This window comes from Indicator indicator, chromosome 12 (genome assembly GCF_027791375.1).
Source record: "Indicator indicator isolate 239-I01 chromosome 12, UM_Iind_1.1, whole genome shotgun sequence".
In the NCBI taxonomy this organism is placed as follows: Eukaryota; Metazoa; Chordata; class Aves; order Piciformes; family Indicatoridae; genus Indicator; species Indicator indicator.
Window position 1 is genome coordinate 17962385 of NC_072021.1, and position 144179 is coordinate 18106563.

General features: G+C 39.1%; 1 protein-coding gene across 3 annotated transcripts; it reads right to left on the minus strand.

Moving 5' to 3' along the window:
* Nucleotides 1-36282: 36282 nt before the first annotated feature.
* ZFAT (zinc finger and AT-hook domain containing) lies at nucleotides 36283-96656 on the minus strand. Of its 3 annotated transcripts, XM_054385355.1 has the most exons (16): nucleotides 96638-96656; nucleotides 86767-86937; nucleotides 81024-81284; nucleotides 79179-79352; nucleotides 74514-74664; nucleotides 72815-74271; nucleotides 71459-71691; nucleotides 68648-68735; nucleotides 64944-65093; nucleotides 62561-62734; nucleotides 58498-58586; nucleotides 56303-56441; nucleotides 49944-50062; nucleotides 48146-48272; nucleotides 45992-46122; nucleotides 36283-36522 (listed from the first exon to the last, which is right to left on the minus strand). In XM_054385355.1, the coding sequence occupies exons 1-16, from the start codon at nucleotides 96654-96656 to the stop codon at nucleotides 36283-36285; spliced, it is 3723 nt and encodes a 1240-aa protein (XP_054241330.1). The 3 variants fall into 3 exon arrangements, with proteins under 3 accessions (XP_054241330.1, XP_054241331.1, XP_054241332.1); XM_054385356.1 differs by lacking the exons at nucleotides 79179-79352; nucleotides 96638-96656 and having other exon boundaries at nucleotides 86767-86923; XM_054385357.1 differs by lacking the exons at nucleotides 45992-46122; nucleotides 48146-48272; nucleotides 96638-96656 and having other exon boundaries at nucleotides 86767-86923.
* Between the last annotated feature and the right edge of the window lie 47523 nt (nucleotides 96657-144179).

Consider the following 144179-nt stretch of genomic DNA (forward strand, 5'->3'; position numbering starts at 1 on the left):
AGGTTTGTGCAGACCTGCAACAGCTGCAAAACAAGGGAGTGAGATGAGGGAGAAGGGAAGGAGTGGGGGGGGAAAGTAGGATGGGAAAGAAGCGGGGGGGGGGGGGGAGGAGGTGGGGGGTGGATGGGAAAGAAGGGAGGGAGGGTGGGAGGCACTTTTTTTTTCTTTTTTTTTTTTTTGACTCTGTAGAATTCCTTTAATTGCTGCTAACTATGAGTCTGTAAAACGTTTGAAAAAAACAGCTATATTTGAGTTGCAGCTCAATCCTTGGGGGCTTGGCAGGACAGAAATGCTCTCATGTAAGTGCCTGAAGCCGCTGCTGCCACCAATTCACCTCTGTGGGCAGCTGCAGCTGAGTCCTCGCTGATGTCAATTCTGGAACTTTTCTTGCCATTGTTGGAGGGGGTGTACTTCCCATATCCGAGTTCAGCTCAGAGACTTAGAGATCCATTGGTCCTTCCTCTTTCAGAGTCTCTGTCCTGCCCTGCGCTCTGCTCTTCACCTCTTTGAGCTCTGTAGCTCTGCTGGCTCTGAGGATGCTGCTGACTGCCATGCAGTTGCAGAAGGATGAGCAGATTTTGAGGGTTTTGCTGTAGTTTGCAATTTGAGTCACAAGGGAGATGCTTTCACTGCTCTCAGAGGGGCTCCCCACTGCTGGGGCTGGCTCCGGAGGGAGGACAGCCCAGCTCTCCTCTGAGGGTCTCTTAGGAGCAGTGGGGTAGCTTTCCTCCAGGTCTGCAGGGGCAGATTCATTCTCTACTGCTTCTGGAAATTTGATGTTTGCACAAGGCAGAGGTGACATCCCCAAGAACTCCTCTTCATCCTCTTCTCAGCCTGGCTCCTCTTGGTGAATGCTCTGCTCTGCTTGCTGCTTCAGAGCCTTTGAGTAGGGGTCTCAGTGACTCTAAATCTGATCCACTGCAAATCTCCCATAAGGGTCTGGATATCAGCAAGAGTTTTTAACTCAGTCTTAAACGTAGTTTTCTGGGGGACAACGATGCTGTCGTTAATAGACCACCCAAGATATTTCCAAGGTGCTGATCGATGCACCTTTTCCGGGGCTACTTGCAGTCCCACTTGCCGCAGTACTTGATTATGACGATGTTGACTGAGGCCACAGAGTGATGATGAGAGACTGGAATGGGTTGTCCAGGAAGGTAGTTGGGGCCCCATCCCTGGAGGTGTTTAAGGCCAGGCTGGATGAGGCTCTGGCCAGCCTCATGTAGTGTGAGGTGTCCCTGCCCATGGCAGGGGGGTTGGAACTAGATGATCCTTATGGTCCCTTCCAACCCTGACTGATCCTATGATTCTATGATAGCGAGCGGCCGTTGCTCTGCCATCGCGCTGCCGCTGCTCCCGCGGTGTTACCAGGTTCAGGCCTAAGGGCAGGCTGGCGTCACTGCTCTGAGGCTCCTAATGTCCCATTCAGGGGCCTTCTGCTTCCTCCACTCCCGCACTGATGTCCGTGCAGTTTGAAAATTCAAAGGCTGGGGGGAGAAACTACAAAAAGCTTCACTACCAGTCTCTGGATGTTTATGCGTGCAGGCTGTTAGCACCTCATTCACAGCAGGATTTCCCAAGGCACACAAAACTCTAGCAATCAGCGTTTCCCACTTGCTTTTCTAAGGCAACCTCAAGTGTTGGGCACTGCTTTAATCTCTCTGATTTTATCTTCCTTCTTAGCACAGTCCCAAAACTTAGCTCTGATCTTATCCCAGATTCCTGGGTCATGTTAGAAAGGTGGAGCTTGGTTGCCGAAAAGAGCATCCACTAAAGCTGAAAGGCTCCTGAACCATGCTTTTCCACTGCTCTTTAACAATATCCCTAAGAGTATTCAAAACAGTTTACTTTCTTGTGTGCAAGTCCTGTACAACTTTCGAGCCCAAACTGGTGATTAAGCTGCTGACTAATCCCTGGAGCTGCTTTTTCCACAGGGAAAGTCATGGGCTCACTAGAGTTATCAGAAACACTCATAAGGGAATGCGTCTGCACTGGAGTGGTATGTGGCACTTTCAAGTCACCCCCTGAAGCAGCTTTCTGGTGAACTAGCTGCCAAAGTATCGATAATGATGGAGGGGTTACAGTTAGACCACAGGGAGGTAAAAGTCGACATTCTCCTCCCCCCACAGTCTTTTGCGACCTTACAGCCCGGGGTGAGATCTCCTTCTCACCTTCTTCCTCACTGTCAGATGGTGGGGGAGGAAAATTACTGCTGCTGTTGAGGATCGTTAAGGAAGACCAATGACAATTGAACAAAGTCTCGGGGACTTTTCCACTTCATAGGGATTTTAAGTTGCTCATTAGGAAGATGATTTTCTACTCTCTAGCACCCTTTTCCTCTGGCACCAAGGGAGCAGCTGGGCAGCTAGGGGCAGGGGCGTGGGCACGGAGACTGCTGGTATGTCATCCACTGCTTTAGTTATCTCTCCCACACTCAGCTCAATTCCCATTTCTTTTAGCTCTGTTTTAAATTCCTCCTCCTTTTTACCTTGTTCTTGCTTGAGTTCTTTATCTCCTTTCGTTAAGGCATACCATAAATAATTAGCCAGCTTCTGCTGTGCAGCAACACTAAAGGTGGAGCTGCAAAACAAATTCCTTACTGCTTCCCCCATAGAAGCAGCCTCTTTAAATCATAGTCACTAGCTTTTATACCTCTGTGCTTTAGGAGCATTTCCCAAATTCCAATGACTAAATCCTATTTCTTTTGTTAGATTCTGTCCCATTATGTTCCTGGTGCCTCACCTTAATAGGTACGGGTCCGGGCCAGGCAGATTCCTATGATGCAGGCTGCGGGGAATCTCCTGCGGGGCCGCACGCCTTGGGGGCAGGCCGCAGCGCAGTTCTCTCGGCTGAGGTGGGGACCCTGGGTCCCTTGCCCATGGCAGCGGCAGTGGGTCGGTGCTGCCCTGCCCTTGGCTGGACTCCAGCCGCCAGAGGCTGGTGGCGAGGCCATGCCACAGCCAGGCCGGGCAGGCTGGGATGTGGTGTTGCCGCTTGTCCAGCAACCTGCATCTGGGTGTCCATCTTGTCTTGTCTGCGGGGCTCTGATGGGGCGAGTGCCTTCTGCTCTTAATCCCGTTCACACTTCATCCATACCTGCCTCTTGCTTCTCTGTGATACTAAACGTGAGTTCAGGGTCCTTCAAATGTCCTTTTTCTTTTACCCATTGACAGAGCTCTTTGAGCCTCTTCATGCTCACACTAGCACCTTGCTTAGCAAGCAATAGCGTGAACGCCACCTCCCAACTCATACTTGGTTAAGTGGTCTTCTGTAGCAGGTCCAACAACTGGCACGCTCGGTTGAATTCCTGCTCTCCCTCTAGGATGCCACCAGCTTCAATCTCCTTGTCCCCCGTCCGCACCTTTTTCCGACATGGGGTTCCAGGAGGTGAGACATAACTTCACACCCAGCTACTGCCGCTTTTGCCTCGCAGTGCCACTCCTGTTGAGGGTCAGAAATAGTCGCAGAGCAACTCGTTTCTCTGCCAGCTTCTGCCACAGCTTCTCAGCATAGCCTGTCTTCTTGTTGCGATGCAATTAGATCCTTAATAGAGACGTCCTGATTTGTCCCTGTTCGGGCGCCAAATGTAGCAGATTGTCCAGAGTCAGAACACGGACTCAATAGGAGTTAAAGTCCTGCTCAGCCAGAGTCAAGACACAGGCCCAATATGAGTTCAGAATCTTGCTCATTTATTATAAGACACAGGCTTTTATAGTATTATGTGCTGTCCACGTGGGTAACATTAACCTGCAATTGGCTAACATACATTGTTCACACACCCATTACTGTATGCTGATTGGAATATGTTTAGGGTTACAGTTAAGGTTAGTGTTAGGGTTAGGGTTTAGGGTTAGGGTTGGGGTTAGGGTTAGGTTTCGTGTTAAGTTTAGGGTTAGGGTTTTGGTTAGGGTTAGGGTTAGGGTACGGGTGAGGGTTAGGGTTAGGGTTAGGGTTAGGGTACGGGTGAGGGTGAGGGTTAGGGTTGGTGTTTAAGGTAAGGGTTAGGGTTTGGGTTAGGGTTAGGGTTTAGGGTTAGGGTTAGGTTTAGCATTAGGGTTAGGGTTAGCTTCACATCAAACTCCTTCACACCCAACCCCTTCACACCAAAAACCCTTCACACCAAACTCCTTCACACAAAACTCATTCACACCGAAGTCCATTACACCAAACTCCTTCACAACAAACACCCTTCACACCTAACTCCCTTCACATCAACCTCCTTCACACCAAACTTCTCTTACACCGAACTCCCTTCACATAAAACTCCCTCACCCCAAAGTCCTTCACCCCAAGCTCCCTTCACACCAAATTCCTTCACACCAAAATCCCTTCACACCAAACCCCTTAAGACCAAATTCCCTTCACACCAAACTTCCTTCATACGAAATTCCTTCACACCAAACTCCCTTCACTCCAAACCCCCCTTCACACCAAACATCTTTCAGACCGAAATCCCTTCACACCAAACTCCTTCACACCAAACTCCTTCACATCAAACTCCCTCCACACCGACCTCCTTTCACACCATACTCTCTTCACCCAAACTCCCTTCACACCAAATACCCTCACACCAGACTCCCTTCACATCATACCCCCTTCACACCAAACTCCTTCAAACCAAAATCCCTTCACACACAAAAGCATTGGAGGCTAACACATGAAGGGAACCTCCTAGCACCAAATTTCTTTATCCATTTGGTCTCTTTTGAGGAGAGAGTCTAAGTGGAGCTTGCAATTTTGGGCTAGCTCTTTCCTGGCAGCACTTACAGCCATGTCTAAGCATGTGGAAAAAAGTGCTTTACAGGCTGCACGGAGACAAACAAAAGCATTGGGGGCTAACACATGAAGGGAACCTCCTAGCACCAAATTTCTTTCTCCATTTGGTCTCTTTTGAGGAGAGAGTCTAAATGGAGCTTGCAATTCTGGGCTAGCTCTTTCCTGGCAGCACTTACAGCCATGTCTAAGCATGTGGAAAAAAGTGCTTTACAGGCTGCACGGAGACAAAAAAAATTGCATTGGGGGCTAACACATGAAGGGAACCTCCTAGAACCAAATTTCTTTGTCCCTTTGGTCTCTTTTGAGGAGAGAGTCTAAATGGAGCTTGCAATTCTGGGCTAGCTCTTTCCTGGCAGCACTTACAGCCATGTCTAAGCATGTGAAAAAAAGGTGCTTTACAAGCTGCACAGAGGCAAACAAAAGCATTGGGGGCTAACACATGAAGGGAACACCCAGTGGCCTCCCAGTTGCTCCTAGTGCTCCCATTAAAGCCTAGACACCCTTTCCAGTGCCCTTCCAGACCCACCACTCCTGGGGAATTTTTATTTGGATTTTTAGGGTTAGGGTGAGTTGAATTTTTGCAGCTCTTGTTGTTGGATGTTTGCTGCTCTTTTCTTCCCCTTGAAAGGACAGTGGCTCTGCCAAAGTGGGCTTTCCTTGGCTCCTTTTGGACTCCTAGCACTTTTCCTCTGTGTGCACAAGGTTAGTGCCAGCCTCTGCTGCTCTCTGGGGTTCCTCTGTACCAGCTGCAGGGCTCTGCCGTGGCCCTACTAGTGATGGAGTTCCTCGACCTGGTGTGGGGGCAGTGGCAGGGGGCAGGAAGAAGAGCAGAGGGGGGCTGCAGGCAAATTACAGTGGGGGTAGGGAGGTTGTTGGTCTGTAGTGCTCTGGAAAAGTCAGGAGGGGTTTGCTCCCAGTAACTCTTAAGTGCTCTCCTAGTAATGCCCCTGTGTTCTTCCTGTCCCTCCCAGTGTTCCCAGTAATTTCAAATTCCCTTCCTAGTGCTCCTAATGCCCTCTCAAGTTTCCTAGTTCTCAGCTACTCAGAATGCGCAGCTCCAGAGCTGGGCTGATGTCACCTCACAGGTGCCATCCTGATGGCTGCCCATGTAAGTGTACCAGGACTCTTACTAGAAGTATTTGACAGAATCAAGGTTTGTCTCATTTCTGGTGCCCTAGCAAGGACTTGGTCTGACACAGGTTCCGAAAGCTGAAACCATAAAAGTTTTAATTTATTAGAGCAACAGACGGAAGAGATTGGTGATTGCCAGTGAGAAATGCACCGACTGCAAGGTGATCTCAGGGTAGTAAATCCCAGGGAACATGCGATATGCTTGCAGATGCAGGCCTGTGCAACAGCTTCAGAGTAGCAGAGCAAAAACTCAGCTGTGTGCTGAAGGTGCAAATCTCACTGAAAAGGGTGTCCCTGGCTTGGGGTGATAAAAAAAAGGAGGGCAGCCCCTCAGCTGTCTCTGTCTTTCATTCTGTGATGCCCTGTGGGGGTGGCTGAGGATGCAGCAGAGGAGCAGGTGAGTGAGGGATGGGGGCAGCCTCCCCAAAAGGCTGCTTGCAGCCCTGAAAGTTTGAAATGCCTGGAACATTCTTGGAGGGGATTAAAACCCCCGGAAAACTGTGTATGAGCGTGAGGTGTTCCAGCAGAGACAAAGCTCTCTGGTTTATCTGGATATGACAGGATGGTATTAATTTGTAAGAAAAAAGGCTTTGGGTTGACCCCCACTGTATTTCCTCTACTATCTAGAAAAGCTTCTAGAATATAAAAGCAAATCCTAAGTGGAGCCACATGGGATTTTGAAACAGAAATATAAAATGTGTATCTGTAAATAAAAAAGCCCACAACACACACAAAGGAAAATCTACTATTTTAATTTTTTTAATACGCCGAATGGTAAAACCTCTGAATAGAGGCCAGCTGAGCCGCTCCCAACACACAGGGGTGGGAGAAGCCCTGTAACCTGTCAGTCTTGCTGCCCCTCTTCAAGGGGAATGTTGGCATGTAAGGTGGATCTGGGGGTATCAAAGGGAATTGGTAGGCCTATAGAGGCATCTCGGGGACTCTGCAGGATATTCTGGGGAAGTTTTAGTTGGATTTTTTAGGGATAGGGTTAGTTGGTGTAGTTGTTGTTGGACCGTTGGAGGAGGAGGAGGAGTTGTTGGACTGTTGAAGGAGGAGGAAGAGGAGTTGTTGTTCGACGTTGAAGGAGGAGGAGCTGTTGTTGGACCGTGGCAAGAGGAGGAGTTGTTGTTGGACCATTGGAGGAGGAGTTGCTGTTGTTGGACTGTTGGAGGAGGAGGAGGTTAGGGTTTGTGTTGAGGTTAGGGGTTATGGGTTAGAGTTAACGTTTAGGGTTAGAAGTTAGCGTTAGGGAGCCGTTAGGGTTAGGGGTTACGGTTAGGGGCTAAAGTTAGGGTTTAGGGTTAAGGTTAGCGGTAGCGTTAGGGTCAGGGGTTAGGGCTATGGTTCAGGGGTTAGGGTTTAGGGTTAGGGGTTAGGGGTTACGGGTTAGGGTTGGGGTTAGGGTTATGATTAGGGTTATGGTTTAATGTTAGGTTTAGGGTTAGGGTTTAGGGTTAGGGTTGGGGTTAGGGTTTAGGGGTAGGGTTAGGGGTTAGGGGTAGGGTTGGGGGTAGGGTTAGGGGTTAGGGGTTAGGGTTAGGGGTTGGGGTTGGGGTTAGGGTTTAGGGTTAGGGTTGGGGTTAGGGTTTAGGGGTAGGGTTAGGGGTTAGGGGTAGGGGTTAGGGTTGGGTTAGGGGTAGGGTTGGGGTTGGGGGTAGGGTTAGGGGTTAGGGGTTGGGGTTGGGGTTGGGGTTAGGGTTTAGGGTTAGGGTTGGGGTTAAGGGTTAGTGTTAGGGATTAGGGTTAGGGGTTAGGAGAATATATTAGGTTTTAAGGATTTCTTTCATGTACCTGGTGAAGACGTAAATAGGATAAGACTGAAAGATAAAACTTAAAAATCCAGGCTGGAATTTTTTTTTTTTTTTGTTTAGCTACTGAAAAATTTCTGTTGAAGCCAAGAGAAATAGTTGTTAAATCTCTCTCTGGGCTTTTTGAACCAATCTGATTTTGTTTCCCAACAGTGCAGTGGCCTCAATGTCCAGTATAGCAGGGTGTGATATTGCTATCTCGGTGTGGGTTGCAGCAAAGGTCAGGCTAACAGGAATCCTTTTGGGGCTTAAAAATAAAATGCACACATCAAAAGAAGTGCCGAGCCTGGAGAGCCAGGAGTCTAAGAGAGCTGGTAACCTGTCCTTGCTTCCACTCTTTGTGGGCTCCCCATTTGTATTTGATTTTGACCAGGAGTTCCTTATTCATCCACATAAGCCTCCTGGCATTTTTGCCTGATTTCCTCTTTTTAGGGAAGCATTGCCTCTGAGCCTGGAGGGGACAATCCTTGAAAATTGCCCAGCCTTTCCTGGGCTTCCAATCCCTCCAGGGATTCATCCCATGGCACTATAGCAAGGAGGCTCCTGAGGAGACCAAGGTCAAAGGCTTCAAGCTTGATGAACACTCTTCTTCAACACCCTGAGGATCTCAAACTCCACCATCTCATGGTTGCTGCAGCCAAGTCTGTGCGTGAGCTTCATATTCACCTCCCTCTTGGTGAGAACAAGGTCTAGCATGGCACCTCTCCTCCTTGGTTCAGGCTGAGATGTTAGGTAGGAAGTCGCTTGTGGCACAATATCCATGTACTGCCCAGCACAGGATTTATTGTTGAAACAGCTGACAGGACAGATTTGTTCTTTTTTATAACACATGCTTCAAGAATTCTGCAGCCAGCCAGCTGATCCAGCCTCTGCCAGCCATAGGTGGCTTGTTGTCTCATCACAGCAAGCAAATGCAACTCTATTGATCTAAAGGTATATGAGTCTCCTGCTAGAAAATCATTATGTTGCCTTTAATCATGGAAGCAGGTTTTCCATTGTATTCAAATCTCATTTTCTTTTCCTTTTCTAGAAGACAGATGGAAAAGCACATAGCAAATGCATGCAGAGAGGCATTTTTAAACAAGGCTGCACAATGGGAGAAAACTTTAATGTCAAGGGAGGTCAGTCTGGCAGGTCCTTTTCACAAACAGGTGTGTAGCACAGAAATTCCTAACTGTTGAACTGTTACTACAGTAGTGCTCAGGGCTAAACAAAACCTACTTTTGCTTTCTCCTGCAACAAGGCTTATTAGTCCAGACAGAAGTCTCACCTATTTTCTAAAAATGGAGTCATTCTAGACTCAGAGATTTTGAACTCCTAGTTGTCCATCTAGAGGGATGCAGTGCATGTCCTTGGAGCATGATGGCTAACAACATGAGACACAGAGACTTGAAATTATTCACATCAGGGAAGGTTAAATTCCTGCTTTCTATGTACTGTCTTCTTCATGGTCTTGAACATCTGCCATCTGTCAGCCACACGGATATATCCATGGCAAAAGGCTCCTGCAAGCATAGCACTATGTGCCAGATGAATTAGGCATCAATACCCAAATTTGAGTATCAAGGGATCTTAAAGGCAACATGGAACTCAACCTGATCTGAATGCTTGACAATAGAGATGCACAATGTTCACATTTATATGGATAAGGAAGTTTGGGGCTGACCAAACAGTCACATAGACAATGAACATATAGGAGGATAACAAGAACACTGTCGGCTGCTGTTATTCAAATTCTGTAGAGCTTTCGTCTAAATTCAGTCTTAATTTAGGTGGTTTCAATCTTGCCTTCACTGCAATTACATGGAATTGAATTGTGTCCTACACTTACCTCTGCAGTAAGCTCTTCAGGGACACCTACATCTTTGGATGGTATCAAAACACATTTACCATTCCCCTGTATTTTCAATAGTTCTGAGACTCTGCTTTCCTAACCTGATACACTGCTTCCATTAGTCCTGACACAGAAACAGTTTATCTGACAGAAAGGCCCTTGCCTATCTTTTCTGACATACTTTTAAAAACATTTTTAGATCATTTTATGTTTGGAGGATAACTATTTGAATACATTCCTTCTCAGCCTGTTGTTATTTTTTTATATTTGAGTCTCAGTTTAATTATAGCAAAGAACCTCAGTTTTGATAAAATCTTTTTGGTCTTCTCCCTCGTGTCCTCCCAAACAGTAATTGGGTAGTTGGATAGATCTAGTGAAAATAATATTTTCAATTTCAACCATCAAAGGTCTTCACAGTATTTACCAATTGCTGTATCTTATGAATCCTCTTTGAAGCAGATAAGGTCTGTTACATCTGTTTAACTAATGGATAAACAAGCCTTGGGTTCTTCATAGATCTTGAATGACAGACTAGCATTGATACTTTTATTAAATTCCTTTTTTCACATCAAACTCTGATAGGAGTCCCTTGCAAACCTGGGTCTGGATTCCAGAGCCTGTGAATTTTACTCAGTGTTAGCCCAGCACGTTGCAAAATAAATCAAGGTGATCACACTCCTCTGATATACCTAAGGCCATCTTCACCCTCTGGCCATCAAACTTCCTAAATTATAGCCCTAATCTGCTCTGAGATGAAAGTGCTTCTTTATTTTTCGCATAAGCAGTTTTCTTAAGTTTTCCCCTGCTCTTTCTATAGTCTGTTAGTGTATGCTTTTGAATATTAGTTTCCAAAGCCAGAGATGTCTATTCCCTTGTCATAATTTACTCCTCACCACACTCTACTGTACAATTTCCTTTCATTTCATCCCTACTTAGTTCACAGTTCTTTAATGATATCTGATTTATTCCTCTTAAGTAGCAATTTCTCACAATGTTGGCTAAATTAGAGAATCTCATATTGTACCAAAGAAGACTTTAAATTATTCTGGGGAACCTGTTTTATTCTGACAAATATCAATTAATCAAATATTCTGACAAATATCAATTAATTTCCTAAAGATATCATATCAATATATATATTTATATCAATATATTTTCTTTAAAGGTTTCCCCCAAATGCTTAGGTATAACTGTCATTGCACTAATTGGGTTTTAATTATCCAGTTCTTTTCACCCACTTCAATGAATCTACTGCAGTTATCTGATTTGACAAGATCTCTGATGAGATCAAGAGATATGCAAAGAAAATGTGTGTGAGAAAACTACCAATCACAATACCACAGGTCAGCTATTTTTCATTAGTCCACTGAATTCCACAGGGTTGATGAACATGGGCTTGTGAATTCAGAGTCAGATATTACAGCCCTGTCCTTAAAGCCAACTTTTTCACAAGATTGGGCACTTTGTGCCTGGGTGATTTAGAATCCTGCCATCCTGAAATGCCCCTGCCAGGTTACTGATTAGGTGTGGTGCTGATTTTGCTATTGCCAGTAAATGTAAACAACTATCAATCTCAGTTTACATTAAAACATTAAGCTGTAAACTACGCAGGTTGACAACTCAGATTCACAATCATCTTTGATTTAGCTACAACAGTTGAAGAGTTTATCTTCCAGGCTGGTAACCTCTTCACCCACAGCAGGTAAATCCAATGTGAATTAGAGTCTGAATTGGCCTTTGTTTTCCCAATTATCCAGCTATCAGTGCACAAAGAGTCATGAGAGTCATGTTGCAAATCTCTACCCTCTACTCCAGAGGTCTGAGTCATATCTGAATAGACATGATTTATAATGCCATATGTAGATTTCAGCTCTTCCAATTGTCTCATTAAACCCAAAATTTAGCAGATTATTGTATTCCAAAGCCTAGGAAAGAAATACTCCAGGAAATACATCCCTGCTGCTCATAATCTTGAGAAAATTCTGGCTATTTGTTGTTACAGTTAATGTTTCAGTTGGCAGCTATATCAATGACAGGCTGAGAGATGCAAGAGCTGTTGATCTACAATTAGGCTGTGCCTCATGGATAAGCCTCAGTAGGGGCAGAGAGCTCTGTGCCTGCCACTGAGTGATGGGATTAGCTCACATCTGAGCACAGACATGATCCTGATGTGCAGGAGGCTTTTGAAAATGGTTTGGGCTAAGAGTGAATAAGAGTCTCTTGCAGTAGCTGAGATTTGAAACGACAGGTGCCACAGGGCAGTTGACAGGCATAGAGAAAAGGATGTGGTGGGACATGCTGGCTGCCTATAGTAACAAACAGATGCTCCTGGACTTTGAAGCCAAGTGCTACACATCAGCCTGCATCCACACTAGTAAACTACAGTAGTCCCCAAAACAAGGTGATGCATACAAAGTACTATGGGGAATGATCCCTAAACCATGCTAGCTATTGAATTGTATTCAGGAATTGCTGGGAAGTGCACAAACTAGAACAGGACAAATTCTTGACAAGGAACAGTCTAGTGATTTACCAGCACAGTGAGCCACATTCCTGTGCCCAGGAGTATGCTAGTAACACCAGAGGCAATCTTGGTATGCAAATGGATGCAGAACTGGCACTTCACTAGCAGGGAAATCCTGTGGGAGGGCTCATTAGCATCCAAACCTCATTATATGGCTAAAGAAAGACATCAATAGGATTGGCTATGCTACACACCAAAATTGGAGCACTCAGTCCATGATGTAATAGATAATTCACAGCAAAGATAACACAAGAAAGCATGGACTGATGATGTGCCTTCCTCAGTGCTGTCGCATCTGGACTAGATGGGGCAGACACACAGCTCCCAGTGCTGGTTGCAGAGCGCTGGTTGGTGCTTGCTGGCTTCATAAGACCACGTGAGTTCACTGTCTTTGGAGCCTGAGGTTTGCAAAGTGCATCCTGCATGGGTCTGTGCATCCACAGCAACCCACTCTGCTGGAGCAAAGTCTTTGGGGTCACTTCCTGTATTCATGTATATGGGGAAATATCTACATTTTTTTCATTGAACTTCACTAAAAATGTGCTGTTTATAAACTGAACTTCCTTACTATTGTATTAATTTAGTCTATTCAATACATAATTCTGAGAAAAACAAAGGCAAATATTTAATCATTCATGTTCCACACATGATTTTCAAAAATGACCTTGCAGGCAGAGATTTTTAAATTTCACCTGGTTAAAGAAACCTTTAAAAAGGAGTCAGCAGGACCTCTGCCATGTACAGTCCTTGTATACTCAAGAGCAGCTTCAATTAAAGGTAATGGAAGAAAAGAAAAATCACCTACATCATCCTCCAGTGCAAGTGGATTTTTACAACAGGATGTATTAGATGCATTTATAGATGCAAAAAACGTATACATGCAGACATATGGCACTTTTTTTTTTTTTGGCTGACAGTAAAAATAAACAGTTTAATCTTTCAAGTGACAAATGACTTCTTATTTGGCACACTTGATTAAATTTGTTTCATAGCTAGGAAAAAAAAAGGGCTGCAGTTCACTGATACAGAAACAATTAAAATAGATTGGTTTTGTTGATGTAATTTCAGACATGAAATAATTATCCCTTTATAGAATCACATCTGTAAAAGGATAATTGATTTGAATGAGTACAATATTTTACAGAGACATGAGTGAGTATAGCACCTATTTTACCTTCATAGTATATTCTTAATAGCCTTCAAAAACACAACACATAATTGTGGCTGTTTTACTATTTGCTTGGTTTTGGTTTATGTGTACACATGCATTAATGTATACATTTCCCTCCTGGCTATATGGTTACACATAAAAATATTGGGTTTCACCAAAGCAACAAATTAGCTTGGAGCAATTCAGAGGAGCCACAGTTTACTTAAATGATACAATGGTTTCTAAATCTCCTGTTTAATTCTGGTGCTTTCACAGGATGTCCCAAATGGTTCACACAACATGAAGCAACTCTTGGGGTTTTTTCTGGGAGGTGTTAAGTCAAGCAGTAAACATTTCTCCCGTTTCTCTTGTATAATGGATACTCTTCCTAGAGAGTAGGATTCTGTAGATTTCCTGATGGCCCTTGCAATGCTTTAACAATTCAGAAATAGGATCTACATTGGCATCCAAAAGTGGAATAATTACAGACAAGGGCCACAAGGCCAATAGAAGAATTTCAAGGTGTGATATGGGAAAAACAGCTAAAAGAATTTATGACATACAATGTAGAGAAAAAACATGTCTCCTTACCTCACAGCACTTTGATGTCCTTATTCCTGGAGAAACCTCACCTGCAGTACTCTAGGAGAGCGGGGTCCCACATTCAAAAACCCAAACTGGGCATGGTGAATCAAAAAACAGTAATGTGGCTGGACTTTTGCACAAGGAAATTTGGCACACACAGCTTGCTCAATCTGTTATGATAAAATGAGGGAAGATTGTATTAAAAATTACTTCCTTCTCCCCATTTATTCACTTCCAAAGAGGAAGTGCTGAGCTACTATGGGCCCAGGTGGGATCCATCTTACGGTAATGAGGGAGCTGGTAGATGGGCTCACCAAGCTATTCTCCATCATTTTTCAGCAGTCCTGGCTCACTGGTGAGGTCCCAGATGACTGGAAGCTGGCCAGTGTGACACCCATCCACAAGAAGGGCCAGAAGGAGGGGCCAGGGAATTACAGGCCTGTCAGCCTGACCTCAGTGCCCGGCAAGACTATGGAGCAGGTGTGCAATCACAGAGCACCTACAGGATGGCCAAGGGATCAGGCCCAGCCAGCATGGATTTAGAAGAGGCAGGCCCTGCCTCACCAACCTGATGTCCTTTTATGACCAGGTGACCACCTGGTGGATGTGGGGAAGGCTGTGGATGTAGTCTACCTGGACTTCAGCAAGGCCTTTGACACTGTTCCCCACAGCAAACTCCTGGCCAAGCTGGCAGCCTGTGGCTTGGACAGCAGCACTCTGCACTGGGTTAAGAACTGGCTGGAGGGCCGAGCCCAGAGAGTGGTGGTGAATGGTGCCACATCCAGCTGGCAGCCTGTCACTAGTGGTGTCCCCCAGGGATCAGTGCTGGGCCCCATCCTGTTCAATATCTTTATTGATGATCTGGATGCAGGGATTGAGTCCATCATCAGTAAGTTTGCAGATGACACCAAGCTGGGAGCAGGTGCTGATCTGTTAGAGGGCAGGAGAGCTCTGCAGAGGGACCTTGACAGGCTGGACAGATGGGCAAAGGCCAACGGCATGAGATTCAACACGCCCACACATTGGCCGCAACAACCCCATGCAGCACTACAGGCTGGGGACAGAGTGGCTGGAGAGCAGCCAAGCAGAAAGAAACTTAGTGCCATGGTTTAATTGATTAGATGGTGTCGGGTGATAGGTTGGACTTGATGATCTCAAAGGTCTTTTTCAACCTGGTTAATTCTGTGATTCTGTGAATTAGGCGAATGCAGGACAAATAAATTGGGCATGAATACATTTAGACAGAAAGCAAGAGAAATTTTCCAATTTCCCAGGCACTGGAGGCGTGGAACATCTTCAGTAAATATCAGTAACAGGAATAAAGTTTTGAGACAAGTCCTGGTTATCAGTTCACAGGAATAAGAAACTATGTGTACTTAGAACAGCAGGAGGCAGTGTCTTATGATCCTTCTAGACTGCTGTTCCAAGTAAAGTAAAATAGCAAAGCCTGACCTTCTAAGGTACCAAAGAATAGTGACCCATGACACAGGAAATTGTCCTCTTTTTGTGGCTGACCCCAAAAATACACAGGAATTAAGTATCTATTGAACTATTGGACTAAACTAGAGCTCTAACAAGCACTTCAGAGTAATGTATTAAATTAATAAGAACTAATTTTCAAGATGCAACATTGCACTGTTAATAGAAAAAAGGAATAATCATAAAGCAAAATCAAAACACAGCATAAAATAAACTGAATTTAAGATGAAAATTACAGCTTAAATACTGCAGTATTGATTTGCTGGTTTATAGCAGAAAGTTAGTAGAGGCTTCTTCTAACTAACAGAGAAACAGGTTTTATATCATCAAAATGCAAAACTTAAAAATAGGCAGAGTATATCATGTTCTGTGTGCTTACCCTGGTTCAAAGTTGCATTGATTTTGTGTTATTGTCTACTTTTCAATTTATCCTATTAAAGAGATATGCTATTTCCATATTGTTGAAATGCTGTGCTATTAACACAGAGGAAGGAGGCTCTGACCAGTACCTTAGCACTAGCCTTTTAAAAGTCAACAAATATCCACGGTTTTGGTAAAACTAGGATCATCAAGGCTTTCTATTGGAAACGGCTTACCAAAGAGAAATGAAAAGAAAGAAGAAAAGGGAAAAGTTTGGATGCATTTACACCCGAATTTCACAGGATCACAGCATGTTAGGGGTTGGAAGTTCATTCTTTCCATTCTCAAAGCAAGCACTCCACTAACCTAAAGAGTTATTAATGGAGCCAATGTGCTGATGATCAAAAGAAAAGCTTTAGAGAGTAAAGATTTTCAACAAGATGCTACTTTCATGGCCACAGGTCTACAGCCAATATAGTTATTTCTTATGAGGAAGTAGAAAGCCTGGTTAAACAAATTAATTTTTATGGAGAATGTGCTTTCTTTTGGAGATACAACAAAAATCACTTTGCGTTTGACATTACCTAACAGGTGTAAGCAGAGAACTTGGTTCAGTTTAATTATTGGATCTAGTTAGATGTGCCTTTATGATGAAGTAATTTTAGTAAATTCTAAACAGCTACATACTGATAATCTTCAACATTTCATTCCTGTGATTTATTAGAAAATTTTGATTTATAACTGCCCCACGGCACTGTGTTATGTATCAGGTGTACTGGACTGAAAATGCAAATTCTCTTAATGCTACTATTTTTCATCAGAGAAGCCTAGAATAGATTAGAGATGAAAACAATTGACAGAAACTTTGTGTTTGGTGGTAAATGAAGCAAACAAAAGGAGCACAAATCTTATGAGAAATGGCTGAGGGAACTGGGAAAAGGAGGTTGACTACCTGAAAGGAAGTTGAAGGGAGGTGGTTTTCAGTCTCTGCTTCCAAGTTAATAAGTGATAGGGCAAGAGGAAATGGTCTCAAGTTGTGCCAGGGTAGAGACACTCCATAAAGTTTGTGCTAAATTACATCCTTCTTCATTTTGCACACGCTTTACTTTCATGTTAATATTCTGCTGCAGCCAGGCAAAGCCAGACACAACACACAGGTACCAAGTTGCAGGAAATAAAGCTTTTTAGCAATGCCTGGCAGCATAAGTCAAAATTCCTCCCTTGTTCTCACTCTCACAGTAGAAAGGAACAGTGGAAATACCAAACAAGACACATAAGTGCTAAAAGGGGAGATTTTAAAAACATCAGTACACTTTTTGTAATCCCAGGTGTTATTAATAGCATCAGTTTGGGCATTTATTTTCCTCACACTGAAACTAGAATTTTAATCCCCTATTGATTGAAGCTAAAGTGCAGAACACTCTGCAATTTACGTGATTGATTCATGTACCTTGAGGGAATCAAGTCATCTGTAAACCAAATTTTTTCTTACAGGTTCCTGTTAGATAAATGTCTCTATAAGCAATATATCTTCTTTAAACTAAGGGCAAGAGGTCAAATACACTGCTAGCAAAAGCAGACAGAACTTCAGGCAAGTTGACTGGAAAATTTGACCTGATAGACACATTTCCTTATGTTATAAGAAGGTAGCTTGAATTTCAGAAAAATAACTTTTTAAGGCTAAGAAGCTATATGATTTCACACAGAAATACACTTGGCAGCACCAGGAAAGTGACATCCATCCATTTACATAGAATAAAATCTCACTTTTTTCCAAAATAGTGGGTTATTAGAAGAGCCCAATGTAGTGTCCAGTTCTAACAGCTGGGGTGTGCTCTGCTTTTCAGAAAGAGACAAGTATTCCCACGCTAAAACTACTGGTCTTTACTGAGGCATAAAATCAGAGGATTGAATATCCCAGTCACTTCATGAAAGGAAGACTGGAAACTTGTTCAGAAACCACAGATAAATCACCTACAGGAATAAAGCCAAGGAGGAGGGAGCCCTGGGTGCCTCTGAAGCGTACGTTCATGATCGACATCTCCTTAAGCATTCTCTTTAAAAGCTTCATGTCAAGGTTTCTCCAGTCCTTTGACAAACTGAAGTTTTGTTACATTCAGCCCAGCAGGGGAAAGTGTAATAACTTAGAAAGATGAAACTCAAAAGTATTTCTGGTTCATTTGAAATAGAAGCAGCCATGACTAGGTAATGGAAAACAAAGTTCTTCTCATTGCTCTGAATCTCAATGAATCTGTCTCAGGCAGGAAGGGTAACATTTGATTTTTTTTCTACATTTGTCATGCAGGGACTAAGTGCCTTGGGGAAGGGAAAGAAACAACAACTCGCAGCATTCATCCATGTATGTATTTATTCATATCCTGAATATCAATGCTGAGGAGTTGTACATATAACATAGGAGAGCTTTCCAATCTATGGCACTCAAAATCGAGAGCTTAGTGTTTCAGTAATATAAAGTTTTGATCCGGTTTGTGTAAAAATCTAATTTATATTTTCTGATTTAAATGCAAGTGAGCAAACATTGCCAGTCCCAAGGGTGAAGGGCAGTCTGTTCAGTTCCAAGACTGGTCTGTTTCTGTCCTGCTACCAATACACCAAGTCAAACAGACGAAGTATGCTGTCATACTATAGAGACAACTCTCTACAAGCTGCTCATGAAAGTCACTGTGAGCAAAAGATTTGCTATTAAAGGATTTCTCCCCCTGCTTTCTTTTTTTTTTTCCAATGTATTATTGATGCCAGAGGTAAATAGATTCAAGACTGCCCTGTGCACAGTATCTTTCCACAAGGTAAATTTTAAGGAATTTTTTATTGAAAGACACCGCTATAAAACAAGGTAAATGAATCAGCTCTTCATCTTTACCACAGACAATGACTTTCACTTATTACACTGTTTCAAAGCTCTGTGGTTAAACCCAGCTATGAAGAAGCTGATCTCTCTAATCACACCAATGTCCTGTCCTCTGGCGCAGAGGGAGGAGGCAAGTTAGGCAGTATTTGGAAAACTACCTACCTGTATTTCCAAAGCCATACTGCATCTTTGGAATGACCGTGGACATTTAGTCTGATTTCCTTCTTCCTAAGAAAGTTTTCATTTTCATGCATTCCTGTGCAGCCACGTCCCAGCTGGATGTAATGGTGCCAACGTTCTGAAAGGAAAATTGCTTTCTGTTCCTCACAGTATTTCATGCATAAAGCATCCTTTACAATCAGAAAATGCAATTCCTCAGGCTGTCAAAGCAGGGCAGTTACTGAGGTCTCAGAAAACAGGTGGACTGAGGTCTTTTCTGCTTTTCTAGTCTTACACAGGTCAGATCGATGATCTGTACTGTTGTGATCAAGGGACACTGGGACTACACTGACACAGGACAGGACTAAGAAAAGGAAGATGATATTTCTGGCCACCTTCTCCAGGTTGAGAAGGACTCATTTAATTTTGAAGAAAACCAAATTCTGTCTGAAAATTCAGTGCAATGAAACTAAACTGTAAAACTGAAAAAGTGTCCGCTTTTTGCCCTTCCTGGCTGTTTGTGATCTCTGATATTGCTGGCGATGTCTTTTTCTGTTCTCTCACATTTGTTACACTGTGGATGGGTCAGCTGCCTTTCTGCAGCTGCTCAGTGTGACAGAAGGAGATGGAATATGTGAGTTACTTTGCAAGCTGACGATTAGAGAGGGCTAGGAGAAAACAAATGCTTGGCAGAAAACCAGCATGAACTGGAAGGCAGACACAGAGAGTGTTTCCCTTGAACTAATAGAGAAGGAAACCTTTCACTCCCGAAAAGGGTCCTCACAAGTGTCCTAAAACCACACTGTGGAAATGAAGACTCAGAACTTCCATTTCCCTGTGCTTTGCTGGCAGCATGGCTACAAATAATCTCCAGCACTCCAAGTACACGTCAGACAAACAGGAAGTGAAAAAAGGGGCTAATTCTAACCTATCAAGAATGTTTTTAGGCTGTCAGACCCAAATTGTGCATCCTTGTGAGAGTGAAATAGAAGGAAGGGACTGAAAGGCACTTAAGAAAAAATTAAAGGCTAGCACAAGCACATCACTAATTAAAAAAAAAAATAATTCTGCAGCTGTGATCTACAAGAGCAATAGTACAAAGTTATAGGTTATAAATCCTCAATTATCTTAAAAAAACTAATGCAAATCATCTCAAGTTTGTTATTTATGGACTGTCTGCACAGCTGCCTCTCAGTGCGAGCACTCGAGATATTTCTCTGGGCATGTTACAAAACAGCAGCAATTAAAATTTAAAATCCAATTCATGACTTCAACTTCACAATCTCCTGTACTTTGCAAAGTGGTATTCCACTTAAAATTTAACAACAGGCCCGAGCCGCCTTTACCAGTTTGCACTTGCACAAAGTGGCAAGCTTTTCAGCAAAAAAAATAAAAAAAAAGAAAAAAGAAGAAAATGAAGAAAACTTATTTTCTTGGAAGGTGCCAAGGGAAAGAGAAACTTCGCCATTTGCATTTGGGGTTTTCTATAGAGGGCTTTGTAAAGGGAGAAAGAGATCTGAAACATATGCTGAGGAAAATCTGTGTAGAATCTGTTCAGAACCTGGGTTGCGTCACTTCAACCCTGCTTGGTTATTAAACGGAAATAGAAGCAATCAATCCGGAATGCTCCATCTTCCGATTAAAAGAGAAAAGAGGAGGGAATTGTTATCACTGTATTTGCAGCACAGCATACAGACTTTTTAAATTTTCTTTTACTTTTTTCAGTAACTTACTTTTACAAGTGCTCCATCAATAATTCATGCTGCTCCTAAATGAAGGGCAGACACTGTTTCTTTGTCGCATTTCACAATGTCTGAGTGACAACAGCGGCTCTGACTCCAGGCTACTATCTTTGACTATCTGCTGGCAGAGACACATTGCTGTCCTTCCTTTGTCATTCAATCCCTAACACAGCTGTGACAAACTCTGGCATGCTCTGTCATTCCCCTCACCCTCCGATAACAGAAATCTGCTGTTTTTCAATGGGTGTTCTGCACTCTTGTCCCCCAAAGAAGAAGCTGTATGTTAATGACGCCTGGTGATGTGCAAGCCTGCTTCTGCTGGTTGCTTTTCCTCTGATTACATATCTGGATTGACCGTGCTTCAGAAAGCACAGACATTAAATACTGCTTTGGGATCTGCGAGTGCAGAGTAGCTGAGTAGCTAAAGCTTGTGTGATAATGGTGACTTCAGGGAGTTGAGGGGGAAAAGGCTCTCTTCTTTAGCAAAAGTGATAGGAGACAATGCCAGATATATTTTAGGACAGATAATAAAAGACCACAAGAAGAGCTTTAGATTTCCCATCACTGCTTAGGGCCTCATCTGGCAGGGCATGGTGTAACACACTGTGCTGCTGGAGGCTTCTCAAAACCTGTGCAGGACAGCACATGCAGGACACACTGCATAGCTTCCTTCACATCCTTCCATCATAAACTGCTCTACAGAGGTCTGTAAAGAAAACCATTCTGCTTTCTTTCTGAAATCCTTGGAAGTGATGGGTTTGTTTTCGACAAAGTGTTCTGGGGCTCACTCTGACTCTGACAGAAACTTGCAGTCCCACTCACTTCTTCCCTCCTTGCACATGACAGGAGTGGCACAATGTCTGATGCATTCAGACAAAATAGCTCCAGTCACTTCATGTGCAATATCCTTTTCAGAGTATCTAAGCACCTGTTCACGTTGCTGATTTCAGGAAGGGGCTGGGAGCCTTCATGAGTTTCCTCATTTCCAGCACTTTGATCTGCCCAGATAAATGGATGCAGGCAAGTGAAAAACAAGAATTAAGTTATCATAGCCAGAGATGCCAACACCAGTCTATTGAACCTAGCATGCCCACGGAGCAGGCTGCAATGCCTTCATGGGGCACATCCCACATTCACTGACACACCCTCAGCAAATGGTCACTATATGTTGCTATTAAAAACACAGGACAAGATGTTATAAGGGCATTTTTTTTCCCATGGAGACACTGAATGCTGCTTCCTTTATTCTTAGCTACAGCAGCACTGTTCCAATTACTATCACTAAAGAAGAGCAGCTGGCATTTATTTGAACAGAGTGCTCTCTCCAAAGCCCGCTGAAGCCAATGGAAAAAGGATCTCCTCTCTTTCACTGGATTTTGGATTGGACTTAGAAGGATCTGATGGTTTAGAAAGCAGGGTAGTTTATTTTTGGGTTTTTTTCATTCCTTTGTTACTTCTCTCTCTCATGTTTGTGACGAGAAACCATTTTTTCCAATCTATACACCTGGTGACAGGAGGTTGGGGCAGCATTTTTATAAAATAAGAAAAGATAATTTAAAAGCTCCACAGCAGGGCTGGACCTATTAGAACCTAGAAAGGGAGAAATAATGAGACAGAACAGCAAACAGGGGCAGACTTTTGATGTCCTTTGCACATATTTTTTCCCATTAGAGGACTTTCATGGCTGTTCCACATGTTTCTCAATCTCAATTCATTTTGCAAACAGCTCGTACTGAAAGGAAATAAGCACCTCCTGGACAGAGTCAATTAATATGTAATTTTTGACATTTTGAATCATCAGCAGTGAGCAAATGAGTGTCTCCTTTATACAGAGTGAAACCTATTGCCTGAGTGTTTGAAAATTTGATTTTATGTTACATTTTTCCATATTCATCTAGACTGCTCTGTCCTCCAGTCCCATGGTGGGAAAGTGAACTGAGTTTTGCATCTGCAATTATTAACAAAACTCTTCTTGAGCTCAGGGAGTAATGAACTGATTCAACAGTGATAGTGTTGGGAGATCAAAATTTCCTTTGACCTTGTAAACTTGGGGGCAAATTTTCATTTTCATACCTATGGGGCTCTGACTGGTGAAGAGGTGACGTGCCAAGATGACTGCAGCAGCTGCTGATACTGCCCTCCTTTAAGGGTTCCTTCTCTGGCTGCACCAACAGCTCAGCTACTTCTGAAGCAAGTTCTGAATCCATTACATGATGATAATAATATAAACTGAGATTACCTTGTATTATCAGAATGTAAATCAGGAGAAATTCAGCAGCTACTTTACAAGGCAAAAACTATGGAGAGAGTGTGAAATTATGTGAAAGATGAGGATTATTATCTCTACATTATTCCCAAGTGGGTCCTTTATTTGCAGTGCAGTAATAGTTTTGGTGGGTTTGGCAGAACACATTACAAGTAAGGTACCTTACTGTCAATCACCTTGCAGACTGGTTGGTCAGGGATTGCAATTTCTTGGGTAACTGTGAAGGAACCCAGCTGAGGTTTTGATTGCTACAGCTACAGAAATATTTACTAATGGCAAGTAAATGATTATCATTGCTCTGTAATTTCATTCTGTATAATAAAATGCAGCGTGTTTGTTAATAATATGCACACTTCTAAATACAAGAGTTGCAAATAAACTCCATCTGGCTTACCTTTCTTCACTAATGGTGGATTCCCACCAGTCTCAACATGGCTGAGTTTCACATCAATTCACATCAATACAAAAAACAGTTGTAATTATCTGTCCTTGAAAGACTAACAAGAAAGCAGGATTATACAAAATAACACAGCAATGTAAGAAAAAATGTGGTTGGACTAATCTCTTAATAACCTGTGAAGGCTAGAAAGTTGTGAAATTGTCCTGTCTTATAGCACTGCATGTTTTCATCTTGTTTAGCTACGCAGAATGACTGAAATAAACTGTCACAGAAGAAAAGCTACAAGACTATTGTAATGACAACTTCAGTTATTCTGGGCTACTTGCTAGAAACAGGCACAGTTCTGCAAGTTGTTCAGTTCATCTGAATGTCATCCAAATATAATTGTTTGACATTAAGTGATGTCTTTGCTGCTTTCTCTTAACACTTCTGAAAACCAGGCAAGATAATTGCAACACTCATGGAAGAGTGATTACCATCATTGTGTTAATGATGGTCACAGAAGAAAGGCTCTGGCTCAATGAGCTCTGAATTGGAAATGAATTTTGCAAAAGAGATAAGGAATAAATGCGAGAATCCAAAACTCAAATCCACAAGGGAGTGATTTACTGCAAATTTCTGTGGTCTATATAACTCTACGGTTGAATGGAATTTCAACCTTTGAAGAGAGATCTCTGCCACATAAAAATGTTTCCTGAATCACCACCACAAAGTGGCTCTACACATTAACACACTGCCCCCCAGTCAGAGTAAATGGCTTGCACCTCAGATTCACTAGATGGTCAGTTAAATCAAGCTGATAAAGCAGATGAATTCAGCCAAAAGACAAACTAAGCAGCAGAGAACGCATCGTGCCAAAACAGAAACGTAACGCATGGAGCAGATGCAGAAAAGCTGATAAACTCCCACAGATGCTGTATCAGCCAAAGCAAGGAAACACTACCAGAAATTAATGGCAATCTGTTCTACATGCTGAACAAGAAAACCATGCCATGAAATGCATGACCCAAGCATGTTGGGATATTCGCAGGCTGCTACCTGCATGAAGAACTGTGGCAATGTTCTGGTTCATGCAAATAAAACTTGACCTTTGGAACCTGGTGGTGCAGCTTTTCAGCAAGCCTTGAGCAACTCCTTTGCATCTATTTTTACAGCAGCTTAATCTCATATTCCAGATACAGCAAGAGCCCCCAGCCACAGAAATGACAACCTAGTTCCCACCTCAATTCGCCCTGCAGTTGGATGATCACTTAGTGATGAGCTTCCAGGACCTCGGTATTGTGGAATTAGTTCTGTTTGCATGCTGATGCTTTAGAATCAGTACATGTGCATAGCTAATTTTGGTTTTAATCATACTGGCTGTTTCTCTCAATCTCTGAAACCTCCTGAGAAGCAGCATAAGCCTGTTGGTTCCCACTTGCATGATACATGCTCCCAACACGTGCAATTACTCCATACATAATTGCCAGCTGCACAGGTTCAATTATTAGTTTCTAAATCAGGTATTTAACTAGTCCTCTAAATCACTAGGAGAGACATTTAAACACAAATTCATACATTCTTGTGGTGTCAGCCTCAGTGAAATGGTTTGGGTTCACTTTAAGCCACACAGTATTCAAGACTTAGTGCCTTCTGGTTTACAAACAGGATCTATCAACTCAAAGAAGAAAAATCCTTTAATACACAGAATCCTTTTATATGACTGAGTATGTGGGTAAAGCAAACTGCCTGGAACAAAGGTTGAGAAATGGACCAACTTAAGCATTCAGCATACTGAAGGATCATCAGGAGATCTGAAAGCAGAGCAAAAGTGGCAAAGCATGTTCTTCTGAATATATATAGCACAAGGGAATAAGCATGAATGCCCAATTCAGACAGATCTTGGCATAACTGGGAATTATACAATTTAAAAACTGCCTGGTTATATGCTGAGTTGTGATGTAGAACATACTGACATCTAGCACAGAAACCTTATTGATGCCTCACAGCACTCTGTCCTAAATCCTTTGTGAATCAACTTGAGCATAAAGTATAGATGCTAACAGCTAGTAAACAAGGCTGTGAAAAGAGAGAAGAAAATGAAAAATAAAGTTTGGAGCTTAAGATAAAACACTTTCATTGCTTTGGGAGTGAGGAGGGTGAAGGAGGGTGGGGGGTAGGTCAGGTGGCAGGCAGGAGGAAAGAAGTCCTAGTAGCTTACTTCCAGAACAGCATAAATACAGAATTTTGGACAATCAATACAGACATGCTTCTCTCTTGAAATACTACAAAACTAGGCTTTTCAAGAATATCCCTTACATGTGGTTTTGGAGTTTACACTTGTGTGGTGTTACATTCCTACTTTGGCATCTACTAATATCTACCATGAGAGGCCACGTGACAAAATAACCTGATTCTAGGTATCTACTGATTGTTCAAAGCTAGTCCCACATAGCTCCCTGTGCAGAGAATACCAAACAAAAATATAACAAAAAACCAGCATAACAACTGAAATCATTCTGCCACATTCAGCCAGTATCTGTCTTTTCATGCTTCCACTTCTCTGCCACAGGAATATCAGATACCAGAACTGAAGAAGCTCCAGGCTCTCACTTGCTCACAGAGCTAGAGATCCATACAATTACATATGACATTGTGTTCACACTGCCTTGCATAGAGACATTGCACAAAGACACAGCAGAAAGGAATGTCAGGTAAGACCCCTTTCAGCTGTGAGAAAAGCTTCCTTCCAGGAAATGTTCCACATACGTTTCCCTCCACCTGCCTGTAGCCTTTTCTGTAAATTCCTCATGTTTGATATAACAAGAGGAATGACAACACAAGGATAAGTGGCTTCTCCTGGCTCTGGCACAGATTTACATCTACCCCCTACTCTAATTCTTCATTTACAGACATGTACAAACTGCATTTTACAAACTTGTACCAATTCTGCCTATCTTTGGGGTAAGGCTTTTTTGTGTGATTTTACATCAAATACCACCAGATCTACTACTGATTAAATTCTGCTCCAGTACAAACTAATAGTAAAATAAATAGATATTATTAACTCCAGAACATGACACAGCAATATACTTTCTTTTTATTAGTTCTTATCAGGTCTTCTGTTGAGTTTTGCTTCCTGCTGAAACAGTTTTTAAGGTGAAGGTTAAAGCAAACAAACCAACCAAAACTCTCAAAAACTTGGCACATAGTGCATCTTGCTTAGCATAGAATACCAGGAATAGCTATAATGTTGAATCCATTTGACTACATAAATGTTAGTATACTCATGAGAAACATCTTGCATCTTTACACAAAAGTCTAATATTTTTTTCCTGCTTCCCTTGTCTTCCTCACGTCAGAAAAGGCTCTGAAGACACCCTGTAGCTAAATGTATCACAAGGAAATATGGAAGTTTGCAGCTTCAGACAAATGAAAATAAAAATAGTAATAGACTAGTCACTAAAACGTGTAACACAATCACTATGGCAGTCCCTGTGTTAATTATTTTCTCCTAAAGTACTTACAAATTTAAGTTTTCTGCCAGCTAGTTGCTTTTGGCTTTGTGTTTTGTTTTTTTGTTTTTTTTTTTTCCCATTCTGGCCCAGGAGAATTAAAACTCTGATCCTGGCTAAAGTACACCAGCTACAGGTTTGTCCATGGTTTTGGTTTGGGTTTTTGTTGTGTTGGTTTTTTTAATCACAACTTAAGAGAGAGAACAAGAGAGAGAGGGAGAAAGATCTATAGCATGTCACATTGGTAATGCAGATGCCATAAAGATAGCAAAGACCTTCTGCAGGAAAAAATAATATTCTGTTCAGGCAAATGGAAAACAATTTATTCTACATAAGAAGCACGTTCAAGCATTACAGAACTAAAACACCGTATGATATTCCCAGCCTTAGCTATACTAGTGCAAGCAGCTTTATCTTGTCACTATTGCACCCTTTTCCATATTGGTTGATAGCAGTGAGGTCCCCAAAACACTCATGATCAGCTGCCTCCTTAAGGTTGCCCAATATCTCTGTGAGCAGAGGGGTCAGAAGAAAGTCTCTTTATGCTTCAAGGGAAGCATATAGGATTAAATTAATGCTCCAGTTTCCTTGGATTAGATTAGAGAGCTCCTCCATTACATTTCCTTCTGGCCAAGCTATTGAGTCAAAGCTAGCGAATCGAAGAGAGCAGCACCTGAGGGCCACATTGTCTTCGGTGAACATCTCTAGGTTTAACAGTGGACATGTGTCTAGAACTTTAGAATTTTGTTAGTTTCAAGTGTTACTGTTCACTATCTGTTTTCTGACCCCACAAACCAGCACAGTTAGGCCATAGAAACTTGCAGGTACTAACATGTTCTTGATCTGTGACAGTGCCCAGAGTACCAGAATCACTCAAACAGAAATGGAATACATCTTCACACTGCACTCCAAATAGACACAGTCTCACAAGCAATTCATCCTTTGAAGATTTAAAATGTGACCTAAATAGCTAAACCCAAACTTTAAGTAGAATGTCACTGCCTAGACTAACTTTGTGGCAAGTGAAGGATGGCTGTTCCTGATGGATAAACTAATTGGCATTTGATCAAGGGATAAGAGGTATGCACAAAACCAACTCCAGAGTTAAAGATAGGGGATAAATTTTCCAAACTTTTTTACATCAGAGTTTATAATTTACTGGTATTCATGAGTACCATAAATTGGCTATTTATCCCAGGCTATAAACAGGCACCTGCTGCAATGAGACAACACAAAGCACCAGGTGAAATCAGCAATTAATTTTTTTCTTGAAGTTCAGGTGTCTATCACAACTCCTAAACTTGTTATATGATGAAAAATGATAAAATTGTTTTTTAAAGAAGTTTCTTAATTTGTCTTCCATTCTTTTTCTAGTCTGAAGTTCTTACAGTAGCCCTAGGACCATTTACTTCCCACTCTGACTACAGTGCCACTGGTAAGGAGTGCTATCATCAGCAACTGGTTCTTGAATTTTTTTTTTTATTTTATTTTTTTAATTCCAGTGCTGGAAGATCAGATTGCTTGCTTGTTTTTAACACAAAATATCTCTGTACTGGATGTTAGTTTTGAGACACAATAATCTAAAAAATTCAACTATGTGACACTTCTGTCATCACCAAAATTGAAAATCTAATTTTCAGAGAAGAAAAGGCATGTCACAGTACCTGCATCACAACAGCCACAGAAATATTCCTACTGATCTACTAATGGATTTTTCAAACACTTTGAAGGTGAACCAAAATGAAGTTTCATGTGGCTGCTTGAATATTTTTTTCAGTAAAACCTGACATGCTACTGCATTCCCAATTACGTGGAGGTTTTTTGACTTGGACCTTTTCTATTGTATTGTGATTTCTTTAATTCATTCAATTACCATTAGATGAAACAAACACTTGATTCTTATCATTTAAACACCGATTTGAACAAGCTACTGAGCAGTTCAAAAGTCTGTACTTTTAATATTCCAAGCCCATTCCACTTTCAGCTCCCAGTAAGTATTTTCACTCCTGATGGTAGTAGCAAAATGCTATCAAGGCTAATCAAAAAGGAAACCATTTCTGAAACAAATTGTAAAAACATTGCCTAGCTCTGGAATCCTCTGTGACATTTTGTCCTTTATTTCACTGCTGGCCCATAAAGAGTATTACAGATGAGGCAGCTCCTATGGTCTCATTCTCATATATCTCACGTACTCCTGTAAAACACACTTAGAGTGTATTTCATTTGGGTGCATAACACAAAATCATCCTTTATTTTCCAGAAGATAACTTTCCTCGAACTGAAGAAAAACACATAACAAAACTTGTTCTATAAATTCCCAGTAATCATTTGATTTCATTCCAAACCACAGAAGACCTTTTGACCCCATTTAATTTACCTTGGCTGATAAAGTTATTTCCAGCTTCTCAGAAAACATTATAGCATTTAAAAGAAAAAAGAGGTCTTTGCAATGTATGGACTGTAATTACCTGTTCAACCACTTCTAGCAAACAGGACTGTAAAAAATATTTTTATAGAGAATAAAAAGTTAATTTATATCACTGTCAGAGACATTTATTTTTGTGGTTTTTGTACTTGACTGGCAACCGCTACTCACGTCTTGCTCTGGACTTTTCATGAAGAATAAATGACACAAGAATAAGAAAATGTAAGTGACAATTTTGCTCCTATTTAACATCCCATCAATTCGGTGACAGTTGGCTCTGACAAGCATCCTTGTTAGGTGTGGATCTGAATACAAAAAAGCCCTTATGTCCTTTTCTTCTCCTTTGTTGTCATTAAATGCCCAGAATTCTGAGGTGTGAGAAAAACCTTTGAGGTCAGCTGTCCTGCTCTTCCCACTAATTAGGCTCATCCCCAGTATATGGTTGTATTTTATTCAGCACAATAATAGAGCAACTCAAAAAGAGAAGGTTCTATTATTTCAGTTACTACCCTCCAAGCTAATAGTTCTCCCCAACAGGACAGTCATCCTGTTATTTGGCCTAAAACTCATCATTCCATGTTTTTGTTTTTCACCTCTGGTGAAATCCTTAAATATTGTTAATCCTGACTTGGTACCAATCATCCGGCCAACTGATGTAAACCTAAGTCAGGAGAGAAGAAGGGGAGGAAAAAAAGTTTTCAGTAATCCTTAGCTCCAGCTTCCTCATTTCTTGGCTTCTGAGGAGTTGTAAGCTGGTATGGAGTCAGTTGAATTCAGGTAAAATGCTCTATAGTAACTTAAAGGGTAAAAAAAAAAATTAAAAGACCAATTCAGTTTCACCAGGCTTTACTAAATACAGCCTTCCCCAAAGAAACTGTGGCCCATGGAGAGCTCAGGCAGGAGCAGGCTGCCCCTGAAGGGCTGCAGCCCAAGGAAAGGCCAGCACTGAAGTAGAGAAATGTGAGAGATCCATCCATGATGGACTGACTGAATCCCCCATCCCCAAACCTGTTCTCCTTGGGATAGAGAAGTGGGGAGTGTGGGAGCAAATTAAAGATTTATCAGACAGTTTAAACTTCATTTAGAGCAGAGAGAGAGTAAAGCAGTTAGTGGAGAACACAACAGACTTGAACAAATTTTTTTTTTTAGGAATATACAGCAAGAGCTCTGCTCTTTGCACTGTCCTTTGAAATGTGTGGAACTAGTTTTATTCACTTGAACCCCACTACAGGCAAGTTGAGGACACATGAAAGATCATGTAAGCAATTACCTCTACCTTATGGAATTACAGAAGAGATGAACATGATACTGCAATGTTATGCCCTAATATCAAGCTTTATAATCTCAGGATGTGCCAAAAAGACATCTCTGTGACTGAGGGGATATGAAAGACTTCAAGGTGAAAAGTTGTCCTCATTTTAAGAAAGAAAGGAAAACAACAAATAGAGCAGTGCTTTCTATAGATGGAAATGATGTGTGCTAATAATGGGATGGCTGGAAATGCAAGCCAATTAGCTGTGAAGCCATGTGCATACAGTACAACTCAGTAACTTACCTGTCCTCATATTACAAGAAAGAAAATAACATCTGCAAGTTTCTCATGTTATGAGCAAAGACTGCATTATTGGCAATACCTAAAGAAACCACATTTCTGCTAATGATGCAGACTGCAAATAAACTCATCTCTCCCTATTCAAAGTTTCAGACCCAGCTCAAACATACCCAAAAAACCAGAAGCTGAAATCTGGTGTAATAAAAACCCCACGCAAAGCATAACACCAACTATAACAATCAATATATTACGATTTGGTGTACACCATCTGTTTCACTCAACTCTGCTAGGTGCACTGATAACAGTCATTATTTTTAGATCAAAAGCTGAAATAGTGCAACTCGTACTGAATTGAAAATAATATTGATTTCTATTTTTTTTAATTCTTTTGACATGAAAAGTAATAGCAAGACAAGACAAAACAGTCTCTAATCTCCTACCTCCATGAAAGATTTGGTGCAACTCTGGAAAAAAGCTCTCTTGAAGTGGTCAGTCTCAAATATTCAGTATGCTTTTATCCCAGGAGTTTGATTTTCAGAAGCGCCTCTGTCGTGAAGGCATCACATGCCCAGAATTATGCCCCCAGATACCAGCTAACTTGTCCCAACATGTTCTGTGAAGTCCCCCTTCCACCTTCCTTTCAGGAAGGGAAGACAAAAGGCTCAGGCGCCAGCTTGTCTCCTAAGGGGCAAGCAACTGCAGGCACCCATCTCAATGGGATGCTTATGCTCTTGCCATCTACAGGCATAATTCTAGCTTCACCTTTCCATAGGTGGAAGCAGATTTTTGGCAAGTGTGCCCGTTGGCTAAGTCCAGCCTCGAGTGTCTGTAAGTATTGCTCCATTTTGGAGCCACGTTGCTCTCTCCTTTGCTTTCACCCATCATGGAACTCACGATTGTGTAAGCTATAAGCCTTTCACGCAAGTGTACTTGAAAGCCTCTGCGAACATGGAAGCCAGCCCACGGAGTGTGCATCGAGGACCCGCAAAGGATGACCCTCTCGCCAGAAGCGATGTAACCCAGTCGAAAAGGACTGAGGGAAGCCCCCAAAGAGGGTAAGCTGTAACCCAAAGGGGGAAGGACTAGCCCAAGCCTGGCTGTCCAGAAACGCTGCAAGCTAATTAAGCAGCCAAAAAGCAGAAACGCATCTTGTGTGGCCCCCGCAGACCGCGGGAGAGAAAAGAGCCGCCCCCTGTGGCCGCTCCGCAGCCCGTATCAGGGCGAAACACCCGGGAATTCCCCGAGGGAAAAGAGAGAGCAAAAGGTTTGCCTCTCCATTGAAGTCAAGGCAATGACTGTACCATTATAATTTAAATGGAAGCAGTCGCCCAGAGAAGCGGTAGTCAGCTCACCTCGAGCCGAGGGGGGGGAAGCATCGCGTCACCGCACCCCCCACCGGAGACCTGCCTACGGGAAAACTGCCCTCGTTCGTAGGGTCGAGCACCGAAAAGACCTGGTTCTCCTGAGCCGTCCTCCAGTCAGGGAGCCAGTCCCCCCCCGCAGACCGCGGGAGGACAAAGAAGCGAACTGCCCTTCCCGCAGACCGCCGGAGGAGAAAGCCAACCTTGCCCCCCCCCCCCACAGAGCCGGGAGGGAGAAAGAAAGCATCGCCCGAACGGGCACATCCTCGGGCAGAAGCAGATACCCAGCGAGCCCGCGTGATCCGGCAATTTGTCTCGCTGCATGTATCTTTCATGTGTATAACATTTAGTAACGTTCTATTCAAAGCGCCCGCGCATAGCCGCGTGATATTTCCAGCTTAACCTGCCTCGTGATAACGTTATAAATAGCTCTTACATAGCAGCCGCAAGCGCCTTGTCGAGTCTCCATCTAGTGGACAAGCGGCGGAACTGCACCCTTTCGTTCCCTTAATTAGAAATTGACTGTAAATATTACAATTGGGTATAATTGTAAATACTAAATCAGTTATGATCTATATTATTACAACCGTGCATCCGAATCAATATATAAAGTAATTAATAATAATAATAATAATTTCGTAACTCATATTTTCTTAATTAATAATGAATAATCACCATCCTCCATCCCTATTCTCCCTCTTCACGACAGCCTCGTACTTAGAACTGCATCACTGGGTGAATTTTCACATCTTCCTTGACTTTACTGAAGCTTTAGCAGTCTGAAACAGTAATGGTAGGTCTCATCCACAGGCAGACACTAAGAGTTCAGGCCAAAAATCAAGCCCTGATCCTGCAGTTGAACACAGCTCCAAAAGGTTCCCTCACATGCCAAACTCTCTGTACACTCGTATCTTAAAACATTTATGTGAACACCTGCATATCTTGCAGTATTATTTCTGCTTTCTTCCTTTCTCTCTTAACAGCACTTGCTTATGCTTGAGATGCAGCAGTTTATGTGTTGTGCTTTTGGTTTGTTTCTTGTAAGTTTGCAAAAAACACATCCATGTTGTGAGCAAATTTACTGGAAAGTGAAAATATTTTTCTTATTTTTGGTTAAGACTGAATAGATTCAGTACCATATTTTATACAGCAGTGAGACGATGATGTTTGGACTCAGAGCTAACTTAAGAAGGCATTTATTAAAACGTTTTGAAAATCTCAAACTTGCACCAATGTCACTCCTGTCATCTTGTTTGAAAACATGCCATTAGATGCATTCATTTCAAATATATCTATCCAAGGAGTGTAATTTCTCAGCATAGTAGGAACAACTGGTCTAACACCATTCCTATAGTACTCATCTCTAGCTGTGATTTCATACAATCCAAAATCTGAGGTAAAACAACAAAGGGTATATATATGCATTTCCTTTCTTCTTTTGTCCCAGGGATTTTGCAGATGATACAGATCGGTGCACAGCCTCTATTAACAGAGCTTTGTATATGTTAGTATGCTACTGGTTAAAAGCTGGTTAAAACCACTAGTATCAAGAGGAACCACAACCAGCCACAGAAACCAGAAAGAAAAGCAGATCTCATCTTCTTCTCTACTCGAGAAAGAAAATATACCCTTTGTGGATATAATAATTTAGGGATGCAAAGAATTTTGAAACCTCCATTTCCCATCCCTTCTCCTGTGCCTTTTACACTGCAAGGTCCAAATGTCCCCCTTTGTGTACAGATGCTTATACCATTCTGTAACATGAGGTTCCTCCCAGAACTTGCATACTTAGTTAATTTTTGAAAAACCTTTCAAAGAAGTCAGCTTCAAACATCATAATCTTACCTTCCATTAAATTAAGACTCTTGCTGCCACTAAAATTATTTGTGGTTTCCTTTTTCCACTTTTAAAACCTCTGCATGATTCCAAGCCCTATCTCTCCTCTGTGTTCAGCTCACTCCCAGAAACGTTTGATGTGTTCTTCGCTGTGCAGATCAGTTAGCCCATCAGGTACTTGACTTATGCATAAGCTTTTAAAGAGTAGAATTTGCCAAGTGCTAGCCTAAAGCCAGGACACTCCTCAGGTGTCAAAGAGAGAGGAAAACCCAGATCACATAGTGTAGTACATGCTAATGAAAATTACTAGTGTGAGGGAAGAATGTATAATCTTCAGAAACAGAAGATACTTCAGTAAAACTTCTCACCCCTGGAACTGGAAAGGTCACTTAACCCTTGGGAAAGATTAAATGGACAACAGGAATCTGCACTGAAAACAATCTGTGCTGTGTAGGTATAACAGAAGCAGAAGAGATTTAATTCCTACCTTTTGGTCACTCCAAATCCAGACGAAAGACAATTGGAGCAGCCACACCTCTGAAAACAAATGACACTTATAAACCAAGCTGTGTTTGCTTTCTGAAAAATTGCAGATCTTTGGACATTCACTTTGTGAAGTACAATGGCTTACATTAGATGGGAAGTAGTTAATCTCCTCATAGCATTACAGGTCTGAATATTCTAAAAAGAAGAAAATATATTAGCTATGGAGGCAAGAAATCAATGTGCAGTACTCAGCACAGCTAAAAGTCCTTCCTGACTTACACCTCCTATGTTTCAAACCATTGCATTTCCAATTAGGGTTGGAAAAAAACCCTGGAACTTAAGGAAAGACCTAAATTAAAAAGTATTTTTAAAATAATAATAAAAAAGGACACAGAAAACTCACCAAAAATGATCATGCTATAGTGTTAGAAAATGTGTTATAACTTGTGAATTATAAATCAAGACTTAACTTACACTAGGTATGCCCCTATTTTTTTAAGATCTTTCAATGAAGTCAGCTTCAAGCATCATAACCTTACCTCCATTACATAAATTCTAATGGTAAACAGGGCCCAGTACTGACCTCTGAACACCATTTACAGGCTTTCAACTAGACTTTGCACTGCTGATCACAATCTTCTGAGCCCTGGTGCTCAGCCAGTTCTCTTTCCAGCTCATGGTCCACACATCTAACCCACACTTCCTGAGCTTGCCTATGAGGATGCCTGTGAGCCTTGCTGAAGTCATAGGGAGTTAAGGCAGAAGTTACCACTAAATGTTTATACTCTGATTTTGGCTGGCATTAACAGAACCCAGTAGCCTTAGAAGAGGCAGACAACCAGCTCACTACATTACATCAACTTAGAAACTTTTTTTTTCCCACTTTTCTATACGAAACACCCACATATAAGTTCAATCACATAAAAAGGTCTTCATTATGTTACTTTCTTGACTGGAAACTACTAATTGGAGAAATAATTTGTCAGTCAATATAACCCAGCATTTTTCACTTAGCTGTGAAAGCCAAGCCAACACTTAAGAAATTAAAACATCAGAAGAAAATATGACAGCTTTTTTATTAATTAATAACTTTTATAGCTCAAATTGAAAAATATTAAATCAGAAACAATTCAAGATTCATGAAGAAAACTCTGGAACTATATACATGCATAATTAAGAGTAGCTGGATTCTTGTCAATATTTACTTAAGTTTTTGTACAAGTTCTTCAACACAATCATTTACAAGCATATGCTTAAAACATAGAAACATATATCTTTTATAATATTTACAAATAATTTGAATATATATTTTTTCCTTACAAACAGAAGAATATTTCATTAATTTGACAGATTTGGGTCCAACGTATGGTACTGAACAGATATTTATCCAGTGGGATGGAAAGAGTTATCACTATTCAATTATCTAAATAATGATCAACCTACTGTTACCCAGAATTATCATATATGGCTTTAAATACCTCCTGAATTCCAAGGATCATCTCACCAGTGCAAACTACAGCCCACCCATGGTGTTTCTTATTGAAGTCTTGAGCTTCTGTTTGGGTTAAATCCATAACTTGTCAAACACATCTTGAGCAGGTACTCAGGAATAAAAGTACCTTGTAATTTAAAGAAAACCCAGTCTCCTTCCAGTCAAGTCAAGCACATATGAAATATGTATACAATGGGATGTATGCACTTTTCTAGACATTCTAGCTAACTTTATAGATGTTTTATTACTGAAAGATAACATGATTTTGAACAGACAGTATTTGTGGGGATTTACAAGAATCAAGTGAGACATCTTCTAAGAAGGGGAAGAATACTTTTTCTTCAAAAAGTAATTTTTTTTTTTAAGTCAGGAGGCTGCATACATAATATGTCCAAGTTATGATACAGTCCAACCAGTCAGATCACTACGTAGTAAACAAGATCTCACTTCACAAATTTAACTCAAAATTTGTCAGCTTGCTTGCTTTTGGCCAGGAAAAAGCCTCACAGCTTTGGCAAATTAATTAGTCACCTCCTTTGAACACATTTCTCTAGAGCTCCTGCACTGATTGTTCCACAGTTTGTTCTTCTACAGGTTGCACAGCTTCTTGAACATAAACTATGAATTCTGAAGCCTCTCCACCCTGTGTATAGACAGTCACTGTCTCAATTCCCTCCACTTCATCTGATGAGACTACCAAGTGATGCTGTTCAGACAGCTCCACTGAAGCCTGCTGCAGTGTCTCTTGAATCATCAAAGTGTGATTGGCTGATTGCTCCTCTTCTTTTACCTAAGAAGAAATTGAAGAGGTTACAGCAATTTCACCTTTCCAATAAGCACCTGGTATTCTGATAATTAATGGAAATACAGCAGAGAAATTAGAAATTTTGAAGGAAAATGTCAGTTTTCAAGGAAATGTTTTGTGGTCACTTTTGATTAATGTGTGTATAGCTGGACAGAATACTGCAAGTGGCAACACAGCACAGAAAGGGGCAAAGTTCCAGGAACACAGGTCTTTGGAGACAGCTTTAATCTCTCACCATTCTTGTTTAAACAAGTCAGAAGTCAAACAACTCCTGAGATGAGAATTCAGTGAAAACCACATGAAAAAAACATCTATTATACCCATTTCTTTCTTTTTAAATTTTTTTCTCTATCCAACTGATTGATCACAGATGTAAACATTTCATTGTAAACCTTAATGGACTTCTAATGGAAAACTGAAATGTACATATTGAAATTGAATCCTAAGACTCACTGCGTTTGAGGAAGCAATTTTTACATTATTTAAAGGATAGTGCAGGAGCAACTGAAAAGAATTTTTACTCCTCATATTTTGCTTCTTGTTAAAAATTAACAAAAACAACACAACTTGGTATTGAATTTCAAAGAGTTCAAACAGCTGTCTGTCAATTATTAAAATGCAGTACTTACTGGAACTGAAGAATAAATCTTAATTCTTTACTGGATCCATAAAAGCTCCTATGCAAAGTACTCCAGACCAGTAAAAGCACATCAGAAAACTGTTGGTCATGTGGAGGCAACACATTGTCTCAAACGTTAGTGATAAAGTAAAGCACTTTTGAGAAGAGAATGACACTACTTTTTTTTTTTTTTTTTTTTTTTTTTTTTTTTTTTTGGTATGCAAGATCTATCACAGAATGCCAGGTTGGAAGGGACTCCAAGGATCATCTGGTCCAACCCTTCTACGTGATAATAGCCCAGCACCCTGTCAAGCTGAGTCTTAAAACTGACCAGTGTACAGGAATCCACTGCTTCTCTTGGGAATTTATTGCAAATGCATTTGTTAGATAGTTTCAGTCCAATACCACTCCCTGTGTTCACAGAGAAGAGGTGTTTTATTGCTGGATTATAAAGGCCAATCCACCTGCAAATGCAGCATGCAGTTAATCAAACCCTCTATTTTTTTCTCTTTTCAGAAAATGGGTTGGTTTTATTAAGGCCTATTTCTCTTTCATTTAGGTTTAGCAGTAAGCTTCCAGAGATAAATCATGTTTACTTCTTGTTGTAATAAAGTAGCTGATTGAATTTGTAGGAAGTCACATTCTCTACAACAAATGCTTTTTTTCACATCATCAAGTGCATCTATAAAGTGTCCATTTACACAGCAGGGAATGAAGACAGAGCTGGTGGCTCACCTTCATCTCATGATGGAAAGCAAAACTCCATGGTACTTCCAACAACCATACAAAGTGTAATAAGCAGACAACAAAGGGTTGATCGATATAAATTTACTGGATCTCAGTGCACCCTTGTATCTCAGAGCATACCACATCACCAAACTTGCAAGTGACTTTTTAAAAGAATAGGTCAAACAAAGTGTGGAATCTAAATCATCTAAATCTAAAAAGGGTCTGTGTTTTTTTAATTAGAAGCCAATTCAAAAGCTCTTCAATTCTCATTTATATGACATGGTTTTGTAAACATTAGTAGTAGAATAAGGTCAGTACTGTTGCTTAAGAGAGACCTGGGAGCAGAAGGGAAAAACTACAGTGAAGACTCCAAGCATGTGTTTGTCTCCTTAGAGACCAGCAAGGAGGAGAAGAGGTTCTGTATTTGCTTCCTGAAGCTCTAATTTTTTTTCCCCTAAGTACCATCATTTCTATTATTGTACACTGACTTATAACACTTTTATTCCTCATTTAGAATATCTGTTGGATGAAGAAGGTTTCAGAGATGGTTAAGCCCCCTAGGACTTTGTATCACTTTTGAACTTTCACTTGATTCATCAGGCCACACAAAACTTTTTCTTGAACAAGTATGCTTAGGTGTTAAATTACTTAGAGGCCCCAGAGTCAGTATGCCTGCAATATAGTGATGAAATGCATGTGGATTTTGTATGGAAAAGATTTAACATCTGAAGAGAACCTTCTTTTGACCTTAATGGAACGGCACAATCATACCTACTGATGCTGACTTTGGCTTTGCTGCACACAGATTGCAGGGATAAAACTGCATGAATAGGCTGAAGTCCTTTCCACATTCTGTTTCTTTTACCAAGCATATCTGAACATTTTAACTGAAAGTTATTTTAAATAGGTCCTGATGAAATTTAGGCTCAACACCCTACGAATGTATGTGTCTTGACACAAGAAAATTTGCAATCACTTTCCGAAAAGCTAATTTATGTTGTCACAAAATATGGGTATGACCAAAGTACTCTTTACAAATGGAAACTTGAGCCTCTCTTTGAAAACAAGGAGCTAAATCATGAAAAGAAACACAGTCAAATTTCCTCTCTTTTTCTTCCCCATGCATCCGTTTAAAAAAAATAGAGAGAGAGAGAAATATTAAATCCTACTTAAAGCAATAGCAACTTCATGAATTCCTGCACAGGATGCCTTCATACCTCTCCTCTCCTTTCCTGAGGCTACCTGTCAGTGCCCATGTGTGATGGTTTGAAACTTTTTAATTTTTCCTTGCAAAGTTCATAACAGAGAAAGTGAAAGAATGTAAATAAGTCACTATTGGGTGTAAGAAAGCAAAATAACGATTGCTCTAAACACTTCCATTGGATAGATAGAAATGTTTAAGAACTATTACCCAAAACAAAGTAGGCACTCTGCACATTCTGCGTTCTGCAGTGGGGGCAGTTGCTGGGCTGTCTGGCTGCTGTTTCTTCTTCTCTTCTGGCTGAAGATAACACACTGACCTTGGCAGCTAAGTTAACAACTTTCTGCTCTAACTCTGCTTTCTGTCCAAGGGGAGGTCTGGGGGGGGGAAGCTCCTGGGAGAGGGAGGCCCCTTTGGGAAAGGTCCCCTTTAGGGGGAAGCAAAGGGAGATCGGTTGTGCTTTTTCTGTTGATTGTATATATTTGTAAGTGTTGTGAATTTTGTATATTTGTACATATTTGTTGCATTTCATCATAGATTGCAAATTCTGCTTTGTAAATACAGCTTTCATTCGCTTCCAGACTGAGCTAGCCCACTTATTGTTGGTGTGGGGGGAATTTCAGCTCACACTGACACACCATGGGAAAAAAAAGGACATATGGAAGATCTGCTAATGAAGATCATAATAGGCAGACAAAAGTCTAATCACTAGTGAATTCAGATAGGAAGCTGCAGTTAAAAATGGGAGATAATTAAAATCTCACAGCTTGTTATCATCTGTGAATCAGCTCACGACTACAGTCCTTGATGTTAGAGCTCCTCAAAGAAATACATAAGGGTGTCTAAAATTTGGCCCTTTTAATTATGGGATATAAACTAACTTCTATGCTACGTTGTCCTCTGACATGTCTCAGGCTGTAAAAATTACAAATTTGCAGAAAGCCACAAGAATGTGAAGGATCTTGTACAGTTGCATTTTAGTCATTCTAAATCAAAATTCATAAATAATTTTAAATATAGTTTCATGAGTGTACATAAATAACAAAGAAAAGACATTAAATAATACACAGTTGACATGAAAATTAAATGAAACCAGGATCTCATTCAATTCCATAGCAGCAATCTAATACTTGTTCAGTTTTATATGCTTTTGAAATGAAAATGGCCAATAAAGAAAGTTAATTTAACCTCCCTATCTGACCTTATCGATGTGATTTTATTACCCTTGTCATGCAAGGTAAAGAAGACTAATGCCCTTATTTCTGGTGTTTCTAGCTTGCCATATCCTTTTTGGACAGCTATCTGTAATCCTTTTACTTTGAGAAATCACATTATTTTGGATATTTACATTTCAAATCAGTTCAATGTTTACATGCTTCTGTTTGGTTCCTATTAGATTGTTCCACAGGGAATAATCTCACAACATTAATTTACATCTCTCAAATTGATGAAACAGTGGGACAGCTGCCATCACAGTGGATGAAGTCACTACACTCAATTCTTTTTATTGCCATCTGAAATCTTTTGAAGAGTAGCGTCCAAGACCTCTTTTCTGTTTGAGAGCCAGCTGAAAAGCATCTGGCTGCTTAACCTTTGCTAAAGAATGACAGCAAGAAGCTGAAGCCACGCACAGCTGACATATTAAATCCATTCAGTATCTGCACAAATATTCACATAATCAGAATGGTTTGGGTTGGAAAGGCCCTCAAAGATCATAGAATCAGTCAGGGTTGGAAGGGACCACAAGGATCATCTAGTTCCAACCTCCCTGCCATGGACAGGGACAGCTCACACTACATCAGGCTGGCCAGAGCCTCATCCAGCCTGGCCTTAAACACCTCCAGGGATGGGGCCTCAACCACCTCCCTGGACAACCCATTCCAGGCTCTCACAACTCTCATGGTTTCCACATCCCTGCCATGGGCAGGGACACCTTCCACTAGATCACTTTTCTCAAGGCCTCATCCAACCTGGCCTTGAACAACACCTCCAGGGACCCAAGCACCTTGGGTTCTTCTCAGATATGGGTCCTGCTCTGGGTGTCAAAAGCACTCCCCAGCAGTGCTGTTTCCATGTGGCTGTTTGGTTTTCCAGGACCTGCTCAGATCCTGGCAGGCTGCTCCTGCTCTGGATGCCCCCATTCTTTACTAGCTAAATGTCTCTTGCAAAAGTCAATAGGACTTTCACCCCTATGTCTTCATAGGAAGATAATTCTAAATTATGAAAGTTTTCAATTTAAGTATCCAGGGACTATTCAAATACATGTAAGTGACACTAAAAATGGGTCTCTCTTAGAAGAATCTCTTCCTCTCAAACCAAACAAGTCTCTTTAAATTTGAGAAAAATTAATTCAAGCCATTAAGGAAAACATACTTTGTCCCTTTCATGAAAGGGAGTAAATCTATCTTCACTAAGATGCTACAGTTGCTTTCTTGTTCTAGAGCTCATCCTGAGAAATAATGTCTCTTCAATTTTGTTTGAGGTCACCAGGAGTTGCAGGTCCATAGTGTTTTAAAGGTCTTTTCCAGGCTTGACTCAAAATCCTCTATAGAACTTCTCCCTCAGCTTGAAATTGAATATTGCCTTTCAGTTTACCATGAAGAAAAGTTATTAATCACAGGTATCTTGCAGGATGTCAAAAGCTTACACTAAGTTACTGATATGCCACAGAAAGGAAATACACAAAATACCTACAAAAGGATTGAAAGGAAAAGTGAATATAAGCACCTTAGATCACAGAAACCACCTGGACATGAGATGTGCAAGCCTATATTGGTGCCTGCAGGAGTGCCTCTACCATTTTGTTTAGTGCTTGAATAATTTCAACTCTCTCTCTTGGTTTTTATAATTTACATAGATAAACTGTATGAAAAACACAGACACATTTGTAAGACTGTAATTTGATCACATGAACCTCTCTAATAAGCTAGAAAAGAAAGGCAGTACGGTGCACAATAGTTTCAGAATAAGATACTTGAAAATGGAAGCATAAAGTAAAAAAAAAAAACAAACAAGGTGGCACACAAACCTTCACACTTGTGATGGAGATTTTTCAACAGTTTGTAGCAATTGGCTGGCTCAATGTATCCTGACAGAGAGAGTGTGACTGGCAACTTCACTCATCTGGCAAAACACTGTATCACTAGATCTCCTTCGGAGGAAGTATGCAACACTGCTATCATTTCAAGAGCTCTGACAGGACAGTAACCGTGATAGGAGATTTTATTTGTACATTACACAGATGACAAGGACTCCAAGAGGAGATGACTTCTGAGAAAACAGGGCCATCTGCCCCAGTTAAAACTTTCCTGCGCTGGCACTAAATTGCTTCATGTCCTAAAACAACTGCAAACATAACCATCAACCTATGTATTACCCCATGTATGGCCAAATTTTCTAAATGAATGCCAGCACCAAGCATCATGTGTGCAAATCAGAGCCACACTGAAACAAGTTGTGTTGCTGAAGTACAATGTGCCTTTGACATGACAGCCATGTAAATATGATTATACTTTTTTTCTTAGATGTATTATGCTATAAAATTCTGTTCTGTGATCAGCTTCAAGCTGATGTATACTTTCTGTGCTACCGTTGTCACTTTGAAGAAAGTAACTGTTACCATAGTAGGATTTTACTGAAGTCTGAAGAGATCACAGAGTAAAAGGAAAAAAGGAGATAAAATAGAAGGTGAAATGCATGGAAATCCAGTGCTTTTTCTTAAGCTTTATTAAAATCTGCTTAGTTAATGAAATGGTTGATACACTTACTCAACAGAGCAAATTAAGTAGAACTCTAGGTTGAAAATAGGTCACTATGCTTTTCAGGAACACAGTTAACCCTACACTCCAAGCTATTTTAGTTCTGTCTCTTATTTCTGAACAGGATGGAAAAAAATCAGCAGCCAATGACTCTCTTTGCTGTTAATATTACTGTAGCTCTTTGGACCTGGATCTGGACATGGAAAAAGTATTTCACGTCCCAAAGTCTTTTTAATTTCAATATAAACCAAAAGACAGTAAGGACACACAGAAAAAGAAAGGTGAGGGAATACAATGTAAATGAGACAGTGGTAGTTTTGTGTGGTAGGCATTAGTGTACCCATAGCTTAACCACAGATAATTACTGTCATATTTTTGAAGAGTAATTGAGAGAAGACAACAAGGTACAAATTGTTCTTCATTAAAAATCCACATAGCTAAAAAAAATAGGGAAGAAGGCATTAAAAAACTTGTTTGAAGAAAGTAATTAGCAATTAAATCTTCTTAGACTGAGCAAAGGTAGGAGGTGAAATCTTTACAACTAATGAGAAATAGGACACTAAGTTAGAAAGGAGTAGAAAGCCTTGGAAATTAAAACAAGATTTTGTTGTGTGAAAAATGAACTATGCTAAAATATGAAGATGGTTGAATTACTGAGAGATACATCTGGATTTTAAAGATCAAGTATAAATGGCATTTTTATGGTAGAAATGTAAGGAAGAGGACAGCTATAGGATAAAGGTCAAGGGAGGAAACAGGAAACAAAGATATTGACCATATAGTGTACCTTTTAAAAGGAAAAATAAAATAAAAACCCCAACTTTTTTGTAAGTTAGGGTTTAGAAGAAATTTCTAGGTGTAAATAAAGACATATGAAAGTAACTTGACAGGGCTAGCTAAAAATAAGATATGAAGGTAAGAACTGATGAAAAAATGTGTGTCCTTAGAGACAGAGAAAAAAACATAGCAGCATAAAAAAATCAAAACAACTACAATAAATGTTGTTAAAGAAGAAAAATAGAACCAAGCTGCTAAGCAAGGACTCGGGGAGGCCATTAAAGAACAAGAGAGGAAATTCAGTGACGGATGATGCTGATATATTGCTGACATCCTGAATGAATTTTTTGTCTCACAATCTGAAGGTCACAGAAGGAAGTGCGGAATAAATTTTTCCAATAGGGAGGTGAAATATTAACATCTTAAGATCACTTCAAGGTTAACAATTAGGAACTCAGCATAATTAGAACCTGACCAAAGTCATAGATGTAAATGAATGATATCCCATAGAAAACAACTTTGTACTAAAGTAAAAAGAAAAGATGACAGTTCTGAAATCGGAAAGGATTGCAGTCATGTTAATAACATTCATACACTGATTTCCCTCAAATTAAAAATGGTTCTGGCTGTAATTCTGAAGCAATCTTCTGGTGAGAAGAAAAGACCTGGAAACTAGCTAAAGCTGGATAACAGATCAAACAAAATTTGATAAAACATTGACCTATATAGAATATTAAAAGAGAAAATTTTAAAAGAGGAATCACGATCATTATCTGCAGACCTCCCCTGGTCCTTACTCTACTTCCATAAAGCCCACTAAAAGTAGCCAAGCAGGCACACAGCTGTCAGTAGGTGTACTACCACCTGTACCACCTGATCCTCTCCGGGAAAGCAGAGATCTGCACAATTCTGCACACACAGTTTGAAAAGACACTGAGGCTACCAGAGAAGGAAGTGAGCAGGCATTCCAATACATGTAAGAAACACGTTAACATAGGAACTGTGCTTTGAGTATCCAAGTAAGACATTAGTAAAATCCACCATAAACAGATGTAGCACATCACTCAGATGGAGATAAAATTTAAATTCTTCACCAATTTTGCTTCTGTGCACCTTGAAGTTAGGGGGAAATAAAAGTGTTTTAAATTAACAAGACTCTAGAGGTGGTGGGGAGAGGGGAAGAAAAAAAAAGAAAAGCAGCAAAGAGATTCTGTGCTCCGACAATTCAATATTTGATTTGATATAGGAGTGAAGCTTGTAACAGTTTAACATCAGACTAGTGAGAGGTATTGATGTACAAGGCAAGGGAAAAAAGTGATCAATGCTTAGCAGCTTGTAAACTCAAAAGGCTAGAAATATGGATTTAAAAATGAGGGAGAAAATTAATTTGGAAGAGAAACTTTTACTTACACAAAACTATCAGCAAATTCAGATGGTCTAACAAGGAAGATGAAAGATTTTAAGATGAATGAGACACTGATCAAATCCAATATTTGGGAGGAGGAAGAATCGCTGATTTTTTTAATTATGTATTTTTAAGTTTTAAAATTCAAGTATTAAAATGTTTTTTCTTCTTGGTAGCTTCTATTTCAACAGCCATTTTTCTTACACTTTTAGTAGAAGGGTCTCAAAAGATGTATTTTTAATGGAAGAACAGGTTTCAATAATATTGACAGCACAGACAAACGCCAATGGCTAATACTGCATTCAACCCATAATGAGGTGATACATATAGCACAGTGTGCATGTGGCAGTGACCCTACTATTAAAATTGTTTTGAAACTTGCACATATTAGAACTGAAATGTCTTCTCTTCAATTGCTGAATTTAGTTTCCAAATTTGGATGTCACTCTTTAAAAGCCCAAGAACTCCTACATGGCTTCTGATCAAAATTCACCTCAAAATGTTTTGTCTTCAAATTCTGCCTTTTCTGCCTGACATTTGGGCAGTCAGTTTAGGAATTATCCACATGCTGCCTTCACAGGCTAGGGACTTCCTATTTCTGTGGAGCTCTCATGAATTCAGCACTCACAACTCTACAAAAAGTACTCAACTCAAAACTTAGTTCTAGCATTCAGAAAAATAAGGGACATGGTTTAGCACCAGACTTGGTAGCTAGATAATGGTTGGACTTGATGATCTTAAAGGTCTTTTCCAACTGTAACAACTCTATGACTCTGAACGTATGTGTGTGGGCAGAGAAACACACGTACACACAACATGCAGCAAAAAATTAGTTTCTGAAAAATTCTGTGTGCCTTGAATGGTCATTCAAAATTTAGCCCCTTCAAAATAACACTTATTTCACAATAAATATATGAATATATGAAAATTTAATATAGCTGTTTCAGAGAAAAAAAATTTCTTACCTGCTTTACCACTGTCACAGTGCCAGGTGCCATGGTAACTACAGAAGCAACCGCAGTGGCATCATGGGTTTCTGAACCCAGCTCAATGATTTGCTGCAGAATGTTTACAGCTGCTGGATCAAGTCTTTCACCTTATCAGAAAGACAGAAACCATAAGATCCTTACAGTAAAAGAGCTCACATGTAAATCTTTCCCCTCCTGCCCTAACCCTGACGCACAGCACTGTTTATAGATCTCCAATAGCTCAATAACATGACACTTTAATAATAGATCTATGGCAGAAAAGTATCCACAAAACAAGTTTGCCTGAGGAATGCAAGAATCAGTAGACAAAGACACAGTAATCATTTTTATGCCTATTTGAAAGAGATCTAAAAGAATGCATTGGATAAACAAACAACAGGTACAAGTCACAGCAGTAGCTATAAATTAGGAAGCTGCTAAACTACAAATCCAAATGTGTATTTTCTAGACATTCACCTTAAACAGAACCTGAACCAAATACACCTATAACCAAAACAGCTATCTGGTATATTACAAACTTGTGCTCACCAGCTGTCCAGCCATTTGCAATACCCTAAACCTAAAAGAAGTATTAAGAAAACTCATGCTTATCATTTTATAAGCATGGGATCAGAACATTTGTCCTTTTTGGAAAAAAAATCCTCTTGATATGTGTAGCCCTGCCAAAGGAAAGGCAAATTTACCAAAAAAACCCTTACATAATTGTACTTTCACTTTTACCAAAGCGTGGAAAGGAAAGATTTGGATGCTGGAAAATGTTTGGTTGTTTTTTTCTTTTTTTTCTATGCAGGAGTGTGAATTCCCTTCTCCTGTGGCTTGCCATTCCTACACGTCCAGTGGCAGCATGAGAGGTATGTCAGAAAGGGAAACAAACTGTCTGGGTCATGTAAAATCTGCCTCACTTGGGCTGTAATCACTGTTGGAACTAAGAAAGAGACAACAAATAGAATAAAGCCCATCTCCTAGTCCCAAACCCTTTCAAAGTGGGGCTGATGCTGTGATGGAGATCTAGGTTTGATAATTTAATTTCAAAAGAAAATAGTTATATTTTATCATCTATGAAACAAGTTTATCTGAGTACTAAAAAATATTTGATTGTTTAATTTTTTTTCTGCACAACTGTCTTTGGACTCCTCACTTTTATAGTGGGAATACTTTGGAAGAGTACCTAAAGTTAGACACTCTAAAAAGGAAGTCATTCCATTCTGAAAACTACAGCCTTATGCTTAAAATCAAAACTGTTATATATAGTATATTCTATGATACTTATTTTAGATACATAAAAGCTTAAGAAAAGTTTAAGACATTTTTCAGAATTCAAAGTCACTAAAGTAAGATACAGAAATTGTCAGAAACATAACCTAAATCCAACATGCCTTGAAAATCCACTAAAAGTGGGAGGTTTTGAAATGTATCTAGAATATGAATTATAAAACCCTCAATAGAAAACAATTGCAAAACACTGTCTTCTGATAGCCAGCACATCTATTTATATATACAAACAAAACACATGAACACCTACTCTAGTCTCTCATATTTTAACACTCTCAGAAACCTGGACATTTTTTCCTTTCTTTCATTTTTTTGTTATTTCCCACTTAGAAATCATTATCTAATCTCACTCTTGTTCTTCTTCAATCTAACAGAGAACAGCTTACATGGTTTTGTGTACCATCAGAATTAATTTTTCTTAGAACTGTCTTGGAAACATGGTAAATGAGCTATTCCACCATGTTACTTCTGCAATCTGGCTGAGTTAAGCAGGAACAAAAATAATAGCTACAGAATTGTTATTAGATACACACCATCTACTCTGCCAAGAGAGCTGATTTCACAGTGCATTTAATACCAGAGGCAGGAAATTCCACACACCTAATAATAAAGCACAAAATGGAGTGTGGGAAGCGTTAATGAATTAAGAATATAAAGATTCACAAGGAATGGTCATTTCTCATTATCTACCTGCAAAGAAAAATATAACCCCCAAGAAGTAAGTTCTGGGAGACAAATTTCAGAATTTTTAATAGTTTCACAGGAGATCATACATTGCCCAATATACTCAAAATAATTCAATATTTATGAGAAAAAGAGTTATATATTTTGTGTTCCAGGATTTAAAAGGTAGTTTACCATTCTCAGAAGTGTAGCGAAGGTTCTGTAATGCAGCTACAGCAGCTTGAGTGCCTTGAACATCTTCTCCAGCCTCTGTGATATGGAGATATTGAGTGGATGCTTCTTCAGAAACCTCAGCAGTTAACTTGAAAACAAAATCCAACCAAGACATCAATAATCTCTCTCATTTTAGCAATTTAGAGAACAGTGACAGTTCTGAGCCTAAAGGAATGAATTTTGGACAACAAATATTGTAGCAAGAGTTACAGAAATAGTGGGTGAAAAAGAACTCAATAAAAATATTACATGAAGTCAGGATATCACCCCATAGTTTCTTCTAAATTCAACTTCAGAAGTTGCTTTAAGCATGCTAAATTAACTTGACTTCATTTTTGTTGCACATTTCTTTTAGAACTAACAACAGATTTTTATTGTTTAAGGGTCTAGAGTAAAGACATTTTGGGCAAAAATAGTTTATAATGCATGCTGTTGCAGATCTAGTGAAATGCCTCTGAAGTCTGAAAATGACATTTCATTCCAGAAAAAATTATCCTTTCTGTAACTATGTATTTTCAAGACAAGCTGTCAATATGCATTTGTGCTCTGATAGGACTTTATAAAGACTTATCAGTAGGAAAGACATGTTTGAATCCTGGATGTCCTCTTATTTTTTCAGGTTTTAGGCATTCACTGGGAGAGCATACAGAGAATTGTTTGTGAAACTTTGAAGGACTACATTTTAAAATGCTTGCCCTTACCCATACAGAACCTACTTCAATATTTTCCAAGGACTTAACATTCTGTTTGTGGATACTCAAAAACTTTTAAACAAGTACTGCACAATGGTTCTTCCAAATGAGGCATTAGATTTATGACAGACTGCCTGAAAGGTAGCACAGCCGATCTTAAACCGTGCAGGTCATCCAACAGCAGTTGACTTCTGGCTGTTTCATCTCAGTGGACACCAACAATAGCCTACTCAGAGAGTGGAAAAGACTTAGCTTGCCAACTTAAATAAAAGTGTCTTGCTAACTCTGTGGTCTTCCCACAGCTTTTGCATTTACAGTCCCCTCTGCTCTAAAAGAGTAACAGTTTTCATTTTAGAACAAATTGCTACACAAGTAACAGCAGAGAAAATCTCTCAAGGTTAAACTCTTTCAAGGTAGCTGCCTGACCCGATCCCACCTCACCCTGAGAAAATTCAGGTTGTTGGTTTGTTGTTTTTTTCTAACCCAGCTTCTTAGGTCTAATTTAATTTTTTTAAGGTCCAGTCTTAGTGATACTGTGATTTCCTCCATACTTTGGACTGCAGCTGAAAACAGAACACGTGATAGATGACATACTCTGTATAACCATTGGTATACTCTGTATGCCATTTAAGTGATGAATTTACAAAGTCAGTTTTCTAGATTCTAAACTTTTCTGCAGAAAGATAAAATCTTTTTTCAACATAAGTCTGGAGCTTTGTGCATCTTGCAGTTAACACCAGCAAATATTTGGCATGTAACAAAAAGCAGTTGGTTTTTCAGTATCATGGTTTTTTTGCTAAAACTTTCACTCCTGCTGCTGCAGAGGACTAGAGCCCTAAAATGCAGAAATAAGCACTTACAAGGTTGTTAATCCCACCAGACATTAAAGCAGTCAAGTTTAACAGTCATGGCAAGGTATGCATTCAAAATGGAAATGAGATCAGATCACTTCCTGATCTTTCATAAAGACAGGAATGTACTTTTTAATATTTCTTACTCTTACCCTTACTTTTCTCCCTAGAAGATTTTAAAATCTTAAGGACAAAGTCATGGCAACTTTGCTTTACCTCCCACTTGGTCTCCCCATCATGTTCCACTAGCTTCATTCCATGCTTGTTTTTAAGATGCCTGTTGAACTCCCATTTTGTACCGTACACAAAGCTGCAAACAGGACACTTAATGCCACCTATAAGGAAACACAAATAAATTCCATGAGTTATTTTCATGTACATTTTTTTTCAAGGCAGTAAGGACTTACTTAATTTGACTCCATCTCAATCTAGTCACGTAACTGTAATGTAAAAGGGTTTCCTTTAGCCATTGTCCAACATGAAAAAACAGTTGAACTCTCACAATGCTTAAAGGGCAATTTTGGATAATGGCAATGGAAGAAGTTTGTAACAACTTGCATATCTAGGAAACCACAGCAATTCTGCTTCCCTGTGCCTGCATGCCTCCGTTCAGTGGATGTCAAACTGCAGGAATGCTGTTCCCATCTGTCCCCTGACATCTCCACCTCTCTCCCTGGAGAACTCCTACCACAGATCAATCAGAAAGAAAAAGCAGGAACAGATAACTGTTTGCACTAGTCTCAGGCACAGCATCATTTCCATGATTAGGTGCATGTAAGAGGCACTGGTTTAATCTCTCAGGAGATAGATGGTAAGGGAGATAGCCAAACTGTAAAAGAGAGAACATAAATTGCAAAGTAAATAATAACTTATCTACTGGGTAAAAACTTCTGCTTGCTTGGCTAAGAAAAGCCACTCTAGAAGTGTCACACACATTAGGAAGTGAAAACTTCTTTCAAGAAATGTCAACATAGTAAGTTTAACCAACCTCACCCCATTTTTTTGCTTGGCCCCCCAAAATACTGCAAACCTAGGGGATGCTTGGGTCTGCAAAATCATTTCTACAGCATGCGTCTGATTGAAATTCAAGTTTAGCAGCACCAATGGAAACTGGTCCTAGTGAAATTTCTTTCAAATCTGAGGATGTCTGTGATTTATGTTCTGCTTTAGGCTCACAAAAAAAAACTTCTGAACCAAAGCTACTGCATTTTAAATACTTTTATTTCAAATAATAGAGTTTCTTAGAGCCAGTTTTTAATGCTTACTCCATTACATATCATTGCAGGTTCAAATGTAAATTTTATGTATTGTCCAAAAATCTACAAGATTGGGGTCTTTAGCTTTAAATATTGTTGTCTTGCAAAGCTCTGGAGTGCTGACCTCCAGGATAAACCACAAAATCATAGTGCATTGTACTCTTTTGGTGAGTGCTTATACATAACACTGAGGTCTTAATATTTAACATATGTGGTAGTGGCATACTGAAATATTTTCTTTAAAATGTATTTTGCTAAGACAGCAGTTCTAGTTTTCCCAGGTTTCAAGCAAACGCTAAGTTTTTTGGCACATTATCAAAGCAAACTAGGAAGAGTTAACAATGCAATAATGTCTTTGCCTTTCAAGTTTCTACTGTTTATGCTAATACACAAAACTGTACACCTAAGCTTTCTGTCTATCTACAAAGTGATGCATAGCATGCATTTAGCACAATGCTTACTGTCTCAGAATGCAGCATTACAGGTAAAAAACTGAGCATGGTGAAACCATAAGCATCCAATTTTCTGCAGCAGATTGAACAGTTTTTACTTCTTTTTCTTATGGAAGCCATTTGGTCAAATGTCAGAACTCAGCTGCTTGCAATTATGCAAATAAGTAGTTCTCTTTTTTTCCCCCATTTTGACTAAAGCAGAACAAAAATAATCTGCATCTGAAAAATTGTTGCAGCAGGTGACCAGAACTTGCTCTGACAAATCTAATGGCTGGGGAAGTGCATTATGCCACTTTAGGAAATATGCCACCAGATGGCTGACTCCACATTATCATGGCAAATGATGACTCTTGCCAATCATGTTCAAATGCTTCAAATATACTCTCATAAGCTGGTTATAAGCCAAGTCCTCATTACACGTAGTCATTTATGACTAAGGTCATTAGAAAAAGCATTTGCTCTTACAATAATGGAAACCTACCATATGGTATCCTATCAGGTGAAAAGAAATACATTTTTTATTTTGATAAACCACAACATATCTAAACCCAGTCTCTAGAGTCTTTCACCAACACTTATTCCTATACAATTTTCCCTCTTTGCCCTCAATGTATTTTAATTTTCCACGAAACTTCACTGTTTAAAGCAGAGGCTCAATGCTCCATCTCTTGACCAAACTGAAGTATTTTCCCTAATAAGGGGAACTCGGAAGTTCATGTAAGTGAAACACCTTTGTTCAGACTAGGACAAAGATTATGAGTTATGGAAAATTAAATTAAACAGTAATTTCACAGTAATCTGTAGCATTAGGAAAAACTTTTCCGCACTATTTTGATATTGAAACTATTATAACAGTACACCAGATAAATTTAAGTTGCAACTTCTGTCATTATGACTTTAATTAAGAACAAATAATGGATGCATAGAATTATACCATGTCAGTGACTTGGTATGTCAGGGAAATTAATTTCTATCCAATTATTTAAAGTAATGGGTAACCTACAGAGGAAGTCAACAAATTACACACTAATTACACTGCTTTTAATAGCAAAAGTGATGTTTGCAGCAAAAAAATGCGTATACATCTTACACACTTCCACAACTTTTTCCATCACAGCCTTGATACGTGCTTTCCAAACTGTCTATTGGTCTAAAATCTCAATCAGACAATTGTTATTTTATGTTAAAAGAAAGTATGTGATGATAGCAATACAACACAACACAACACAACACAGAGACCATGATGCATACAGTGCACAAGTTATTGTATGAATACAAATAGAAAATCTGTCTCCCAGAGAGTCCAAAGATATGTACACAAAATAACTGATAGGTAGGGAGTATCAATGAAGAGAAAAGAAACAATTTCAGGAAAAATTTTATGTGACTTGCCCAGCATAAAGCAAACTAAAGCAATAGTAAAAAAATAAGCTATCAAATGAGCAAGTAGGCAGAGTCTCACAAAAAAAAGCTAGTGGGTAGTGCATATGTAATACTCTTCTCTCCTATGCAGAATACATCAAATTCTTTTGGTATTTATTTTCCCTTAATATTTTAAAACACTAAAATAAATGTCAGATCACAGACTTCTATTTAAAACAACATCAAAACAACCAACTGATAAAAAATAAACCATCAAAACTTGCAAGCATTTCTCTGATCCTGGCTGATCCTTATTTTCAATGCAAGCTCAGAAATTAAATACTGCTGTCTATCCCTGGCAATGCAGTTGCTCAAATAAAAATGTTCCCTCTTCTATTCTATGAATCATTCATTTATTTATAAACTCATTCTAGGAATCTTGAGCAGAGTCCAACAGTCTACATTCATATAAATATTTTCAATTAAGATTATTTGCAATGTCTGCAATGCAATCAAAAAACAATTGACAGCAGAGAAGAAAAGATGAGCAAGTATGAGGCAATTCACTCTGGGCTCAGTGGGTAACTTGGAACAAATAGAATACAATACAAATAGTTATAGACAGCTTTTATTAATCTTTGCTAGTTGCCCTTCTTACTTTTTTCCAAACCCTTTTGCTTGCTGGTTTCTCCTGCCTTTTCCTTTTCATCTACAGTCATGTAATTGGAAAGGACTTGTTTAATATTAGGACTGAAGGGGCTTCTTCCCTTATATGAATATATGAATAATTTTCTAAAATTGCTTTTCAGATTTATGAATATGGTAAATTGAAACTTGATGGAAGCTAGTCACTGGCCCAAGCAGCTCACAAACACATACCCTGTCATACTGCATAATATGTTCAAAATGATCTGTTTGTGCTGTGTGACCCACATAAAGATCTTCTGATTCCAAAATCAGGAAAAATTTGATTAACTTCAGTAGGACTCATGTTTATCAACACCAAATGCAAATCCTGATTAACTAAAGTCTCCCACAAGGAAATTTTTTTTCCCTAGGGAGATACCACAGCACTGAGAAAATCTGATCTTTCTATAGTATAAAAAGAAATCTGCAGGTCTCCTGGTTTTACTTTGAGCCCACATGTAAGATGAACGTGATGTGGCATACAGCAGGAAACAAAGCTGGCAAAGGAGGCTGCATGTGGGAAAAGTGCACCTGTTAATGTGGCTCTCTTCATGGCAGAGTCCTGACAAGAAGCACTGATTTCATAGTTACAACTCTACTGCTCTGAAACTCCACACAGGAGGTGAACATGTGGAAAGCAGGCACAGCAGTAGAGGCAGCACAAAAAATATAAATGCTGTGTAAGGAAGGGAAGAGAAAGAAGGATGCAGTCAGAGGTGAAAAGAGAATAAGGTATTTCAGTTGGAAGGGACTTGCAATGATCATCCAGTCCAACTGCCTGAGCACTTCAGTGCTGACTGAAACATAAAGCATGTTAAGGGCATTGTCCAAATGCCTCTTAGGCACTGACAGGCTTGGGGCATTGACCACACTCTCTAGGAAACTTGTTTGAAAACAACCCACGAAGGTATTTTAAAAAGGCCAGTAGTTTCTGTTAAACGAATAGGAAATACACCTTCTAAAACGATCAGAAATAAACTGCGAAACTCAGCTCTACCAAGCATTACAATATTTTCAACACAAATTAGTTTGTCTTGCTCCTTCATCACTTCCCCCCACACCAAGCATTAGAACTGAAGAAGCTTTACACCCAAAAAGGCACCTGACTGCATGGTCAATTGTCCGCTTGGGTTCACCTGCTCAGTGTTCAATAACAAAACTATTATGGGACAATAAGCATGACTCAACTCAAACACATTTCTTTTGCTAGCACCTAGACAGTACAACGAGTTACATTTTGTGATATCTGTATCAAGCAGAAATAAAGCAACTAGTGGCACCTATTGTCTTCTCTGAAGGATGAAGGACTTCAGCTGGAATGAAACTTATAAACAAAAACAGCAACAGCCAGGAATTTAACTTTTTATGCCACTATGTAAATGTGTGTAAATCTGATCTTTCTTTTTTGACTGGTGGACATAGTAGTCCAACCTAAATGATCCTATGTTTCTATTTCATTACATCTTATAATATACCTTGAATTTTTAATTCTCCCCAACATACTTGTTGCCTTTACTTGGTTTATCTGTGACAGTTATTTCTCTAATTGACCAGGTGTTTAGATCTAATTAGCTTTATTTGTCTTTGTGTGCTATGATTATAGTTTCACACAGACAGCAGTAACAAGCAGTTGTTCTAGGCAGAATGACATATTTATGACTGAGGTGTGATGTAGATAGATGCAGGTCTGTTATGATGGCCCTGAAAACTAAAGACACAGGATGCATGGAACAGTAAGAAGGAGGGCACAAGCTTGGCACTGATGACCCACAGCTACAAACGACTCAGAAATGATCAGTTAAAAATATGCAAATTTGTAGCTGGATAGAACTGGGTTTAGGGACAACAGAGCAAAGTAATTCATGTTCATGAAGGGCAGTTTATGCAGACACTTTGGTTTTAATCTGGAGCTACAGACTGATGAAAAAAAGCATAAATGCATGTAGGCAAATGTGTAACAAAGGCACCCAGCAGAAAAGGAAAGGAAGATGAAACCATCAAGATGAACATTATACTCCTCCCACTTCAGATGCTCACAACTTAATGAAGCCCCTATCCCAATTAAAAACACCACAGGGAAACCACCCATCTCAGAAAAAAGGGAAAGGTGAATACAGCACCAAGAAGGAGTAAAAATTAAGCATGTGTTACCATTTTAATTGCATTACTGAGACTTCTCCTGTATATAAATATTCTAACTATAATTTTTTGGGGTTTTTATTTAAAAAAAAATCTAAATTAATGATGATTCTTGAATTAGACTGTTAAGACTACACTAACAAGAAATTCTTGTCTTATATAGATGAGGTGTGCTTCCTTTGCTCATAAACAAGCTTCTGAGCATAACGATTTGTAGCTTGTTTCACTTGTTCTCTTTTTCTCCCCAATTTTTTCTAGTGTAGGAATAATTTGCTGCCATTGGCTTTTCAGCCTCTTCCTTTGTATTTGCTCAATATTACCTTGAGTTCAACCTTGCAAAATTGTCACCAAAATTTATCAGTAGAACGATAGAAATTTATCACTCATTTCAACAGTGGTACTTTACTTACAAAACCAAACAAATTAAATGTATGCAACAATGAATAGTACAGGCAAGGTCAATCAAAACTTTGGCTCATCTACCCTTAGAACCCAAGAACAAACAATGCTGAATGAAGGGTAAAAGGTGGCCATTTCAGAATTACTAAAAAGTAGTAAGGATTTATCATATAACATCCAATAAACTGAGGAATGCATCACAAATATGCCTTTGGCAGGAAAATGTACCTTTACACCAAGTTTACTTCAGCAAAAAAATAACAATTTGGTAGAGATGTACCTTGCTGGACAAGGGCCTCTGCTGCAGGCTCTCCAGATCCTACATTTACATATTCTTCATGAGGATGCTTTCTGTTGTAATGCCTCTTCAGGGAACCTGATATGTTGCAAGAATAGTGGCAGTGCGCACAACGGAAAGGCTGGGAGCAAAAAGGAGAATGTTAGAACATACTTCCTGACCTCATCAGGATATAGGTCTATGATGCAATGTTTCAATCCAGAGAAACCATGCTCACTCCTGGCTTAGGCATCTTCTAAGGAGACTTCCTAAATTCAATATAAATAGAAGTTGTAATTACGTTAACTGAAGTTTAGCACTTCTTCTCATGTGCAAGACACCAAATATTCTCAGCTTTGTAAGATTACTACCTACTTTTCGTAATTCAGTAAACTGTGTGTTTTCATAATTAATGATTACAGGTTTAACCACGTGGAGACTTTCTACTACAAGGAAATGACTCAGTTGTCATGAGTTTTGCACTGAAAAGGGATAGTAAGAGAGATAAAATAACTGCACTGCACTTAGGATCCATTGACCAGAACATTCCCCTAAGCTTGTTGCTCGAGCCATTTCTTCAGGCTCCAAACAAATATAAGGAAGCAAATTGAAGTTCTGATTCCACTAACCTTACAATTCAGAGGATACCGTAACATTCAACTACTCAGCTTTTCAGAGTGGCACTCTCCTTTTCTACTGCTGAAGCTGTTTTTTCCCCCAAGAAAATAATCCTGATAAACTGCTGTGTACCAATCTCTACATGCTTGCATGTCCTGCATGTTGTCTGCTATAAGATAGCAACACTGCAAATTCATGGAGCCTGGAAATATGATGGATTAAATTATCATTAAGTCACATAACTACTGACAGTCCTCTGAGTTTAATATGCATGCAAACTGTCCCAGACAGAAGCTATGTGCTGTTAACAGACAGGAGTTTTTTGTCAAAATCCTTTTGACAAATACTCCTGATTGACCTATTTCAGTCCTTTGCTGTTCTTTTGATAATGCATTGAACAGCCACGCTTATATGCAGGCTGACACATGACTGAAAGTGGTGCTGAGCCAACAGTTCTAAAGCTGATCCCGAGGTCAGAACCAGCTACATTTCTAGAACTGCATTATGAGTACATTCATTCTGTTCGATGTTAAAAAACAGATAAAATTACGTATTTTCATGTACAAAAAATCCTCTTTGAAAACATAAGTCCACAGCAAAGCTAACATAGTTAAGAAAGGAAAGTTACTTCTTCAAAATGCATTGCCTCTTTAGATGACTTGCTTCATTTTCTTTCATGTCCTGATGTTCAGATTAAATCATTAATCAAAAGGCTGCATTCCTTTCTGCTTCATGGTACACAGCATTGGTACTTATTAGAATGGTTGAAGCATACTCTTCATAGAAGCAAAATGATTTATTAGATAATGAAAAATGTTGCAAATGAAAAAAGTATGACAATAAGACATAATGCTCATCGCCAAGATAAAGTGTTAAATTAAGAGGAATATTTTCATACATACAAAATATTGGATTTTTCCAGAAAAGAACCTAGTATAATTCCTATTTCCTGAATATAACACTTCACAATTCATTACATCAAGACCTATCATGCTGAGAAGCAATATGAGATTTAGGCATAAAATGATACTCAAGTTTATTAACATAAACCATATCTCTAATCTAAACACTTCACAGAAATATTAACAATCTTCAAAACTCTTTCCAAGACATGTTTCAGATAAATGAGGTGTTTTAGAATTAATTCCCTTCAATCTTCTTCAAGCATAGAAACTCATCTACAGTACATTAGACTGGCAAACTTTCAGAGAAAATTAAGGCGGGCAATGAACAGTGACATATGGGAGTCACTTTTCTACTTCCCTGGGATATTTTAAGGTACATATTGTATCAGTGCTCTCAAGGACTGACAGTCAAATAACCCAAGCATGTTTGCTTTGTATTTCAACATACACATATTTTTGGCAAGTAAAGACACTAATTCCAAGTTGTCCATGAACAGAATAACTCTATCTCAAAATTCTGAATATAAAATCAAAATTCCCAAAATATTAAAATGTTAAGATGCTATAATTGCCCCCAAACAGGAAAATGTGCTGGTTTTGAAATTCTTGCATGGAATGCCATATATTTCTAAATGACTTAAATCACTTAGATGTATGATTTATATGTTTTCTTACCTTGAAAGAGACGTGTTGTTCCATATGCCTTAGGAGTTGTGGTTTTTGGGCAGCTGTATAGTCACACACTGTACATTTAAACTGCTTTCCTGAAATGAGAACAGAAAACAGCGTAACTTTTTTCTATTCAACTTCAGAAAACTCTTGATTGTAATTCCTCATAAAGATGATTTCCAAAATGCTAAGAATGAACAATGAACAATACTAGAAGTGCAGCACTCGCTTTGTAAAAGTTTTGGTTAAATAGAGATAAATAAAAAGAATCATTACAGTGCAGCCTAAATGAAAGAAGGAAATGAATTATTTACAAATGCAGGCACAGTTACTTTGCTATTTGTAAAGCAGATCTGATATCCTTAGAACACAAATATTTGGTCATGTTCACATGTTTTTAACTACTTCTGTCCCAGGCACTGAATTATTATGATTCAAACATATTTAAATTTTATTGGGTTTTTCAGTGTACATCTTCTTGATGTGTTTCTGGTAGCGTATGACATGACCTACTCTTTTTACCACAGGATTTGGCTATGTGTTTAGCATAAATGCTAACTGATGACTCAGACCATCATAAAAGGGTCTTCTACACTGGCTTTACCCTGGATACAGGGAGAAATAAAATATGCTACAGACAAAGATAAGCTTAGAATGGTAAATACAGAGGTTTTGTGTTCTGACCTTTCACTTCTGTTTACAGTTCTAAAGCAACGGACACAAGTTGCTTCATCAATATCATATTGAATGATGCCTGCTTCTCTGCCATAAACACAGCATGACATTTAGTACTTTCTCATCTAGATACATACATCTAGTCTCATCTAGTAACCCTAAATTTCACATACAGTCACACAAGACAAGAGAAAGCATATACCAGTACTAGTTCACGCTTTATATGTGGTGACTTACACACCGGTGGCTATCAAACACTAGGGATCATGGGTAGGTTCTGTGACTTGCTCTTGGAGAGTGCTGATTTGTATTTCTTTATTTGGGGGCAAATTAGCTCCAAATGTATGGAGATAATCTAACTGTTTGACTACCAGTTCTCTACATACATTGCTACAAAAATCTCAGAGTGGACCATAAGAGGGGCAAAGGTACTGAGTGCATGTTTGCATAAACATTGCTCCTTCAGATACCAATCATTGAAAGATCTGAGAAAGTCTGCAACTGGAGTATTTGTCAGACTGAAGTCTGTGTTGTAAGTAGGTCTTATATGGAACAGAATGCCGTTAAATAGAGTCAATTTATTTGTTTATATATGCATACATATATATATATATATGAAAATAAAAATTACTTTAGAAGCATAACCCAAATCAAGGTGTTACTTTAAGTTCCACAGACATGAAACTTCTTTACATGCTTTCTAGTCAGGCATCAATACTGAAGGTATTAGCCCTCCAATCTGAAAAAGCACCAACAAATTGAAGAACTGGAATTTCAATTAAAGAAAGCTGACACTCAGAACATTCAGTCTAAAATACAGTCAATATTTCTAACAGACAGTATGATTAATGACTATGACAATTTACTTAGAAATCAGATGGATGCCCTGTCATATGAAGTCTATAAATCAAGTCTTCTTAGCCCTTCCTAAAATGATATACTACAATCCAGCAGAAGTGTGATGCAAAATTATTAGATCAAGTTATGGCTTGTTCTCTGCAAAAGATCAGACTTTGTGATACTTTGTGATGCTTTTGGCCCTGAAATCATTAATCTGAGTCCTTCTTAAGGCAAGATGGTCAGATTATGTCATGATACATTTCTAGGATTCTCTAACAGGAATGAATTCTCTCTGACATTTTTGAGAAGCATTTCTTGCTGTTTGCAGCTTTGCGAAGAGAGAAACTCCCAAACATATTACCCATCTGTAGGTTTCTCTTACTTACTCTTCAAAGTATTCTCTCTCCAAATCTTATCTTTCCTTATTATTTAAAATAACACAGTTTCCTTCCTTTTTTTCTCTGGGTTTCCTACTCCCTTTCTCCTATCTTTAAGATAAGGACTGCTACATTCAGTCAAATTACAAGGTATAATAATTACAAAAAGTCTTAATTCCTGTATTAAATGCCTTTGGCTAGCAAACTGTATTTGACTGACACGGAGTAAGCGTGTACTAAAGACTACTCCAAAAGCAAAAGAACTAAAAGGAAGGATGGAAAAGTACAATACAGAATTTTCTGCACTATCCTGAAGAATTAAGTTTTCTATAAATTCTGGATCCTGATAAAAAATTAAAAGCATTTTATACTGAATGTGAAAATTTCCATAAAACTCAGCTAATTAAAACCATAACACAATTTTTGATATCTAATTAAAATAACAAACCAGGGTTTTCTAGCTTACTTCTAATCACAAACAGCAACAAGGGTGGACTACTTAATTGTTTTCTGTCATGCTGCTCTTGAGAAGTCCGTCGCCAAGAGACAGAAAATTACTTTATATTTATTGACCTTGCAGGGCTGATATTTGAACAAAAATTGCCTGGACTCATAAGTCAGGAAGATAAAATTCATAAAGAGCAAAACATCTTTCAAATTCATTTATTTGGGAAAGAACTGAAGAACACTAGATGTGCACTGATAAGAACTTCTGAAGTGCTGCAATATAGAAAGACTCCAGGCAAAGAGAAATTGTCAGCATTCCAGATGTTGAAAGTCCTTTGACAAATCATACATTACATTCCTTGTGACAAATGTTATTTTATTTTTCACAAGTTTTTGAAATTCATGAAGAGTTCAGTTGGGTAGCCTTAGTGAGGGAAATTACTTAAAATTCCACAGACAGTGAAATTTTGTTTCCACTAGAGCCAACGACAACATTTTCTTAAGGTAAGGGGAACTTCCTGGAACACTTCTGGAGGTGTAAAAAGCAAGGCAAAAGAGCATATTTTGGATTTATTTGAGTACATTAAAAAGGGATGTGCATGAAAAAGGAGCATGCAGTCACCTCAGTTACTGCAGAAGATGATGACAGTGTGAAGTCAGATGAAAAAGGCTGCTGGTAATAAGATTGCTTCTAGAGTCAAGATTTCAGCCTGACCTAGCAGTAAAAGAATATAGTTCCTTGCATGCAATTAAATGTTTAAATTTAACTTCATGTCCTTAAACCCAATCCAGACAAGGCTAGCTCCTGAACAGCTATAGTATTATTCTTAACAGTGCCAAATTTTAAAGCAGTCTCAGCTGAATTGTAGTAATTATCTATACATATTTTGTCAAAAAAATAGAACTCACAGGTAAAAACATTTGGATGTTCCAGATGGTGAAAACAAAACAGAAAGTTTCTGAAATGAAACATCATGCAGGGATTTTTTTATGGCACCAGAGACCTTGTTTCTTTATAGTCTGATCACGCTACAAATTTCCTTCTAGTTCAAATACAACCTGCTTTTTCCTCCTAGCCAGGAATCAGATGAGGATTGCATTTGATAAATAAAATCTTGGGTTTTGCATATGAAGTTTAGATGCATGTGCAGCAATTGACTGTTACTGACCAAGTTATTTCAAAATATTGGAAAGTAATGACAAGTGATTACTAAGTCTTGGTAATACTACAGCAACATCAGTAACACTCCATAATGATAAGCTTACATGTATCATATCAATGTAAAAGGGTTCATCTTTTTCACTTATCCATACGGATATAAGCAGACATAAATATACACCTCTGACACAACCTTCACATATATTCTCAATATGTTATAGAGCACTGTGTGCTCTCTGTGAATGCTACTGAATATGCATGAGAGACTTAACCATGGAACTATTTCTAGCTTCCAATCTCTATTGAGATAAAAAAATTCTCTGTAACAATAGAAAAGGATATAAAGCAACACAAAATTTCAGAAAATTCAGGTATTCAAGAGACAGCTGTCTTCTCCAGAAATTAATTTTGCAAAGTTTTTTAGTATGTCACAAACTCTGTCTCCTGGGAATAAATGGTATTTGTAAGGAGCACTTAAGTGTTCAACTGAAAAACTTGTTAATAAAATTCTATAATACAGCCAGCATTTATTGCCCTAAAATAAACTCGGATTTAATAAACATGCACTTACCATCAGCAGTATGAAGGACTTTATGGCTCTTCAATGTGCCTTTTGATTTGAACTTCTTCCCACACATATCACAAAGGTGTGTCTTCTCGGTGCTGTGACGATTCATATGGGCTTTCAAGTTACTCTTGCTACGAGTGGCATACTCACAGAGAGAACATTTGAAGGGTTTGACACCTAAAAGAGATATAATATGTAACAAGCAAACGATAACTTTTGATGAGAGCGTGGACATTTACTAGGAAAAAAAAGTCAGGTCATGTGAGCAATACGGACAACAAACTCAACATTTAAAAATACTAGTATCTAATATTTATGAAACTTCATCTATAGCCTCCAGGTAAGTGATACCAAGCTCCGGACAGGATCTTACTAAGAAGAAGTGGCAGGTTCTTTTAGAACTATGTATATCTATCTATCTATCTATCTATCTATCTATCTATCTATCTATCTATCTATCTATCTATCTATCTATCTCTATATCTATCTATCTATCTATCTATCTATCTATCTATCTATCTATCTATCTATCTATATCTATCTCCCTGTTGAAGTCAGGTATTGAGTTGAATCAATAAAATACTAATAAGTTGGTCTTGATGTGTCCATCCTTCATTTAAAAGTAGAATCCAGACTGCCTAAGTGGCTGCCTAGCTGGTCTACGTACCAAATCTCACTCTAGAAGTCTTCAGATAACTATGGATTGTCTATTTACTATAATAAAGAATGAAAAAAAAATCTCTTTTAAGGAGGTCTGGTGCATTAGGTACTTAATATGTAAGCAGGATTTAAATGTGCAAAGAGCTGTGTTTTAATTAGTATCAGTTTTGCTAATGGTTTACACAGTAGTACTTTTATTTATTTTTCCACCTTGGTAAGATGCAAGCACTTACAACTTCACTTCTCTCAAACATGTAGAGAAATGCACAGTATAACATCTAGCAGAAGGTCTATGAGAACAAATTAAATCCCTCAAAGAAATGTTCAATAAATTTTACCTGTTTCATGAGGCTCTGGCAGTTTTATATTGATATTCATGACGTTAAAACTAGATTTACAAGCATGAGGAACTATAGCCTACTTTAATCACACTTGATTGAACACTTTTTTTTGGGAATACATTTCTATTCACCTCTTTCTCATGGTGGTCACATGAGGTGGGTTCCAAGCTTTCTTAGCAGAATAAACAAACTGTATCTATGGAATACATAAGTAATTGCTTTATGCCTACAATTTTGCGTTACCTAAACTCCTTAATGGTGTAAAAGCTACTGGAGAGGACCACTAATATAGTACACAAGTAGGTAAGTTCATAGTTAAAGCATTCAAACAAATATTCAATACCAGGATTAAATGTCCAAATTATCTGTGTGGGAACAAACACTTTGGAACCAAAATACCAGTTCCTGAGTGCCAAATCCCATTACTCCATTTATGCAGAGACATGGCTAAAAAATCCAAAATAATGCTCAAACAGCATAGAATCTTAGAACGGTTTGGGTTGGAAAGGATCTCTAAAAGTCATGTAGTCCAACCCCGCTGAAGTGAGCATGGACATCTTCAACTAGACCAGGATGCCCAGAGCCCTGCCCAACCTGACCTTTAATGTCTCCAGGGATGAGGCATCTACCACCTCTCTGGACAACCTATTGTTAGTGTTTCACCACCTTCATTGTCAAAAATGTCTTCCAATAGGCAATCAATTGCATAGGTTATTAACTGACTGAAGAATAGGTGATTGGTCTTCCACTTGTTACAAAAACAGGCAAACTGGGTAGACATGAGATTTTATTTGGCACAGACTTTAAGTTCGAGGTACTGAAATTTCTCCCTCACAATGCATAGATATGATCAGCATTACCTTATGGGTTTTTCATCACTGCTTATACCTGTGTCAGCTAGCTGCCATGCTCAGCATGATTTAATTGAAATACACACAGAATTTATATACATACATCAAAGTAAATGGATTTCAATTGTTTTAGTAATACACCTCCAGACCAAGCATTTTTGGACAAATGTGAAAGCAGTAGCAGTTATTCATGAGAAGACACAAATAATTATTTCTTTTCAGAGACTGAGCATGTATTTAATTCTTTTCTTCTTATTCACATTTATTGTAGAATACTTTATAGATTAAGTGTTGGAAAAAAATTGAATCAGAAACTTATTAATTTTATAAAATATTTAAGCTGTCTATTCATGTTATGACATACAGTTCCACATGTAATCCACAATCTATTAAACTAATTATTTAACCTCTGCTGTAGCTTAATAGTGTTTGATCCAGGTATAGCAACATACTTGAATTGCTTTTTATGTCAGCAAAGCTTGTGTAGGATAGGAGAACGATTACATGCCCAAAAGCTTGAAATCAGAATTTTACCTTCATGAGCCCAAATATGACGTTGAAGGTCTGATCCATTCTTCATAAAATAAAAATCACAGTAGGGACATTTCACAGCTCGTTTTCCAATAAGGCCTTTCAGCTGAACTCTTCTGCCAAGAATCTCAGAAATAGTAGTCATTGAAACCTCTGAGAGAAATGTAAAAAGTAATAAAAACCAGAAGGACATGAGGGGATTTATTCTGTAGGTAATATTGAAGAGCTAGATGCTGATTTACTCTCTGCTTCCCCTACTGCCATTCAGTTAAGACCTGAGCAAAGAATGTAAGGACCTTTTTTCATTTAGGGCTTCCAGAATGTTCTGACCTTTCTCTCCTGATCTGTACTCAGTATGACCACTGCCTGGTTAAAAAAACACAAACTTTAAATAAAAAACGTCTCCTAAGTCAGCAGCACACCCAAATAATTTTCCAACTGAGAACTATCCAATAAGGTAATTTGGCACTTTTTTTTCACTCCCAATATTTTCAGTAGTTTCTCAGGGTCATATCCAGTACTGTTCTGAATATATCCATGGATAGATAACCACCTTTTACAATCAAAATTATTTTCCTAACTTCTATTCAGAATCAACTTGTTCCAACTCATGCACCTTCACTGTACAGTTCCAAAAACTGAAGAAAACAATTAAGATTTCTCTCCCACTCTTCGCTTCTCAGGCTAAGCAGACTGAACTCTCTTAAGTTTTTCTTTCCTATGATCTAATGTTTTGGTTGATACAGTGAGAAAGGTCAAAACAATGAAGTTCAAAAGTCCCAAAGAAGCCTAAAGAAAACACTGTTTAATGATTTTAAAAAATAAATCTATTACTTAATATATTTCAGATTAATAAAATGCTAAATGTCATGACTGTGAAAGTACAGTACTCATGCAGTCTAAATATTTAGACATGAAAGTTGATGACTTGTTATGTCCTAAATCTTGTAACATTCGAAAGTTACAGTTTAAACTTAGATTTTGTGGTGGGTTGGAATTTACATTTTTCCATTTTTCTGTTCGAAATCTGTAACAAATTTTAAAGGCATAGCCTCAAACCACCACAGATTTTTAGCAAATATGAACTGTCATACCTAGTGCCCTCACAACTGGTCTCAGAGTGGAATCAAAAATCCTGCCTGAACTCGTATACACAAGGAAAACAACCTCAAAGGGGATGTATAAAAGGCCATCGGCTGAGCAGAGCTATGTTCTAATGTACTCAATAAAAGAAAAATACAGACACAAGTCTAAAGCCTCATCTGCCTTCTCTGGCTTAGATCCTTCATTCATGACTTCAGGCTAGTATTTCTGCTCTGCAGGGATCTATGAAAGCTGGTGCCCCTCATGTCTCAGGACTATTAATAAATATTGTAGTAAATCAGACATGGGATGAAAAGGTGAGACCAGAATCCAAGAGTCCTCAGTGCTGAGTAACCCAATCATTTGGCAACAAATTCAAGATCTTATCTGTTTGGTTTGAAATACTGCTCTACCTACAGGGATTTTTGTCCTTTAATGGGACTGGAATTCAACTCCTATTCTCTGCAAACCTAGATGAGAAAGGAATACTGTTTTATTTTATACTTTCTACTTGATGTAATGAAAGATACAAGAAAGGGTCATGCTGAATGATATTAAGAAAGGAAGGAAAGAGGAGCTCCAGAAATAGTAATTTAATGATAAATATGAAAGGGATTCAGTTTAAATTAATTTTTGATGTGTCGTTTTAAAATTCAATTCCTTTTAACAGTATCCAGTTTTCCTTTCATCCTTATTCTTTTCCATTTAAATTTTAAAAAACAATTGCACTCATTCCACTGCAGCACTTGATAGTTTAAATCATCTGATTTGTCACATTTATTTGGCCTGTAATTAAGTATGTTGTACAAATAAAGGATTTCCTCCTAATTACAAGGACAACATACACAGGAAAAAGATTTGTGCATTAATTCTCCATATATTAAAACAGTGTTGTTGAATAACTACAGCATAGGCATAACTTAGATGTAGTATTTCTTTAGTACCATGGAGAGGTATTTAATATATCTGGTATTTTGCTTCTAAGTTCTATTCCCCTCTGATATATGAATTAAAAATGAAGACACAAAAATAATAGGCTGTGCAGATTTTCCTTCTAACCTTACCTCTATTACAACCCAGAATTTAACAGAATCCATTTTCCTGGATAAAAAAAAAAAATTACACTATACATTTAGAGGGATTCAGATACCAAATGAATTGTTGTAAAATATTTAAATGCATGAATTTATAACTCTGGGGCTCCAGAGTTAATTGGTATTTCTGGAACCCCAGACACAGCATACCCTAATAATTTAGCAGTCAATGGACCAGTAAACCAACAGCAGCCTGTAAGAGCACAGTATGTTACCCACTATTAGTTCACAGATCACAATTTAAGGAGGCCTCCTATACTGCCTGGCTGAGACAGCCCAAAGGCTTTATGCAATAATTCTTAAGATTCAACTCCTATGCCTTCTGGGTGACATACCTCCTGACTACAGTATAGCACAGAAGCCTTTCCTCATCTCAATTTGCTGCATCAGACATGTCCCCTGATGTGTAACAAGCCCTTCAACCACACTGTTGTGGAGTGGTCTGCAAATAAAGATGTTTGGTAACTAAAAGGCTAAAGTGGGAGCTAAGTCTAAAACTAAAGCAAAGGAAATAGTTTAAAACACAGGTCTAGCACTATCTAGTGGCAACAGGAAAATAAGCTGCTGCTTTAGCTGTTACATTCTATTTCTTCACCAAACTCAGTTTGAGCATAGGCCGTATTTTATTTTTTAATATCAAATTATATCAGATAGTAAGTAACGCTATAGATGAGCTGATGTATGTTAGCCAATGCAGTCTACTCTCCTCTGTCCTCTCTAGCAGTCAGCCTTTCTATCCAATATAACACAGATACTGTGGAGGAAAGTATGGATACATCAATGTGTATCAGATTTAAATTAGTCCCTGCACCAGTCACTTGAGAACTTTGGCACTGAATTCCCAAGATCTGAGAAAGGACTATTCACACTGACTTACCACATTCATTTTATGCTGTGCATGCACTGATGAATCAGGCCACTAGAATGGAAGGTATGAACAGAGTTTGAATGGACTGCACTGGTTAGATTAGATCCAGCCAGGCTTGCTAGGTCCAGCTTAATATTGGCCACACTACATCACAGCTGGTTCTAGTAAGAGTCCTGATGCAGACCTCAGTTGGCCCACACACTAACTGAGGATATGTACAGTCAGCTCTGGGGCCTCTGCATTCATACTAATTACCTACAGACAAAATAAGGTGCAATTAACACATTTCTGTCAGTTTATGTACAGCCAATGGGAATTTTATATCTCATGGGTTCTTACAGGATGTATATATGCCTGATTGCAAGCTTCACAATACTTAATTTGAATTCACCTAGGCCCTCTTCCGGAAATTAATCCTTTACCAAATGAAGATAGATTTCTTAGCACAGCTACCTAATATACTCCACAACACACAAGTTGGAACAATAACTTTTTTGAGTCTAAAATCTAACATCTGCAAACTCAATACAATTCTTACTCTAAACCACTTAAATTATACACAGACTCTTTCTTTAGAATGAACTCACGGTGCACTGTTCATTCTAAACCTTTATTTCATTCATTGCAATAGACTGAGAAATTTTTCTTGCTTTTTTTCTTACCAGGGTGATTTGTCTTGATGTGAGATTTTATAAGTCGATCTTCAGAAAATGACTTCTCGCACACAGGACAGGAATAAGTCTTTTTATCCTTAAGCAAGCAAGAAAAAAAAGACTGAATTATCAGTCCACTGGTATAATCACTATAGTCATTATGCAGTAATACATGGTCCTCAACAAAGTTATAATTGAAGGCTGAGTTTTTAAGGAAAAAAAAAATGAAGATATTTACAGTGAAATAAGTGAAGGAGAAATATTAAAGTATTCTAAGCACATCATTAATCCTTATAAATGAAGGGCTCCAAGTTACAGCATGAGAATACGCACAATAAATGTAAGCATTATCTTCTGACTCTTTACAGAATTGAGTCAAAAGATCAAATCACATAACAGAAGAAAATGTATTTCATATAAGCAATAATATTCAAGTTTTTTCCATTTTTTTCACAAGTTCACCCTTCTGAAACCAAAGAATCAGATCTCATTATTCTAAAGACATCCACCACTATGTGTATTTATAGCACTACTTCATGGCCTGAAATTGAGCAGAAGAGGTAACAGGAACAGATGCCATTACTTATTCAGTGTCAACATTTCTATCTACTTCATAAATATGTAGCACTTTATGTATTACCAACATAGTATTATTCCACTATTTGAATTTAAAAGTCTACAGCTTACTCTGGCTTTTACCAGTGTCATTAATGTTATAATAGACTTAACACTATCAAGGAACTTGAACTGGAGAGTTTTGATGCAATTTCTTCCTATATGTAATTTTAGTGTAATTGTATTTTTAATGTTTTTAGCAAATAGACCTAGCTCCACATAAAAATGTAGAACTTTGCTCCATTACTTGGTAAATTACTCAAATTAAAATAACCTTTGCCAGTTATTATATAAATTGAAGAGGATGTTCTTTCCAGAAGCACCTGCTAACACCGCACTGGACACTCAACCAAAGGATTGGGCCATCTAGTCACCTCTGCACTGACCAGATTAACATTTGAATGGGTTATCAAAAGAACAGACGAAGTGAAGTCTAGTTAGTCCTGACAACAAGGCAGACAACCAGATAACGTATCACCTGGTGGAGATGTGTACCTACCAGACCACCAAGAAATCACTGTAAAATGTGACAGAACAGATATTTCACTAATTATTTCAGGACAGAAAACCTGAAGAACGTGGAAGATTACTGTATCAAAAAGAAACAGACTCCTTTGTTAGGAATGAAAAACGTGGAGCCAACAGAACAAAGGTCCTGGACTCTTACCAGTTTTGGAAATACTGTCTAGGAGACTACCTGCTGACTACAGATGACCTGAAACCACTAGGCACTGTAAGTTAAGAACTTTATTAAGTTGCTACACAGAAATTGCTCATGTCTGGGAAAAATTAACATGAATTCTTAGGCATCACATTTCACTAGTAAAAGTGTAACATTGTTTATCGCAGTACTTCAAGCAGTTGTGATGTTGCTATCTCATGTGACTGAGATTAATTTGTTATATGTGGTGAGTTCTATCAAGGATCGTAAGATTTTTTACAAGACAATGCCATCAAAATCCATAATGTTGACTAACCCTAATGTTCCACCTAAGCACTGCAGATGGTCTTCAAGAAAGATTCCAATCAAAAGTGGACTAAATATATCATGCCAGAGAGCAGGCACTTGCCAAGCACCATTTTCTAGGGGGTCGATCTGGAATGGGAAAGAATTCACCTGTGCTCACACACCTTGTCAGTGCATGCACACTATAACCTCTCTGGGCATACACAAATCTACAATGTCCTAGATCACCTATACCTTGGAAGCAGAAATGATCTTGCCATGTGGTGGCAAAAGCCACACATGGTAATGCAGACTTTTTCTGACAATAGCCTAACCTATCTGGGGCACTCATGCAAAACAATAATGCAACAACAAGAAAAAGCTAGGCAACATTGATACAAAGGGAATAATCACTTTTCTTAATCTTCCAGGAAAAGTATGTAAATAATTCCACTTCTAAAAACTATTTTAATCAACAATGAAGAATACAAATTTCACTCCTTAGTTCTAAGACAGTTTTTACTCTGAATACAACAATATATATATATTTAAAACAAATGCAAGGAACGTTTATGAGGAAATTGGTTTTGCTCAAAAGAGTCTTGGATCAGAGAAAGATCACAGAGCAGTGTCTTGCACAGAGGTCTTCTAGTGAGGCATGCACTCTTTGCATTTCTTTTCTCAAAGAAAACGTGTAACAATGCATATTGGAGAAGTAAGGTAGACTTCTTGTTCACACAATGGCATTCGGGGCTGGATGGCTTACTGAACATGGCAGGAGCCTTTAAAATGTCACATCTTCATCTTTGTACCCACAACATAAAATGACAGATCTTCAATGAGATTGGTTGCAACTAGGTCAAGCCATAAGGAAAAAAAACATTCCTTTCAATGACTTCCATCTCTAGTAACTAAGAGAGGAACATACTTGCATTTTACACCAGTCATCTATTTACAAAGTCCATGGAATGGAGTTAAGTAACAATAGTACCAGACCTCACTTACTTTAAACCCAAATAATCTGAGAATAATGGGAAAATCAAAGGGAAAAAATGGATACAGACATACTCTACTTGAAACTACTACAAGATGAACCAAATATCTAGTTGCTGCACCTCATGTATTTCCCTGAATAGAAATATCTAGAGAGCACTTGGGTAAGTACTTTTACCTACGTCTTCAAATATTGCCAGGTGATTTGAAAAACTATGATGATAACACAGAATTTAGACAAATATACTGTTTGGTTTGCTACTTACCAGCTCTGTATGAACTTTAAGATGCGCCTGGAGCTTGTATTTATCTGGAGTAGAGTAGTCACAATGTTCTGTGGGACATTTCAGCAAAATATTGCTGTGTTTCTGAATGACATGACGCTTCAGACAGTTTTTGGTGATGGAAGAATAATTGCACTGGGAGCAGTAATATAAATGTTCTCGAGTATGTGTACGGACATGCATGTCATAATGCACTTGGTACCAAAACAACTTGCCTAAAAATAAAATTAAACATGAAGACAGAAATTTCTAAATTTTTAGTAAACATTACGATGCATACGTGATTTTCTTTCAGGGTAAAGCACACTGTTTGAACCCTGTCCCTTTTGACATCAATGAAAACTTGTCCTAAAGATTCTTAAAATACTACTTAAAATATCTTTACAAACCCCACTTTTGTCTAAAAAGATTCTGTCACATGTCCTGAAACTGCCTAACAAAGGCAGCTTTAATACAAAGCAATGGTCTTTTTCCTAATGAGAATGCCCTTTAAATCTGTCCTCCTATACAAAAAATCTGAATGCAACTGTACACTGAAATTGTAAAAATCTTTTTTGTTACTGCCCTTCATGTTATTCCTTCCTAAAAGCCTTTCTTACACAATGACGTTAAAAAGTGCACAGCAATTCATTTAATGTACAATGTTTTGGTGTTCCAAACACGTGATTTCCTCATACTTTCTTTTCTATTCTCAAGAATGAAGACTACAACTTAAATTCCAACTTGTTTCCTTTCCAGTTGTGTAAACAAAAATTTTCAAATGGGAATGGTGCATAACTCCGACTTTCCTAAGTTTAAAAAATAAAAATTATAATCAGAACAGTCTTGATCTAGTACTGAAAAAAAAAAAATTAAAAGGATAAAAACTATGTAAGTGTATATCTACATCTCTTGTATAAGATGTATATTACTATAATCCTCTCACAGTATATGGAAAAGCCTCTGAATTTTTTACTAAGCTAGTAATAAAGCTTAAGCATTAAAGTATGGACTGACAAATTCTGATCACATGCCTAAATCTGTTGTGCTTGGCCTCAGTGAACGTTATGAGGTGGGGAGAGGCACACAGACAGAAATCATCTAATTCTATCTAGTTTCACAGCAATAAAAAACTGAGTCTAGCAAAGCATTGCTTTGCTACTATCCCACTAGTGCTTTTTGGAGAAGGCAAAAAGTGAATCTCACTGAATTCCAGAATGTATACAGAAGTACAAAATAAATATTGTTACAAAGATACACAAATACGTCAAATTCTGTAAACTAGAGGAAAAGGAAAAAGATGGCCCACAACAAAACATTTATAAAAACCCAAACAAACATAATTCTGCTGCTCCTTACCACAATATTCACATTCTAAGTCTCCATAAACCTTCCTTATTTTTTCACACAATTCTGTATTCATTTGCCTCTTCTGTAAGCTATTCAAGATCTGCATAAAGGCAACAGCTCCAGTCCCACTATCTGATGTATTAGAAGAGGCTGCCTGTGGACTGGTGGCTTCATTAACTTCTGGTGCTGGCAAAAGGTTTGTGGTTTCTGCTGAATTTTGAATTGGCAGATTGCTTGTTTCTGATTCACTAGATGGAACAGATTGATTTTTCTCCTCAGAGACTGAAAGGTTCTCAGTCATTGTATTGTTCTGACTCGGATCTAAACTTTTGACCTCAGACAGCAAAAGCCGAATTTCTTCACCCTGCCCATTTATGGAACTGCTGTGACTATCTTCCTCTTCATTTGCAGGAGAAACTTTTAACTCATCAGGACCAGACGTACTGTTCTTCAGCAGAAAGCAGTTTGATGCCACACAGGACTGAACATTTGCGACTGCTGCATCTGCTGTCTGGCACAGTGTCTCTGTTACATTCCCCACCAGAGGATTTTCAGATTCTGAGGAAGAAACAGTAACGATTTTCAAGTCACCGTTATGTTGGCCATTTACATCTGCAGCTGTTGATCCACCTTTACTATCAGATGATAGTGTTATGTTAATAGCATCAGTACTCATGACAGTTAACTCAGCTGCACTTTGTGTTAGCTGTTCACCAAGGGCTTCTGGCTGGATATCACCTCCTGGCTCAAGCAGGCAGAAACTCTGATTGATGGAACTGTTAAAAACAGAAGTCTCCTGTAAATCTGCATGCGTGTCTTTGATGTGAGCACGGAGTCTTATAGAACTGACAAATTTCTTCAGGCACACAGAACACACATATACAAATGGGTGCTTTCGAACATGAAGCTCGAGGGCTTGGTATTTAGTGGCTCCATGACCACAGAGCTCACAAGCAAAAGGCCTTTCATCACCATGTACAAGCATGTGACGGTCTCGATCAAGTTCATTTTTGAATTTGCGTTCACAAATATGGCAGTCATAAAGAAGTTGTCTTTTGCCCTCTCGCGTCATCAAGCGAAGTTCATCAAAAACATCTTTCACTTTTCTATCTTGAAGGTCGTGTGTTTCCTTGATGTGTTTGATCAAATTTTTAACATCAGAGTATTTCTTTTTACAGAAGCGACAATGCTGTTTAATTTTCTTATGAACTCTTTCAATATGGACTTTGAGATGGCCTTTGCTGAGGCAAGTGAACGTACAATAATCGCAGCTAAACTTCTCCCCTGTATGTTTCCGCATGTGAACATTAAGGTTGGCTTTGATTGCACTGGCATAACTGCAGTATGAACACTTGTAAGGTTTTTCATTGGTATGAATCCTCAAATGTGCTTGGAGGGAGTGTTTAAATTTGAACACCTTGTTGCAGTATTCACATGTAAAAATCTTCAGTTGAGTCGGACCCAACCTAAAACGAAACCAAACCAGTTATATTAACAACACTGAAACTTGTTGACATAAAGTGGCAACATTTTCCCAGATACTCATAATGGACAGAAATGTTTATTATAAAATAAGGTATTCTCTAAAGGTTTTTTAAATTCTACAGCTTGTGTACTGATTATTTTCAGCTGTTTTTCTGTTTAAAAGGCTTAGAAAATATTTCACTCATATTTTCTATGAGCACAAATATAAGTACTTGAAAATTACCTGCTTGATTTCATTGCCTGTTCATAGGGGGTTTGCTGAATGGCATATTCCTGATATCCTCTCCGTTGCGATGGGTCTTGAACTGCTGCCTCGGGAGTTGTGGGTTCACTTTCCTGCGGAGCAGCCTCAACGGGAACAATTTTTGTGGCTCCTAAAAGTAAGAACAAAAAACGCCTATTAAAAATTTCATATTAAAACACTCACTGTCCATAATATACATATACAAACAAAACATTAAGCTCTGTAATCATCAGTTCAAATATTTTAGTTTCTGTTGTTAAATTCATGTGCATAAAATAATGGTTATACCTCCAGAAAACATCAGTACTTATACTACAGATGTTCATCAGTAACATGCCAGGACTGCTGGTTCTGAGGTTTATTAATGGTACTATTATGAGATCCTATAAAAAAAATACTTGAACCTTTTCATCTTTTTCTGGTTTTGCCTCATACTACATCCTTTGAAAACTTCATCCAAACTGCTTAATCAGTTCCACAGCCATAAGGCTGAGGAAGAGACACTGTTTGGTCTACATTTAAAAGTCGTCATTTCTTTTCCTTAAACAGATCTCTAACTGCTTACATTTTGGGGCATGCTGCCACCTCTCAGAATAAAATAGTGTGTTCCATGTGCACTTCTCAGTCCCCATTAGAAGCAGGAGTAAATGGGCACTTCTGAATGCAACAGGATCAGATCATATCCCTCAGAGTTCTGTAAGTGGTTGAAGCATAAATAAGCATAAATAAGATGTGATTGAGTTGAGATAATTTAGCTGGATGTTATTTTCTAAACAATGGAAGGGAAAGTTTAATGCTGGGCACCCATAGTTATCATTGAAGGTAAGGAAAATCCATTTAAATGTTAATTTGCATGGAAAAAACCAAACCCCAAACCTCACGTATATCAAACCAAGATCCCATTATCAATTGATCCTCTCCTTTTTAACTTGCAACTCACCTACTCACATGTTCAATGGGAATTTACAGTAAGAATATAAAAAATCTGAGACACAAGAGTCTATAAAAGGCCTGGAAAGTAAAAGACAGTCAATATTTTTAATAGACTCTCATAGTTATTCATATATAAGTATACATAAAATGAAATGCCTGAAAGTTCAAAGAATTATGTATGAGCTATTCCTTTAATAACAGGATGAAATTAATTCTTGTTCTACTCAAAGAGCACGTTCCTGAAGATATTATTTACAAAATATATGCAGTATTAACAAAAAATCTCTGAAACAATTCTAAGAGCAAAAAAACTAAACCACAAACAGTACACAGTCCAAAGAAAACTAGCTGGTTCACAAATTACTGACTAGCTTTCCTAAAATCTTTTAGCCTGCAGATGAGCAAAAGCATCAGGAAAAAGGCAGGTGGAGTATATGGGATAAATCAGTAATAAACAATGGTTACCTAATGACATGTGTGAAAGACTTCAGAACAGTAAACTGAGGAAAGCACTGCTGTAGACAAGAGAGAAACATGGAGATCCATTTACTTCTTCAGAGTGATTTAAAGTAGTAAATAGAGATATTTTGAGAAGAGGCCATTGACAAGTATGTAAGGCTATTAAATCCTCTCTTTTTTTTTTTTTTTTTTTTAGCCAACTCTGTAAATAAACAGATTGTAATAACTCTGTTCACTTAACCAGCTGGATCTAAAAATGGCACATTTTGATTACTGGTTTTTTAATAATACTTTCAGCTGATCAGAATTGATTTTCCAGGTTTTCAACCTAAATGTTAACAGAGTATTGTAACTTCTATTCTTCCTGTCACTTACTCTCCCATAACTGCCAGGTTGTTAGCAGGACTGCATGTCCAAAATTGCACTGCAGTATTCCAGGGAGACAGGAACTTGTCACTACAGAACAGGAGATGTGCTTCAATCAGTGGGTTTAGCGTCAAGATGATAAAACAAACATTAGACACCAGACCAGTGTTCCCATAGTTGAATATTTTGAAAATAGAAGCAAGATACCCTGTATTTTGAAGGACCCAGTTAAAAGAAAATAGATCTTGAACTGCTCTACATGCATGGTTACCTCTTTTGGGCCTCCCATTTCCTGAATGTGAGACAAAGATCCTCATTAAATGCTCTGCACTGAACCTCCTCTGTGCCCTTCTGCCTTTCAGGATGTTTTAAGCATTTCCTGAAAAGATTGTTAAACTGTTTAGTAGGCTTTTGTGTTATCACTATTAAATCTTAAACACCTAAATTAGATGGACTAGATAAGTACTCATCAGTATTTTGCATACTCAGAGTGGACAGAATGTTCCAGGTTATCCTAGCACTATACCCTACATGCAGTTAACAGAAAGACAAATACCTCTAAATACCTAAAGACAGAGATGCAATTCTTCAAACACACTGACAGAGTACTTGCTAGGAGTAAGCAATCACATTCCCTCATGTTGGGTATTCACTTCCTACTCTTAGAAGACACAGAAGCATTAAGAAACATTAGATGTCACCATCCACTTGGGATACTAAGTATGACCTACTGACTGACCAGTAACCACAGCAGTCACTGCTGTATCATGAAGCAATGATTAAAGTGAGAAACTTGGTTTCCTGGCTGCACCCGACTTAGCAGTTAGTGAACCCTGTCCCACACCCCAAAAGAATGCGCTCAGTACTTGTGTCTCTAAAAGCAGGCACAGGCCAAGGAAAAATGTAAAACAAGACAAATACCTACAAGGTCTCATTTTCCATTAAAAATATTCTATGTTCAATAATGAAGATAAAAGTTTTCCTAACTGTTTTCCCTGGACAATCATTTCAAGAAGACAGAATACACAAATACCAGGAGGAAAAGAAGAGGTTAACTGTACTGATAATTTCTTTCACAAAAATCCTTCCTTCAACACTATTGTATCTCTATTTTAAATGCAGAATGGACTTTAGTTTACTAGTTTACTTATGCCTTTTGCTTTCCTCTTTTCAGTCAATACCATCTGTTCTAAGTGAATCAGCTTTAAGAGTAATAAGGTTTGAGTTCCTCACAACATTCTGACAGCAACTTCTACAGAGAAGCATTACCCAGTGTGCCTTATCTCTGGCTCAAACTCAGTGATGGCCTCTAATCTCTCAAAGTCCATCCCTTAGAAAGTAGCTTGCCTTTCACTATAAAGCTCTCCAGTACTTATCAACAATCCAAAAGATAATCACAACGGAAGGAATTATTAGAAATAGATTAGAATACAACAGGAAACATTATCAAACAAATTCATATTAAAATCCAAGTAAATCCTGTGACCTTCCAACTTCAAGTATGGGTCTAGAAGAACTAGAGAACAGTAACACAGAAAATCAGAAGTATTTTATTTGAAACGGGATACATATCTCAGAGACTTTCAGCTTCAAAAAAAGAGGAATATAGGAGAGACCTCTAAAATTAGCAATACTGTGAAAAAAGTGTGAATAATCGTTCTCTATTTTATAAATCAAGAACAAAGAAGAGTTTGAAGAAATAAGCAATCAGCAGGCTTAAAACAAAAGAATGTACACTTTCACCCTCTGTGTAATTATCTCACAGAACAATTACTGTATAATGTTACAGAAACTGAAAATATAAATGTATTAAGGAAGGGATTTAGACAAACATGTAGATATGTATTAAATAAGACGATCCAGATACAATCCCCAGCTCCCTGAATGTCAAAATCTGGAAGGCTTTACATAATAAGTATTGTATTTTTTTCCTATAGGAAGATATTCAGGATATTCAGAGATGAGCTCATCCAGCTTCTTCTACCATCACAATTAGAAATGCATTTTAGCAAAAAAAGTCTAAGCATATCACAGATCTCAGGATCAAAAGGTATTAAAGAACAACACAGAAAATACAGCTAGCTTCCAGCCCACTACAATAAAATAAATAAATGCATTCCTCTTGTTCTGAGAGCTATAAGCAAAACAAATATTCAGAGCTGTTGACAATAACGAAAAGGAGAACAATAAAGCTACAGAGCTAAAAATATGCACAAATCTATGAAAAAGGGATTCTGTCAGTCAGGTGAGTGAATGGTTCATATAAACAGGAAAATGCAAGCCTAGTTTTAAAATAAATTGAAATATTTCCAAAATCCTTTGCTGAAAAGGCACTATAGAAATTTACAGATGAAGACTCATTTAATCATTATATAGGAATTTTACTTGTCTTTCAATTATATATACATATTTTCTGTCAAACTATTTGTATGCATAACTATTAAGTTTTATATTTATACACTTGCTTAGTATAGATGTGTGTGTATGCATGTATATATACATATAAGCTGTCTGTGGGTTTATACATGAATTTATATTTATCATAAATAGACACACAAATCAAGAGTTATAATAAATATATTTCAGGGGAAAAATACTCTTCTGTTCTTTGTTATATGTTTTTTTTCACTTTCTTTTTTATTCACAGACTAAACATAACTGATGTGAATGCATACAACTATGTTTAGACCCAGCATCTGCCATACCTATGAAAAAATGTTATGATAGTTCTAAAGTTATGTAGCTGCTAGATGCAGAGATTTCATATCAAGATAATCAAATAACATTAAATATTTTTCAAATAATAAATACCCTAAGCAGTTCAGTCTTAGACCAAACTGCATGGATAAAGCTGAATTTGGTTATAAAGTTAGTGATTTTGATTACCTGGAATAGCTTCATGAGCTGTCAAAACCACACTTATAATCGGATTTTTAGCTCCCGCAATCTGTTCACTCTCCTTAGTTGATGGAGTCTTCTCTATTTTCTGAACTCGGGGCCTCTTCGGAGTTTTTTCTCGCTCATCTTCCTTCCTGTCAAGGTCAACGTCAGAATCATTACCTAAAGAGCAAACATCAAAAAGAATGTAACCATGTACAAAAGCAATTATGTTAAAACAGTCACCAACAATTAGGGGAAAACTATTTCATGTTAACATGTAACTCTATTAAGTTTTGAATATTGGAATACTACTGAAAAATAAAAAAGAACCACAATGTGTTTGTTATTGAACCCAACAACTGAGCAACTATTACCACAGAAATAATGTTGCTATTTCAACCATGTACGTGGATGTTAGGCACTGAATATGAAAATTATGGCTATGTGAAGTACTTTCTTAAGAAACCTTTCTTAACTTTTTTCTTCAGATTTAGAAGGTTCACCCATCATTCGCAAAACTTTCTTCATATTGAAAATTGAGTCTGATAACAATTCCATTCTTAAGAACTCAGATTTTAAAGTCTCAGTAAAACAAGTACAACAAACAACTTTATCCCTAGAACATATTATTCTTGTGCACTGTGCAGAATGCTTTGAGATACTCCGTGTAATCACATTTTCTTAAAGGATAATATTAATACACTTGCTACTTTCATCTATGTATTCATAGCCATTAATATGGTAAAGCCAGAAGTGATAAGTTTTCCTGTGGTGGGACAACAGATGGTTGAAGACTGAAATTCCCAGCCCCCAGTACCTTCACAGTTTGCAACTGAGATATGAAGTTTCAGGCTGGAGACATACTTGCTGCACTAGGCACCAAAAACTGGAAGCCTTTGCTGTTTGCTGCTCAAGAATTACTTTGTTTGACTGGCTTGCTTTTGACAGAGAATAAATAAAAAAAAATTTCATCTGCCCAAAATTGAGGTGTGGTTTTTTTTTTTTAAAGAAGGATAAGGATAAGCAATTTACTTTGAAAAATCTGCCAGTGTGTTTTGTAGCAAAACAGATGAAGGTAAGATTTAGAAGCTCTAATGAACTAACAGGTCAAGAAGAGTTACTTGGAGTTTATACTGATCAGAGATTATTTTTACAAATACATTAGAAAAGGCAACATTACTGCAATAATGCAAATAATGACATAGTACCTAGCACATACACACATCAAAAGACAAAATCACTTGTGATGCCAGATGTGAGACAGCTGGAGGAAAGGTCACTATGTATAGTTGAAAAATACTACAACTGATGACGCTAAAAAAATAACTAGGTACTTTATTAAAGCAAGAGATTCTGTGCTCTGCTAACATATTCTAAGCTCATTTTAATTAGTCTTTCCCGTAGAAGTTAAGCTCTACATCTCACTGAGAGTAAAATAACCATACTAGTTGTGTATCATAATGACAGATTGCACACAAAAGGGTAATAGAAAACTGGAGAAAAATCAATGGCAAATTTTGTTTACAAGTAGAAACAACAGGATATCATGCTAATCAATTATAGGCAGAAGGCAGAAACCTAATTTTAATGCAAATACAAAACTCGTGTAAAGACCCAAAAGAGTTGCTTATGAAAAAGAAGCATTTTTGACTTTTTAAAAAATAATTAAAATATCTTGTCTGACTTTATACTCAGCTTTGCTTCAACATTCTTTCTGTGTTAAAGAAACAGACAATGCCATTCCACTTAAAATTTACACTGAGGTTATTGTGAGTTGTCATCAATCATGTCACAGGATGAAAACACTGTTTCACAACATGCTTCAGGTATTTTTGCTGGATATTTTCTTACCTCCATCTCCTTCTTCCTCTCCTTCATTTAAAACAATAATGCAGATATGTTTCCTCAGCTGACGTGTGTTGGAGAACTTCCGATTGCATTTCCTACATTCCAAGTTGCCTGGTGAGACTTCAGACAGTTCTGGTCCTTCTTCAGTCCTAGGTGGACTTTCTTGACTCGGAACAGGGTTGTTTTCTGCCACATCTTCATCCACACAAAACTTCTTAGTAGACCCTTTAGGTCTGCCCCTTTTCCTCTTCACTACAAGAAGCTCTAGAAAACAAAGATAAGAAAATGCTATAATTAAATTCACCAGCTGATTAGCTAATATCATTCTAATCTTTGAAAAATAGCAATATTAAATGAAGTTTGAAAGTCTTGATCTCTAGAGCTTAAAAAAAAAGTTAGCTTCATACAAACTTAGTTTTAAGCAGTGTTATTTGTTGGCATTCTTGATAGCTGCGAAGCAGTCACATTTGTGTTACTGAGATCAGCAGATGTCAAAGTGCCAGTTTTAGAGGAATTACACTGCAAGCCGTCTTTTTGATTGCTGTAGAACTGCATCAGCATGCACATTCTACAAAGTTGCACTGCTGTGTTCTGACACTCCAAAAAAACCCTTTTTAAATCACTCTAAGAGAAATTGTTTAAGGATTGAGATGTATTGAGAAGAAAATAGTTTCTCTTTTCAAAACCAAAAGATCATTGTACTTTTAGTAAATGTAACTATCAAATAATTTCCTGTGGTTCCTTAATGCTGGCACTTTCTAGCCAGAAGTTGGTATATGAATTTGTTGGCAATAAATAAATTATGGGAGCCATGAAAAAAAAAAGTTTCCTTAACAAGTATTTCAAATAATTAAAATCAGCAGTCATCCACAATTCTTTAAAAAAAAACAACATACTTTTACATTTCCGTATTTCTGTAAGGAAAATTGATAAAATCAGCAAGATATAGCAAACATAAAAATGGATGACAACATATAAAACTTTATACTTGTATTTCCTGCTTAATATTTCCCTCATCACTATGGAGGTTACTTCAAAGGGAACTTGGTAGATGTAACTTCACCTCAATGACCAAGCCAATTAGCTCTCAAGAAAACCTCATCAACAAAGGCAGATACTCAGTGAGAAGAGAGGAAAAATTCTGGACAGTGATCAAGTTATTATGGAGATTTCATCCTAGCTCTAAATTACTTCCATCTAATACGATGAAAAGAATCACTATTAGTCTGTTGTTCTTGTTAATCTCAGAAGCTGCTTGTTTGTTTTCTTACTCCTTTGTGCTTCCTGAGAAATTATCTGATTGCTATTGTATAGATTTTAGTTATTTACTTTGAACTTGCTTTTCTGCAAGAAACTGTCAGCTCACAAATAGCAAAAGCATAGATTTAAATTATTTTTTTGAGTTTTTGAGAAGATATCTAGTTAAGTGTCCTACTACTCTGCATAAAAGAAAAATAAGTACACATTGAAAAGAGCTTGGCTGATGGTGTACAGACAACAGGGCAGCATCAGGCTTCTTTTAGGATTCATTTTATCTAATGTTAGACACTTGAGCTCTTGAGTTAGTTAATATTTGTCTTCTATATTGAAGGAACAGAGAAACTACTCTTCAGCGTGCAGTTCAGATGATAAAATGCCTGAATCATCTCTAGATCCCAGGGTGACTAAGATCTCAGTTTAAGAACCTTCAGTTATGTTCTGTGAATTCCAGCTCTGAGAATTAAATGGTAAAAGAGCTTGATACAGTCATAATTGAAAAAAAACCCCAGAGCATAATGTGCACTAAAATGTGCTAAGTGAAATAGAACAGGTATGAAGTGCTTGTCAGCCACCTTCTTTGCAATATCAAAGATGGACAAACAAATGGCACACACTAAAACTTGGCCAAGAGCTGTGTTTTTAATGCTCAGTAAAAACCCAAGCAAACTGAAAACATTCTTCGTATTTCAGCTTATAGTAGTTACAGCAAAATGAAGTAATTTTTAAAAACCCAACAAATTCCTTTTCCTCAGAATTTCACACTATTATCGTTAGTTCAGGGTTTTTTTTTAATGTGGATTGGTTGTATTATTGTTATTGGGTTGTTTAGACAACACAGGTGGGAGAAGCGTGAAATACGTCTTCTGTGTTAAGAAGAGAAATGTCCGATAATTAAGCAACTGTTGCAGTTCCAAAGGCTTGAAAGTATCTCGAGATTATTCAGGCTAAAAGTGCTTGATAGTACTATACATAAATTGTGTTTCTTTTGAGAAACATTTCTCCTGCTCCTTTTCCAGAGATTTTCACCAAACCCAGTGTATATTGAGAATAAAGAATAAAAGCTCTCTAAAGCTTTTTATCAATTATCAATGATAAATTGAGACTGACAATGCACAAGTCTGAAAAATCATGAAAGGATAGAATATTAAGAAAACCAAACATATCTTGAGTAATTTTCATTTACTAATGTCAAAAGACCTTACTAAACTTGTTGACTTAGAGTATACGTAAAAAAAAATTACCTCAAGGAATTTTAAGAGGCAAGAACAGAAGGTGATGGCAGAATTTTATTCAAAATAGGTTCCACATTTCCCCCAAATATAGCAGACAAACAAAACCCCCCACAAAGAGACCACAGCTTCAAGTTAATCACATAATCAATACCGAGTTAAAAAATAAAGCATTCTGTCTTGTTACAGGAGTGACAGAGTACCTGTCTGCTTAATATAGAATACTAAAAGTCTCATTACACATAGGAAAACAGCAACCCTTTCACAGTTTTAGAACCTTCACCAGCAATGTTCTGAATTTCTGGGCTACTGTACAGAGAGGGGTGAGTTCAGTGCTCTCAAAACTTCTCTTTGCTACCATGCATGTTCTTTTTTATATTTATCAATTGTAGCAATCAGTATTTGGTGCAACTGAAACATGCAATTAAAACAAGCAAACAAACATTATTTATCTTCATGTCAATCTGTAAAAAAGTCAAGAGTTTGTCAATGTGTCAAACATTATATAATGAACAGAGATGCGAATATCGCTCAGGTTACTTTAAAATAATTAAATCACATTTTGAAGAGTGTATGCAACCACCACATTCTCTGTGTATGATACTCTTTCATGCTTTTACAATGCAGTCATCAGAATACCCAACAGAAAGAAATGAAGCAATATCAGGTAAAGGAAGTATGCTTCTTCTTGACTGTTTTAAGGTAAACTTAATGAGAAACAGAACAGCAGTTTCACATTAAGACAGAAATTGAAACAAAATCTTAAGTGCAAGTGGAAACGTGAAAATTGCTAATTTAGAAGCTTGGTGGTAGATCCTCTTCCATGGTCTAGAAAACTAGTTCTTATCACTGTCACTATGAATGGTGTGGCAAACAGATAAAGAATCTATAACTTTTACAAATATTTGTAAATGACTCTGCCAGTGGGAGAATTTACAGCACTTCTCATTTGAGAGTTAAAAATACTTAGTGAAAGGGCTGGGCAGCAACATGCACCAGAACAGGAGGACTCAGGGGCAACTGATACATCACCAGAACTTTTGAGGCTTTCTTTCTTACTCCTTGTTTTTCTCTTTCCATGACAAAACATATCCTAAACTACTTTGAATTAACAATGCCAGAATTAAACGTTTAATGATGCATATGGCCACAATTCCAGCTGTCACACTCCTGTGCTAGACAAAACGTGAGTTATGCAAAATCTGTGTAACAGCATTGACTGCCTGGTACCTTTGGTTCCACTTGATTGAAAAAAAAAAAAAAAGCTTTAACATCATCCAACCAAAATGGTTAGGACAAATCAAGTCTAAACAGATCACAACCTAACTATGGGAATGAAGCACGACTAAAACAAATTTAGTAGAGAGCACTGCCAACAACATAACATTAGGGTAATAAACACATATTATTGCCTAGCATTTTACTTGTTCACAGCACTTATAAAATCATTAATTTATTACTCAGGCAGAACAAAGAGCTACATTAACAGCTCAGCATTTACTCATCTATACCAGTTCTGGAGTAGCTACAGTGAAGGGAAACCAGGATTTCAAAGGACAAACAGATCTTCACCTATCAGTCAAAGAGTACTAAAAGGAAACTGTAATTTGTAAGACTGCCATTCAGCAATCAATTCTTTTAGTGACAATACTGCATTCTTACAAAGTATGGTCCCCTGAGAAAGGATTTAGATTATGTAAAGTTTTATCTATCACAGATTCCATAATGGGAAGAATAAAATTGATGCTTTGAAACCAGAAGTCTCCAAATTCCTATATTCATCTGCGAAATACTCTATTTTTTAAACAGAGCCTTTAGAATAGAATTCTCCAATCAATCTGTGTGGTGGGAAAGAAGAAATATTAAAGTCTGTCTAGAATAAGAATTGAAATCTGTGTGAAAGTAATTTACCTTGACATTCTTACTGACAGCAGATGGCAAAGAGTTGGGCCACATAATCTGAAAATGGTGGCACCATATGATCATTTCAGATGATGAAAAGTATTCAACGAGAATAATGAAAAAGGTAACATGAATATGTAACTGTACATATGAATTCTATATTTTACATAATTAGAATTACAAAGTTATTTTCTTAAATACTGTATAGGTCTAATTTCTGTCTTTTCAGATCAGAATGGTACTTTTATACTAATCTCATAAATGAACAATGTATGATTAACACCATACAACACAGACAGTACCAGTCTCAGTGCTCAGAAATACACCTTAGTGAAGGTATAACAGGAAACAAGGTTTTAAGACAGGAAGATGCATTCTGCACATCTGAGAAATTAGTTCTATATGATTAAAATAAAATCAGAATGCCATTTTGAATTTTGATGTAAATCTAGCATTTATTTGTCATCTTTTGATATACTCTTAGTTTTGGGCATTGTGTGAAGTAATAACCTGGTGTAATTTTTCCTCACCAACCATCTGAGGATGTAGCAGCTATAGTGGAATACTATGTGACCATTATTAGAAATATTTCCTTATGTTGATAAAATTAATATAACTACTGAATTACTGATGGTAAATAAAAGAAGTATCACATGCATATGTTAACAATTTTTAAGTATGATATTAGAGTGTTTTATATTCATAAGCACAGAGTCTTTAAAACATAGAAATCATAATGACTGGAAAATTTCAGTAGTTGAGTTAAGTAAGAGCTCCACCAAGAATAGAAATCCATTGCTCAGTATGGATCTAAAAGAAGAAACAACTACAAAGTCTGCATCATTTTCAACCCATTGTTAATATTACAAGGGATTGCAATCATAATCGGTTTAAAATGGAATGAATGGAATTTCTTCCACTGCAGAGTAAAATAGTTCTGTATAACTAATTCAACCTTTGACTACCAGATTGCTTTATTTACCAATGGCCAGATCAAAACACAGTCATCAATTATGAATCATGGTGGTTCCGTTTTGGAATAGAACTATTAATATTATCTGAATCACAACAAACAAGTTAGACAACTCAAAAAGTACACATCACCAGTCCCAAGCCTAAAAGCACACACCCACATCCAGGATATCCCAGTTGCTATTACACAATCCTCCCATTGCTATTACACAGCTCAGAGGCAAGAAACAGATTTTACTATACTTGGCACATATTAAGTTTATCTATATATGTCCTCCAATCTGTTCTGCACTGAATGAAATCCAGGATGGCAGCTGTACAATGACCATTACAAAAACTATGTAAGCTTTGAAAATCATATTCCTCCCAATTTATGAATGTACCTTCTCCATCTTTGTTTATGCTTCTGGGTACTGTTAGAGGCTGGAGTGGAATAATGATGTCATCCACATTGCTCCCTTCTTCTGTATGCTTCTCAGAGACATGAGACAATAATTCGGACTGATTTGGTGAAAATAAGTTACAAAGTTTACACATGAAGATGGCATTGATCCCTGAAAAACAAGTTTAAAACCAAGGTGTTAATATTTCCAAATTTCTGTTATTTATATTACTACCAGTACTAAGATTTCAGTTCAGCTGACACAGTGTCAGTTAGCTTCACACAGTTAACAGACAGCAGCGAGATGAAATTAAGTGTTACACCGTTAAATGAAGACTTTCATAACAAATCCCCAAATTACTTAACTTAAGAAACAGCCAAACCTCTACCCAGATCATCACAGGGCAAAAAGTTTCTTCTGGCTCAAATCTTTGGAAATTCTCTAACAGTGCCTATGAGCCTCCCGGGACTCAGACATTACAATTCTGCTGTTTTTTAATGTATGGTAAAATTACAGAAGACATTAAGCCATTGCCCACATTTGTTGTGTCTCATGTTCGTATAAATGCAGAACATTTTAACCTTTGCAAAGCAGCTCTGAAATTCCTCTGGGCTCCAAATCCTAATTTATGTTCATGGACCTCACTGTTCTTTTCCATGTTTACTTAACCCCTCTATTTACCTCACCTAAGCAAGTCTAATTCTCAAACTACCTGTCTAAGTCCTGGAAACAAAAGGAAGAAAGAATTAAATACCGTAAAAGAACAATTTTTCCAACACTTCATAGAAAATATTTTATGAAAAACATATGCACCAATGTGTCATTTTTGCCTTAACTGGTTACCATGAGTAACACTGTGAGTGAAAAATGTTACATCATTATCCTTAGATGTGGCTCTGCTACTAGAAGTATGGGGAGGAAGGTCAAAACAGCTGCAGCACTGTAGACCACAGAATGCTGCATCACATGACAGTCACAGTCACTCGTGGTCTTCCTTTCTCCTTCACAGCAGTAGAAATGCAAGGTGTTGGGGGGTTTTAATTTTATGCCCATATTTAAAACAAAAATACCTGGGCTCATCTTGACCCATCTACATGGAGAAAAATGGGAATGAGTAGGAAGAAAATGTAAGGAGAGGTAAAGTTTTTTTCTCCAAACAAAATTTGTCCTATCTGCCTCAGAGGCAATATTAACGCTCAGCTCTAACAAAAACATCTAGTACATCATACGGTTTGACATACAAGTTCTATGAAAAAAATTCCTGTTGATTAAAAAAAAAAACACAAACAAACAAAGAAAAAATCCCCACACCACATTCCAACGAACTAAAAACCTTCTAATCAGGAGCAAAATAAGAATTTCATTAAACTTTCCTTGATCAATGTTTTAAACAGAAATTTTTTCAGAACTTTTTAGACAAAACCTCCTGGGGGATTCTCATGATGCAAGTACTAGAGGTATGATGTTAATGCAAAGCCACAAGGCAGCAAATAAAAAAGGGCTAATACAAAGTTAACAATTCAGAAAAACCCATCTAAAAAAAGCACACGCTAACTTTTGACAGAGTGAATTCAGAGAACTTTTGTTTTTGAAAACCACTGTCATTTGCTTTAATGGTTTGATTTTTCACAGTCCCTGCTTCCTTCAGTATATAATAAAACCCCGCAACTAGGAGCCAATTTTAACAGCACGCTTTTTTTTTTCAGCTACACACAGAAACTCCTGGCCCAGAAACTGGTTTCAATTGCTCCTCTCTCTCTCTGTCTCCCTAAAGAAAACTAAAGACATACGCTCACTGAAATCAAAGTGGAACGACCAGCGCTATTTGAGGTACAAATCAAATGCCCGCTTAAGTGGCTAAGTATAGAACTAAAGTGGCATTTTTTTTTAACTCGGCAATGAATTTCAGGGGAAGAGAATTAGGAATCTGTATTTTGGAACCTGTTTTTGAAACAATCCCAAGCAAAGATCACTACATCTATTCCAAATTATTCCTCTCCCTTCATGGCACACTAAGTATATAGTTCACCACACTCCAGAAAAATCCATGCTTAAGGTGTTCTGAGTGTTAAGAACGGCAGAGTTGGCTCTCTTTTACAGTTATTTGCAGATGAAACTAAAAAACATCCTCAACTTCAGAAATAATACAACTCCCTCAAAAGTGTAAGGCAGAGTATGTCTTCAATGCTCTTAAAACATCTCTGAAAGGTAACTCCAATACTGTTTCTGAACTATGTATTACATACACAAGTAGCTGTGTAAAATGCGTAATACACTCAACATGGTCTTAAGAGCTCGGCAGGATTCCTTCTTAGGTATTCAGATGTCTTGAGCACACACAGGCACACACACTTCTATTTTGATTGCAGTACGTTTATAATGGAAATGTTCCTTTGAATCAGGTCCTTTGAACTAGTGCTGCTATAGTTAGCATTATTCATTTTTATTAAATGTAAGTGTAAATGCACATTTAAGTTGCACACTACAAAACCTGTAAGCATTTACCTGAGGGTTTAACTAACAAAGAACACCGAAATTTAGGTGACATTTCTATTTTGAGGTTTTATTTACCACAGTTTCTGCTTCCCAACCTGCTAGTTGTTGTCCCTAAAAATTCAGGATAAAATGCTGTGTCTCTTCCTTCAACAGCTGTAACCAGTACTCACATAACATTTTATCTCTCATTCCTCCCACGCAGTACTTGGAGGTAGGTACAAGAGAAAGAAGAATCCTGCAAAGTCTCTGGTATGTTTAAAGTGCCTGATTACACACATCAAACAGAAGTAAAACTGTAACAAAACCAGAAGTGAACAGACCCACATCCAGAAAGCATTAGGACATGCAAAAGATTCATGTGCTTTGCTCAGAGATGAGGTGGAAACAACTGAATAAAAAAAATATTTTAGTTAAGGATGACTGGAAAAGGAGGTCAGATAGCAGAGGATAAGCCATGCTGATCATAGGCCTAACCAACAAGATTATGAACAAGCAAACAATAATTGATTAAGCAGTTGCTAATTAGGTGGTATAGCAATAGAGCAATAAATTATAGTCAATTAAGTGTAAAAATCAAATAAGAAATAAGTTAATTAACTATGCAGGGAATCAATGATTAATTAGTGAATAATTAATTACATAAGAAATTAACAGAGCAATTAATTAGACAGCAATTAAATATGCAGAGAAAGAAAGGAACAGTACTCAAATATGCAGGTAAACAAACAACAGGAATTTCAGCCAAAACCAATTTGGAACATTCTCTTCACTAAATGTGCTTTGTGTTAATTCATTATCTTCACTTTGCCCATATAAACTGTGCTACATGTACACTGAAATAAATACCAGTTATTTTCTGGTACTATGGTGAAGTGGGAAATAAAGCTATAACATCAGTGAAACCATTTCATTTTTTTTTAAACTCTTACAAAAATCTCAGCATATTTCTTTATTATTTTTATTTTCTTTTTTCTTTATATTGTACATGTGTACATCAAAGGGAGATTAACAAATGGATTACTAAAAACAACTAGCAAGTTGCACACTAAGAAGCATAAAAGGTAGGCTAGAGGTTAGGTATTGTTTTATTTTTAAATAACTATTTTTACCAGCAACACAGAACAAGGAGACAAATTTGTATTTACATGCTATAAATCATTCTACTATAGCCAAAACTTTTCAACACTCTGAAACATGAGGAGAAAATTCTTTAAGTCAAGGGTGACGGAGCACTGGAACAGGCTGCCCAGAGAGGTGGTGGAGTCTCCATCTCTGGAGACATTCAAAACCCACACAGACGTGTTCCTGTGTGAGCTTCTCTAGGTAAACCTGCCTTGGCAGGGGGGTTGGACTTAATCTCCAGAGGTCCCTTCCTGCCATTCAGTGATTCTGTGAGATGCTCCAGACACTGGAGCAGAGATCCCCTTGGAGACCATGGTAATGCTAGTTGTCCCTCAGTAGCCCATGGAGTTTAGAGGTGGAACAGATAGCCACCTGCAGTCTATGGAGGACCTCAAACTGGAGTGGATGTGCCCTGAAGGAAGCCTCAACACCTGGAGAGGAGTCCATGCAGGAGCAGGCTCCTGGCAGAAGCCACAGCCTGTGGAAGGGAGCCCACGCTGGAGCTGGTTTTCTGGCAGGACCTGTGGGGAACTTATGCTGGAGCAATCCAGTCCTGAAGGACTGCTGTGGGAAGGACTCAGAGCAGTCTGTAAAGAATGGGGAGGATCCCATGCTGAAGCAATGGAAGAGTGAGGAGGAAGGAGTGGCAGCAACAATATGGTATGACCACAACTCCCATTCACTGTCCCCACCTCCAGCCACTGGGATGGCACTACTGCATGGCCCAAGCACAGCTACTGGGGGAACTGGGGTGAGTGAAGTGACCAAGGGACTCAGCAGCAGTAGCTGGAGTGGAATCAGTGGTCATAGTTTGCATGTCTGGAGTCAGCTGCTGGGTGGAGGGGGACAAGTGATTGCATTTTCCCCAAAGCTGATGGGTGTGGGTATCGTAATTGGATGGACAGAGGGGCCATGCCAGACCTGGAAGGTGCCTGGGAGATCTGCAAATGTGCATGTGCTTGTGAATCCAAAGTGCTGTGTGTGAACTTCAATCTCTACCAACTGAAAAGGAGAACTGTATTTTACACAAGCCCTGTACACAGGTGTTGTTGAAGGCAGCACGTCAGTGTCTTGTGTGTGGGGCGTGTGTAGAGTGTGTTTCTGGGATACACACTCAGCTCTGCCACGGATGGAACATCCAAACGGCAAAGCAGCAGCCACATCAGTCCACCAGCCTACAACAGGGACTTCCCCAGGACACCCCCCGCAATGTTGTTTCTGATCCTTCTCCCAACCAGTTTTACTTCCTTCAGGTGTGCTATTGTCAAATCTTCAAGCCCGTACCTACAAAAACAGCTGTGTTTGTGAACCAAGCAAAAGCAAATTCTACAGTCTCAAGTATCTCTCAGCACAGGACTACAGTCAAAGGTAACCACCTAAAATCCAGCAGTAATTTCAAAATATTTCTAAACCAATTACTGATTCTTACAGAACCTCCCAGTATCTAACACCTTAATGATGTCTACAACTGACTAACACAAATGTTTACAACGCAGTCTGAAACAGATTATTGTTTCACAGAATCACAGAAACATTCAGATTGGAAAAGACCCTCAGGATCACCAAGTCCAACCAATAACCGTACTCTACAAAGTTCATCCACAAGGAATGCATAGCACTGTACTGCTGTTGGACAAACTTATAAAAGAAGAGGTATTTATCTTACTTCGGTACCTGCCTTCCTCACTGCCTTGCCATTGCTCTCCCCCCTGCACTGTTATCCTGAAACCTGCAATTATTCAATCACAGCTGTATTAACTACAAGCTGTCTTTATTCAGTGGAGTTAAATCTCCCATCATAATACCAAATGTGGTAATGACATGCTAACGGGAGAATCACTGAGAAAATACAAGGCTTTCTGTTCAAATCTCAAGTTTAATAAAAATTGGGCACAATTCTTCCAAGAGCTCTTCAAACACAAATGCTGAGCATGTAAGATATTAAGGTGTTGAAGAACAATTAGCAAGACTTTTCTTTAATGGCTTCTTTAGGAAGAAGTACTGAAATTGTGAGCTAACAGTTAATATGAAAGCAAAATGCAAAAAAGAAAAGGCTTGTAATAATTAGTGTTTAATAAAAGCAACATGATTTCTCAGTAAAAAAATGGTTTGAAGTGAACATAAAAGAATGGGCACATGCAATACAATGAGTTATGATATCCTATATTAATGTCAAATACATTAAAATAATTTTCTTAGACATCAGATCTTGCTTATCTGTGCTTGTTAAGATTTGTTTTGTTTTTAATTTTATTTCAAATGCACAAAATTTCAGAAATACGTTATAATGTATCTCTGATTTTTATTGCTTCACTGGAGGGACACTTTGTTGTTGAGTCTTTCACTTGAAATCTACTTTAATCTGTTCAAAAAAGAAACCACAATATTTTTTAAAATACTGTGAAATGTATGATTATGTGAGTGTAATGCCTTCAAGTAATGAGTACTATTTCACAATTTCAGTCAAATGTAAGTAACTGCTACCTGGAAATATTGAGGACAGAAAGTAGGATGCATTGTTTGTGAAGCAGTGCCACTGCTAGATGCAGTTTAGGGTCCAATCTGATTAACATGCTGTCTTAACAAGTAACAGAATCCCTGAGGAAGGAAATGCTGGCACAATACAGAAAAGCAGCGTTACCACTGCATGAGCAACAGTCTGACCACAATGGTAAGAATGACTGTGATACACTGAATGGGTAAAAGAGGTTACAAAGACAGAATCAACAACATATTGTAGGCTTCTATTACCCTTATGCAGATTGGTTAAATGTCAGGGACAGGATGGCAAGATTAAATGTTTATACACAATTAATGAATGTTTCAGCCAGCAAGCACTCAGGGAAACCAGATGAGGAGAAACAGTTCTGATCTTTATCATAAGTAAAACAAAAGACCCCTTTTAAAGTGATGCTACTTGAAAATTACTCTGTAACTGTGATTAAAGTAGTACTCCAAAAAAATCCTTTAAAAGAGTGATAAAGAAGCAAATGTTTGTGTTTAACCTCCACAATGTGAACAATGGAAGATAAAAAGCACTTTCGACAAAGCAAAAAAAAAAAATCACAAAAAGGACTAAAAAGCTTCTAAGAACAGTTAAATCCTTAAAAGCAGCAGGAAGGCTATTTAAAAGCATCATATTTGATGCTAATCATCAAAGAAGATTTTATAAAGGAGAAGAAAATAATCAAGAACAGCTAAACATCAGTGAAAGGAAGCTTTAGAAGAAGAAAACATCTTCACAAAAGTTAGTACTGCCGAACAAGGAACACCAAAAGAAAGATCGTTGTGTCAAATTAAATGTAAAACCATAGTAAGGCAGGTAAATAAGGATAATCTTATCAATTTGAAAAAAAAATGGCAGAATGCAGCATTTTTTATAAATATCTCAACAGTAACAGAATTGCCTGAGAGCCTGCCATACACAAAATAATTTGTGTATGACGTGACTCTAAAGAAAGTGAGCCTGTAGCAAAACAAGCTTTTCAATTTGCTGCCATTCCAGAAGGGTTTGGTGAGGTTTTCTATCTCTCAATTATGGCAAACATTTTAAAGCCAGTCTCAAAAAAAAGCTAACTACACAACTCAAGAACAAAACCTTAATAGACAGTCTTATAAAACAGATGATTCTGTAACATGTAGGTTTGATAAAAACCAGAAAAGATGATTACTGCTGCAGAAGTCCATACTGGGTTTATACCTTTGGAAAAAACACTAGTTGAAGTTCAGCAAGGCTATAAGAAGGCCCTAGAAGAGCATTACAGACAAATATCACTGTTTGCCCTGTTCTTACACTTGTCTACTTAGACCTCCATCAGTAATCATGGTCTAAGTTGTGTACAGGGACATGTTAGGTTATGGTTGGACTCAATGATTTATTTCGTCTTTCCAACCAAATAAATCTATGATTCTACAATTCTATGATGTGTCAGGAACAACACAAAATTCAGATCCAGCTCATTAATACTTTCTTGATTTTTTTTTTAACTGGCAGCAAGAGCACTACACAATGTAGACTTTAACACAGCTCACTCAAGCATTCAAATACTTTAATATTTCATCAATGAGTATCTCTGAAAATGTCCAAATATTTGCTATAAAAACATCATTATCTCTAATACAAAAGTAGAGAGACTAGTAATGGACTAGAGCTCTGCCATTTGCAAGATCAATTTTAGATGCTTAACTGGAGTTACCAGAAGACTAAGTACCCAGGTCACATTGACTGGCTCCAGATTTGTCCGAGATACTACCAGAAACCAGAACCTGCCTCACGCTGCATGATGAAACAGCCATCCCAAAACGATAGGGACACAAGGCTCTTATCTCTCTTCTTTGTCTGAAGCATGTCCTCACACTCTCACCATAACCAAACATACTGCATTTAGCTAGTCTGCTACTAGATTTGCCAAAAGAAATTTGTGTTTAAAACTACGTAAGCTTAACTCATGATAAAAGTGTTATGTATTGTTTTCTTGTACAAACATCAGCCTTACAAACACTCCTGGAAAAAGTTCCATAAAGTTTTTCAAAACGAGACAACTTCCTACACATATTTATGTTGGCTAGAATATACAAATTCAGAACTGGATTAAAAAGGATGTTCTAATAACTAGGAAAAAAACATTATTTACAACAGTTTATAATAATCAGTTTATCAAACATAGAAACAAGATAGCTTTTCCATCATTAGACAAACAAATAAATAAAAGACCCAAACCAAATCAAAACCCAACAAAACCCCAAACCAAAACAACAAAAAGGCAACGGATGTGCTTACAGCAAGATTTTATCTTTATTAATGTTCTAAGATCGCCCTCATGTGGCTAAAGGCAGCACTGCTGAAGCTCCCACCAAAATGCACTGTGGTACAGTAGTATGGTACGTCAATCCGCAATTCCAGAGATACTGAAAACACTCGGATCACCACCACCAACTTCAGGATACCCTTGCTGAAATGCTTCGAACGTGATCTTTGCAGCACACAGAATGCCATCTGAATTCAGACACAGCTCAGCAGTAGCAGTATCAAATGTATCTAACACTCGTGATAGTTCAGGGTTCAAGTACCCTCAGCACACTTTTTACTAAGACGAATGTGCTTGAATAAATACGAATTTGTTAGTAGCAATAAAAGAATTAATTTGTCATCTAAAATTGGATGAGAGACTATAGAACAGTGCTGGAATGCTTTTACAATTACTTGGCACCTGCTCGATATTCTGCTATTCAGGTACAAGTTATTCTTGTGATAGCACTATTCTCTGACATAAAATACTGTTTCAGTTGTAAACTAATTGTCTGTAATTACTTAGAATTCTAAAAAAGTAAAATGCCATCTCAAGGAATGACAGCCAGAAGCCAAATTTGAGCGTACAGGGTAATTAACTAGTGTTCAACTGTTGCAACATCACTTCACAAACGTGTGCTACAACGAACACATCGGATTGCGACATGCCAAGAGCACCCTCAAAAATGGCTGTGGCTATAGCCTCTGCATGGCTTTATTCACACTTGTAACCTCCACGAAAGTCAAGTCAACACAAGACAGAGAAGGACTAAGATAACAAAGCAGTGGAAGTATCTGTAACTGGTTATCTCCTTTCTGGAGCTGAACGTGAAGGCTCTTGAGCTAAACAAGCTGTCAAAATGTTTTGAATCAAGACGTGCATTAACCCATTGCAAACAGCAGGGAACCTGGCAGCCGCTTTTCTCCAGGTGTTCTCCGACACGTTCCTGTACGCGAGCGACAGGACACGCAGTCGGGATACATCAGAGCTCCCGAGCATGGGATACCCCTGCCCTCCGGCGCTTTCCCACTCATCATCCCGATCTCCCTGACCGCGGAAGGGCCCAAGCTGTCCCAGGGCTGCCAAGTACGCGAGGACGCCACGTCCGCGAGGACACCACGTTAGGGTACCCACGGCGCCTCCACACACGCGGCGGATCGCAGCTTAGGCCGCAGCCCCCCGGTAAAGCGGCTCCATAACCCCTAAGGCGCCCGGCAGACGATGCCCCGCCCACGCTGATGCCAGCGAAGGGGCAATGCTCGTTAAGGTAAGGGTCGCAGCAGCCTGCGCGCGCGTGAGGGAACTACTTCCCGTGCGGATGGACCATGACAACAAACGTCAAACGGAACTACTTTCTCCCCCTCCCCTCCGTCAGCGCCGGCCTTGTCATAAGAGGATCCGTGCGCGCTCCCCAGCCCTTCCCGGCCTGCTGCTCGTGGTCGGTCTCGCGCCGCTCCGCTCACCTGCAGCCGCAGCCTCCATAACCGCGGCGGGGAAGGGGCGGGGGGCTGCGGGGGAACTGACTGAAACCCAAGCGATGCGGCCTAGGTTGAAAAGAAAAGGAAAGGAAGGAAAAGGGGAAAAAAAAAAAACAAAAATAACTTCTGTGCCAGCGGGCCGGACTCACGCAGGCCGCACCGAGGGTCGAGGGCCCGCGGGCTTCTCCCTTCGATAAAGAAAATATTATTTTAATAGAGATTGAGCGTGGCTGGGTGGCTGGTTATGGCGAATCTGCCGCGTCCGACACGGCGGCTTCTTCCTGCTGGGCGACGTCGCGCAGAGAGCGCGAGGGCAGGGCGGGGAAGGGGGGCGGGGCGCGAGGGCCGCGAGGCAGCGCACGCGCCCCCCTGCGGCTGGTACGCGCTCTTAGGATGGCGTCTGAGTGGCGGTGGTACGCCCGCGGTCGTTGTGCAGCGGCAGCTGCCTGTGGTGGGGCAGGGAAGGCTGAGGACCAGCCCGGCAAGGGGGAGGCTTCGCTTGTGACCACCCGAGCCGCGGATGACTCGAGGCTCTGCCTGCTGGGGTGAAGTCTGCGTGCGCCACCGCCTGGCTCCGGCGGAGCCTCATCCCTGCCCCTTGAGCATTCGGGATGGGACTTGAAGGCGTTTTAATTCACCACCGCTGATTACAAACGTGTGTCTTACTGAACCTGGGACAGCTGCGTATGTACAAGATAATTGGACAAGTTTGGAGGAAAGTACAATTTCCACAACCTGGCACAAGCCCATAACAAACATCAGTGATGTAGGTCAGGTCGATGTTTGGCCTCATTCGTAAGACTGTAACTGTTAAAAAGTTTTATCTGAGGGCAGTTCAGAAGTTCCACATTTGCCTCAGCAAGCCCTAGATCAGAACATACCAACAGCATAGGGGATTACCCCACTTTTTAAAATTATTCCACTCCTCAGTTACGAATTTGGGTATTAAATTCTTCAGGCTTATTTTCTTACTAGTAGCAGTAAGATACTTCATGACCAGAACAGGCTGCCACTGGAAGACCCACTTCTGCCTCATTTTGCTGTTTTGTTGGTTTTCTGTTTTGTTTCTACACTATCTGCTGAACACTTAAACTCTTAAATTATCATAAATGGTGTATGCATTCAATATTTACAAATTCAATGTTAAATTCCATAGTGTCTGTCACAGTAGTTAATTTCAGTACAAATGGCTGTATAGGAATCTCATTATCCTTCCTAAACATTAATAGCAGTATATTTTTTTGTCATACTGCAGATGTACTCAATTAGGTGTAAAGAGTAAAAAATGTGCAAATAAGAATTCATTGCAGCATTAATTACAGTAATAAACTTAAATAATTTCCTGTTGTAGGAGAAATGCATACTATTAACTGGGAAATAACTTACAAAAATAGTATTTTTACACATCACTGCTTATATCTCATTGTGGCAATTAAAGTTCAGCCACAGGCAGAAGACCAGAAAACTTACATATTTCTTAGTGCAACAAAACAGTTTTTAACCTGGAAAAGATCTGTATGATGGATTACAGCACAAATACTGACTTCAGAGACCCAAACCCAATTCACCAGAGCTCTGGAGCTAACCCATCTCTCCTATCACTTGGGCGTTTTCTGATCATCTCTGCTGTATTGCACTGTATCGTTAACCAGTGCAATCTTGCTGATCTTCCTGTAGAAACAGCCTCTCTACCACCACTCCATCTTAAAAAAAAAAAAAAAAAAGTGGAGGCTAACGTTCACAACTTTCCTCTTCACCCACCCTCTCCCAAGCCTTCTCTGCCAGTTGCTGAAATAGAATCTTTATCCGAACATTCAGCCCCACGGTTTTACCCCATACTTTATTCTTGGAAGAATCCTTTCGGTCTGGACAGAAAAATCCATCACACTGCTCAATGAACCAAATGCCCTTAGATCAGAACTACAGCCCTGTAAGCCAGGAGGAAAGTGAGTCCCTGATACTTAACTCACTAGGACCTAGGGGAAGCAGCAGTCGAGGATCTAGCAAGTGTGGGAGCACAGAGATTTCTAACAGAAACGTTATCAGTACAAATGGAAGCAGAAGGAACTGAAGAAGGGCATGTGCTCAGCAAGTCAATGATACCATGGCTTGCCTCAAGACACCTAGACACAAAGAGGGCACACAGCACCCAGAGAGGATACAAGATAGTAAATCAGCAGTGACTCACAGGGTGGGGCAAGATGCACGCATTAAGGATGAAAATTACTATCCGCTCCTAAACAGCACAAAAGACTGATCCAAACACAAAGTTTGCCAATTGAGGAACAACCAGGAGACATGACAATGGGGACTTAGTGGCCTGAGTCTCTTGTTCTCTTTGTCACCATGTGTAATTCTGGTCAAATTACATGAACAAGCATCTTTGGTGCTTAGGAAAGGGCAAGCACAAGGAAATATTATTACTTGTGTGTAAAACTAAGTCACTTCTCCTAGCTGGTGTCACCTTCTGTTACGCTACAAGCAGCATTAACCAGTCTTCTACTATTTTTGCTACATTTATTGCTAGAGATGCCAGAGCAGGTCTTGGCCAGAGCCAGACGAAGTCTTGGGTTCCAGCAGAAAGATTTTTAACCAAGTAGCTGTGCTCTCCTGCTGTTCGCCCCACCAATAATCCTGGCTCAGGACTTGCATGAGACAGCTCATGCAGAAATGTGTTCTTCAGAATTTCTATCAGAGACCCAAGCAAAAGGCAGAAGGGAAGGAAGGCCAGTCCTTTCCAGAGGAGATGGTTGTGCTCTACTAAATTACTTCTGGCCTGCTAACTTGAATGATGGAGGAGCTTCATAGGCGAGTCCTTCACAGATATTCTGACCTCTTGAGCAGCAACATTTAGGAGTCTGGTTTTGTCATTAGTTTGCTGTCTTGACTTGCTGCTCTTCACCTTATGGACTCCTAGTCCCCCTTTTTACCCTCTTCCCATCCCTGATCACTACCACACCTACCATCTTCTGGAAAACATTTTCTACTGAGAGCAGTCAAGATGACAGCCCATTCGTGCTCAGGCACTCACCACCCATGAAAGGAAGGGATCATGGTCTTTTTAGGACATGAGTAATACCCATCCTTACCTTGGCATTGAAAGAACATTCTCTGTTCTTTGAGTCACTGAGCCTTGCTACATTAAGTAGGGTGGATTCTCCTGCCAAGAAAAGTGCTTGTCCTTAATATTTCATGTAGTTAGAACCACTGTTTGAGCATGAGTATGACACGTGGTTAATTACTTCTTACATGCAGTTATTGCATACAGTTCTGCTTTGCACAATCAGGAGACTGTATACCAGGCCAAATTAATAAAGGTTTGTTCTTTACCAAAGATGAAAAATCAAAGGTGGAGTCTCTGAACTTTGGTGCCTGGCCCAGTCAATATGTCCTGGGAGTGCTGGTTGTTAGAGGCCAGAAGAGGAGAAAAGCTGTAACTGCTGGGGTGGCTGGCCAGGTCACAGAGCCATATTAAATCAAAGTCTTTGGAACTCTGAATCATAGTTTCCACAGCTTAAACAAAAACACCTTTGAGTTCTTCCAGAAATTCCACCATGTACTGTCATATTAAAATCCACATAAACTCACCACCAGCATGAGTTCAGATGCATCACACACAACAGCTGATCCAGCTAAAAGGATAACTACCATCAACTGTAGATGCCATCTCACAGGAGAAAACTTGATCTGGGTCTGTTTATTCATCTCATTCTGTCTTTATTTCCTTAAGGACCAAATTCAAGGTTCACCCTACCCATGCATTCTGTTTCTCCTGCATCTCTTTGACCTCTTTTGCTGCCTTTCAGTTCCCAGTCTCAGTTTTCATTCACAGGAATATCTTGGCTATTTCCTCAAAGGCTCTTTCCAGGTACTTTCTGTTCTTACTCTCTCACTGCAGCTTCTGTTTAGCCAGTCACAGATAAGCTCCTGCACGCACAGGTGTTCAAACACAGCTACCTGTTCCCTCTCTATAGCCCACTGAGTAGTTCCTTGTTCTAGCTTCCATGTCTAGCCAATACCACTTACTTCCAAACCAACCAATAACAAAAAACCCTACAGAGTGCTAGAGAATGCAAACTTCACATACACAGCAAGGCAAGTATTGCTTAGGGTTTCAGACTGCATCTGGAGCTAGAATCTGTGAAGAGTGTGGAGATGCCTAACTGAAGGCACAGCAGTGCTAATAACTCCTTTCCCCAGCTCCATGGTTTGGCTTTATTTACCAGCAACAGGAAGAACACTTTACTGAATTTTTGTATTCACGAGTGTGAAAACAGGGTGCACCTCGCTTGGCTGTTTCATAAGCGTTGTCATATAGAATCAAAGTTTAGTCAATAAAAAGTGAGAATTAGTTCTGCCTTGTACAGCTCTTACTGCCATTTGGTTTTGCACAAGCTGTTTCTGGGAACCTTCCACATCAGTCATGTACTGCGTTTGTGCAGCATCTCTGACTCGTGTAGTGTTGCTGACGTGTGTGACCAAGATCAGAATTAGGGCTACATAGCAAAGGGAACTGTCAGCAAAACAAGGCTCTGGCTCATTTGTTACAGTAGCTGGAAAACACTGAGAAGTAAACATAAGGTTTTAAAAAGGGAAGTTACCAATAGATTTTTCAAGAGGATAATACTTTTGTCAAAGAGTTAATTTATGATATGGAAACAGTGTCCATCAATTGTGTCTTCCTTCTGTGGTTGCTTACCATGGCATCTTGCAGTGTGCTTTGAAAAGTCAGATGCTTCTACAGCTGAAAATTTAAGCATTTGTGCTTAAATGTGATAATTGCTTTAAAACCTGATGTCTTAAATCCAACATCTAAAGTTAGGGAAGCATTTTACTCTAAACTTCAGTGCTTCACTTTCTTTTTTTTCTTCACAAGCACCTTGAGAAAATAAAGCAATTTCTTTTGAAGCAGCAAATCAATAAATGCCCCATAAGCACCCACAACAAAATTAAGTATGCTATTGGGAGGATGCAGGGCCATTTCATTGCCTAAATGCAACAGTGAAGAAAACAGTTAAATTACCTGATCACAGACCTGAGGATCTGCTACAGAAATACCAGCAAGAGGATAAGAACAGAAGCCAGCAGTCATGACTGACACTTAAGGAGCTTCCAGTGCTTGATGTTCCAACCTTATTGGAAAGATAAAAATCCTTTAGCATTTTATGAAGTAGAATGTATAAAGCATTCAAACAGAAGCACACAGCTCAAGTATGACAAGCTGAATATTGTAAGAAATACTGTAACATATAGTAATAATAAGAAAAATAATCTTCAGCTTTGTGTATGCTTGCTGTAGAACTTAAGAAACCAATCCCAAAACATCTGTTTGGGTCCTTTATTAGTAAAGCATCCTACAGTACAAATACACTTCACTGCACGAGTTCACTGCACTTGACTAGAAAAAATTTGGAGGGGGAAGTAAAATAAATCCCACTGAACTCACATTGCTCTCCAGTTTCATAATTTTTAAGAGGAGCAGTTTAACCAAAAAGTAGTTTTAGACAAACATGGAAGGTATATTCTTAATACAGGTTAGATCACTTTACAAACTCACATGAAAATTTTCCCACTTCTTTCATGGCAAAGGGCATGCAGCATGGGACAGTTGTGATCTCAGTCAGATAACTCAGTCCTATGAGCAGCACTGCCTTCATACAATTTTCTCCCCTTTGATTAGCATATCAGGAGCTAAGATTCTTCTCTAGGGATAAACTATTTTATCAAGGTTTTATTCTTTAATTTTTCCTTTCAGGTAGTTAATATATTTTGGCATTGTTGATAGAATTATTCTTTCAAGCTGATGTGTTAATACTAATTCTTTATTCCTTGGGAGCCCCCTTTGTATACTGCCTTGACTTGTGTCTTTATTGTTACCGAACTTTTAAAATAAGTAAATCAATCAGCTTCCAGATTTTTAGGTTTTTTGTTTGTTTGTTTGTTTGTTTTTTAATTGGTAGAACAAAAATGTTCTCCTCCCCAACACTGAATGCCTGGAACAAAAATTACAAATATTTACCAGAATATTTCCTAGTATTTACTATTTTGCATTCTCCATGTGGCTGCAATTCTTAGGGTCGTTTTGAGGCCACAGTCATTACAGACATGACAGAACTTTGGGCAGAGCTTGGCTTGTGAAGTTACACCACACCAGTTTCAGTGGCTGTGCATTGGAAGTGGGCAGCAAACCTCATTAGCCAGCAAATGGCCAACAACCAGCAGCATTGCCACTGGAAAAAATGCTCAAACTATGCTCTCAATACACGCTTGACATGAATGCCCACTTAACCATCCTGAAATTGGACATACCAGTTCCTCAGTCACATAAGATACAGACACTTAATTCCAGGCCCAACTTCTTCAGCACAGGGTGTTACAGTTCCCTGGTGACAAAAACAGTTCAGTGCTCTTCCCACTCCTTTTTCACTGAGCTGTTAAGTCCTTGCCAGTAAGTTTATTGCTGTTAACTACATACATCTTAAACCCTGCGGCAGCCAAATTCTCTATACTCAATTTATAAAACAATCTACAAACAGAACTTCTTTAAAAAGAGTTCTTTGTAACCTGAATTAGCATGCTCAACCAGCTCACAGACACTTGTACTGAGACAACTGAGCAGACAGAGTGTGGGAATGGGAGTTGTACCACCATTTTGATCCACTTTTCAGGCATTTTAACAGGTTTCAAACCAATTAGCACAACTATTGGCTTTCCATTTATGCTGTAGCTACGTCCATCACCTTCAACTCCAACTCAGAGCCATGGGCAAACATACATTACCACATAAGAAATGTTTCATTATTTTTAAAATAAAAACGCTATTGTTTAAATGAGAGCAAAAAAACTTAACGTTTGTTGGCTAATGAAGTAGTTCCTCCTGGGTTTTGTAAACGGGTTTTTCACTAAGGGAAAAGTCATGCCATATTTACAGCTTTGGAGGTATTCAACAGCGTCTATTTAAAATAGATTCTGGAAGAGGACACAAAGGAGATGGGAGAGGACATGAAGGAGCACTTCTCAAAGTATTTTAAATATATAATTGAGGGTATATAAGGTATTTAAGTTGAAAGAAACAAACAACACCCCCCCAATCCTCTAAAAAATAAACAATGAGGTTCTCTCAAAAAGTTCAAAAGACTAAATTAAACAAAAATATTAGGTGCTTAAAGTTAATTTACCTTCACCTTTGTATGACTAATACTGCCCTTCATCCCTGTTCCATTGTTTGACCATCTGTGTCGCAAAAGTCATTCCACCACTGTAGAGATTTAAGAAGAATGTTCAAACCTATTTACCTCAGTCCTATTTACCATTGATTTCAAAGGGAAAACATCCATCTGAAGATGTGCACTTTTGGAAGTCTTTCTTGAAAATGCAAATAAGATGAATACTCAGAAATTATAGGAGGTTGTTTTGCAACTAATTTTATGCTTAAGAAAGAAAAACTGTCATTGCTTTACTGTAAATGCCTCATTTTTTTGTCCCCACTAGCTGTCAGAAGTAACTGTATCTGTTTGTTACTTTTATCTGCAATGTTTAATGTGGAGTTCTGTGTTTCGGACTGCATAATTGCTGTTTTCTTGATACAGAACATTAACTTTATGCTTCCAGTAACAACTTTATAATGAAAATGCTAATAAAAATGGGGCTGTGCAAACTGCACATTTACAAATCTCTCCAGTGCTTAGTATGAGGCTTATCATAATTCTTGTCATCTCAGGATTGTATAGTCTACTGATACTGATTACACTGCAGAGTTAATTTAAATATTATCTCCTGCAGGCCTGGGAGAATGGCAACAATTATAAATAACTTCAGGAAAAAACCTCACCACATACTGAAAATGCTTTTAATAATACAGATTTTCATTTTCTCAGTGTGGCAATATAATCACTGCAGAACCTAGAAATGCCCCATATTAATCACATTTCTGCTTGCAGGTTTATACTGTTTAATCCTATTACAACTGTACAGCATGTTTTTCCTTTGCTAGGTGATGTCAGACTTGTCTGGAGACAGCAGCACAGCTGGAACACTGTGCAGATTTAAGTGGTGGCTTTCTTTGTTCTTTAAAAGACTTTTTGATTGGGGGTTGCTTTCTTACACAGGCTGGTATGAGACAAGAAAATATGTTTTGAAAAATTGAAGTTAAGAACAACTATTGTGTGTGATTTCTTCAGTCAAGTGAAAATCAACACCATGCAACTGGACTGAGATAGAAATGTATGTGAGAATGCTGATGTTGCCAGAAGCTTTTCAAAATATAACATTGTCAAAATAGATTATTTATGTGTGTATTAAAAAGAAAACCCACCTACCAACCAACTCAAAACATGCCCCTTTCTCCCCTCCACAAAAAAAAAAAAAAACAACAAACAAAAACCCCCACAACACGCTGAAAACAAAAAAACAACACACAAAACAAAACCAAACCCAGAAACAACCAGCTACCTCCCCACACCCTCCAGCTCAGAGTCTAACCACTTCCCTGCTTTCATTCTTGTCACCTTCACTGTAATTCAGGAAAAGAGGAAATCTGTCCAGGCCAAACAGGAAAAGTAAATTCATAGTGCAAATAGCGTATTGGCACTACCACAAAGAGAGTGGTACTGGAAAAAGCACAAAAGACAGGTGTAGAAAAGAGCCATCTTTGCTACAGTATTCCTGCTGGGAAAGTTGCCACAACTCTCACTGAACAGCAAGCTATTTATAGGACAGTAGAGCAGAGAGGAAAAACAGCATCAATCATGCTGATTTTGATTTATTACCTCTACAGAATGAATTTGACAATCATGATATACCCTAACTGAAATGATAAAAATCTGACAGTTCCTACATGATTTGTATGATACTCATTTGGTTAGACATTGCATCATATGTTTGACTTCAGACTACTTCTCTATTCTTAATCTTTAACAAATTTCTGCAAGATTTGCACATCATTAAATACATCATACCTTAAGTTCACAGTATCACAGAGGTTGGAAGGGACCTCAAGAGATCATTAGGTCCAACCCCCCCCACCAGAGAGGTATTGCTCTCTTGGCCTTGCTAACAGAGTTTTCTCAGACCAAGAATTATTACCCACCCCAGCTCCTCCATGATAAAAATTCGTCCAGTATGTTTAATTTGTAACTCAAATGCTCTCATGACATAATTGCTCAAATTGGGGAGTACAATAAAATGAGTTTTGTTGTTTGCACACCTGAATATTTCCTCTCTTAATGGAGTCTTCTTCATGTAATTTTCTGTGTTATTTTAACAATGACTGGAAAATGAAGCTTTAAAGATTTAGCTGTATTTCTTTCTGCCTCACTTTTTCTCAGAGAGAACAGCACAGTTGCATAACACATGAACTACAGTCCCTAAAAACCATCTGCTCAGTTTGCTTTCATTAGTGCATCACATGACAGGTTCTGGGGTTTATTTCTGTAACACCGACACCATTACTTAAACATCTAATCAAAATACATGAGTTTGGTTTTCATGTTTGCAGAGGGAAACTATGTTAATAAATTAATCACCCGTCATCCTAGCTGTCAATTCTGCAAAACTTGTTTAGCTAAACTCACTTATGTCTCGTGTACACTTCACATGCTTTGCACAACTGTTTACTTTTGCTCAGATTTAGTATCTCCTGATACATTCTGAACCATAACTGAAGACTGACTATAGTCTCATTCATATTAATGAAAATCCAGAAGAAAATACCTTAAAAAACAGGGAAGTCATCCAAATGTAATGCAATTTAACAAGAGCTGGAATCTGGCCTTCAGTTGCAACTATGGATTGAATTAAATACTTTCATGTCAGCACTACCATTCTGCTATAAAAACCACCATCAAATCTCACAGGTGTGGGCTGTGACTGAGATCAAGGCATTGGGAGCCATTAGTTTAGTGTGACCTCACTTATCTATTTTTCTAGCAGATATACTGCATCTGAAACAAAAATGCAGGCAAGTTCAGTACTCTTGTATGTCCCAAAAATCCCATCTGGATGCACTGGAGAAAGTTCATCCGAGGACCAGCAGAACCTTCACATACCTTGCAGTTCCATTGCACGCACGCCATCTCTGCAAGAGCTTCAATACCGTGTCTGTCAGTGACTCGTTTAGAGCTTGGCATAGTGCAAACTCCCACATGCCCACTGTCACAGAAACACACATTTCAGTCCTCTCCTGACCCCTCTGAGGTCAGGAAAGCCTCTCATCTCCATCACTGAGGATTCATTCCTCCCTTTTCTGTATCCTCATACTAAAGCCACCAAAGACACGATCTCTGATTTTGCCTTAGTACTATTTCCTTCTTAAATCTCTTTCTTCAGGAGCCAGAGCTCTTCCTTTACTTCTAAGGAGATAAGTAGCAGTGAAAAAGAATCAGCTATCTTGAAAGCCAGTGCCTATGCCTGGAGAACCAGAGCAGCTGCAGAAGTGGAAATACTGGGGATATATTGTCTCCATTGCAGACAGGAGGCAGGAAGCCACCTACAGTAGCTACAGCAGCCAGACTTCCCATGTGGTGTGCATTAGTAAGATCAACTCTTTCATGAAACCACACTCGGTTGTAATGTTTTTGTTGACTATTAACACTTAGTAGGAATCCAGGTTAAGGAGAGATTTGCTAGCTTATACATTCATTTGAATTGGAAACATCTCCAAAAAATATTAACAGATTGTGTTTTCTACTAGTTGGAAGACAGATCAACTAATTTATTAACATCTGGGAAAATGTGTTTATAAAAAAAAAAAAATAAGAACTATGCTCTTAATGTATGTTTTCAGCATGTTTTGTATACCCTTAAGTAAACAGAGTTCAGTTCACAGAGCATCTTTCATTCACGTCACCTCCCTTTTTCCTGTCAAAGATATAGCTTGTGTTAAAGTTTGGAAAAATAAATATTTCACTTTATTAAAATAGCAATTTTTAAGATAAAGTCATGTTTACAGGAAATTATTTCTCTGCAGAGAAAGTGATGTTATCAGATGATAAATGATCCAGACTGACAAATTACATTTCCCCTCACTATGATTACAGGGCCCAAGCATGGTTTCATGGGTTAGGCTTTCCTCTCAAAGATGAACATTAGGGGTCTGCAGAGGGGAAAAAAAGACAAAACCACAAAAACAAATAATTTAGAGCTTTCCAGAACTGTCTGAACAGACTTCAGCATCAGAGCTAAGACACTTATTACTCATACTCAACTACTATAGAATAATGTTGAAGTTTTAAGTGGTTTTAGCTACACCCTTATTCACCACAAAGAACCACTACAAAACCTGAACTAAGGTGGTTAGAATTGGCATAACTAGTTAAGGAGGAGTGCACTCAGTTACAGGAAGAACAATAGGCAAGGAAGGTGGGTATCAGTGTACTTTTATTTATGCATTTGAATTTCATAAGACAAAACCAGGAGGGATTACACAGACAAGCAAATGCATATTTTCAAAATTGCCATTAAAAAACCAGCATTAATTGTATGTGTGTGTTTTTCAATAGAAATTTAATTTTCAGCTAACATTGTGACTTACCATTGCAGCAATATCTGCGTAAAACTGCCAGACAGTCTTATAAATCATGCTTATTGTATCCTTTTCCCAGCTATTCATCCAATTTTGTTTTATGCCACCATTGGCACCATGGGATTATGGCTTATCTGCTTAAAAACCACCAACACAATAGAATAAAAAAGTGAATTATGTGATTTAAAACAGAGCTTCAAGTTCTGCAATGGTGGTTTTTTTATGCTTGGAATCTCTGAACAAATACTCTAGGTTAGAGGTTTAACTTTTTATTTTACATTAGCACAAGCTAGAATGACAAACATCACCTAAAAAATACAGCTGAGGAGTAGTACCAGAATTACTGTAATTTAATTATCAAATTAAGATTTTTCCCAGAAAGTAAAGCAAATTAGCAGCTTACACTCTTACAATGCTTGCATGTGCAGCCAAGCGCATGGAAGGACATGTGCAGACACAAAACTAACTCTCTTAGCAAATCCTAAAATAAAATTTTAAAAACTCCAATTAACCAAAAACCCTAAACACCACAAAACCAAACAGGGAAAAAAAAAGCCACACACACAAAAACCCAAACAACCCAAACAAAAAAAAACAAACCAAAAAAACAACCAAACAAAAAAAACCAAACCAAAACCAAACTCACAACCACAACAATCAAAACAGACAACAAAACACAAGAAAACCCCAAATGTCACACATCACAAAAAACCCCAAACACCCAGACTCCAACTGTTTGGCTTAGCTTTCAGAATTTCACCTCATGATACTGATTCTGACACTTCTGAGTGAATGTCCCTTAGGAGAAAAATTTAACTCCCCCAAATCTGAAAACACTCTAGAACTCAAAACTACTTTCAAAATGTTAACTACATTTCAAGCTTCAATGGGCTTTTAATTTTTATTGATTAGAATATTTGACTCCTACTTAAATGTCCCATCAAAAGCAGTCACAATTGTTCTGTCTATAATAAAGAAAACCAAAACCCTGGAAAATGGTGAGGCTCTAGTTTTAGGCATATTTGTATTTATGCAATATGAATTCTAGAGGTCAAATGCATTTTAAACCTGCTGAAACACCAAATACACTCCACATCTGCTCATATTTACTCACTATCCATGCTACCAGTTAGTTCCTGATAAAGGCACTCACTGAAAAGATGAATCTTTCCATCTTTTGGTTGGCAGTAATGTTATCTAATCATTCTATCTTGCCAGCAAACCCTTTTTTCGTCCACGCACTATCCCATGGCTACATCAGTTGTGGCACTGCAGAATACACCAAGCAAGGGAGCTGATCCAGTCTGAGAAAGAACAGCAAGTGCACAGATGTGTACACACTGCTTGCTGCTTTACAGGAGCAAAGGTAGAAGTCATTAGTGAAACAGGTCAAAAGCATGTCAACATCAATCACCACGTCATGCACAACCACAGAGTTGCAGCGTGTTACAGCATCACAGGTATATCTTGCTTGCCTCTCTCTGCATTCTGTGCTTCTGTCCTGCTGTCAAAATCTGATATTCCCAGAGCATGTCAACTTCAGGGGGAACTTGGGGGAACACAATCCGCAAAACATGCAGATGCTTTCTGGGAGGTAAGCTTCTTAACTACCTGATCTCTCCCCTAAGGAGGAAAATTAGCATCCCTCATATTGCCTGAGTTCACCCCAACTGGAAAAGTCAATGAATTAAATCAAAACTCACTAGAGATTTTTATATGCAGACAGGCACACAGGAAACGCACGACTGTGCTGCAACATTCAGACAGCAGAATTCTGTGTAAATACAGAATCTGATGCATTTTCTTGCATGCAGTTGTTTGCAGTACCATATATTACCTATAACCTTCTCACATGGGACATTTCTGCAAGTTATAGTTTGAAAGCAAATATAGAGCATGACAAAAAGCTTAACAAAAAGATGTTCATGTATGTGAATTTTAATGCAGACAACAAAACCTTGTGGTAATTTTCATAAGGTCTTTGCCTCCTAAGTAAGAAAGCCTTACAGATATTAACAGCGATAGAAAATAATAAAAATTATCCTCAAGAAATCAGGTTATGCTTAATGACAATGAATCCCATTTGAATAAAAATATTTGAGTAATTTCTGAATGGTTAAATTTGGTACTTAATATTCTCCAAATGCTAGGGCCATACAACATGTCAATCACTAGTGGGAATGGGATTCCAAGGTCTAAAACAACGTAAAAATTCCTTCCTTGTTCTCCTATTTAGATTTTCCCTGTCAAAAGTAGATGTTTCTTGTTTTGTTAGATGTAAAAGACTAACTAGTAGGGTTTTTTTTTTTTTCCCCACATTGCCCTCCCTTGACAATGAGCAAGTAGATAAATAACAAATCACTGCTGCAGTTGGGAAATGAACATTCACTGTAGGATTTTAGATTATTTTTCTATTATCAGGGTATTTGTGGTGAAAAGCCTATGACCCAAGGCTATATCCTTAAAGTGGTGGGACATGGCCTACGTGTTCAGCTGGAACCCCCTCTCCCCTCTGGAGTGTGGGGGGAAGGCTGGGCGCCACTCTGTCTCAGTAGACCATCTCCTGGGTCATTTGGGACAGTGGCACGCCGACGACATGCCCATTGCCCTTTGTTCACAAGTTATGTTCACATTATATTTGGTGAAACATCAGTTCATTGGTCAATTGCTCTGTTTAACAAGGATGCTCACTGGACCAGTGTCCGTGCGGCAAATGTTAAATAGGGGTTGTTTTGGAAAACTCGTGTTCCGTGCCCGGTATCCGTGTCCGGTGCTCCGTGTTAATACCCGCGCCTGTTCCCGTGCATGCCTCGTGCCTTCTGCCGCCGAGAGATCCGCCTTGCCCGGGACTCGAACCAGCACCGTTCGAGTGCATTGCCGCAAGTCGCCATTTCTGCCCAAAGGACCGGCACCCTCCCCAGCCGATCTCCGTAAGATCGCGGAAAGGGTCGCTCCAGTTTCGCAGAGGAGCCGCTTTTGGCCGTATCCTGCGGCCGCATCGACAAGGGTTTTCCCCTGGAGCGGCAAGCTTGTTTACACAGCGCAACGGCGAACTGACTTGCAAAGCCTCCGGGAATCACAGGTAATCTTCCAGGACCCTTTGCTCCGAGAGAAGCCGCTACCACGCGCCCGGCGCCATTTGTATCACGTTATTACGATACATCCGTGCTACGATTTCCGGGACTATAAACCAGTATCAAGAAAAGAACCTCGAGAACTTTCTTCAGTTAGTGAGTAAACTGAACTCAGAGTTTCTGGGGCAGTTTGTGCAAACTGCCTGTTTGTGGGCTTGCCATTTCCCGACAAGCACTCACCACCCTCCCCCTCTCCCCACCTCCCCCTCTCCCCACCTCCCCCTCTCCCCACCTCCCCCTCTCCCCACCTCCCCCTCTCCCCACCTCCCCCTCTCCCCACCTCCCCCTCTCCCCACCTCACTCCAATTTAGTTTCACTTTCTAAACATACAGACTTCCTCAAACTATTCAAAGTGCCTGTATATACACATTCTGCAGAGTTGATTCTTTCCGACTGAATACTAGAACCTGTAAATACAAATTGTATATCACTTGTAATATAGTGTTAATAAATATTTATTAAATCTTTATAAATATCTCCGCCGCTTATTCTCGTCGAGAATTTACATTTCATAACAGTATTGGAATTTACTTTTCAAGCAAAGATACGTCACAGTTTATTTGAAATTAGAAAAAGTTACAATTTCATCAGTTAAAGACTGCTTTGCAATAAACATACAGCTTTATACAGCCAATATAAATCATAATTTGAGTATTAAGACATTCATAGAAATACACACTACCACAACAATTATTACAATAAGCTTATTTGAATACTACTCAAAAAATAGTATTCTGTTCTTGCCAATATGTCACTTGATCATTGAGGAAAGCTGCCTTTACAAGTCAGTTGAAGTAAACATCCACCCCCCAGCCCTACCACTTGTTATAGCTGAGTGTAGGATGTTTACAGGAACTAAAAATTAGTTTAACAATACAAATACAGCACTGGCTTTCAAGATATCCAACAAATGAATCTGCACAGATGTAATTCAATATTGTATGAGCTACAACTTGTGCAACTAGTAAGGCATGTGCAACATTTAAGCTAAACCAACATTATGAAGACAGAAGACATTTCAAACATTTAATCTACTATATATCTGAACACAGTAATACACATGTACAGTCTCTGCATACTGCATCAAAAGTATCCCAGAGCCTGTGGAGATCAGCATTTTGTTGAACTTACCTGCCAAGGCCCTTGATTCTCAGCATAGATACCTTCTAAAAATCTCAATTTTCAAAACTGAAACTCAGCTTGAAAAGATACATGGGAGATTAATGGAGCAGTATAAACTGGGCAACGGTCCTCAAAGATGTCCAATTCAAACTGTTTATAGAACTGTTGAAGATTCCAACAGTTTCCTTAGTGTGCTAAATTTTACAGCTTTTGTTACTACGTTTGTGCATCATCTTATATGTATTTTCTTAAACTTATTCCCAGTCCTCCTCCAGAAATTTCTCAAGGTACTCTCGTCTAAATCTTTCTCGTTTTTATTTTCCTCTGCATGGCTTTAGCTACTCAGAAACAGAAGTCATTGTAACAGCAAGAGAGCAGAATACTATTACTTTAGCTTCAACATCTTAGATTTTACAGTTTCAATTTGATGTCTAGTCTCAAACAAACAAGACCTCTGCAGTCCAGAAAAAGACTACCAAATCAGCCAAGAAACCAAGGCTCAACCTCCTCAAAGCTCATCTCTGAACAGGTGGTGTGGAGATTTACTGGGGGAAGGAACCACAGATGCAGATTATTTCATACACAGAGGAGAAATGGAGGGAAGCCCTCCAAATGCTTAACAGTAGCTCTTTGTATGAAAGATATGAGCTCAAAATATGAGCTCAGCATTTCTGCTGAATGCAGCTGTGAGTTCACAGCAAGGGATGATGGTGCTTCATGGAGGCCAGTCTAGAGTCACTGAAGACTTTGAAGCAGTCATAAAAAAACACTTAGAGGAAAACCACAGGCAATTAATCCAGACCCCAAGCACTAGTTTTCACAGGCACTTCACTTCCTCAAACGAGGACCTTTGTATTCCTCCCTAGCTCCCATCTCCAAAGGTAACTGTACATTGCACCTTCATATATAGCATATGACAGCCACTGCTGACATCTGGACCACCAACCTGGCTTTCATTCATTCTTCCTTTGCTTCAAAATCAAGGCACTGCAAAATATCAGAAACTGATCCATGACCTTCTGTAAGTAAAAGCAATAGTAACAAGCTTCATGTTAACAAGATGGGTTAACTTGCTTGTTAGTCACCAGGCTGACACGTCAAATACACCTCCTGCATTCCCCAAATTCATTGTTATAGCCGTGGCTCTCTGCTGCCTAATTCTGCAATAGTTGCTTCAGCTCCTCCTCCCCACCAGCAGAACTACACAGCTAGCAGGCCAAATTTCCATCATCCCTTCCAAATATCCCAGCACTGTGAGCTGACCTAGTCTCATGTCATAAATATACGTTTGGATACTTTATGAGATGCCAACTTCTTCAGGTGCAAGCCATGTTTGAGACTGATTAAGATGTTCGGTACTTTGTATTTCATGTATAGAAAAAAGGAGATCCTTGTATTTCAAAAACTGGCAAAAAAAATCAAAAGAAACAAAACACAGTGCATTTTTAAAATATATTTATTTCTTGCAGTTACAAGTCACTTCAGATTGTTCTCATGCAAACATATGGCAGCTGTATTTGACTACAGGTATTAGATACTAGAACAATATAAATGTATACACAAAATTCCACAAGACTGGACTAACAAACTGCACATGAACTGAGCTTATAAAAATACCCCACAAAAAGAAAAAGCACTGCTGTTATATGGTACATGGAAAAGTTAAGACAGTACTTACTAAAACATCCACTAGATTAATTACGAGTTAACATGTTTACTTTCCCAGAAACAAGAAATCCTAGCAGTTTTAATTCTGACAAATTAAAAGGAAAATTTTTCACTTCTACAGAATCAGTATAGCAAAGTTGAACAAATACTACTTAGCTTTGCTGTACTACCAGATAAATTAGATAAATTAAATGGTTTTTCTGTTAGGGAATAAAAAGACGTTTTGGGAAGAAAAAAACAAAACTTCAAAACTCTTCTTTCTTAGCAGCAGCAGCAAATACTTGCATAGACCATTCTTTTAAATATAGAAGGCCAGAGAGAAACAAAGGAGAAAAATCCCAGGTAAGATCTAGGAAACAGCATGTACAGATCCCATTCCAAGAAAAGGGGAAAGGGCTGTAGCAGTTTTGCAGATAGCTATCCCTGTTGTCACAATGCTTTGTTCTGGAACTGAATTAGTGAAGAGTTAACTCTGAAGAAGCACTTTCAAAAGCTGTTATTTACATGAAAAATAAAACACTGTAGTGCCATTGTGGGGGGTAGCACAAACCAAGATGATCATACCATGAGTAAGTGTATACACTCTGCATTGTTAGTGCAAAAATACATCCCGTGTCTCTATTTTTCTAACCTTTATTTTGGCCTTGGGTTGTATCCAGCTTACAAGCAATAAGAACACCACCCACTCATAGGAGACTTGGAACATGGAATTTCAGGAAAAAACAAAAAGCAAGGCACATTAGATAAAATGCCTGCTAGGTATTTGACAGCATTTATAATAATTTTTACTAACAGCTTTAGGCAACAGGAGCTGCTAAAAAGAGCAGTTCATAAACCAAGCCTGACTTACGGCTAACTGCTCAAGAAATTAATCACCACTTGCTGCTATGTTCCAGTGAAGCAAAGCACATAACTAATACCACAACACAGCAAAGAATTCTGCTGTGCTGCAATACACCTGCAACAGGTTTCCTTCTCCATTTCACATTGGGGTTCAAGAAATCATACCTACAGTATTCGTAGCAATCAGGTTAATCCATTTGAAGCAAATCCAACTGTGTCTACTGAAACAGTGTTAAAATATATAGATGAGTGCAGATGTACTCATGACAGCTTTTCCTTCTGAGGTTGTGCAAGAATAGCCAGGTGCAGCAAACATCTGACTGAAAGCTAGAACTGATACAGCTTCCAGTCGGGGATGTTTACAGCAACAGACTACTACTATACACCACTGCAACTGTCCACCAGTTCCAAGCAGCAGGTCACCTTTGGAGAAGGGGAAATAAAAAAGAAAATAAAAGAAAAGATATTGAAGACAAGCTTCTGTAACATTCCAACCTATAGCTGTTCAGCTAATTCTGAAGAAAACCTTATTTTCACATTCAATATTAAAATTCTAGATTCAAAACTTACATTAAGTTAAAAAAGTTCCTAAATGCAAGATATTAGAATACAAATTCTCAATTTTATATATACATTTAAAGATGGGTTTGTGTTCCAATGTCTTTGTATGTTTCTATTTATAAATATTTTATTTATATATTTAAAATATGTACAAATATTTTTTTTTTTTAGTTCCCTTGACTTTAGTTTCTCATACCCTCATTTCTGCAACTCTCAAATAAATGGACTTTCACTTTGAACATCCTGTGAAAGTTGTGGGTAAAAATCTAAGTGATTATGAAAGAATAGTTAAATAAAGCTATAAACGAAGGTCAAGATAAGAGCAAACCAGATCACGTTCACAAGAAAATATCAGGAACTTGACAGAATTCTGAAAATATTTGCTTTCAGTTGATCAGAATCCCAACTGATCAGTTTAAAACTCTATCACAATCCACTAAGTTTGAAACACAACAAAAAGAAAATAAAAAGAGACCAACCCAAAGCCACTTATCTTTGGGTAAGCATTAATAGAGAGGGGCAGGGTGTGATGTTAAATCCCCTCTATCTCTCAGGATAGAACCACTTCATTTCCCATCAAAACTCCCAGATGACTGCCTTCTGCTCTGCAACAATAAAATTTCCCTTAACAGAGCCTTTTTAATATTAAAAAAAATATTTGCAACACTTAAAACTATTTAAATCAAACAACTGATTAGGTGCATTGCACTGAGTTAGCTCTTGCATATTCTCCTGCCTCTCCAATTCCACAGATGTGCACAGAAGTAAAAAGAAAGTCAAATTCCAAAGCACTCCTGTGATTCACCTGCTATTGCAAAGGTTTTCCCCATCTTTGCAACAGACATGGAGGGTGTGGTGTGGTACTCCTATCACCAGATTTTTTTTTTTTTAGTCCAAATTTTGACTTGATCTTATTCAAATAATACTTACATATCTTAATTTTGAGGCTTACAAAGGAAAGTTTTCCTCTTCCTAACAGAGTTGAAAGCAGATTGTTATATTTCCACTAAGCAGTATTTTCCCCTTCAGAAATAAGTGCTTTTGCAAGTAAAAAGTTTTCTATGACTCGATTATACGTATACTTCAGCAATTTAAGATTGCTTCTTCTAAGGGGTTGTTGTTTAGGCCTCCATAGCAACTCAGAAGAAGACATTTAGAAGAGAAGGAAAACAACTATATTCAAGATTTCTGTGTTACAGAAAACAGATTAAATCCAGTTCTCAAATAAAGATTTCCTCCCGAAATGTGAAAACTTGCTAGTAGTAAGTGAATTTCATTATTACAGCAGTATGCCAAGATTAATGAGGAAGCTGCATGCAGTCACTATGGATACCATGCTGACCTTCATTATTTTTAAGAATAAATACTTAAAAAGCCAGTGGTCATTTGCAACAAAGGCCTCTTCAGGCTGTTCCAAAACTGAAAACTCCTATTTTACATTGAAAAGAAATAGGCTATTTCATGCAGAGGTAGGCACATGGTATTTGACTAATTAGGCTGCTGAGTACTAAGCTGCAGTGAACCATTTCTTATACTGCTTTGCTTTTACATTTATTTCTTAAGGAGTAATGAAGGTTACTACCAAGTCACCTACCCAAAGAGTACAAACTCCCTAAAACCTCTTTGTTTTGACATGGAAATCATCATAAACCAGCCAATATACATGACAGTCAAACCTCTTGCTGTTTTATCAAAATCACTATTTACTACATATGCTTACACAGCATCTTAAAATGACTGTATTTATATAAGAGGAGTTGAAATTTTCATTTCCAAATGTGGTAGAGGCATTACAGATAATTTTGTACAACTACATACTTGAAAGATATAACTTCTATAGAAGTTTAATCAGAATTGGTGTATTTATTTATTAAGAATCATCTTCAGCTATTCTCCCAAACACTTTCTTTTTTAAAATTAAAATGTAAGTAGACAGCATACTCCAGTTTTCATTAAAGGAGAGGAAGAAGGGAAAGAAAAAGGGTATGGAAGGGAGCAGCCAAAGAAAGCTTTTTCTTTCCCTTCTTCCCATATCTTAAAATATCCTCATTCTACAATCAGCATGACCACTATAACTCACTACTTTGAAGCCTCAGTTGTGATACAGAAATAGTTAAATGTAAAAGGAGTCAAAAGGAGTCTATCCATGTAGGCATGCTAGGTGTGTGTTCTGCAATTAAGGTCTTGTCAAGCAGTTCATCTATCAGTCAAAGCAGCTTAGCCACAGATGACTGATGCAAGCAAAATGTGACCAGAAGTGACGGAGAGAAATGCTCACTACTGCTATGAATTTTTTAGTCAGGCATATTGACTAGAAAAGAAATGAGAATTAAACATTTCATCCTAAATATAAAAGTGATTCTTGAACACAAATTAAAAAAAAAAAAAAATATTAGGAAGAACTTCACAATGGAAGTCAACAGCATTTACCAATTTTCTAGTAGTTAAATCTGGATTTTAAAATTTGATAGTATACTACAGTACAGGTTGAGACACTGGGACAAGCTGTACAGAGAAGCTGTGAATGCTGCCCCCCACCCCTGGGGGAGGGTGCGAAAGGCCAGATTGGACGAGGCTTTGAGCAACGTGGTCAAGTGGAAGGTGTCCCTGTCCAATCACCCTGTCCAGGGTGGTTGGAACTAGATGATCTTTAAGGTCCCTTCCAACCTAAACTATTCTATTATTAAGTTATTAAGTATTCACAATTTTAAATACATTTTTAACTAGCTTTATGGTTCACAAGTGTTTTTATTCCATTTTTTCAGGGATCACAAAGAAAATATTAAGGTATTTACCCTGGGTCAAATAGTGCCTCGGATCAACATTACATTTTAAGAACTGTAGTTTGCAAACCATAGATAATGCAAACCACATCATCTCCAAGAGCACTTATGCAGGGATTCACACGTGTGTAACTGATTTGCATACTGATTGTATGTTGTAGTGCACTTCTGTCACCCATAGTGGGTTCACTGTAGCACTAGAAGTTAACAATGCATGATAAATGATAAGTAGGAAGCGTGCATTTTCAGGGAAGCACACACTGCTTCTTTTCATCACTAATATGTCCCACAGCACAACCAGCAATTTTGGTCCAAGAGGTAGAAGGATTCTTTTCATTTGGGCTGTCAATTCTAAAACGATGAAAGATTGAATTGAATATTACCAATTGTAAAGAAGAAAAAAAACCCAATGCCCTGATGTTTCCAAAACATATAGGAAAGCATGGTATCGGAATGCTACTAACATAGCTGAGACTGAATTAAAATGAGGGAGGGATGCATGCATTGTACATAATTGAGAAAAAGCAAACATTACAAGTCTGTGTTGTAAAATAATATTCTTATTTAACACGAGGAGATGTAAGGAGGGTAAACTACGTAAAAAGCATGACAACGTGACCCAAAACAAAGTTCAGATCCTGATACAAAACTGTCTCAGATGCAGGGCAAAGAATAAAATCATAGATTTAGTCTGCTACAGCCAAAAATAATGGCAAAAATCAGACACCTCCTGTGGCTCCACCACAGTCTTGTATTCCTTGGGCTGAGCAACACAGCTCAGCCCGAAGAAACCATATTTTTCTTTACAGGATAACATCCTGGGTCACCATTAGGTGGAATTACACACCCAAGAAGTTACTCAGCTTTATTACATCTTTATTTCAGATAACTCAAGAAGTTCTGCAATAATCAGTTATCACTGCAGTCACCACAGGAGGCAGGAAGTAGCTAATCCAAGACCATTTTGCTTTAAAAGCAAGCTAAAAATTTTAAATCAATCTACCACAGTAAGAACTTATCATAAAGTATGACTCTTATAAAAATCCCAAACAATAGGTTACCTGCAGTCAAGAACAGAAAAAAAAAAAAAAAAAAGAAAAAACACTAGTACCCTTACTTGTACTTCTTTTCCTTGGAGCACAGACATTATACTGCCCTATGCTATATAGCAACATGCACTGCTATTTTTTGTTAGATTTTCAACTTTTCTAGCAGGACAGCCACATGGCAATCCAATGATCAAAAAAGAAATCTGAACAACTAGAACTGCAAACTTTGGAGAAACTTGATACTCTGACTGCATTTGATCAGATTTCAGATGAATCAACCATTATGCTCTCATAGAAGTATTCCTTTCTCAGATTTACCAAGAAATTTAGATTGTACAAACTCAACATGTTTAACATAACTCAGAACTGCTGTCCACAGCATAGTTCATATTTCATAGTCTCAGGTGTTTACCTTTCCCTTTTTGTCTCTTATAGAAGGAAATTTTTGCTTCATTCCTGGTGAAGAGCTACACCAGAAGTACATTGTTGAATCTCAAGTAAATTCTTGGACTATTAAAACACATCACCATAAATAAGTCACAACTACCTCTACATGACATGTCTCCGTATTTTCCTGAAGAGTCTTCCACTTCCTGATTTGGGCCAATAGTCTGCCTTTTCCTCTTTCAAGGTAACCAGTATTTCTAGTCCAAGACAACAAAGCTATCCATGGAAGATGAGCTCTGTTTGTAAACACAAAGATTCAGAAGATCCTCTTTCACCTGAAAAATACAAAGAAAGTTCGCACTACTAAATTTACAATAACTGATATGATCACTCTTTCATTAGGAGCATGGAAGATACAAGCAAGAGGGCCAAAAGCAACCCTAACATATGATAAGGAAGAGTAACAAAGAATATATTAAATGTATTGTAATCTGTAATGATACTCTTTCCAGTAGTATCAGAAGAGCTCTACTCATAAAAAAAAAAAAGGGCAGCTAAATAATTCAGTCTTTACTATTTTCAGTAGCTGGTTTCCTAAAATGTTGAAGCCCTCCATGCCTGCTAACTCAAACATGGCCAAGCATGAATGGAAAAACTTCCCTAAAAAGATGGAGACCAGAAAAGCTATATGGATATGTCATTTGTCAGCTTAGGTGTTTGGTGGTTTTGTATTGTTTGGGAGTTGAGTGGATATCAATTGAGTCTCGTTTAGCAGACTCAATAACACATTTAACACAGTCATTCACTTAATGACTTTTCACTCACATTTGCATTTATAATTCTCTAGTGATATCAGCTGCCAACAATAGTTCTCTGTAACTCTATGATGGAATCAAGTTGAGAATTTCAAGGAGACATTCATACTGCAAAATCCCTTTGCTCACCTTTGCTGAACACATGAGTAGTCTGCTAAGATAAGCAGTCCAATAGTTAAATCTACACCTTATTACAGGATTTCTGGAAAAGTGTCAGGGCACCAAGAGGTCTGCAGGCAATACCAAAGCAAATATTCCCATTTTAAGGGTAATCCTGTGTGAACATACTCCAATCCTTGCAAGCAAGTACAGCTGCAAATATGACAAAATTTGTCATTCTCGCTTAATTTTGGTAAGCAGAGTCTGGAAACTGTTACTGCAATAGGCTTTGGGGAGAATAGTGTCACAACAGCCTATCTCTCCCCTGCTGTAAAACATAAGCTCAACTCCTCCACTGCCATTAAATCCTGAGGATGTCTGACAGGGAAGCGATCTCAACACCAATATAATTCTATCCTTGCTCGTAGAGCATATATAATTTTTTATTTACGTTGAAGAAAGTAAGATCAATCCAGCAAACATACAAGTCATGAATGTCAGGTAAGCGTGTAGCACCTGGTTTTACACAGCATCTTCTTCCTTATGCACAAGTTAAAGTTAATTATTTGTTTTGCAGTAATAACTAAGTGATCCATTCTTTCAAATACACACATACAGCCTGCTTCCACAAAAGAAACTGCATATAATCATGGCATCCACTTCAGGATGAACCATCTCAAAAACCACACAACATAAAAAAGTAACACAAAACACCTTTCAACACACTGACTTCAGGACAGCTTTGGAGACATTCTCCCACCAGTCTCACCTGGGAGCTGAAGAAGTGTGAGACTTATCCAAGTGAGTTAGTATCTCAAACACTACGTGAGGCAATATCCTTGCAGCTAATGCAAGTATGTGCTTTGTGGTTAAGACAAGGAAAGAAATATGCCAATTCAGAAGGGTCTGGAACACGTTGGAGGATGGATAGCCTTGCCCCCCTGCCAAGTTAGCATTTGTTCCACTGCGATAAGGAAGTTTGCTGCTCACAGTGCAAAGGGCAATAAAATACAGGGTGTCTATAGCCCCTAGGTCAATTGGTAGAAAGAATTAAAGCTGCCCTTTTCCCCTAGCACATACACACATTGGGACACACTGCCTTCCAGAGCTTCCCAGTAAATTAAGAAATACCTGATGGAGCAATCAAACAACACTCTTGACAGGGAATAGAAAGGACTGGCAGACATGCACCAACCAGCAAAGACCCAACAAACACAACAGGCAAGACATCATTGGAACCCTGGGTGGTGATCCAGATCTTTACCTACTCTAACTCCCTGTACCCCTTTCTTTTAGGCTCATTATACACACACACACGTAACTTTAGTCAGGCAGTTAATTAAATCTCTTTCTGTATGGTGTAAGCCTCCTTAATTCGACCCAAGCGAATCATCAAATCTGAGTCACTCCCTTTTCCCTCCTCCCTCTTGGGCCGAGTGGGACGTGACAGGAAGCCCAAGCTCAATGGACAGAAAGAAGCTGCGCTAGAAAACTGGTCAGGCCTCTGCCTCACATGGCTGCAACCAGCACCTGAATATCCTACTGCAAGCTGGCAAGGGAGGACCCTCGGAGTCACCACAGGGCTCCAAACTAACTCATCAGCAACCAGGAAGGTAACACCCAGGGCACCCTCAGCAAACAGGCAGGTGGTGGGAAAGTGGAGGGGAGCAGAGAAGACAGGGATGACACAGTAAATGGCAGCACTTCTACCAACACAGATAGGCCAGGATAAACCTGAGGATGGCAACAAAAGAAAAATCACCAGGCTCAAGAAGAAAAACGCTCAAAACTATGTACCCAGGGAAGAACATCCCATGCACAGGCTGGGAGAGCTGGCCGAGTAATAGCCCAGCTGGAAAGGGCCCAGGTGCTGGGGCAGAAGCCAACTGATATATGAGCCAACATCTCAGTGCAGAGAAGGCAAACCCTAGAGTGGACTGCAAGGAAGGAAAGGTCCAGCCCTGGCTACAAAGGTGACTTGGGACCTCAAGAGCATCACCCACAGGGGGGAGGGGCCTGTTTTCTCTGCAAATAAAGGCTGGAGACCCTCTAAGAGCTGCCTACATCAACCAAGTTGGGAACTCTAAAGACAGTTGAGACAAACTCTCTCAGCACTAGCAGACAGGAAAAGCAGCAGCAATGGCCACAAAAGGCAGCATGGAAAATTCACGTTGAACATCATGATAAAACCTTTCCACTAAGCGAGTGGTGAAGCTCAAGAATGGGCTTCCCAGAGAGGCTATGGATTCCCTGTCCTTTGGGGTCTTCATGGCTTAGTATGACAAAATAGTGGCTGATCCCACAAAATGCTAGCTAGAGCTGTGATTTGAACACACGGTTGGACCAGAGACCTCCAGACATCTCTTCTGACTACTGTAACTGCAACTTCATGGTCTCATTAATTCCTGTGATATGCTTGCAGCAATTATAGCCTTGTTTATATAATTATCCTCAGACATGAAGTCAATAAGCCTTTGGAAAAAGAATTATCCATAGATGACATCAGTACAGACTTCCCTATAAATAGCCAGGTGGTATCAATAGACCAAAGTGCTAGCAGTTCCAACAGTGCTGAAATCATAAATACTTAATGTTAAAACTATTTTGGTCAGCTTGGACCAAACAATTTAAAAAATAAACTACAGTGAAAATAGAAATTGCATATCTAAGCCTACTGAATTTAAAGATGCTGCCAAGTACTTTCCCACAGTCACCTCTATAGATCAGTGTTCTTCCAGAAAAAAAAAAAAAAACAAAAGCAAAAACCCACACCTTAAAGATTGTAATTTTATGCCAATATCTTTAAAAACAGGCAATATGAAAGGTATTTTCACTTAGCTTGTAAAAGCTCCCTCTAAAAAATGCCAGTAGATTATTTCCCAGAAGACATAATGAACATGAAGTTTTAGAAGCGCCACTTAAGCAATACATAAGGATGCCTTACATTTAGGAATAGGCTACAGATTTTAAGTGTCTTATTTCTCCCTAGCAAGTCTCATTTTGGTTTTGTAATCACAAATAAATACAGAAAATAGACAGTATCAAACGGTTCTTTTGTTACACTACAAATGCAGAGCTTTAGTGATAATCAGAATTAAACCAATTACAGTAAACAGTTCAGGACCAACTTAGGAGTACTGGTTCCTACAAGTCACTCCTAGGACTGCACAGATGAAGCAATAATTCAATGCAATAGACAGAACGGTATATTTCCATACAGAACAATATTTCCATGCCTTGCAAAAGGAAACTGACATTGGGGGGAAAAAAAAACAGCAGAGGAACAAGAAGTTGTCTTTCACTCTCTGCATTCAAGTGGATCCCCACTGCAAATCTGAAAACTATCCTTTACCATTTTTTTGTTAACACTGCAAGTTAACATGGAGCTCTTCCCACAGACTTCTATGCCAAACCACCATCAGACTCAACCTCCACAGAAGTCAACTGAGCAAGGCTTACATGGTAGTCACTTTCCCCAAATGCTGGAGGGAGTTAGAAGCCTGTGTTATGTTACCAATGCTCCACCTGCTGGTATGTGGACAGTACAGATGAGACCACAAAGCATCTTGATCTCGGAGAGGCAAAGACAAACCAAAAGAATGCAAGAATAAACAGACATGTTTCTGAGTAGTCAGAAGCATCTCAAGCACCTAAGGCAAAATCTCCCCTGAAGAACTTGGCAGTATAATACTCTCCTGAATAATAATATAACTGAAAAATATTTGTGAAAACCTCTAACCAAGTTTGTGGTTCAATCCTCCTTTGGTGGCTGGCCAGCTGCTCACACGTCATCACATTAGTTACTTCATTAGGTCAACGGTACCGCTCTGCAGAAAAGTTTGCAGGAGAGATGCAAGCCACAGCCAAAAGTAGAGTTCCCACACAAAAACATCATGAAATCTGAAGTTTCTACATTATAAATTTGATTTTATCAGGATTTTAAAATGAGCCCCATATAAAAACTCAGACAGGTATGTCCCCAAAACAAACAACCAAAAATGTTTAAAAATTGAAGTAATCACATTTACATATGAAAAGTAATGTATTTACAGAAATAAAAATAAGCAAATGTGTGGCTCTTCACTGCAATTCTGCCACACTGTTCATAACATTCATTATGTTCCCTAAAAGTGGTTTGAAGAGCAAGTATGCTACAGTCCTTAAGACTTGTTTCACCTGGTGAAAGGTATCTCCATTCAGCTTTCCGTAACAGCTATCATCACTTTTATTTTTTTTTTTTAAACAAGCCAGAGAAACAAGGATAGGTAACTGAAGGAAACTCTCAAGGTGTCTAGAGATTGACCAACTTGTAAATCAGCTATCTTCCTCAAGCATTTCTACACTGTTTACCTGCAAGTGTCAGACAAGTTACTTGTGCTACAAGGTGCTTGTTACAGACACTCACAACTTCTTGTTGAGGTGGTAGAGTCTCCATCTCTGAAGGCATTCAAAAACCACCTGGACATGTTCCTTTGTGATTTATTCTAAGTGGTCCTGCTCTAGTAATGGGGTTGCACTAGATGATCTTCTGTGGTGCCTTCCAAACCCTACTGTTCTGTGACTCTGTGATTCTTCTGTTTTTCAATCTGAGTGACCAACTGAAAACTCTCACCCAATTTTTTTGGATCTGTCGTGTCTCAAGTAAAGGTCAATGAAGACCGTATTAGCTCAATAGAAATGCTACATAAACATTACAAAATTCCTCTAAGGAACCAATTATTTTTTAAAGAATAAAATCAATTTCACATGCAGTTTGTAATCTTCTTTCAATGTTAAGAATGAAAACATAACTGCTACTAGAGTAATAAGCATCAACCATAGCATTTCTAGAACATGTTCTGTAAAAATAGCTAAATGGAAGTTAACCTGTACAATGGGACCAATAAAGGTGTGCTTAAGGAAATGTTGCAAATAAAGGCTTTGTACTAAATAAATTCAAGCACCAACCACAGACCAAAACTTGCTGCCCTTCCACAAAGCCACAAAAAAGGTCAGCTGCCTTAAACTCAAGTGCAAGAAAGACAGTACCATAACTGGCAGTATTTGTCGAGCTCTATGTGCAAATGAAATCTCAGTCTTTTGCAATTCCAACTTAACTACAACACTGTCTGAACACAGAATTCCTCAAACTCATTATATTCTCCAACTTAAAGCAGTAGGAAACATCACAGAGTTACCAATAACTTGTACACTACAGTGCTTCAGTCTCCAGTAATCTGAAAGTCCTATCTGTGCCCAGATAGCTAAAATAAATTCTTGATACAAGGGGTGAAGGAGTGACTGAAGCAGACAGCCACATAGTTCAAGTTAACAACACATTATAAACTGTCTAAACCAGGCAGGAAAATTCTACAACGGTAGATCTGCAATATACTAATAGACAGAAAACAGCATTCATCTTTTAATTTAAAACAGGTGACTTAGGAGAACACTCCCCTTTTCATAAAAAGAAAAAATAATTACTGATTAACAGTCTAAGAATTGCAACAGAAGCTTGGTTTTACTGGGATGTCTGGTACTTTCAGGAGAAATTTAAAAGTAATACTGCTCATAACAACAATTCAAGCTGTGTAAATAAAGGTCGTATTTCTTAATTTACATATAAGCAAGCGGTCAGGTATCATTAACTACAACAATAAGGAACTTAGTACTGAAATTTCTGTTCTGTAAGAAGGAGCAACAAATCAACCAGTACCTCTTCCCAATACTGTACACAACTTCATATGAACATACAAACTGATTAAAACTCTGATTCTGTTAGAGCCAATGTTTAAACGCATAGATTTATTTTACTTTCCTGTTAGTATTTGAATAATTGACTTTTAACTGAACCACCAGCTTAGCAATTCCTGATCCAACTAGTGTGTTTATCAAGTAATTTTGTCACCATATTCAATGAGAAAAAAAAAAAAACAACACTGTAAAGTTTTGACTAGGCTTTTGCACTCAAAGCAGTCATAGAGGCTGAAATCAAATTAAAAATATGAGAGCAGACAATCATGTTTCATCACATAGTATCTGAGGATATCAGCTACTACATGTTTCATAATTAATAATATTAGAAGCATTGGATCAGATGTGGCAACTAATTTTTCAAGTTACAGACTAATTGAAATAAAAAGCAGGATGGAAGAATCAAAATAGACAGTATGTAACTTTAAACAGGTATCACAGGATTCCTTGTTAAAGAATCTGTCTTACGTCACAGCTGATCCAAGTTCTGAACATGACAAGTTGTTTGGTGTTACGGTTTTCCGCAATAAAGGCTAGAGATACAGCATGCCAACCTCCATAACGCTCTAAATTCACCTTAGCTTTCCTTCGTATTTCCTTGAAATACTCCCTTGATATATTCAGAACAGCTAAGGGACAGGCTGCAGCAGAACTAGCTTCCCTGATACCCAGTGACCTGAAAAGTGCCTGATCCTGTCAGCAGACAGCTTAGTTACCCCACAGAAAAGGGCTACATGAAAATCCAGATGTCCTTGACCTACACGGAGATCTGAGATTTAGGCTCATAGAATCACCATCAAGAAAAACACTCTTGAAAACTCTGCCTTAACCTTAAATATCTAATCAATGATAACACTGCTGCAAGACTATTGCTAAGAGTACTTGCCCTCCAGGTCCAACAGCTGAGACATGCCTCAGAAATTCTGGGTAACAGCAGCTAAAGAGCTACAGGTCACCATCTGCTTAAACCAGAAGAGTTTTCAAAAAGCCTGTTATACTTTTAACCTTTGGTTTCCAGTTTCTATCTTAATAAACTCTGCCCTCTATTTCACTATTCTGTTTGCCAGGTACTGAGGATATGGGGAAAGAAGACAGTTTGGTGAAGGTTAATGAAATAAAAAGACTCTGGGCCAGAAGCCCCAAGGAGTTTGTACCCTGAGATACAGGCTTAGGAAGCTCATGCAGTACGAATCTTCTGCCAACCTGGGTCAGCAGGGCATCTTCTGTTGCCAAGCACCAGCTTTGGGAAACAGGACTTTTTAGAAGGTACAAATTTAAGCCTTTTTGTGCAGGTTATCAATAATACACAACATACCACTCACCCAAAACTGTGAACTCACACTGTGATTTCTGCATATAAAAGTACTCAGTCAGTGCACTGAACTGAGCAGCTTAAGGTAACGCACAGAAAAGCACTCAGTCCTCAGAACACTTAGAAATACTTTGAACTGCTGAAGAATGATGACCCTGCATTTGACTGAACTGTGCTGTATCTGCAGAGAAAACAATGAAGTCAATGAAGAGAAAGTCCTCTGAGGCTCATCTGGCATTTTGATTTATTACACCAATATTTGATTTATTAAGCTTCCGATGTTCGTTCTCCATGCTGCTCTGACACAGCAGAAGATTTATTTTGGATTAACTTATTTCTATATTCTTTATGTAAACTGCCCACATTCTTAAAAATTCCAGTAATACCACTTTGATATCTAACACTGTGTTGATTCAGTGCGAAATATGAGAATTAAACAGCCTTTTAGTGGCTTAGCTTCCTCACTCCCCCAGGATTCAACATGCCCTCAGACATGAAACAATCTTATCTAGGGCACTTCTTGTGAATATTTTAATCTTTCTTCCTTTGTCTTTCTAAACTTCATTTCTGCAGAAACATAGACCTAATTCTCTCAACCTTCTTGTGCTGTTAAAACTCTTCTGCTGGTGTTCAGACCAAGGCATCCTAGAACAAATGTATACAAGGAGAAAATTGTGTTATTAAAGGTTAACTTTAGGCATCTGTACTAAATAGATTTTAAATTGCAGCATGGGTTGTGCTTTTTCTCATTAAGTGTCAGCTCAGACAAAGCAATGCCTTTTTACTGGGTAGCAAGGCATTCTCCAATTAAACCAGTTCACTGCTGTTTAAACTCACCAAACTCTCGGCAAAAAAAAAAAAATGAAACAAATATAAACAGGAAAAAGACTGAGATTGTATTGTGTTGACAGAGCTAATGATAGACTGGTCAAAACAACCTCAATACACTCTCATGTGTATGTATAATCATAAATTATTACTGTGACATTTTTGAATCAAGAATCAGGGGAAGAAGAGATTTTCATTTCTGGATTTTTTTTTTAATAATCCTTCACATTGTGCTAGGTGTTATGGGACCAATCACTCATCAGTACAACCATCCCTTTGTTCTGTACCTTCGTCACTTCCAACAGTGCCTCTAAGCAACAATCTGGAAAAGATCATCGAGCTAGGTGACAGACAGTTACACTAAACATCCACCAAAGAAGTTTTCAAACAAACCAGATAAAATAAAGTATGTAAACGAATTATCTCAAATATGTCTTGCTACCTTCTAGATCATTCATAATAATAATAATAAAAAATAAATCTATCATACAGCACATACACATTATCTAGGTACTAAGATTTTAGATAATTTTGGTATTATTCCCTGTTATGCACACCAGATAGATCTGAACAAATTTGTAGGTGAAGTCTATGAAACTGAACAGGGTGGTTGTTTTTTTAAGGCTCTTCTAGGCCAAATAGTTCTGCAAGTGCTGATCTTTATACCCACCTCAGAAAATCCCTCTGACAAAGGCAAGCATGCTTTCACCATACATATGCTTCCAGCTGCAAGATTTTTACCTGTTTAATAGATCACAACAGCAAAAATCCCCATCATGTTAACTAAACCAAAAATGCAAGCAGCATGCAAACACATACTCACTTGCACAGCCTATTCAGTTTGTTCTCAATATGATTATTTGAATACCTGTTTTGTACTGACTGCCATCTGCCCACTCCTCCTCCTGTCTGTCTCTGACACAGACTCTGTACCACCTCATAAGCCTTTTTTTTTTTTTTAGCACCTTCCTGCACAGCTCTTCCAGGTCACTGATACATACAGTGGATAAACTTAATTGCAAGATGCTTCCTGGGGCTCCCCAGTCTTACATTCAAATCAACTCTAATAAAGATAAGATTTTGCCATGTAACACTTAAAAAGCCCTATACACTCACTTGCTGGTTTAAAAAATATTTTCATAAAGATGTATGCAGATAAATTATTAAATATGTAAATGCATATATTTACAGACATAAGACAGGAAATAGATTCAAGACCAAGTCAGCCACTACCCACACTTATTTGCCCATTTGAACTGTACCATGAGCAGTAATCCCCAGTATATACACACAAGAGTACACACGCGGGTATTTTTATTTTAAGCAAACAATCCACTGCTTCATAGAACTTGACAGTTGTCTCCATTAACTCCAAGGTTGTTACAAGCCAAATCTTATCATGTGTTGAAAAGGACGTTGGGATTAATTATGTAGTTCCAATCTGGCCCTTTTATTAGTATCAGGAATGTTCGTCTCCTAAGTTGCTCATGACAGTTGCTTAAAACTCCATCTGGCTTTTTTGATTTACACCAGAAACTTCTGTGCTAAGAGTTCATGAATATATTAACTGCACTGCTTTGTTTTTTCTTCCTTTGCTCTGCTAAAGAAAAAAAAAGTAGAAAAGGGTTTTTAACAAAACATTTAAGTACACATGAACCTGCAAATGCCTATTATCACTTGAAAATTTAGGAAGTAGCAAAGGGATTCCATGCTGCTTTACATAAGAACAATTTCATGGTTTGTTTTTGTTTGTTTGGGGATTTTTTGTAGCAAAATAAATCCAATACAGCCCTAACTTCACTTTGTCTGCCTCTGACCTTAGACCTGATATCAACTGCATCCTGTAGGAAACTTTTTCAAAAAGCCAAACTTCTTACAAATATTTTAGCAGATTTAAGCATCCAGACTACATTTTATTTGCCTACATCTACAGAATGAAAGGGCTACTGATGATGATGATAGGCTTATATGACAACCTAAGTTAGCCTTCATATTCACATAATTATCTATAAAGCAGTAAGATATAACTTAATGGAATCCTAAAGGTATGACCAGTAGGTGCTTTGAAGTGATTTTTTAACAAGGTTTACTCTTAGAGCTGCTACAAGTATCTAAAACAACTGCTTTGCTGTCCATTTTCCTGCATATGGTTTAAAAACAGATTTGCATATCCTCCAAAAATAACAAAAGGACACACATTCCTAGATCTGTATGATAAAAGCAATAATGACAATTCAATTCCCTACTAAAAATGAAAGTTCAAGCCGCTCTTAGATGTTTTGCCAATAAATTTCTTTAACTCTGCAAGAACAGCTCACTTACAGGAATTTGTTTAACTTTCATGTGTCAAAACACTGCACCTGTTCCTTTTCAGATAACCAGTCTCCTTGTCAAGTCTTATATTCCACTTGTTTCTCCATTACAATGAGAAATTGTTTCTTGCAGGATGGAATAGATCATTTGTGGAAAGTCACAGGGAAAATGACTTCTTGACTTCCACAGGCCACATGAGCACTCCTCTCCAGCTGCACTATTCCACATCAGCTTCCCTTCTGTATATGGTTCCACTGCAGAGTTGTACATGACTGCATAAGGAAACTTTCCAGCTGTTCAAAAGAAGCCATGGAGCCAGACAAGGACAACTACATTCACCAAGACAGGCAAGCAAGAATTTGGCTCCCTACCACCACTAGAGCATTAAGAGTATATTTAAGAATCATGTTTTACTTTTTTTAAATGAAACATTACATACTATTCAAAGACAGTGTCCAGCTTACTTAGAATAAAACTACAAACACTGCATCACTACAGGGTTTTATGCCAGCAAGTTTCAGCTAGATTTAGCAAGTAAGAAAAACAGAAGAAATGTTTGGGTATGAGAGTTTATAACAGAGGGTCTGCTTCAATTTCACCCATCAATTGACAGTATCTTCGTTATGTATGACTAAATGCTAATTACAAGAAGAGTTTAAAGTGTTGCCATCAGAAGGCACAATTCTTCTCCAAGACCTTGTAACAAGAAGTGCAGAGTAATGGTATATAAAAACCTTTATTTTCTGGTCTTAGTATGATTGAAGCTTCTGCTGAAACTTTAGCTCTTTGGTTTTTACTGCTGTTTTATCACCAGTCATCAAAACCGCATTAGCGTTCCATCTATGTAAGATACAGATAAGGCCTCTGTCCAGTAAAACCTCTCTCACAATCATCTCCATAGCCACATTACTTCAGTTACAGTTCCCATTACCAAAAGAAGTAGAACAAGTTCTGTCTTACTCCCAAATTATTCCTCTGATGTCTCCTAGAAGGACAGTATTATGCTCCTGGCATAGATCTCTTTGGCATGCTTTTAAGAAATTTGCATGTAGACATTTGAGACAACAAGCATCCAGTAACTACCCAGCTCTTAAAACCTACAGTAAGATAACGCCAATGAATTTTCATGCATGAGAACAGCAGGACAGGATGTACAGTGCAAGCTTACATAAGATACAAGGCACTGCTGGGAACCAACAGAAGTGAATAGCAGAAATGGCTCAGGAAAACACTGATGTCACTCATGTACATTTGCACTGCACTGGCCAAGTTTCTCTGATCCTAAAACTGGCATTTCTAGCTGTTTGCAAAACCTCAGTTTGCTCTGTTTACTGAGCTCTTAAAAAAGAACTTTTTTTAAAAAAAACCCATGCTTCTTCCTAATATTAAGATGAGAGATTACAAAAGAATCCAAGAAGATTCTAGACTTACTGTAGCACTTGCAAGCAAGAATCTGAAGAAAAACAGAAAATGTAATGGAGAACTGGAAAAAGCATGTAATTATGTACACGAGTATTTACTGAAAAAATAGTTCAAGCACAACTTATCTGTTTTAAAATATGACCTCTGCAAACCTACTAAGGTCAATGAGTCTTAGTTACTCAGTAAGCCCTGCTTGAATAAATTAAAGGTGCCTAAGGGTAGGTATGAAACTAGGTATTAGGGTTTTCCAGGGCACCTACTTATTATGACTTAATGAAGTGCCATTTTACCAGAGGAGCTTTCAGTTTTTTTGAGGAAAAAAAACCAAAACCAACCAAACATAAAACAGCCCCAACTGTGTGGTGCATACCTCCTTCTCAATACATAAAAGCTTTCCTATTTAATGTTAAAACAGACTATGGAAGTTTCATATTAACTTAAGTAGACTCAAGTGAGAAAGCATAGATCAAGTTACTTTTAAAAAATCCCTACGACAGTCAGTGCTTCTTCCAGGTGAATCCTTCTACAAAAGAAAAAAAAATAGGAGAGAAACAAGTAATCTAGCTGCACAAGTTAGTATAAAGCAAAACTCTAAAGACAAAACTTAGTTTGCTCAAGCCAGTATTCACAGTAGCAACAGTTCTCAGCTCTGTGCCTGACTGCTTTCACCTGATACAGCAGTGGCTGCACTCCACTTCAGAGCAGTGAACGAACCACAACAGGTAACTCCTTCACAGTTCTAGGATTCCAGTACTGGGGCTTTTGCCTATGGCATACTTAAACATTTTATTTTGAATGGAGAGCATCCTATAAGGTGAGAAGGAAACTGCCATTCCTCAAGCTGAGGAAAAGTAAAGTAAACCTGTTTTACTTTTCATTACATGTCATGAACTTTACTGTCGCTCCCTTTATTATTTTCTTCCAAATAGTTAATGCAACTACCCAAACCCAGCAAGTATAACTGAAGGGTATCACAGCAAGTCACAAACGAATGCAAAAAGTAATTCACCACATCAACTGTATCAGAACACCTCTCTTCCAGTTCCCTACCGAAACACCAAATACAAGACAGCTCATAGATGTTAACTATCAGAGATAACCAACCACGTTAGAAATTCACAAGGTTTTCTTAGCAGCGTTTAGAGGACACCAGCTTGGCTCTAGACAAACAGAAGGGAAACACACCTACAAACTATGTGCCCTGTGGAATGGCAGCTTTTTCAAAGCACATCAGTGCACACTCTCTGTAAAAACGTGAGGTGTAAGATGACCCTTTCAGATCATAAAATATCAGAGGTTATTAAACATCTTTTTGAGTAAGTGCCTATTTTCACCCAAGAGCAGCTACTACAGGAAAATTCTGCAAGCTAAACAACTGCATCCTGGCTAGAGCCTCTACCCTTCTATAGCCAAAATAACATTGCTATCTACCTGTTATTACTCTAGCAGGTAAGCCTTTCACAGTCATTAGTATATTCACAGTACGGTTTTGGAAAGCACCATTATTCCTGATTCATAAGCAAACTGAGGGCTGTTGCAGAAAGACTGATCAAAGGTCACAGAGTGAGTCTGTGGTAAAGTAAGAAACTTCACATGGTTTTGCCTTCACGCAATACTTTCTATGAGTCATTGCTGCTCCTATAAATTATTCCTTAAACACAAAAAGACAACAGGCTGCTAGTGGCATTCAAACTGCATGGTAATAGCAACTTCACTCCAAGGTTTAAAAAAAAAAAAAAAAGGGCCGCCTTCCATACTATCAAAGAATACTTCAGCACTGGGCTGTGGCAAAAAAAAGGGATAGATATATAGATATATATCCAGTTCTGCCACTAGAGAAACAAAAAAAGTCCTTGAATAGTTTTACACCCTCATGTTACAGACCACCGGGCAAGGGCAAAGTGCAGGGATGAAGGAACAGTCAACTCGCGAGACAAGTTATGCAAAGCTGGGGGCCGGGGAGGGGGGCAGAAGCCCTACAGCCTACAAGAAGGAAGAAAAAAATGTAAAATAAAAGGCCAACTTCTGTTCCCAGGTCACAGAGGTCAAAGCACGATGGCTAAGGATGCACAGCCCCCAAGGGCTTTATGGTATGAAACGGACCCCGGGCACGGGGAACGCTGCCTAGCCGCTCTTCCTCGCCTTAAGAGCCCCGTCCCACTCCGCAACGGGCAAGGGGGTGGGAAGCTCCCTCCCCAGGCTCACTGACCGTCGCTGGGGAACAGTGAGCTACACAGCTACCCCACACCCCGCTGCCCAAGGCACCCCTCCGCCCCTCGACACAGGAAGGGCGCTCTCCTACCCCCGTCCTACCGCCCTAGAGCCGCGGACAGGGGCCTGTCCACTTCCTCGCCGCCCGACGCCGCGGCCTGTTCCCAGTCCCAACCCGCCTGCACAGCTAGGCGGCTCCGTCGGGGCGCCGCTCCCCCGTACCTGTGAGGAGAGGCGGCGGGGGGCGGCTAGATCCGCCGCGGGGACGTCAGGAGCTTCGTCGTCCGCCCACGGCCTGCTCGCGGACCCCGCTTGCAGCCACCGCCCTCGCTCGGCCTGCGGGTCCCACCAAGCCCCCCGGCCCAACCCAGCTCACGCTTGCCCTCGGCCGCTAGCGGCCGCGTCTCCCACCTCGCCTTTAGTTTGACCTTTTCCGTGTCTCCGGCTCCCTGTCCCCGACACACTTTGACGTCACTCCCATGGCAACAAATCCCCGCCCCCTTCCATCTCGCGCGCGCGCTGGTCACCCTCGGCCCTCACTGTTCCCCCGCATCCGCCCTCACGCACGCATGTACGCAATCACGCAAGGAGCGCCACCGGGAGAGGTTGGGCTGTTTCTCTCGTGGCCAATGAGCGTGCTCGCCGGCGCGCTTCCGGCCAGCCTCTGGACGGTGCACAATGCGCGAGGTGCGCCGCGCGCCTTGAGTGCGTTGTGTGTGGGCTGCCGGGTGCGGTGTGTGTGCACGGTGAGCTCCGCCGCTCCGCACACCGGGAGCATCATACTCTGTACTGTGCCCTGCCGTAGCCACCACCAGCGTGGAGTTCACCGCTTGCCTTCAGCAAGCCCTAAAAGATACTTAGGGACAGTGTAGAAGTGAGGATGGTGGTGAAGCATATCAGAGGGAAAACTGAATTTCCATCGCTGTGACCTTTGGAGGTCACTTCCAGGATACGGGAACACAGCTGAGGGATGGGAAGACACGGGGCTGTTCACCAATGTGGAGCAGCCAGATGGGCATGCAAAATGGATGAAAGCTGGGGAATAAGATCATGTAGTGACAGGACAAGGAGTAATGGTTTTAATTCTATGATCAGGTGACCCGCCTGGTGGACGTGGGAAAGGCTGTGGATGTAGTCTACCTGGACTTCAGCAAGGCCTTTGACACTGTCCCCCACAGCAAACTCCTGGCCAAGCTGGCAGCCTGTGGCTTGGACAGCAGCACTCTGCGCTGGGTTAGGAACTGGCTGGAGGGCCAAGCCCAGAGAGTGGTGGTGAATGGTGCCACAGCCAGCTGGCAGCCTGTCACTAGTGGTGTCCCCCAGGGATCAGTGCTCCATCCTGTTCAATATCTTTATTGATGATCTGGAGGAGGGCATTTAGTCAATCATCAGTAAATTTGCAGTTGACACCAAGCTGGGAGCAGATGTTGATCTGTTAGAAGGTAGAAGGGCTCTGCAGAGGGACCTTGACAGGCTGGACAGATGGGCAGAGTCCAACAGGATGGCATTCAACAAGTCCAAGTGCCGGGTGCTGCACTTCGGCCACAACAACCCCATGCAGAGCTACAGGCTGGGGACAGAGTGGCTGGAGAGCAGCCAGGCGGAAAGGGAGCTGGGGGTACTGGTTGACAGGCGCCTGAACATGAGCCAGCAGTGTGCCCAGGTGGCCAAGAGAGCCAATGGCATCCTGGCCTGCATCAGGCATAGTTTGGCCAGCAGGAGCAGGGAGGTCATTGTACCCCTGTACACAGCACTGGTTAGGCCACACCTTGAGTACTGTGTCCAGTTCTGGGCCCCTCAGTTTAGGAAAGATGTTGAATTGCTGGAGCATGTCCAGAGAAGGGCAATGAGGCTGGTGAGAGGCCTTGAGCACAAGCCCTATGAGGAGAGGCTGAGGGAGCTGGGACTGTTTAGCCTGGAGAAGAGGAGGCTCAGGGGTGACCTCATTGCTGTCTACAACTACCTGAAGGGAGGTTGTAGCCAGGAGGGGGTTGGTCTCTTCTCCCAGGCAACCAGCAGCAGAACAAGAGGACACAGTCTCAAGCTGCGCCAGGGGAGGTTTAGGCTGGAGGTGAGGAGAAAGTTCTTCACAGAGAGAGTGGTTGGCCATTGGAATGGGCTGCCCAGGGAGGTGGTGGAGTCACCATCCCTGGAGGTGTTCAAGAGGGGATTGGACGTGGCACTTGGTGCCATGGTTTAGATAGGCATGAGGTGTAGGGTGACAGGTTGGACTCGATGATCCTTGAGGTCTCTTCCAACCTTCTTGATTCTTGATTCTTGATTCTTGATTCTAATTAGATGTAAGGAAGAAGTTCTTCCCTATGACAGTGGTGAGGCACTGAAACAGGTTCCACAGAGAAGTTGCGGCTGCCCTGTCCCTGGAAGTGTTCGTGGCCAGGGTGGATGGGGCTTTGAGCAGCGTGGCCTAGTGGAAAATGGCCTGGGTTGGTGTCTTCCAGCCCAACCCATCTTGTAATGAAAATGTTGGCAGTGGGAGCAGAAACAGGGAGAATGGTAGAAGTGCTGCTCATGGCTGCAGTGGAGCCTGGGGCGGAACAAGCGTGTTAAAGGAAAAGCCTCTAATCCTGGGGAGGAAAGATAATGGCAAAGAAGGAAGGATGTATTCTTACACACTTTTTCAAAGGTATGAGTCCTTCCCCTCTTTCCAGAGGGAGAAAGGAAACCTTAGCACCTCAAATACTGCCTTTTTGCGTTGTACACATACATGGGCCAAGCTAGTGCCATCAGTTTGCCTGCTCCTTTCCACCTCTAGTGTTCCTGGGCTGCATCAAGAGAAGCATAGCCCGCAGGTCAAGGGAGTTGATTCTCCTCTACTCCGCTCTGGTGAGACCCCACCTGGAGTACTGCATCCAGATCTGGAGCCCCTATTACAAGAAGGATCTGGATGTGCTGGAACGTGTCCAGAGAAGGGCAACAAGGATGATCAGAGGGCTGGAGCACCTCTCCTATGAGGAGAGACAAAGAGTTGGGGCTGTTCAGTCTGGAGAAGGCACTGAGGAGACCTTATTTTGGCCTTCCAGTATCTCAAGGGGGCCTACAAGAAGGCTGGGAAGGGACTTTTTTGGATGTCAGGTAGTGATAGGACTAGGGGGAATAGAGCAAAACTAGAAGTGGGTAGATTCATATTGGTTGTTAGGAAGAAGTTTTACACCATGAGAGTGGTGAGACACTAGAACAGGTTACCCAGGGAGGTGGTAGAAGCCCCATCCCTGGAGGTTTTTAAGGCAGGGCTGGATGTGGCTGTGGGCAACCTGATCTAGTGTGAGGTGTCCCTGCCCGTAGCAGGGGGGTTGGAACTAGATGGTCCTTGAGGTCCCTTCCAACCCTAACAATTCTATGATTCTGTTCTATGATTCTTAGGCCCTGGTGCTTCAGTACTTTCTGAATGTCAAGCTGCCTTCTCAGTCCCACAACTTGACAGCATGCTTCCATTGTTTGGGAATCATATTTCGGCAGCTGCATTTATTTTTCTCTAAAGTATTTGGCATGGATATCATATATGTAATACGTATTACATATGGAAGGGTGCATACCTCAGTACACAACGTGCATAATTTTTTTTTGGTGTAAATACTTCAGCTGTGAAAAGGTTCTGTGTAAACAGCACAACTTGTGCAAGGTCAGTGTATTACTCTTTGGATTTGTACCTTGTTTCATAAAAGGTGTGTATGTGTGTTAACAGCGCTTTACAAATTGTATGTTCTAAGCTGAGATAAGAAGGCAGGCATGCTATTTAAATACACTATCAATTAGCAGTTACACTGCCTCTTTCATCTACCCTACATGTAGAACACTCTGTGTACTTTATATGTGACACATATCTGTCAGAGCTCCAAAACGATAGTTTCAAAGGATTTTTAATAAGGAATATTCATTCAGAAATGCAATGCAATATTAATCAGAAGTAGCTACTGAGATATATTCACCAAACCCTTCCTGAAGGTGGATAAAAAGGCATGAATACAGTTCCCCTGCCTTTGAAATGCATGATACCTTTCTTCCTGGGTATTAACAAACCAGTTTAAATCCTTTCATGTGAATTCATATATGGGCTGGGCATTGCTCATTTTGAAGCAGAGATTTAATAAGGAATTAAAGAGAGATTTTTATCTGTCACTGAATTTGTGGCATGGCTTATTTCCTGTCACAGAATCACAAACTGGTAGGGGTTGAAAGGGGCCTCTGAAAATCATGAAGTCCATCTGCCCCTATTCACCCCCTACCAGAGCAGGATCATCTAAAGTAGGTCATGTAGGAACATGTCCAGGTGAGCCTTGAAAGTCTCAAGAGACTCCACGCAGCCTGTTCCAGTGCTCTGCCACCCTCAAAGTAGAAGTTTCTTCTCATGGAGGATGGAACTTCTGTGTTCAAGTTTATGCCCATTACATCCCCACTGGGGACCACTGAAAAGAGTCTGGCTCTATCTTCCTGACACCCCTCAGATATTTGTAAGCATTAATAAGATCTCCCCCTCATCCTCTTCCAAGCTAAACAGACTCAGCTCTTGCAGCATTTCCTCATATGATAGGGGTTGTTGTGTAACTGAGTGTCAGCAAAACTCTGAAGCTTAGTGATACCCAGAGCAGGAGCTCTTGGGTGGAAGGTAGCTCTCATGCAGGTGCAGTGTGCTGACCTGCCCAGTGAAGGTAATGCTAGCCCTCCCCAGGGATGCTGTTTGTGGATCTGCTGGCTTTGCATAGTGATTCTGGTAGATGCCAACTCGGCTGGAGTTTGCTTTTTTATGAGTCTCTCCTGAGTCTCTTCAGTCTCCAACCCATGATCCTGTGGCTGGCTTGCAGGGCTGAGTCTGGCCAGTCAGCAGACACCAGGAATGATCTCATTTTAATGTACCAGACAACTATCTGGGGCTGATGTGACTGTCAACCACATTGAGCAGCATATTAAGATACCAGGATTTGGGCCTTCATATTTGTAATGCTGGAAAATTTCAGTGCCTGTGTTATTGATCCATCCACAAAATCCCTCGAGTCATGTTATGAGGAAGACTTTGAACAGCAAATTCTTGGGAAAGACATAAATAAATATGCTAGCAGAGATATATCAATATGACAAGTGGAATGTCTGCAGGCAAGGTGTTTTCCTTATAGCTCCTGTTGTCCCCCAGTTCAGCAAGGAGAACAATTCTTTTTCTCCCACGGGGTCAAATGGTGTGTGTGTGTGCCATAGATTCAGACACATAAATACAGACCTCAGCATGAGTAAATTTATGTCAAATCCACTTATTTGGCATTTTTATCCATGAAATCTTAAAAATGCCAAGATAATCCCACAACAACTACAGGGACCTGATAAAGAGGATATGGTGCAACAATGTAGGTGAGGGAGGAGATGGAGCAATCAGTCCTGAGGAAGGATCTGACTCTCAGGAGGCATGTGAGAGCCAGAGCTCATTGGTTCAAATATAATCTCCCAGAAAGAGAGAGGAAAAAACGAGCTATGTCTCCTTCTTGCACAGACAATGCCCGACTCCCGCACCTGATTTCCATGAGAAAGGCCACTTCTGACATTGACATTCTGTGGCATGGAGTCCCTGCCACAGACCTCCTCCTCAATGGAGGCTGAAAGAGGAGGGGAGGAATAAACTACTTTCCAAAAGGGCTGGTGCTGCTGAAGCGGCCCATAGAAAGCCAATTGTGCAGTGAAGGAAAACAGAGGATCCTTGATCATGAACACAGTGAAATGCCTGCTAAAATAACTGGGAGGAGGGCAAAGGGATATTTTGATGAATCTATACAGATTTCGAGTGGTTTAAAGCAAAATTGTTGACAAGGACATTGATGTAGGATTGATTGTGAACACTGGAACACTGCACCAAAGTCTTTCCTTCATATGCATAACATCCATAAGTGCTGCTGATTTCAAATCCTGGCTCACATACAGTTTTTATGAGTACTTTTCATTCATAGGTCTTGAAGGGCTTTACAAAAGGAGAGAGCTATAAATAAGACAGATGGGAAAGTGAGGAATAGAAGGGAGCTTTTAAAGGGCAATAGATTGTTTCTTTAAGGGTTTTTGTGTATAAGAACTAGACAAGAACTGTCATTTTGCTGAATATTAAATATTTTGCACCAAATTACTTGTGCATAGATGTTTGCATTATTAAGGCAAAGTTTTGTCATGCTGTATAAAAATTGTCTCTAGCTAAGCTTTTGGAAAACACAAAAAGAAAAGCATTTACTGTTGGATTTTAGCATAGTGTATGTGTGTTTTAGGCACTTTTAAATTGAATAGATCAAAGCCTTTTATTTCTAAGTGCCAGAAATCCAGTGATATTTGTGTAACCGTGTAATTTGACCTGTCTGTTTTACATGTTCCCAAGGGTTTAGTATAGGCAGATTTCAAATTAAGTGGGCCGGAACATTTGATGCTCTCTTCCCTTGTTTTCGAAGCCTATGCAGAGCCCATACTGTGTGATTGACACTGCTGTTAAAGTGGCAGCATTTTAGTTTTAAAACAAGATACACAGCATGGCAAGGGAATGGAGATTACTCTGGTCTTGTTTGCAGCTCTGCCACTCCAAGGCAACCATTTCATTTCTGCCTGCTTCATCTTTCCCCTCCACAGAGCAGTGTAAAATATTTCCTTATCTTCCAATGTGTCATGAAGTTTAACCTTGAGGAAAGGGATGGGTAAATTGCAAACAACAGGGACAGCATGGGGAAGGTCCTGGCAGTTTAAGTATCTCTGTTCATACTCACCTGCATGTGGCCGTTTTACCTCGATGTTCTGCAGTGCAGCAAACCTGGCAAGCTTGAGAGAACCTCAGGTACTTACCCTGCGTTTGAAATAACATTATTATATAATTGGGAGGCAGCCATAGGCTGATGGCTCAGTAATGTTTTATGCAGCATTCCTTTCACCCAACGATGACCTTGTAACTGGATAATAAAAGCCATATTCCACTCGCAATTGCACCTGTGCTGCCACTATTTACATTGCAATAGCACCTAGAGGCCCCATTGTATAAGGCACACTAAAGCCGTCTCTGTCTGGAAGAAACTGGAAGTGGGAGGGGAAGCAGTAACAGAAGCAAAATGTTTGTCTCAAGGTCATATATCGGAAAAGCAGCTCTGGCAGGAGAAAAAATCAGGTCTCCCAAGTCTCTGTAATATGCCCTGTAAACAGTGGCTTTTAGGGAAAAAGGACATTTTTGTTTCTAGGAATATAAATATAAAAAGGTGAGAGATCACAGTACTTCAACAGGATTTTGCCTTTTGTTTATTCTTCTGGCTATAGAACTGGTTGTTTGGTAGTTTTGTGATTGGTTTGGGGTTTTTTTTAGATACTTTATTTTTTAGGAAAATAGTAGATTGCAATTAAATTGTCAGTGCTTTCACAATAGGCATGGTTTTATCTGAAATACATTACAGTTTTCCTAATAACAGACCCAAAGTAACAATGTTTCTCTTTCAGATTTTTTTTGTTTGAAAAGTTAATTGTTCCTGAAATAAAGCTTGCTGGTTTTGTAGTGGTCTTTTGTAGGTCATGAATCAATGAATTTTCAAGTCACATCATCCTACTTTCCATCCATTGTGTTTCTGTGTCACTATCAGCTCAGCTTTGGTTTGATCTAAGCAGATGGTTTCTCACAAGATGCTAGACATGAATGTTTCATATGGTTTAGAAACTGTTTTTCCTCACTCTACAGTGGTAGAACGTGTTGATTTAAGACTTTTCACAACTTGAGATGCTTTCTGGCACGGCACCGTAATTCAGGCCAAAGACATCTGAACACTGTTGCCATCTCACAGTGTGGAAAGCCGGGGATGTTTTGGAAAACGTGGAAAAGCACTGGAAAAAATGGAGCTGAAATTTTCCATAAAGAGGAAAAAAAAGCATTTGTCAGGCGGCATTTGTCCAGTATAGCTGTACTTAGATCACATTTTCTGGATATAGTGTGGAAAGTCAGAAGTATTAGATCAATGCAATTTTTGATCCATTGAATCAGCAGCTAAATTAATCTCACATCTCTGAGACAGTGAACACTTTGTTTTCATTCAGAGTTGGTCTTATTTCGGTTTAGGCCATTTCTAACACTGTTTTCTTATTTACAGTATGAAAGTCTTAAGTGACTGTATCCTGTGATATAAATCAATTAACAGTTGCCTGGTTTTATCATTTTTCACTCAGGCTTTGCTTTTGCTCCTCTTTGGAGATATGAGTATTTCCTTTTTTTCTAAGTATGTGTTGTTCTTAGAGGATAATCAATACCGAGTTGCAAGTGTTGCACTGGAACTCTGGGGATTGCAAAATCATCTTCTTTGGTTTCTTCAGCCATACATAAAGGTCTTTATTTTAGCTGTAAGCCTTCTCAGGGATGGTCCAGCTCCATTTTAAAACACAGACCTTGATTCTGTTGCCTGCACACAGAACCTCAGTGCTATTAAAGATATCCTAGAGGACTCTGCCTAACCTCCAGCTCCTGTTTCAGAAGGTCTGAAGTCGACAGTGCATCCTGTGTAGTGTCTGCTAGTCCTGTAGGAACATCTGAAATATCCTCTGGCATCTCCAATGACACTTGATATTTGCATATCAATTGGTTAAATGTAAGTATCTGTGTGTGGGCATCTACATTCTCACTAAAGTACACGGAGGTAACAGTCAGCAGAACCTAAACAGCATCCAGTTGACTAGACCCTAGAGTGGCCACTTTAGGGTGTGTAATCGTTACGCTTTTCTGCTTGATTTTTGGATGATGCTCTTTAGTGAGCATGCTGGTAGCTAACTAAACACTCTCTGCACACTAGACAACAGTCAAACATAGAAGGAGCCATGTAGCAAAGAACTGGGAGCCTGAGACTCTTTCCAGCTAGAAGGCATACACCTCAAAAAGGAAATCAAATTCCCAAGCAAAAAGTCCTCCTTAACCTAGGTGTGCTGCTTCTGTGTTCTCCAACATGTCCTGCAATTTTTTGGAATCTTTGGTTGTTTATTCATGGAAATGAGCAGTTGTAGTCCCTCAAGCCACCCTTTGTATCATTTTATGTCTGCTCTTGTTTAAATTATGTTCTCTGTTGTATGATACTCTTGTTAGGCACACACTCCACAGAGAATCTGGTAGGTAGAGATTCTCATGTAATATCAGTTTGCAGGTAAGAACTATCAACCCCACTTCAGGAAGAAGCGGGAGGCAAGCAGTGAATGGTGGTACAAGAATAGCTGTGAGGTGAAGTCAGAGATCCAGGATGACAAGGAAGATCAAGCAAGTGTAGCACAGATCAGCAGAAAAGGAATAAGGAGGAAGAATGAGATGGATAGGAGAACATGGAGATAAAGGAGAAGAGGGAATAGTAGGTATGTGGCTCGAGAGGCACTGTCAGATGACGCTGGGAAAAAATAGATAAAGCATAGAAGGTGATAAGGTGATGGTTCTTTGACTGGACTACAGTATCTCCCCAGGACACCAGGGGAACAAGTTTAATAAGAAGTTTGTGAAGGCAAAAGAAAACGTTTAGTCTGTGTTTACTGAAGCAGTTTAAAGAGCAGAGTAATTTTGCCCTGATGGGCATGAGGGGTGCCGCATCTCTGCCCTACGACACACCAACCCTGCAGGGCCATAGGCAGAGCAGCTCCTGGGTGACTGAGTCTCATCGACTGCTATTACAAACAGACATGTGACCTGGTTCAAAAGCTGTCAAACTCTGTCAGAAAAATAGTTTAGGTGCCCCTCCCCCCCTCCCCCCC

Excerpts from the sequence above, each read along its gene's own strand:
- ZFAT (XM_054385355.1), bottom strand. Across the intron at positions 71,692-72,814 it reads CTTAGAATGTGAATATTGTG|GCAAGTTGTTTTGGTACCAA; the intron begins GTAAGGAGCAGC and ends TTTTATTTTTAG. Across the intron at positions 46,123-48,145 it reads TCGCTACACTTCTGAGAATG|GTGAAAGACTTGATCCAGCA; the intron begins GTAAACTACCTT and ends CTTTCTGATAAG.